The sequence below is a fragment of the Microchirus variegatus genome, assembly GCF_963457635.1.
Source record: "Microchirus variegatus genome assembly, chromosome: 7".
In the NCBI taxonomy this organism is placed as follows: domain Eukaryota; kingdom Metazoa; phylum Chordata; class Actinopteri; order Pleuronectiformes; family Soleidae; genus Microchirus; species Microchirus variegatus.
Window position 1 is genome coordinate 32,581,285 of NC_139808.1, and position 144,179 is coordinate 32,725,463.

The 144,179-nt window shown below is 41.6% G+C and overlaps 1 protein-coding gene across 1 annotated transcript; it reads right to left on the reverse strand.

The window, feature by feature from the left end:
* Positions 1-59,311: 59,311 nt before the first annotated feature.
* On the reverse strand, positions 59,312-121,195 carry LOC310929337 (protein jagged-2-like; the record flags this gene model as incomplete). The annotated part of the gene is made up of 26 exons (XM_083892059.1): positions 59,312-62,882; positions 63,045-63,204; positions 65,455-65,586; positions 66,697-66,966; positions 68,101-68,216; positions 68,345-68,458; positions 69,200-69,285; positions 70,643-70,670; positions 71,586-71,705; positions 71,811-71,924; positions 72,901-73,014; positions 73,787-73,900; positions 74,307-74,474; positions 75,623-75,773; positions 75,868-76,041; positions 76,831-76,877; positions 78,094-78,210; positions 81,384-81,497; positions 81,838-81,951; positions 82,032-82,151; positions 83,654-83,784; positions 95,302-95,362; positions 96,027-96,281; positions 101,981-102,047; positions 120,170-120,502; positions 121,121-121,195. 26 exons carry the CDS (start codon positions 121,193-121,195, stop codon positions 62,329-62,331), a joined length of 3,849 nt encoding a protein of 1,282 aa, XP_083748185.1. The 3' UTR covers positions 59,312-62,328.
* Between the last annotated feature and the right edge of the window lie 22,984 nt (positions 121,196-144,179).

Sequence of the window (144,179 nt, forward strand, 5' to 3'; positions counted from 1 at the left end):
CTCCAGACCACATCAAGAGGGTGAAAAACAACACAAGACAGAGGCCGGAAATCCTGGCGTCACAGACAGGTGCTCGCCTCGCTGTCTCATCCATCACTTTATCTCTTTATCTCTCACTCTCTCTCTCTCCGTGTTTCTCTTTCTCCTCACATCTCTGACCTCAAACTCAACGTAAACACATTAGCGGTCGTGAATAGACGCAGATTCGTGCCATTGTGACGCGATTCGGTAAAATTCACAGCGACGATAACAAAATAATCACAATTCTTTATCTGCATAACTCAGATAAGGTTTATTATCAATAATATCTGGACGTGTTTAGTCTGAATACTGATGGATATGTTTGGATAAATATGTGGATATAAAGCTGTACACGTTTGAGATGTAACAATACAAATATAATCTTATTTCAGATCATACCTGCTTTATTTCTTGGGCTTTTTATTGTGAAAATGAAGGATATTTACGTGTTATAAACAAGAACATGGACTATAAATATGGTCAAATTCTGCTGTAACACAAATAATTTGATTAAGGAAATTTTTTACGGAAACTATTAAGGAACTTTTTGAAAATGTAATATAATATATATATAATTGAGTATATAAATATTTGTTTAAAATCAAATATTGATTTTTTTATCAATATTGTAGAACATTTAATATAGCACACAAATTGTCCGATAGCCCTAATGTGGATAAAACTGTTACTTAGCCCCGCCCACTAACACAGAAGGGCCAATGACAGCAGGTTTCACTGCTGCAACTGAAGGAGTTCTTCTTCTTCTTATTATTATTATTTTACCTCATAGTAAATCGCTTATTTCAAGGTCTGAACAGACCTCAAAACTCATGGATTTCTGCGACCGAATCAGACAAGGTGTACGTTTACATCTGAAAGTGGGAGGGGCTTACGAAAATGATCAGGTGACTTTTTGTCATATTTTTGTTATTATTGCTTTCCATCATATTCCAAAGTTGTAATAATCTATGTAGAAGTATTATTTAGACTCAAATTATGATCTTTTTTCAGTCAAAACAACGCGTAAAGCCACTTTTTCGACGGCCTAGAAGTGCGACAGAGCGTCATAAGTCACGACAGCAGCGTAATCGGACGACGAATCATAAGAAACACACAAAAGCAGCAAGGTTAGTGTTGTTGACGGGCAGGCAGCGGCGTGCAGGACAATGATGGGCTGAGCTCTGACAGTGTTGAGTGTCAACGTTATCTGAGGATGTTTGTGTTTCTCTGTCGACGTCGTTGTCGTGTTTGTCCCAGAGAGGAGAAAAAAAAGGACAAACGCGACCACAAACGCACCGAGTCATGGTTTTAACTGAGATGATATAATCTACTCACAGAAAACTGGGAAAATGTACCACTTTAATACAGCAAATGTGTTTTTCTTCATGTAAAACAGAAGTTTGTCTCTTTCTGCACCAAAGCCCATAGAGAAAACCAGTGATTTTAACATCACAGCACACAGGAGTTCACAGGAGTTGTTGATCCACTGCTGCCTCCATCATTAAGTTCACATGTCTTATTTTGTCAATTCGGCTTTAAAAATCCTTTGTCCAGATTTACTTTAGTGACACAAAGTGACCACACGAGGCAGCAGTAGACCAGCAGCTCCTGTGTCCCTGTGAGATAAAATCACTGGTTTTCTCTATGGGCTTTGGTGTGGGAGAGTTTTCCTATAAAAGAGTAAAAAAATACAGTAGATTCTACATTGTCTGTATTTCAAACATAAACATACATATTTAAGCTTACAATTTTATGTTATTTGAAAGAAATGTACAATTTTTAAAACTTTTTTCTGTTGATTCTATTTTATAGGATCATTTTCAGTATCAATCAGAGCAAACTAGGCCTCAGCTTTGCTTTGACAGCTGTTGATTTATGTCATCGTTTTCATGACGTGAACCTAAAACCAGAGTATAAAGAGTTAATCCTGGGATTAAATACACAGTATTCTGTCTTTAAAGGTGAAGTAAGTAGTTTATAGTGCCATCTAGAGGAGAGGCTGAAATTTACAACAAAGAACTGCTCCTCTGCTCACCCCCTCCCTTCCCTGAGCGCTACGGTGTCCTCAGCAGGTCTAATGTCGTCCTCGACGTCTTTCTCCGTGTCAGCAGATGAGGTTCGTGAGGCGAGGGAGAGGGCGAGCTACCGCGGCCGTAGCAGACGAAGCGGAGAGAGAGGAGGCGGGACTTCCGCTACAAGTAAAGAGACGCTTGTTTTGTTCTCTCGCGTTTGTCCTTACAGGTTCCGGTAGAAACATGGCGTCTCGCTGCTAACAGTGGCTATGCAACCGCGGCCCGCGACCATGTTATTTAACATGACTTTTTGAAACACTATGAAAATGAAACAAAGAATATTATACAGCGACTAGACAATGCAGGAGCACATAATATGTATAAAAAAGTGGATTTTGGGTCATATAAACCCATAAATACTACACATTGTCCCTTTAAATGCACATTCTTCGTACGTCTTTTGTTTTTTAGTCTCGTTTTCCTGCGAAAAGTGAAATAAAATGCGACTTCAAAGTACCCAGAAGTACCTAAACCACACACACGTAAAGACTCTAATTGAATATATTCCTGGCGTTTAAACCTTAAATCCAACTGACATCTGATTCATGAAACTTGAAAACACAAGCAGGAGTCAGAATTCAAATGTTCAAACACACACACACACCAACTGCAGACCTGTCGACTGCCGACCACCAGCAAGCACTCCAGGAGAAAATCAATAACATCTACTGTTTCCACACACACACACACACACACACACACACACACACACAGACCCCCCTCCCTGTGACCAAAGAACAGGTGATCCGCTGCAAATGGGTGCAGTGAGTGAATGAGGAGGGAGAGAGGCAGGTCATTAATCATCACACACACAGACACACACACACACACGGACACACACACACAGACACACACACACACAGACACACACAGAAGCAGAGATCTCCATTTAAGAGCACTTGAAGTGAGCGGCAGCTAAACAAACTCATGTCCTCGGTATCACCTCCTGTTAGAGTGAGGTTCAAAAGAGCTGCACACGCACGCACGCACACACGCACGCACGCACGCACACACACACACACACCTTCAGTCAAAGGTGACAGTGAGTAGGGTGGGGTGGGGGGGCTTTGCGAAAGTCTACAAAAACCATTAAGTCGTGTTTTACCTCACTTTGTCATCACAGCACACAGGAGTTCACAGGAGTTGTTGATCCACTGCTGCCTCCATCACTAACTTACAATGTCTTATTCTGTCAATTCGGCTTTTAAAACCCTTTCCTCAGATTAACCTCAGTGACACAAAGTGACCACACGAGGCAGCAGTAGACCAGCAGCTGCTGTGTCCCTGTGAGCTAAAATCACTGGTTTTCTCCATGGGCTTTGGTGAGTGTTTTACAAATTTGAGTTTTCGACTCATAAACGACAGTAACTATGAGGTCAACGTGGACAGAGGCGTTTACTGTCCGTAACAAATTAGTCAGAGATGTTTAGCAGCCTCTGATCTCCACACTCAGGTTTGTTCTCCTCGTTTCACGCTTCGTAAATCACGTGTGAACAACGAGACGTGAGCTCAGAGGTGAGACTGGCTGTCTGCCACTCGACATCTGGGTCAAAGGTCGGATTCACCTCCTGACCTCTGACCTCTGAGCGAGGACCACACTCACAGCTGCTCAGAGATATTCTGGATTCAGAAATCAATCAAACAATAAATGCTTTGATCAGGCTCTTCACCGCCTTCACCAGCTGGGGGCGCTGCAGCCTTGGTGGAGCTGCAGCAGCCTGGTGGTGATCTGACTTGATCTCTCTAATTACTGTACAACGACACGGGGGCAGATCTGCGTCCAGGCTGGATCTCATAAGTGTAGGCTGCCTAATGTCTGTTTATGTCTGTTCACCCAGGTTGTGATTACCGGTCACAGTGGCGTCACGCCGGTGGGGGGGTGGGCGTGGCCGAACGCGGCGAGCAGGTGCAGACAGAGGGCGGGGCCAAACATCCAAACGTCCAGCTCCGTCAGAGGAGTTAAGCTGTCGATGTCACCGCCACTTTTAGACAATTTGTTTTTGCTGAAGCGACAGAAAGAGCTCAGGCCGAACCATCTCAGGTGTCCTGAAATTGACGGCTGCGGCTTTAAAATCACTGTTTTTTCGGGGCGAGCGCCGGGTCATAACGGGTCATAACGCCAGCCTCATAACTGGGTCACAACGGGTCATAACGCCAGCCTCATAACCGGGTCATAACGGGTCACAACGGGTCCTAACGCCAGCCTCATAACCGGGTCAAAGCGGGTCACAACGGGTCATAACGCCAGCCTCATAACCGGGTCATAACGGGTCACAACGGGTCATAACGCCAGCCTCATAACCGGGTCATAGCGGGTCACAACGGGTCATAACGCCAGCCTCATAACCGGGTCATAACGGGTCACAACGGGTCATAACGCCAGCCTCATAACCCGGTCACAACGGGTCATAACGCCAGCCTCATAACCGGGTCATAGCGGGTCACAACGGGTCATAACGCCAGCCTCATAACCGGGTCATAACGGGTCACAACGGGTCATAACGCCAGCCTCATAACCGGGTCATAGCGGGTCACAACGGGTCATAACGCCAGCCTCATAACCGGGTCATAACGGGTCATAACGGGTCATAACGCCAGCCTCATAAGCGGGTCATAACGGGTCATAACGGGTCACAACGGGTCATAACGCCAGCCTCATAACCGGGTCATAACAGGTCATAACGCCAGCCTCATAACCGGGTCATAACGGGTCATAACGACAGCCTCATAACTGGGTCATAACGGGTCACAACGGGTCATAGCGCCAGCCTCATAACCGGGTCATAACGGGTCATAACGCCAGCCTCGGCTGCGTCTGGCAGCCGTTTGCACAACGTGACGCGTGACACTTCCTCTTATGAAAGTTTGCCAAAATGAAGTAATCCTCTGTTAATTGAGGGTGTTGTTTGCCATGATAACACGAGAGAGTGAACGTCTCATCAAGGCAGGACTCACGGATCAGAAGAGGGTTTGAAAGTCACGAACGAGCAAAGGTCAGCGTCAAACAATCATCTACAGGTCACTGAGTGGACAACAGGAAGTGGATAAATCCAGCGAAAAGGTATCAAAAGGCCATCAACGCCGAAAAAATGAAGTTTTGAAGATTCAAGTCAATATAAGAAAAGGACTGAAGAAGAGACGTGAAGATGTTTTCTTTACTGCCATCACAAGATGGCAAGAACAAGAACAAGAACAAGAAAATGAACAAAAACATGAACAAGAACAAGAAGAACAATATGAACAAGAAGAACAAAAATATGAAGAACAAGAACATGAAGAACATGAACAAGAAGTATAAGAACATGAAGAACAAGTACAAGAAGAAAAACATGAACAAGAACATGAAGAGCAAGACTAAAAGAACATGAAGATGAACAACGATAACATGAAAAACAAGTACAAGAACAAGACAAAAAACAAGAACATGAAGAAAAAGTACAAGAAGAAAAACAAGACGAAGAACATCAAGCAGATGAACAACAAGAACATCAAGAAGATGAACAACAAGAACATCAAGAACATCAAGAACAAGATGAAGAACATGAAGAAGATGAACAAGAAGGACATGAAGAACAAGAAGTACAAGAACACGAAGAACAAGACAAAAAACAAGAAGAACACGAAGAACATGAAGAGAAAGACGAAGAAGAAGAACATGAAGAACAAAAACTATAGAGCAAGCGAAAGACGAAGAACAAGAAAAACTAGGGGAACAACAAGTAGAACATGAAGAAGAAGAAGAAGAATAAAGGTTGCAATTCTTCAATTCTTCACCTGGAACGTCCTGGAAGTTCTAATTCCCTTCAAACACGATGTACAACAAAACAACAACAACAACAACAACAACATTAGAGCTGAGGTTTTATCTGCTGATTGGTGGAGAGTAGGATCTGAAAACTGCCCGAGGACAAGAAGAAGAAGAAGAACCTCCTCTGGAGTCTAAAGCCTGGATTTAGAAAACATCTCAATAACAGCTGATACCTGGAGCCTGGACACGCTTTTATTTCTCTTATTTTTAGAATCCTAAGAGATAATAAATAAAATAAGAAAGTACATGCCTGAGCTCAGCTGGGCCGTAAATTAAGCTCTAAAACCTGGCACTGGATCCAGACGACCTGGGAATCAGGAGCCAGGAACGGCCTGAGAACAGTGCCGTGGTTTGACTCCAGGTGTTTCCACACCGGCCAAACGCTCTAAATCTGCTGAGACATCGGAGTGTTTCTAGTGTTTCCCGCCAAAACACACAAAAGAGACGCTGAGTCAGCTGTTCTGTGTGCGTGTGTGTGTGTGTGTGTGTGTGTGTGTGTGTGTGTGTGGGCCAGTTTATTAATCTGCAGATTACAAATGATGTGTTTTTGTTCCCAGAAACTTGATAAAAGTCACTAAAAGTTTATCGTTTCGTGAGAAATTCACTACGTTACTGACGGAAAATTAATTATGAGGAACCTTCAGATTATTATAATAACATCTGCGGATTTCAAGTAATTTTTGAGGGGATTAACGTGGATAAAAACGCTTGAAACTTGGCATGGCGGTCAGGTCTGGCAAAAATTTGATATTGCCATAGTTCCCGGATACGTGCATTGCTCAGGGGGCTCTTTAGCGCCCCCTAAGGTTAGGCAAAATTGAGTTCCACCGAATTACCAGAAACTTGGCATGAAGATGTTTTAGACCAAGACGAACAAAAAAGTCGATCGTAACTATGGCCTCAACTCGAAAGGAAGTCGGCCATTTTGAATTTGAGAACCAGACTCAAAGATGTTCGGCCATGTGCCAAGACAGGTTGTGGTGAAAGGAATTATTTGTCCTGTAAAGAATCAGCAGTAAAATTATTAAGTACTTTTTAATAGTTTGACAGTGGATTATTATTATAATGACGCATGAGTAAATAAGTGTGTTGTTCATGTTTCCAGGGATCGTTATTCCCCAAATGAATGAGATTTTGATATTAGCTCCGAGTAACGCCTGTCAATCACCAGGGTCTTTGTTGTCGCCTCTGTCGGGGTCAAAGGTCGCGGCTGCTGTCACCGTGACGTACGACTGCAGTTGCTACTTTGAGAGTGAGTGAGGTTCAGTTACAGACACAAAGAGGACGTTTGGGATTCTACTGCCTCTGTCTCTTTCTCTGATTTAAAATCAAAGTGTGTTTGGATTAAACCATCTTGTACTTGGGCAGTGATTTGAAAATGTGCAGATTTTCCGACTAAAATCAATTAAATGTTGTAAAATCAGATCAGAAACACTGGATTACGGTCAGGGTTAGATAGGAAAACATGTTTTCCAGACTTTTACTAAAGATTTACACCGAAAACCAATATGCTGTATCATTTATGTGTCTTGGAAATGTCTGGTTTCGCAAGAAAGTGGAAATAATAGTTTAAATATTATTTTGGACAGATTTGGATCTCATCTTGTTGGTGTAAACAAACGTCCTCACATTCACGTCCCTCTGTAGGTGAAGTGTATGAATATCTGTGAGGAGCTTGATGTTTTTCAGTGTGTATGTTGCTCCAGCTGCTGTAGACTGTAACTGACCCTCGTCACACACACACACACACACACACACACACACACACACACACACACACACACACACACACACACACACACACACACACACACACACACACACACACCCTACTTGACCCCTAACAGTTGCTCACATCACTTGAGTGAAGGCGAGGGCAGAAGACAGACGCTCCTCCATAAACGCTTCATTCTCCGATCTCACTCACATTAGCAAATAAATCCCCCGCGTCTCGACGTCTACGACGCGCAGATGTTTCCCGAGCGTAAGCGTGTTTCAGCGCGGGCGTTTAATCTGTACTCGACACTGAAGTGAAACACCACTGAACTTGGTCGTGATTGGGCTCACGATCAGCAGTGCCGTCTCTAAATACATCAGACTTAAATATGGACATTTTAGACATTTGCTTTGCTAAATGTTGGAGATTAATGCTTCATTTTTACAGGATTTTTAAGTATTTTTTTTACTATAATCTACTAATGATCTAACTAATAATCAGGTTTAGGTTTTACGAAAGCATATTGCGAAAAAAGTGGGGTGCTCAGGATTGCGTTATAACGAGAGACTATCACGTTATTTCGAGAAACTATTACGTTTTAACGAGAAACTATCACGTTATTTCGAGATAAGATGTTTTCTCGTTATAACATCTCATCTCGAAACAACGGGACAGTTTCTCATTATAACGTCAAAACATCTTGAAATCACGTGACCGTTTCTTGTTATAACGAGAAAACATCTTATCTCGAAATGCGTGACAGTTTCTTGTTATAACGAGAAAACTACTTGTCTCGAAATAACGTGACAGTTTCTTGTTATTACGAGAAAACTACTTGTCTCGAAATAACGTGATAGTTTCTTGTTGTAACGTGAAAATATCTTATCAATATACAACGTGACATTAATCTTATCTCGAAATAATGTGACAGTTCCTCGTAAAAACGAGAAAACTTCTCATCTCGAAATAACGTGACAGTTTCTTGTTATAACAAGAAAACTTCTCGTCATAACATGACAGTTTCTTGTTATAACGAGAAAACTTCTCGCCTCGAAAAAACGTGATAGTTTCTCGTTATAACGAGAAAACATCTTATCAATAAACAACTTGACATTAATCTCATCTCGAAATAATGTGACAGTTTCTCGTACAAACACAAAAACATCTTATCTCGAAATAACGTGACAGTTTGTTAGAACAAGAAAACTACTCGTCTAGAAATAACGTGACAGTTTCTTGTTATAACGAGAAAACTACTCGTCTCGAAATACCGTGACAGTTTCTCGTAAAAACGAGAAAACATCTCATCTCGAAATACCGTGACAGTTTCTCGTTATAACGAGAAAACATCTTATCAATAAACAACGTGACATTAATCTTATCTCGAAATACTGTGACAGTCCCTGGTAAAAACGAGAAAATATCTCATCTCGTAATAACGTGACAGTTTCTCGTTATAACGAGAAAACTACTCGTCTCGAAATACCGTGACAGTTTCTCGTAAAAACGAGAAAACATCTCATCTCGAAATAACGTGACAGTTTCTTGTTATAACAAGAAAACTTCTCGTCATAACGTGACAGTTTCTTGTTATAACGAGAAAACTTCTCGCCTCGAAAAAACGTGATAGTTTCTCGTTATAACGAGAAAACATCTTATCAATAAACAACTTGACATTAATCTCATCTCGAAATAATGTGACAGTTTCTCGTACAAACACAAAAACATCTTATCTCGAAATAACGTGACAGTTTGTTAGAACAAGAAAACTACTCGTCTAGAAATAACGTGACAGTTTCTTGTTATAACGAGAAAACTACTCGTCTCGAAATACCGTGACAGTTTCTCGTAAAAACGAGAAAACATCTCATCTCGAAATACCGTGACAGTTTCTCGTTATAACGAGAAAACATCTTATCAATAAACAACGTGACATTAATCTTATCTCGAAATACTGTGACAGTCCCTGGTAAAAACGAGAAAATATCTCATCTCGTAATAACGTGACAGTTTCTCGTTATAACGAGAAAACTAATCGTCTCAAAATAACGTGACAATTTCTCATTATACCATCAAAACATCTCATCTCTAAACAACGTGACAATAAACTTATCTCGAAATAAGACAGTTCCTTGTAAAAACGAGAAAACATCTTATCTCGAAACAACGTGACCGTTTCTCGTTATAACGTAACAGTTTCTCGTTATAACGCGATACAAGTGATTAAACTAATTATACATTTTATAATATTATTGATGCATTTTGAGAAACATCTCTGGGTTTGAAGTTCTACAATCCAAAAATATTTGTATAGAAATCAAATGATATCCTTTCAAATCAGACGGGGGGAAAACCACACAGAAGACTTTACGTTACACATGAGCAGCAATGTTGTGAATTTATGCGCACACACACACACACACACACAGTCAGAGTGTGAAGTTCTGGTTCCTCCTCATCCTTTAAGTGCTTCCTCTATTTTTAGCCTCCTCATTAAACAGGTGCTAATGATTCTTAGCCGTGTAAATGGTCTGATAGGCTAATTATTACAGGAGAAAAAAACATTTTCAACCCACACACACACACAAAGGCCTGAGTGATTAACTGCAGAATTATGAGCTCGAAATACACTGAAGCGCTTGGAAGTTAACTTCACTTTAATTTAGATTTAACTTTGAAATAGTAAGAGTTTCTTCTGTGAAAACATGTTTGAAAATGATGTTTTTGAGTCACATCAGAGACTCCTTTAATTGCAGCCACAGTTACCAGTTGATTTCTTCTCAGAAAGTGAGAAAAAACAATTCGTTTAACTAAACTAGGGGATAAAATATGATAATGCAGCATAAAACACCAATTTATACTTAATTTGTAAACCACTCACTCTCCCACACCAAACCCCATAGAGAAAATCAGTGATTTTAGCTCACAGGGACACAGGAGCTGCTGGTCTACTGCTGCCTCGTGTGGTCACTTTGTGTCACTGCGGTCAATCTGAACAAAGATTTTCAAAAGCCGAATTGACAAAATAAGAAATCTGAACTCAGTGATGGAGGCAGCAGTGGATCAACAACTCCTGTGAACTCCTGTGTGCTGTGATGTTAAAATCACTGGTTTTCTCTATGGACTTTGGTGTGGGAGAGTGACAGTAACACAAATTTGAGTTTCCTGACAGAAATTTGCCGTCTCATGACAAGATAACGTTGTGAATATATGTTTATGATAGTGGACTTAATATGGTGCAGATTTTGAGAGGAAAATCTAGTTATTAATCAACATAATGAGAATAATTGACTGTTTTGCTGGTGTTTCCTGGTGCAGGAAAAAGCTGCTGATACGTGTGTGTGTGTGTGTGTGTGAGTGTGTGTGTGTTTGAGTGACGGCGCTGAGTGCCGAGTGTGGGTGAGCTGTTGACTGGGAGAGGCCGGGATGGGAAGTCTGGGAAAGTCTTAATGACAGACTGGTGGTGAGACGAGACACGGAGCCATAACCATGAATCACCGACTCATTAATGACCAGGTTCCCATGGTCCGGGCGTGTGTTTGATGCTGCTGAAACAAAAACTATCTGGACCAACGCAAGCGTTTATTTACACACACATTAGACAGATTAAGATTAAGAGAGGGGGTGAGGGGGGGGGGGGTGAGGTTAAGAGAGTCACTTAGTTAGTGATAAGAGCAGCAGAGCAACATGAGCGGCAGGTAGAGTGGAGCCGTGATGGAGCTGAGCTAATGACGGAGCAGCTGGCTGCATGGATACAGAGTGAAGGGGCGGGGCCAAAGGTCCTGCTAATGACAGTCTGCAACACTACAGCGGGGGTCACACACACACACACACACACACACACCTGAATACAACAATAATGAGTCACTATCTCACAGGAGTTTCTCACAGGAAAAATTATTATGACAGCAGCAGCCAAAGCTGCGTGAAGTGAAGGATTATGGGAGGTTCTCACTAACTCAATGAATAAACAAACAAACACACGGTTATGAAAAGTGTGTCGTAACGCTGCATCTGTGTGTGTGTGTGTGTGTGGTATAATTCTGGTGTTACAGCGTGGAAAATAACTGTGGCCTGATAACCACAGTGAATGACATCACGGGACGTGTTTTTAGTTCATTAACACGACATCAAAGTCGTGCTAAGACGAAAATAGCGAAGATATAATGGTGCTGAGATTTTAGGGAGGCATTATAGAACACTTACAACAAATTAAACTGTCGCCTTTCTTCGTAAAACAAGGGATTTATTGAATTAAAACTGCACTAGGACACTAACACTTTATAAAATACACGTTAGTTTAAGTCTATGACATGTTAAGAAAATGTTCACGTCTTTATTTCACTGTTAGACAGACTTTACCAACAGGAAACTCAAGTTTATAAACTTAGTGCTCTCCCACACCAAAGTCCATAGAGAAAACCAGTGATTTTAGCTCACAGGGACACAGGAGCTGCTGGTCTACTGCTGCCTCGTGTGGTCACTTTGCGTCACTGCGGTCAATCAGAATGAAGATTTTCCAAAGCCGAATTGACAAAATAAGACACTAGAGGTCAGTGATGGAGGCAGAAGTGGATCAACAACTCCTGTGACCTCCTGTATGCTGTGATGTTAAAATCACTGGTTTTCTCAATGGGGTTTGGTGTGGGAGAGTGAGTGACTTTGGTGTGGGAGAGTGAGTGACTTTGGTGTGGGAAAAGTCTGCGTAACAGTTAAAGATAAACATGTTCTTAAGATGTCGAGGACTTCAACTGACACACACACACACACACACACACACACACACACACACACACACACACACACACACACACACACACACACACACACACACACACACACACACACACACACACACACACACACACACACACACACAGACACACACACACACACACACACAGTGAGTGAGTGCAGTGTCATGGTTACCCACAGATGTCACACTCACCACACTGTGTACAAACACAGTCACCGCCTTTCACAATAAAAGCCGCTGCGCAGACGACACCAAACACACGCCGGGCCGCACCATCTTCGGCCAATTAAAGGGGCCGCTGCGATTAAAGGGGAGGAAGCAAGCGAGCGACATGGTGAGCGAGCCAGTGGGGGCGGGGCTGAGGGCGGGGCCACAGCTGGGCGTGAGCAGGAAGTCCTGACAGGCGTGAGAACAGGAAGATAAAAGGCTGAGGGGGGGGGGGAAGAACATTCTCACGCTTTAGCAACAATGCTAATCATACTGCAGCTAACTGTTAAGTTGAGTGATGGTGATTCACTGTGGTGGGGTTTTATTTTTGTCGTTGTTGGACGGCTTTGTCTAAACCTGTCCCTCTTTAATACTAAACTCTCCCACACCAAAGTCACTCACGCTCCCACACCAAACCCCAGAGAGAAAATCAGCGGTTTTAACATCACAGCACACAGGAGTTCACAGGAGTGGTTGATCCACTGCTGCCTCCATCACTATCTTCAAATGTCTTATTTTATCAATTCGGCTTTTGAAAAACTTCGTTCAGATTGACCTCAGTGACACAAAGTGACCACACGAGGCAGCAGTAGACCAGCAGCTCCTGTGTGGCCATGAGCTAAAATCACTGATTTTCTCTATGGGGTTTGGTGTGGGAGAGTTAACGATTACAAAAACTCTAGTTTCCTGTTGGAAAAGTCTATTTAATGCTGAAATTAAGTGTTTAACATATTCTTAAGATATTGCAGATTGTATTCACAGAGTCTTTAAAATGGACGCCAAAATTAAAAATGGCCGACTTCCTGTTGAGTTGAGGCCAGGGTAACGGTCGACTTTTTTGTTCGTCTTGGTCGGGAAATTCAGCCAAACTCAATTTTGCCTCTGTTTTCACCTCAGGGGGGCGCTACAGACCTGACCTCCATGCAAAGTTTTAAGACTTTTTATGCAAGTTAACCCCCTCAGCGCCATCTTAGCGCCACCTCGACACCTGACGGCGTCTAAGAGGGTGAAGTGGGAGAGAAGTTTCCACCCGCGGTGGCGCTCACGTCACACACTCACACACTGTGTGTGTGTGTGTGTGTGCAGTCGCACAATCAACTGTGAGAGTCCAGACACTTCACACAACGACTACACGCGGCTATTTTCAGCTCAGTGGAAAATGTGTGTGTGTTTACGTGTGTGTGTGTGTGTGTGTATACATATACTGTATGTCTGCAAAAGTGCTAAAGCATGTGTGTGTGTGTGTGCATCAGTAATTGGTGGCCCACCAGCATCAGTATTTGGGCCCGGCAGATGTGTTCAGAGCTTTTATTTTGAAAAAAAAAAAATAAAAAATAAAAATTAGTAGTTAACGAGGCAATAGCGTTTAACGACGCGCAACGAGTTTCCATGACGACTGACGGGAAAAAAAGACGCGCGTGACGTCATGTTTACGTGATTCCCGATTGTTAAAATGAGTCTCTAAAGTAACACTAAACTTTAAAAACACATACGCAGTACACAGGTACGCTAACGTTATTTGTTAGTGCTGCTCTCTTAATAAACAGACCGCTCCAGTTCCACTGTAGGTTAACGCTAACGGAGCTAAATGGTGCTAATGCAGCTAACGGGGATAATTGGTTAACAGTGCCTGGACTCCGGTGTCGCGGCACGTAAACACGACATCATGAGTGTGTTTTTCCGGTCAGTCGTCGTGAAAACGTGTCATGTGTGGTTACCATGGTAACAGTTGCTCGTGTGTGCACCACAGTTTGAGAACCCTGGTTTTAAGCTAGTTTGACGTTTTTTCTCGCCAATAAAACTGAACTTAATCCATTGGCAGATTATTTTTCTTTCATAAAAAAAAAGCAAATTTTTGATTTATTTGTAGTCTGTAGGCTGTTTTTAACACTTCCTTTCAATGTGTCTTTCAAAATAACAGCCCCTGACTCTTTGCCATGACACCTGTAGCAATAATAAAAAATCAAAAAATAGCGTACAGTCATAATTCTTCTTGATTAAAATACATGTTTTTATGTTGTCTTTTCCCAGCTGCTGTAATAAGTGTAATAACAACAGAGGGGGGAAAATGACACCATGTGCTGCTTTGATTTTTGTTTTTCCTCTCAGAAAAATAGTCATTTACTCCTTTAATCGTGCCGTGATTCACCGATGCTTCACTAAAACTTGCGATGCCACCAATTTGTGCTTATTTTCCTGCTACAGACGTGTGTTTCTTCTCCTTTCCCCTCCAGGCACTGGGGATAAAAGAGAAAATGCACTATTTCACAGAAAAACTACCCTTTTTACCCCATAATCAAGTCCAATAACACGGAGCACAGCCACTCTTTTTGACAGTGACGCCACTGATTCGCTGTAGTTTTAAATAACTTTCTTCTCAAATCAATGAAAACTCCAGTGTGGACTTGTTCCTCTGAGTCCATTGTTGAATCTCTGCTGTCAGTTGATAACGCTGCTGCGGCTGAAAACTAATTTATGTCTCCGAACTTTTGTGATTGTGGAGCAAACAAACGCCGAAGGAAAAACCTTTTCAGGAAGGAAGAAAAAGAGGTGAATAACCGCCGTGTGAAGTCAGCCGAGCGAGTGCCGACACGCTCGCTCTAGCATCAAAACCAAGACGACCCCTGACCCCTGCGGCCTCGCAGGCGTGACGACAACAACACGACGACGACAACGCACGGTTGCCATGACGCCGCCGTGACGCCCGAGCGCCGCCTCTACCTGTGTTCGTGTCCCGTTTGAAAAGCTCCAAAACGTGTTAGTCATTAGCCGTCGTTTACCTCAGCGGGCAAACGAGCGTCAAAATGGCTGACGGAAACAAATGCACACGTAAACAAAGCGCTTCCACGTGTGCAAATAAGAGAGCGGGGCTGGACAGAACACAACCGCAGATTAGATTACGCTGCTTCAAGGCTCATGAAGCTCAGCAAAAACTCCACAGAGCCTCGAAAACCAAAAATTCTGCAAAAACTGCTCTTTTTCAGGAGCCAAAGGAATCGGAGGAATCCGCCGCTCTGTGGAGGCGGCAGCTGTCGTCAGCGACGATTCACGGCAAACCATCAAAACCATCAAAGATTTTTTTATCTGCGGTTATAAACTATAAACTGGGCTTCATCCAAACATCTGTCAACGGTGACAATAAACCGCTGAAGAGGCGACGGGCCTTTGTTTTCCTACAGACTCACATTTAACGGCTGCTGATTTGTTCTACAGTCATAAAAGATGAATGAATGTCTAAAAAAACGTGCATAATCTGGCGTTTGTGTACAACTACAGTGTTTTCTTTGTCAAAATAAAACTTTGTTTTTCTTCATTTTTAATTAAACAATATTTTAACATAAGCAGTAACCTAATTTAATTTAAAAGTCAACTTTTTTGGTTAAAAAAACAGATCTGGTGTCAGATTTATGTACCCGTGATGACTTTTCCTGGTTTTTAAAGGCTGTTGCATTGATAATCATCACATTTATTATATATATATATATATATATATATATATACATACATATATATATATATACACACACACACAAGTAAATAAAATACATGAAATTGACAAAATTATACATAAAAACATGACTTAACATCCGTTTAATTTTTACATATATATGTGTGTATATACACTGTAAATAAATTCCCCGTTAATTTACAGTAAAATACTGGCAGCTACAGTTGCCAGCATGTTACTGTTATTCTACAGTGTACCTACCGTAATCTACAACAACAGTATATTACTGTAAAACATATTACGGTAGTGTACTGTAGAGAATATATACTTTACAGTATGATACTGTAATATTTTTTACGGTAATATACTGTTGTTGTAGATTACGGTAGGTACACTGTAGAATAACAGTATCATGCTGGCAACTGTAGCTGCCAGTAGTTTACTGTAAATTAACAGGGAATTTGTTACTGTTATTTTACCGTTCCTACTGTAAACCGTTTATGGAGATTACCATAACCAGTTTATTACTGTAAATGCATGCAAGTACTGTAGAATGGGAATTTTACAGTAACACTGCTATATAGAAATGCCTCAGACAAGAGATGGTCTTACAACATTTGGCATTTATTGAAGCCAATCAAAAAATTTTAGTCACTGAACAATTCCAAGTTAGCATTTTTGTAAAATAAAATAAATAAAAAATAAATAAAAGAATAAAACATTACATACAGTAAAGCCACTGCATCAAAGGACAGAAAATTTGAAATAATAAAATTCTTATAAACTGCATTCTATAAAGAACAATCAATTATGTTAAACAGGATCCCAACAATCTGTATACAACCTGCCTTTCACTTAAGATCATGTGTAATGGAAGAACAAAGTGAATAAAGGCTGTGGAGAAGGAATTTCCCCATTGAGACAACTGGACTAATAGTGAACTGAACAACACATTTGAGTCCAAAATGGTGGACCAACAGACAGAGAGTCATCGCTTTCCCTCAAGCCACATATTCAAAAACTCGTATCTTTACCTCAGACTCATTAAAGGGCAAAAAAAAGAAGAAATCACAAAAGTCACAGCTGAGCGTAAATAATCAACCTGAGGTGTCTGATTTATTTGAAGTCAACAAAACGTAATAAGCTTGAACATAAACATCTGGCTGCTATATTCCTTTATGATATCCTGTGGAGATGTGCTGTGGGCTACATGAAGCCCCACTCAAAGTCAATGAGGTTTTTTATAAGGGTGGCCACATGGGGACTCACAGTTGCTGCCTTCCTCTGGACGAGCTTCCCTGTCTTCTTGGACAACACCTTCCCCTGGCTGGTCTTTGTTCCCCTCTGGGGATTTATACCAATGAAGCGCCTAAAAATGTAATAACAGAGATAGCATACAAGATTAGACAAGACAACTCAACATTACTGAACAGAGTTGGGAAAAGGAGAAACCTATCCAAACAATATCTAAAACTATCAGAGGATTTACCTTTGAACAAACTCTATTGTTCTTGCAGCTTCCTCTTGGTATTCCAAGTTGAAGACGTAGAAGGTAGCAAAAAGCGCAGCAAGTCCTGAGATGAAGCTGATGCTGATGCCTTCACAGATGACATGACTTTCAATGCTGATCATCCAGCGTCCAGATGTGACGTTGTCACCAGAAACTGATGCAGATTACAATTATAGGAGACAATATCAAATGTGGGTATCAGGGAAATTTTGACAGATACCCCCAACCCCCCTTCCCCTCCCCCTCTCTTGCTCTCAAAATGTTAAAATAGAGCCTTGTCCCTGATTTGATACAGAAAATTGCTAATGACCAAACAAGCTAACGCTAGCAGTGATTGCTAACATCAAGCACTAATTTTGACTAAATAAAACGTATATTCAACATAACAGGGTTATGCTGACTCATAGGATTGCATTTACCTTGTTGGTAATCCACAGGAGCAGGATCATGGAGCAGGATGAAGCCAAGCAGGGAGGCAGCAGCTGGTAGAAATGCTCCAACTTGGAGGGAAAATCGTGTTCCGTCGTATCGTATTTTTCTTTCTCCTGTCAAAAGATATACATCTCTCCTATTTTACACCTACTTCTAAATTTCTTTGATTGACTATGTGCTAAGCCAGATGATGGGACCTGATGCAACAGGATTTTGATTGTGACCAGACTAATGCTCAAGTTTGACTTGAGTTGCCTGAAAAAGAGAAAAATATTGTATTATACCGTAAAATTCTACACTTGCCGTTATTTTTTGTACCTCAAACAGTAATTAACCGTATATTTAAAAATAATGTTACACTGCCGTGGTTTGGCTCCAAAAGTATATAAATTTACAGTATTTTACCATATTTAAAAATAACGGTACATTACTGTTAGAATTTGGCTGTATTTTTACGGTAATTATTTACAGTGTACATATATATGCATATATATGCACATATATACTGTACATATATATACATATATACATATTTATGCACATATATACATATTTATGCACATATATACATATGTGCACATATATACACATATATACACATATGCACATATATACATATATATGCACATATACACATATATATGCACATATACACATATATATGCACATTCTACAGTATTTTTATTGTTTTATTGTTTGTTCTTAGGTCTATTAGGTCACAGGTTTGTATGTTTTATTTATCTCTGATGTACAGCGCTTTGTTTCTGTTGTTGTTCTTAAAGTGCTTTATAAATAAAGTTGGATTGTATCTAAAAGACAGTAGAAAACTTACGTTTGTCTCCGATTGTCAGAAAGGTAACAATTTCCTGTGCAAACAGACAATAAAGTATTATCTTATCTCTTCTCTGACCTTGTCACATAAATAAGATCCACTCATTTAAAGCAGAAAATGCCATTATCTACAAAAGCAGAGCATTCATGTCATGATGTTTTTATTATATGTATCTATATTTCTATATGTACACGTAGTTTTACAACATGTTCTGTCAAAGAACCGCGTCGACTCCTATCAATGAACAAAGCGCCTTTTGTGGCGAGCACACTGCGTCGATATCACGTCGACCACAGCCGACGACTGCCAGCGGCGGCCAGGTGTGCGAGGGCGTGAGCGCCTGTTCCTACTGAAACACGTTGTTTGGATTCTTACGTGTCGACTTCTTTGATTCGCGTTGGACAGGTGAGGACAAAGGGAATCGCAGCTGGGAGCAGAAACCTTCGTAACATCTGAAGATCGCCTTAATCGTCTAAATGTTCCGCTGCCGTGTGGTCCACGAGCACTGACAACATAATCTGAGGCAATTAGAGGACTTGACCTTATAATGGATGGATTTACCTGTACATGCTATAGAAGCTAGCGCCGAGATTACCTGTATTTTTAATGCTCACGTGTTGATGTAAGACGGTTGTTTAGACCAGATCGGACATGTCATCTCGCCTTTAGCGATCAGGAAGTTCTGACTAAGCACAAACGTTTATGAAAGTAGCAGCAGATTCAACGTTCTGTTTTAGTTTATTGCTCTTATTGCGGCATCTTGGCGTGTTTCCCCGATATCTGATCATTAGTTTAAAAGACGATAATATCGTCCATCTCTACGCAAAGTAGAAGAAACGTAAAAACCTAGTCGATCAAAGGAACTTCTCTTGGACCGCTTGATTTACCATGTCCATGCTAATTGCTAGTCTCTCGTTAGCTTGTTGCCCAGCTAAGACTCTTTGCTTGAATGCGTATGAAAGATGTGTAATTGATAGAATAAGCGCTGTATGAATGAGTGAATGGCAAATCTGTAGTTTAAATCAGGTTTGAGTGATCAAAGAGCAGAACATTTACCATTTAGAGCTAAAATGGTACAGTCCTACGACCTGAATTGAAGAATTTTGATATTAAAAGTGCTGCAAAAGTGAATTATATGATTGTTCCGACTATAAATACTTAAAATGATCAACAATGTCTTTACATTTCTGACACCGTTCGTATCCTGTCGCACTTCTACTCAAACTCAACGAACACAGCGAGCAGAAAATGAACTAAAGCTGTAAACGATCACAGGCGGGGTTTTCATTTGTTTGTCTCCATGGTAACGCACTCGACCATCGACGGGCACAAGGAAAAGCACGAACATGATATCATACCTGATACAAATGATGTTCTAATGTTCCCCGATCAACATGAGGAACAATAGACCACGAGCTAAACCTGTATTTCACATTAAAGTTGGACTTGTTTTACACAACTTACAAACATTTGTTCTGTGCAATTCATATCAATCTTACTTCAGTTAACACATGCTTTGTTGAAATAAACATGGCCACGTAAGCAGAGCACAGTGCGCGGCTGGATCTCGACAATAGCGAGAACACCTGTTTGGTTCCCGCGGCGTCTGGAGGGTTGTAAGAATTTAATGTTATTTATGTCGCGTACTGTAAATCTGTCACTCGCTGCTTTTAAATCTATTTTTGTTGTGCCACACAGACGGAGGAGGAGGAGGAGGAGGAGGAGGAGGAGGAGGAGGCCCCATGTGTTGCCCGGCGTAATGGACAATAAAGTTGTCAGATTTGCAGAACGGGTGAGTGAACGGCGCGGACAGACGAGACGGGCGATGGATCGGGGGAAATAAAAAAAACGACAACACGTACAAGACATAAAAGCTGTTCCTGAGTTCAGACTAATGTCCGAATAAATGAAGATGTGAAATGAAAGCATGAAAAATTCAACATAGGTACATAATCTGTTATTTACAAGAAAGCTTGTGTGTTGGCTTGTGCGTACATAGAGATTACACGGATTATCCAACACTGTTTTATGCAAGAACAAACATATTTAAATATCAACGTTGCTCCAGATATTCTCCAGAACACCTACTATCAGTAACATGGCCACATTTCCAAATAAAATAAATAATGTTGTGTAAGAACACAACAGGAAAAGTCATTTACATTTTCCCTTTCACCTCAACCGGCCTAGGCAGATGCTGCACAGTTCATGTCTGACAAACGGCTAGAATATTATTGAAACTAATAACTAATAATAATAATAATAATCTTGAGCTAATCAAAGATGCTAACACTGTTTACCACCTCTGTAGCTAAACCACAGACTGCTAATAAGAATGAACGACACTTAGCGACTTCCAGCATAAAAATATCACAGACACAGATGCTGTTGTCGTGCATTAGCATTTGAAGACTGTATAGAGTCTGTGCAATGACTCGATAATACTTTTTCGTGTTAGCTAACGATATCACAAACTTGCGTATCTATGACACCAATAAGTAAATAAACTTTACTTACAGTTATTTTAGTCCCTTTAAATCAAGCTAGCCAACTGTGTAACAAATATTCTCTTCCGATAAAGCAGAAATAAACGGCCAACACAACATGACTCAGCTAAAATGCTGTTGCGCAGCTTTATTTACATTTTTACAGTCTCGTATTGAGAGTATCACATCGCCTCATCTCTACGTGACATGGCCTCTGTTATCATGTTTGACATCGTCTTTAAATGCCAAACAAATCAGAATAATGAGCACTTGAACGTACACCGGGGGGTTTGAGGACTGTTTGACTGACAGCTGTGTCGCCGCGGCAACAGAGGCTGCAGCTGTCATCGTGTCTTCGTCGGGATTACGATGTTTCACCTTACGATTGGCGTCCATAAATACCTGGAGATCCGCGGCGACAGCTTTACGTCGCCTTGTTACCTCGCGGCTTCAAGTCGGCGACTCGCTGTTGCTCAAGAGCACTGCAGCAGAGCGGGGTTAACTCTGCTGTCGCTGCTAACAAAGCTGCCGTCGCTGCTACGCTACGCTACAGTACGTGGGGTCTGCTGGACACGCGGTGGATGTGTGTCACCTCTCAGGAGGGTGATTGTGGGTGAGTCGGGGGTTCGTCGCTGATGTGCTGCTGACAGTGTGTTCAGGACAGAGGCAGCTGGGAATGTGGGAGCTAACGCTAAGGCTAACGATGTGCCTGCGCTGCTGTTAGCTGCCACTTCTGTTTTACCTCCATAAATGTCATTAGATTCATTTAATCTGTGGTTTAAGACATTCACATTTAAGATGACGTTTAGCAATTAAATGCACATACTGAAGCTTTATTTCTACTCATTATTCATAGGTTATATTGACATATTATAGGATAAGAGACATATTTCTTGTCATGATGCTATTTCACGTTAATATTTGATCTATTTGATGTTGTCTTTTGATAGTTTTATACCATATTTATCCAATTATGTGTGTTATTTCTTTACATTTCATCAAGAATGAAATCCCTAGGGATTAATAAAATATATTTTGAAAGTAGTTTACCATACGTATACATATATACAAATATATACTATATCATCACCTTTCTGACCATGTTATTTTGCAAGATAAATATAGAAAATGGACGGAAGAATATAAATCACAAGTTTACCTCAGCACTTTTTCAGACAAATGCAGTGAAAATATAGTTATAAGAGTTATAAATACAGTAGTAGATGCTCTTGGAGAGGATGGGACGCCACCATCAAATTTTAATGGTTTGTTTTCCAGGAAAGTAGTGGCAACATTCACACAACTACGCTTATTTTCCTGGAAATAATCCTTGAATAATCCTTAAAAACATGGGCTGACAAAAACAACTCCCAGATTCTCAGATTTTACGACACTGTAAACAAAGTGTGGAGATCCTAACATCAATCAGCCGCTCACTTTTTACACCAACACCGATTCAGAAAAGATCTGGACGTCTCTCACGATCATTAATCTGGATTACGGAGCATCGCGGCTAATGTTCCCGACAGACACAAGCAGCCATTTTTGTACACGACGAGCACAACACAACAACACACAGGTGAACAAACAGGGATCAAACCACCGTCAGTGCAAAGACGTCTTTTTGTTCCGCTGTAAGCTTCCGTCAAACCAAACCAAACACACTTAATTCACTCAGGAGTTCTTGCTCCCTCATTTATCTTCAATAATGCGTTATTGTGTTTATTTAACTTGGCAGACAAAGAACATGGAAAGAAAAAGCAGATTGTCACTTACAGTAAAGGCCTGTAGGAGACACTGAAGAGGAGACAGATGAGGCTTTATGGCTCCCTGTGGAGATGAAGACCAAAAACAGAAAACCAGGTCCATACAGCGACCAAAAGAAATAAGAATGATAGAGTGCAGCGATAAATAAAACATAGAATATAAGCTACATAAACTATTGAAAAGCTATAAACCAAGTACAATAAACGGTTACTGGAAGTCACACTGCACGAGTAAATAAAAACATAAATAAGTTTTATGACTCAAATGTTGCTCACCAGGCAAAAAGTGTAAATCTCTATGTTCTCTGGTGTCTCCTGGAAAAAACACAATTTCTTTTATTCAAAGGACGTGTGTGAAAAAATATGCTGACGTGTGAATTATTGAAATTGGCCTAAAAATGAAGGACTTGGCAACTAAATACGATTAAGCAATAATAACGATAAAGAGATAAAGAGCAACACAACCACTGTCAATGCTGACTCAGCACAGTCAGCAATCACAATAAACTGAAATAAGTGACTCTGTTAAGTCATGGAGTGGATGTGGAGCAAAAAGTGCGGATGCGGTGTGAACGTTGTGTGGATATAGTGGAGAAATTAGTGTGGATGTAGTGGAGAAGAAAATAGTGTGGATGTGGTGGAGAAAATAGTGTGGATGTGGTGGAGAAGAAAATAGTGTGGATGTGGTGGAGAAGAAAATAGTGTGGATGTAGTGTGAAATGAGTGTGGATGTAGTGGAGAAAATAGTGTGGATTTAGTGGGAAATTAGTGTTGATGTAGTGGGGAAATTAGTGTGGATGTAGTGGGGAAAATAGTGTGGATGTAGTGGAGAAAATGGTGTGGATGTAGTGGGAAAGTAGTGTGGATGTTGTGGGAAAATAGAGTGGACGTGGTGTGAATATAGTGTGGATGTGGAGCAAAAGTAGTTTGGATTTGGTGTGAAATTAGTGTGGATGTAGTGGAGAAAAAAGTGTGGATGTGGAGCTGAAGTAGTGTGGATTTGGTGGGAAATTAGTGTGGATGTAGTGGAGAAAATAGTGTGGATGTGGAGCTGAAGTAGTGTGGATTTGGTGGGAAATTAGTGTGGATGTAGTGTTGATTTATTGGGGAAAATAGTGTGAATGTGGTGTGAAAACAGTGTGAACGTGATGTGGTGTGAAAGAAGTGTGAACAAAGAGGCATTTCCAGATTATTTTGACCTGATTTTGAAGTGATATGAAATGATTGTCGGTCTCATGAAGTTTCAAACTCGTTCAGAAATAAAACAAACGTTACTTCCTGGAAAACCACTTCCTGGAAATCAACACAAGATGAAGATGAAGACATAAAGAAAGAGACAATGTGTTTAACAATAGTTCTTAACCGTAGCTGTTGAGTCCAGAGTTCACCCACGTGTTGACACAGTAAACACAGTCTGATGAGCATTTCCTGCTTCATACGAGTGTCTCCTCCACGTCTCATAAATCTATAAATACCTGCTGAGCGCTCTGAGAGCGACGAGGCCTTCGGACGCGGCGTGCTAGCCCGCGGCGCACGTAGCCCCCGCGAGGGCTTTGTGCCGTGGTCTGTTATCAGCAGGAACCCGGGTCTACATGAGGGAGGAAGTGTTACTGGTTCCCACCATAACTCAGCACAGGCCCTAATCAGAGCCGCGAGGTCTTGATGAATGGATGAATGGAAGGCTACGGCAAACACAGGCGGCCCTTGTCGCGAGCCGTAAACAATGAGTCAGACGGCTGTAATCTGACAATTATAAGCAGCCTTCAAGGACTTCTTTACATATCCAAATGTGGCGCTAACCACACACACACACACACACAAACCCTCCTCCTCCTCCTCTTTTTAGCGCCAGTCATGAGGTTTTGTGAAATGACAGACTCCATGTTCTCACACACACACACAACAGTGTACATCAGTTTACACTGTGTGAGTGTGTGACCTCCACCGGGCAAATGTCAGAATATAGACGCAGACATCGCAGCACTTTTCATAAACGATAACCTCCATTTTCTCACGCTTTCTATGTCTCACACACAGGTTTATACAGCTACTCTTACAAGGACTCTGCATTGACTTCCATTCACTAAATAAAGCCCTAACCGTGACCTTCATCGAACAACAATTCAAATATAAGTCCTAAACATTAAGCAGTTCTTCAGAGATGAGGTTCTGCCTCACTAGGACCAGGTTTTGGACCATAGGACCACAGGTTAGGACCATAACGTAATCCTAAAACCAGGTCTTAACCCCCCCAAAAAGCCCTTTAGAAGTTCTGAAGACCAGAATGTCCTCACTCCCAATGGTTTATACAGTGTTTGTCCTCACAAAGATACACATACAAGAATACACACACGCACAGGTTTGTGCAGCTACTCTTACAAGGACTCTGCATAGACTTAATAAAGCCGTAACCGTGACCTTCATCTCACCACAATTCAAATATTAGTCCTAAAATGTCAACCAGTTCTTCAGAAATGAGGTTCTGCCTCACAAGGACCAGGTTTTGGAATATTGGACCACAGGTTAGGACCATAACCTAACCCTAAAACCAGGTCTTAACACCTCAAAAAGCCCTTTAAAGGTTCTGAGGACCAGAATGTCCTCACTCCCAATGGTTTATACAGTGTTGGTCCTCATAAAAGGCACACATACAAGAATAAACACACAGGTTTGTGCAGCTATTCTTACGAGGACTCTACATCGACTAAATAAAGCCGTAACCGTGACCTTCATCTCACCACAATTCAAATATTAGTCCTAAAACGTCGACCAGTTCTTCAGAAATGAGGTTCTGCCTCACAAGGACCGGGTTTTGGACCATTGGACCACAAGAATACACACACAGGTTTGTGCAGCTTATCTTTCTCACGACTCTGCATTGACTTCCATTCACTAGATAAAGCCATAACCTTGACCTTCATCTCACCACAATTCAAATATTAGTCCTAAAATATCGACCAGTTCTTCTCAAACTAGTCTTTAACAGAACACAGTTCCACCAGAGAAAACGCTCCAGGTGAACTTTGGGTGGTTTGGTTTTCTGGTTTTTCCCTTTGTGCCAAAACAATTCCACCATTTTTTTTCCCCTCTCTTCTTAATCTAAACCTCCCGGGCAACAGCGGCATTTACGCGTTAGCAATTAGGACACACCTGGAATCAGATTATGTAAACAGCCGCCCTTTAAGTGGAGCAGCAATAACGACAGAGCGACTCCGTGCTGTGATTTATGAGTGAAGAGCGAGCCTCGTTCTGACGATCAAAGAAAAACACTTTCACTTTAATCTCAGAATTTAATTAAACCTCACAGTCACAGTTTCAGCCAAATTTGGGGATTTTTTTCAACCACCCTGACAAGTTCATACTGAACTTTAAGCCCGTTTTGTCCAACAATTTAATCATTTCACAACAACGTGGTTACCAGTCGCTCATGTGCCAACAAAATTCATTCTATACAAATTTCTAACAGATTTGAAAGTGAATATTTGGTTAAATTTTTACGATCATTAGTGCGAGGAGCCTATCGTAATCTCTCAGATTATTATTATATCCGTGGCTTTGAGCTCATTTTTGAGGGGGATAACGTCCATAAAAACTTTGCATGGAGGTCAGATCTGGTGAAAATGCGATATTAGGAAACGGAGGAAAAATTTAGTTCCACCGAATTTCACCAAAATTGGTGGGAAGATGTTATAGACCAAGACGGACAAAAAAGTCGACCGTAACCATGGCCTCAACTCAACAGGAAGTCGGCCATTTTGAATTTTGGCAATTTGCACCCTACGTAAATGAGCAAACTTGTCCGAGCGCGTTTGTTGTAAAAACACGTCAAAGGTGAAAAGTTGGCAAAAGGTTGCACAGATTCAAAACGGCACGGCCAAGACAACCCTCTGTGTTTTCTGCTAATTTTGACCAGTCGCCACGAAACAGGAAGTGCCCTATAACTTCGGCATACGTCGAGTTCCACCGAATTTCACGAAACTTGGCGGAAAGGTGTTATAGACCCAGACGGAAAAAAAAGTTGACCGTAACCACGGCCTCAAGTCAACAGGAAGTCAGCCATTTGGAATCTTGGCATCCATTTTGGCCATTTGCACCCTACGTTGGACCCCATCATGCAGTCCTAGTTTTCATTCTTGGTTTTTAATTGGATGTCTTCACCCCATCGAGCATGAACAGGAATATTTTCATAGGAATTTTGGCACAAATTTCCACACACGCACAGATTCAAAGATTAACTCGTTAAAATTTGACATTTAAAATTTCAAGGTATTTGGGTTTTAATTTATTCATCGTGTTCATGACACGCACAGCACATCACACAAGTCTGGACAAACACGGCTGTAAAGTATAATCATTGGAACTGGAAGGTGTAGGCGGTAATTACCGAATGTTCCTCTAATAGTCAAATTCAGATTTAGTTACAGTTATCAGCCGCTTCTAAATTTAAAGATCAAAACACTTATTTTATTTGGCAGAAACTGAAAATAAAAATAATAACACAGTGTAAAATCACCTGTGAGAGTCCACAATGATTTCATCATTCATGTTTATATCAGGAGGAAGCTCAGCTCTACAGAGGCGGCCATTTTGGACCACCATGTTTTTTACGGAGGACCACAATGGACAAAATAATATTTTAATCTCAAATATTTTTATAATTAATTATATATATATATATATATATATGTATATATTTTTTTTTTAAATAAAATAAAACTGACAATGAGTCGACGTCAGTGTCACTTCTGTGAATCTTAACAAGCGTAGGGACGGACGGATAGGTGGATTAGTTGGGTTTAAAACCTCGGTGACAACACTGAGGCGTATCCCAGCATGCACTGGGCAAAGCACGTCGTTAACTATGACTTCAGGTGTAATTTTCTTGTTTGCTAAGGAAACGAGCAGCTCATCATCATCATCATCATCATCGTCGTCTTCGACCGAAACTCAACAACACGAGCCCTAAACGTTATTTACCGTCAGTGACGCTGAATCACTGCTTCAAGAAAATGAGTCCACGGAAAAGTCTACGACATCTAAAGAACACGTTTAGACAGACTTTAACAACAGGAAACTGAAGTTTGTAAACCACTCACTCTCCCACACCAAAGTCCATAGAGAAAATCAGTGATTTTAACGTCACAGCACACTCCATCACTAAGTTCTAATGTCTTATTTTGTCAATTCTGCATTTAAAATCCTCTGTTCAGATTGACCTCAGTGACACAAAGTGACCACACGAGGCAGCAGCGGACCAGCAGCTCCTGTGTGTGGCAGATTGCGATGTTTATAAGCATCAGTTTCCAGTCTTTAAAAGTCTGCCTAACACTGAGATAAAGTGACAAACACATTCTTACGATATCGCAGACTTCAGCAGGTGTAGATTTTATGAGGCCAGCCTTTTGTGAAGTGGTGTCTCGGGGCTTATTGTCTGCCTTTGTACAACTTTTAATCTGTTTATTTTCAGCGTGTACACACAATGTTATCATAAAGAATTTCTCCAGGTCACATTGAGATTAAGATTACACTTGCACACGTACGTGAACACAGGAGCAGGCGGGGCTGAACGTTCAGGATCAAATGGCTCCATCACTGCTCCACACATTTTTGATTCATCCTCAACAATTACAGTATATATAAAACTCACAATGTAAAAGCTAAAATGAAGCAGTTTAAGGAGGAAGGACCAAACCAACAAGATCCTTAATCTGTCGGCCCCTGATTAATCAGAGTGTCGTCACTTAAGAGTCAAGAGCAAGAATCAAAGCCAACAATGTCCAACTGTAGATCACTTAAAAACACTAATTATAGTTCGAAAATCGACATATAATTACAAATTTTACATATCGTTCCGAATTCTCCTTATAGTTCCAAAATCTACTTATGACAAATTCCCTTACAATTCCAAATTCTCCTTACACTTCCAAAAATCTACTTATAATTCCAAAATCTACTTACAATTCCAAATTATACTTACAGTTCCAAAATCTACTTAGAAATCCTAAATCTACTTATAAATCCTGAATCTACTTATATTTCCAAATTCACCTTATAATTTCGAAATCTACATATAATTCCAAAATCTACTTAGATTTCCAAATTCTACTGATAATTCCAAAATTGACTTATAGTTCCAAAATCTACTTATATTTCCGAAATCTACTTATAATTCCAAATTCACATTATAAATCCGAAATCTACATATAATTCCAAAATATACTTATACTTGCAAATTCTTCTTATAATTCCAAATTATACACATCGTTACAAATTCTCCTTAGAATTCCAAAATCTACTTATAATTCCAAAATCTACTTATAATTCTGAATTCTACTTGTAGTTCCAAATTCTGTGTAACAAATATTGTTCTCCCAAAAAGAGGAAATAAACAGCGTAAACATGACTCAGCTAAAATGTTTTTTGCTGAGTCTGTGCTTCATGAAGCATGTGATCTATAGCAGTTTGTTAGGGATTCCCATCCCTAAAAAACAAGAACAGATAAGAACAGAGTCACTCTCTTCATGTGGCTCAGATTTGCTGACTAACTCTCATCGTCGCCGGATTAAAAACCCACAGCGACTCTGAATAAACCGACAGTTTTAACATTTAACACTTCAGCAAAATGATCAGAAAGCGGGAGGTGAAGAAAACCACGGGAAGAGGCCGACACGCTGCTCACTCCTCTGTCTTCACGTCGTCTTTCTGAGCCAAACCAAAGTTAACGACATGTGAGAACAAGCAGCCGAGTCAGGCCTGTGAATCCTGACAGAATCCTGACAGCGTTTCCACCTCTGAACGTCACCACAGACCTTCTTCTTCTTCTTCTTCTTCTTCTTCTTCTTCTGGGAACTCCAGCCTCAATGAGAAGGACACGCAGACAATGGTGGTGCACAGAGTGTGAGCTTTAGCATCTCAGCGTCAACACGTACAGAGATAAACTGCTGCCATTTACTCTCTGATTTACTGTCAGAGTGTAATGACTGAGTTTGCACTCTCAACTCTGTGGTGACTTTATGAAATCTGTGAAGCTAATAAAAGAAACAGGAAGAGGGCGCTGTTTCGTCAGCAAAAAAAAGACTGACCAAAAACTACACGACTAAAAAGTGACATTTTGCAAATGTGGTTGCTTCGTCTGCCTTTTCCTCTACAGAGCTCCCTCTACAGTCTACAGAGTAGATATTTTTACGACCTCTTTATCCTCACGGTTGTAAAAACTCCTCCCCTCTCTCTGGATCACGTGCGTTTATTTTCAGCCGAACTATGAACCATGACGGTCACCAAAAACATTAAACTGGTTTTATTTGTTTAATTTAAGCTCAGTGTTTCACTTTGAATATAAAAAAGTTAATGACCTTTTAGGGAAGGCAAGGCAAGGCAAGTCAAGATAAGGTATGGTAAGGCAAGGTAAGGGAGAGTAAGGCAAGGCAAGATAAGGGAGGGTAAAGTAAGGCAACGTAAGGTAAGGGAGGGTAAGGCAAGGCAAGATAAGGTAAGGGAGGATAATGTAAGGCAAGGGAGGGTAAGGTAAGGTAAGGTAAGGGAGGGTAAGGTAAGGTAAGGTAATGCAAGATATGGTAAGGGAGGATAAGGTAAGGTAAGGGAGGGTAAGGTAAGGCAAGGTAAGGGAGAGTAAGGAAAGGTAAGATAAGGTAAGGGAGGGTAAGGTAAGGGAGGATAAGGCAAGGCAAGATAAGGGAGGGTAAAGTAAGGCAACGTAAGGTAAGGGAGGGTAAGGCAAGGCAAGATAAGGTAAGGGAGGATAATGTAAGGCAAGGGAGGGTAAGGTAAGGTAAAGCAAGGCAAGGTAAGGGAGGGTAAGGTAAGGTAATGCAAGATAAGGTAAGGGAGGATAAGGTAAGGCAAGATAAGGTAAGGGAGGGTAAGGTAAGGCAATGTAAGGGAGATTAAGGCAGGGAAAGGTAAGATAAGGCAAGGGAGGGTAAGGTAAGGGAGGATAAGGTAAGGCAAGGGAGGGTAAGGTAAGGTAAGGCAAGATAAGGCAAGGGAGGATAAGGTAAGGCAAGGCAAGATAAGGTAAGGGAGGGTAAGGTAAGGCAAGGTAAGGGAGAGTAAGGCAAGGAAAGGTAAGATAAGGTAAGGGAGGGTAAGGTAAGGCAAGGTAAGGTAAGGGAGAATAAGGTAAGGCAAGATAAGGGAGGGTAAAGTAAGGCAACGTAACGTAAGGGAGGGTAAGGCAAGGCAAGATAAGGTAAGGGAGGTTAATGTAAGGCAAGGGAGGGTAAGGTAAGGCAAGGTAAGGTAAGGGAGGGGAAGGTAAGGTAAGGTAATGCAAGATAAGGTAAGGGAGGATAAGGTAAGGCAAGGCAAGATAAGGTAAGGGAGGGTAAGGTAAGGCACGGTAAGGGAGAGTAAGGCAAGGAAAGGTAAGATAAGGTTAGGTAAGGGAGGATAAGGCAAGGCAAGATAAGGTAAGGGAGGATAAGGTAAGGCAAGGTAAAGGAGGGTAAGGCAAGAGAGGGTAAGGTTAAGTAAGATAAAGCAAGAGAGGGTAAAGTAAGGTAAGGGATGGTAAGGTAGTGTTGCTTATCTATCGAGCACAGGTGACTACGAAGTATTGCTTCGGGCCCCATAAAGGCTTGGGCCGGCCCTGCATACATACACTACAGTACTTAACACGTATATTTAAAAGTATATAATGTTTTTACAGAGTGTTATTGCTACAAATCATCTGTGTCTGTGCATGAACACAAGCTAACAGCAGGGATTAACGCAGCGCTTTGTTTCCATTGTACCATTGTGTGTTTTGATTTGGGATTACAGGACACATTTGGACATATTTTACATACATCACCTTAAAGAAAAACACGCGTTATTAGGATTTAATTTCCCCGCTCGCGGCAGCTGCGTTTCTATTGACGCTGTGTGGTAGCTGTGTTTGTGATGTTCATGCTGTCACAGGTGAATTAATTCATGTTTTCACTGGGGACCAAATATCGATGTAGCAACAGCAACCAAACAAGAGGAGAGCTGAGTGTGAGGGATTAAAAACAATCCCGTCGTCTTTGTGCAGATTCCAACATAAACTGCACGACCAGCGCGTCTTTTATTTCATCTGGTAACTTTTCACACTCTGACAGCGTCTTGACGTCGCTCCGTCACCTGGAAAGACGGAGAGTTCCAGGCTGAATTACGGGATTATCGTCTATGAACTCTGTGTCAAAGCCAAACAAAAGGTCAGAGTCAGTGAAAGGGAACTGCTCCTTTTTCTTTTCTCCAGAGTCTCCAACAGGAAGTTACCTTGACACAGGGGCGTGTTCGCCAAGACGCTAAGTCGCCCACTCATCTTGCTGAGTCACTCAAACACTATCCACCAACGCCAGCTATGTTTTAAAATAAGTCGTGTAATTCTGTGCCAAAAGCCGCCACGAAAGCGCTGGTGTGCCCGAACAAGCACAGGTAGGCACGGGCGAGGGCGGCGCGGCGTGTTACGGCAGGGAGCCGCGGGTTTAGCCTCGCAGACGGTAACGCTAGGAGGAGGGAGAATAATAATAAAAGCAGGAGAATTAATCACTGGCATGTCTGTCACAGGCGAGTTGTCCGTCGCTTTCATCGAGGATCAGCCGCGGAGAGCAGAAGTGAGGCTAATCGCTAACATTAATGCAGAGAAATCACAACAGTGGGCTGCACGTGCGGCAGCTGTTGACATGCTGTGACTGGCAGGTTTCCAAGCTACTCACGGCTAAACGCGTCGTTTCTTTTGCTTTCTCTGCTCGGCTGTGTTTAGTTTATTTAGCACAAGTCACATGTACCTACAGGTAAAATCCCTCAAACTTAAACATTAAAGTTGAGTTCATCTCCTGCTCAGTGTCAGAGCTCTGTGTTTCCATCTATTAAGATTAATGAAATGTGAATTTAATAGGTAAAGTTGGATTAACAGATTATTCTCATAAAACAGGTAGCAAATGATGCAGCAACAGAGGTTTTACTTCTAAATGCTAACAACTTAGAGCAGTGAACTGCAACAAGGTATACAAGTAGCAGTGGAGGTTTCAGCTAAATGCTAATAGCAATAATTACCATGCAGATAACTTAAACAGATGTAACAGTGGAGGTCTCACTTGACAGGGAGCTAAATGCTTAGCAACAGCTACTTTGCAGCAAAGTAAAAAAAAATGTGTAGCAGTGGAGGTTTCACTTGACAGGGAGCTAAATGCTAATAGCAATAGCTACTTTGCAGCAAAGTAAAATAAAAAATGTGTAGCAGTGGGGGTGTCACTTGACAGGGAGCTAAATGCTAATAGCAACACCTATTTTGCAGCAAACTTTTAAAAAAAAGTGTAACAGGGGATGTTTCACTTGACAGGGAGCTATATGCTAACAGCTAACATCAACGTTGAGGCAAACTAAGAAAAAAGGTGCAGCAGTGGAGGTTTCACTTGACAGGGAGCTAAATGCTATTAGCAACAGCTACTTTGCAGCAAAGTAAAAAAAATGTGTAGCAGTGGAGGTTTCACTTGACAAGGAGCTAAATGCTAATAGCAACAGCTACTTTGCAGCAAACTCAAAATAAAGGGCGTAGCAGTAAATGTTTTAATTGACAGCATAGTAGCTAACAGCGAGAAGCTAACTTCTGTAAGAAATTCGCCTTCTGGATTATTTCTTGTTTATCGAAAATCTGAATGGTGCGAGAAGGAAAAGGGGCGGAGCCATGGAGGCAAGCGATATGATACATAGGATTGACGTACGCACATTACGTAGAATTACTACGACCTGGTACGCAGAGGTCGGTGTCACCACTGCAACCATTTTAGCTCTTTTCATTACAGTAACTCATGGAAACAAACATTACGCGTTTTCTTTGGGAACGTGCCTTAAAAATATAAATAAAATGGATGAAAACGCAGAAATAATTAGCTTTGTTTTGTTTTAATCCACACAAATATTGATATTTTCACATTAGTCACGATTTCTTTCCTCTCACGCATGGATTTCTTGTGTCACGTAACGGTTTACGTTGGATCAAAGTTTTCCTCTTGACTCATTCGTGACTTCTTTGTCTCTTCAGAGACGGACGATTATGTTCGGTCAAAGCCGTTAATTGCCGCCTGGATTATGTTCACATGCAACTTTTGGTTTGGTCAAGGTGGTGCTACAGTAATAATCACGTGGACGGGTTCACGGAACTCGTACGATATATAATATAATATATATAACGTAAAAATCTAGACATAACGGCGGCAATTATTCTTATATTAGTGTTTAAAATCAGGAAAAAGGTTTGTTTTCATTATTTAACCACGACCACGTCTGTAAGCTAAGACTAAACGCCGAAAACAGAAGCAAAACAAGACGACGTTTGATCGTCAAAGTTTTGAAAATACCGTCGAGATTTAGCGATTAAGCTAATTAATGTTTTTCTCACGGAGACGAACAAAAACGCTGTTGTCGGGGATCAGCGATGATGAATCAAACCAACCTGGCTCTGGTTTACTTTGGCACTTCACCAGACTGTGACGCCATCATCATCATCATCATCGACGTGAATCAGAGATTAATTTATAAAAACATACACAGCAGATAATCTGCGAAGACTGAGAGAGTGAGAATTTCTACTCAGAACAGATTAAATCTTTGCTTGATCACAGGATTCGGTGAATTCTTCTCAGCAAACATCAAATGACTGTTATTGGTGTTATTATTATTATCATGCTCCATGTTTGAGACGAGACAGATCGGGGATTAATAGGTTTAGATTAACCGAAACAACTTTAGGAGCTCACTAAACTCCCACAATGACGACGAATGCTGTCATACATATGCCAGGCCTGTAGGTGGCACTGTAACACTGCCACAGAAATGCACCAAACACGGAGACGAGGACGAGGAGCATGCGCGTAAAGGTTGTCGTTAGTGTTGTTAGGGTTGGGGGGTGGAGCTATGAAAGACGCAAGTGTAGAGTATGTTGCGATTTCTTCCCGATTTCTACGAAAAACATTCCGCCGCTCCCAAAACGTCGGGTTCCATGTGGATAAAAATGCGACACAAAACCTTTCCCGATTCTCGGTGTTTGTCGCCAAACTGTCTGTAAAGCTAACACGCAGATGCATCGAAAAAAAGATCTCGTAAAAATAGGAACAAAAAAAAGATCTCGTAAAAACAGAAACAAAAAAAATCTTGTAAAAAAGATCCCGAAAAACAATTGCGGAAAATCAGACATGGGAAAAAAAATGTGTAGAAACACTCCTGGAAATAAATCTCGTAAAAACAGATCCCGAAAAAAAGATCTCGTTAAAACAGACCAAGAAAATATTTTTTCTACGAACAACATTTCGGGGCTTGTCGGTTCCATGTGAATAAAAATGCAACAAATTTGTTCGTTTGTCGTCAAATTGACGGTAAAGCTAAAGTACAGACGCATCGTCAGTAGATATTTAAACGCGTGTAACGTTTTGACGGTTTAATTTTGTCGTCTTCTATTATTACGTGATAATTCTCGACCCGTTTGCGACAAACGAAAAATAAGCAAATACGACAAAAGGCGGTTATGTCGGAAATGTACGTGTACATGCATTTACGCGTTCAGAAAACGCTCTGCGAATGATTGCTCTCCAAATGTTTCTGTACAGGGATTGCAGTAGCCGTTTTAGTTTGTCAAACTTTTGCTGCCCCCAGTGGTCAGCTGGAAAATTACATGATTTTTTTATTTAATTATTTTAAAATTTTGGTTTCCATTATTGTTAGTTTTTTTTTTTTTTTTTTTTTTTAATTCTAATAATTATTTTGGCTGTTTCTCACATCTTTAAAGGTCTTTTTGAGGATTAAGACCTGGTTTTAGGGCGAGGTTTATAACTGTGTTCAGGTTAGGGTCAGAGTAAAGAATTTAGTTAAGATAGTTACGGTTAGGGTAATTAATATCTAGGAGTGTCCTCAGTATGAATGAAGCATAAACCTATGTGTGTCAGTGTGTGTGTGTGTGTGTCAGTTAAACAGACTCCTGTGAGTGGAGGAGTTTTGGCGAGTCGGCAGAATTGCTCCGTTTCCAGGTGACGGATCCAAACAGAACCGGCTAATCCGCTCTCTGGGAAGCGTGAAGTGAGACGGGATTAGAGCGTACGCAGCATCTCGAGCAGCCGTCTTGGTTTACTGTTTGGTGTGCGGCGAAAGGTCGCGACACCACGGCAACAGCTCGGGCTAAAGTATCACTGATTTACAGTCAGTTTCACTTTTCAGGCTTTAATGTGCGTCCAGCGCGATTTAATAAGGTCACGTGACTGCAGCTGTTTGAGGACAAACACGTGCTTTTATTCCTTCCTCATCATACGTGTGTGTGTTTTTCTGTCTGGAACTTTGACTATATTAGGTTGTGTTTGAATGATGTTACACATGAACTTCTTTCATTCATGTAAATGAGTAAAACCTGGCGTGTTAAAGCTCCAGTACATAAGAATTACATTACAGTCTGTGGACAGTCATTTCTGATATAAAACATGTACTTGAGTTTTAGAAGTAAAATGTCCTTCAACTGTAATTAATCTTTAAAGTGCTGACGATCAGGTGAGTCGTGTCTCGTCACTGTGTGTGTGTGTGTGTGTGTGTGTGTGTGTGTGTGTGTGTGTGTGTGTGTGTGTGTGTCAGCTCAGACGTTCTGACACACACACAGACAAAAAGAACAGCTGCTGCAGACCTCCTGTCCAGCCACTGTCTTAACAGCATGAATAATCAGGCATGGTATGTCCCACACACACACACACACACACACACACACAGTGAGACAGCTCCACATGTGAGCGTTCAGCTCAGCTTTGAATTTTTCAAACTCCCTCAGATTCAAACGCCCACCCCCGCCAAAATAAATAAAACAGTTGAAATATATATATATACACACATATATACACACACACACACACAGATATACATGCATATGCATTTTATGCATCTATTATTTCCATGTAGTTTAATTACACTATTTGTATATCCATTTGCCAATTGTTTATTTTGTGATTTTTCCCCCTTATTATGTGTTTAATATTTATTATCATCAATATCAATTATATATATTTCCATTAAATATATGCTCATGAGCTTCTTTTGTTTTTTTTGTATTATTATTATTTTCCCGTTTAATTACAAAAAGTTGAATTACAAAAAATTAATACAGAAAGTATATTATCTGTATGTGTAGGTAGTTAGGTGTGTATATACATATGTACAGTATGTATATGTACACAGCGTTTCTTTGAGCTTTGTGTTATCGTTTATTTTTTTATGATTATTTATCATCATTAAATACAAACATATGCACATTTGTTTACCTATGTTGCCGCGTAAAATAAGTACAAAAAACTAGTTCCAAAAGGTAAACCGTGTTTCTGGTCCATCTGGAGAAAAAGTAGGAGGAGCTTGTTTCTTCCAGACCACGCCCCCAAACTCACCGGGGTCAAAACCTTCCACAGAAAACAGTAAAAAGTGTAAATAACAATGTCAATATTTTGCAGATGATTCTCATGTATTTTTAGGTAGAAATTTGAATGCAGAACTTTTATTTGTAGGTGTTTTTTCGCAGATTTCACGTTTTGCGTAAAACACCTGAATTGTTCGAGTTTGAAGCTAAAATAAGTATTAATACTAATAAAACTAACAGAAACATCTTTAATGTCAGACTGTGAATGTGCCGTCGAGTCTCGCTGCTGTAAAACACGCGGCAGGTCGGATGGTGGATGGTGGGGGGGTTTGGGGAGGATGTAAGCGGAGCTGAAAAATCATCTCTCAGAGCGCAGAGGTCAAAGTTCAACACATTAAATGAGGTGAAAAAGACAAAGACAGATGACGACACTGGACGCTAACGCTGGGCCTCCAGCTGCCTTCAGAGGAGGTATGCAGCCTCACGGCTTGTAATGTTTTCACTCCGCGCCACATGGAGCCGCTGGCTATTTCCTGTCTGACAGGAAGCACACGTGCAACAATAAAAGAGCACGAGTCGGAGACGTCGACGGCAGTCGTCTCGCCTTACAGCAAAATGTCCAAAAACGCCGTTTCAGCGAATGCAAACACTGTTAGAAAACACTCTCAAATAAGACAACGATCGTTCAGATTTCATTTGTTTCCTTAAAGGAAGCAGTGAAACAACAAAACAAGTTAATATTTAAATATTTTTACTACAACGTACAAGAGGTTCTTTTATAAAGTTCTCAAAGACAAAGCCTGACATCCAGTCCAATCCAATCATAATTTGAGTTGATGAAAGTGCTGCACGTCACATAAACACATAAATAAATAAATACATGGAAGGAAATTATAATAATTTACTAGGATTATTTATGTTTGAAACGAGCAAATGTTGACAAAAAATATTACATAAATACAGACGTGTGTCAGTTTTGGGGGTAAAGTTATGGGATGAACGCAATGACGAATTGAAATCATGTAAAAATCCTTTCAAATTGACAGCCTCATTTAATGCTCTACTGCCCCCTTTAGGTTCAAATAAACAAGTTAGCAAGGTTAGCGCTCATTTTCATTGTTCTTTTCTATGCAGATGATACACATTTGTTCACAATCAAAACACTTTCATTCTAGATGCATGAAGTTTTTCAAAATAAAGCTGGTCATCATTTCATTGGTTTGCTGCTGCACAAATATATCATTTGATTTCTGAATTCAGGGTCTATTCTTTAGAATATGAGTCGAAACTGGGTTTATTTAAGCTAGGATTCACGGCTTCAGCTCACCAAAAAGAGTTGAAGAATCTCTCGATTAGACCAAACTGACACAAAAAAACCACATGGTAAAACCATTAGCGTTAATAATAAACATCGCCAAAACAACAAAGACCAGCCTTGATTTCACAGCCAATAAGAGCAGCTGCCTCTTCGTTACGTGGGGCCTAAAGGATTAGCATCCGTACGCCGCGTGATTAACGCCTCTCATTACTCGGCCTAACCTGGTTTCACTCACATTGCAGCATCCAAAGAGAAAAAACCTGTCGAGCTCCATCTGATCCGAGCACATTGTTGAGCCGCGGCTCAGGTTTCTACCTTCCACGTACAGCTGGACACGAGCTGCGTCGTAGATTTACCAAACTAACACACACACACACCTGCTTGTGATTGGCTAACACATGCTGCATCAGTGATGGTCACTGGCAGAGGTCGTTTAGCTCTTCCTTCCACAGCAGAACAAAGTTCTGGATCCACTCAGCAGGAAAAATAAAGGCTTTTGTTTCAAAGGCCGACCTGTTTGCAGGAATTCATCAGTCACCACTTCAAAGATGCAGATGATGGAATGCTCCTGAAATGTGAAGATATTTTTGGCGAACGGCGAAAAAAAAAACCTTGCGATTCTAACGCTTGGACGCCGATGTGATTCGCATGTTCGGGGCAGCAAATGTTTGTGGTTATTTTTAAAGTAAAAAAAGGACTCAGAAGTTGGTACGTTCCAGATGGGATGTGTAGTCCACGGCTGTCACCAGTGGCCAACGCACACAAGCACCCTCTCTATGGCTTTTTATCAATCCCAGTCCATGTGTGGGGAAATGTCCTGGAGTCTGGATTTAACGCTGCGTCTGCTGGGCGACGAATTCAAGCGGTGGATTATTCCACATTTGTGCAGCGGCTCCATGAGCACGGGTCAACTCGGGATCATCTTGTCGTGAGCTGCACGATGATTTCCAGAAAAATGTGTTGAAATCAGTGAGAAAATGTCAGTTTTTGGCCTGCCTCTAGGGGTCGCCACATCGTATGATCCACATATTTGAGATGTTAACGCCGGATGCAACCCTCGTAGTACCTCCCTGCGGCTGGGGTCAACTTAAAGCAGGGATCCCGCACCATGGTTGACCTCAAATTCAAGGACTTTCCAGGACCAATTCCCTCAAATACAAGGACTGAACGTGCCGACACAGCTTAAGATGGGAGGTTAAGTTGTAAGAGCGTCTGGCTCCATGAGCGTTTTATAACCACGGGTCAACTCAGGATCATCTGGTCGTGAGCTGCAAGACGATTTCCAGAAAAATATATTGAAATCAGTGACAAAATGTCTGTTTTTGGCTTTTGGCTTCTCCCCGCCTCTAGGGGTCGCCACATGGTATGATCCACATTTGCGATTTTAGGGTTGTCCTTCCGGATGCAACCCTCCGAGTACCTCCCTGTGGCTAGGGTCCGTTTAAAAGAAGGGATCCTGCACCATGGTTGACCTCAAATTCAAGTACTTTCCAGGACCAATTCCTTCAAATTCAAGGACTGAATGTTCAAGATGGGAGAGTAAATCGTAAGAGTGTCTTCGTCCATGGCGTTCTTGGTCAAAGTCAGTCTTTGTCGTTGGTGAGACAGAGATCTTGAAAATCTCTCAGACTTTGCACAGCTCATGTCCACATGTTACATGACCTCCATGTGTTTTTAACCTCCTACTGCATATTTTGAAGGTGATATTTGCTTTAAAATGCAATATTTTTTTAGGCGAGAGAAAAAAATCCTTCAGTTATGCTGTGTTCCATGTACATTTACTCTGACACAGTGGCATCTACAGTGAAACGTCCACCTCTGGTGGAATCTCACAAGTGTTATCTTCATTTTGATACCAAGATAATCCACATAGAGCTTGTAACTGCAGAGGTTTACTCTATTTAGTTTGGTCAAGGACCAAATGTTCAAGATGGGAGAGTAACTTGTGTGTCTTCGTCCATGGCGTTCTTGGTCAAAGTCAGTGTTTGTCATTGGTGAGACGGAGAGCTTGAAAATCACGTCGTCTCGATTAACTTTACTCGCTCATCGTTCTGCACGGAATCTCACGTCAACAGCAGAGAGCGAGAGACGGCGTCCACAACAACGCTAGCAATTACGACTCCATGTTTTGTCCCGTCCGTAGGCTTCGTCTACGCACATCAAGCAACGCAGGGCGTGAAACAGTAGGTGGCGTCGCAACAAACGAGGGAGACATTTACTTAAATATCAACTTAACTAAACTTTCAAGGTCTTTAAATTTTCTTTTCAAATCCACAAACTTCCAAGGACTTCAAAGACCCGTGGGAACCCCGTTAGAGTGTCCAGTTAACAATGAGCAACAGGGATTGGGTCCGCTTGGTCTTGACCTGATGGGGACCTGAACCAGCAACCCTTCAGTCACAAGACAAGTTCTCTTTCCGCTTTTGTGATTTTCAGCCCAATTTTCAGTGAAAATTTGAGCCGAATTTGCGACAATGCCAAGTGTTGATGCTGTGATTTCTCCGTTTTCACTCGACTGAGAATGCGTCTTTTATCTTTTATCCTGGCTGCACAAACTCATATTTGATTTTTGATTCAACCAATAAATTTGACTTGACAAAGACAAAAAGTGAAACTTAATCCACTTTGGCTCTGGAAAAGGTGATAAAGAATAAAATAGCTCGGGGTTGAGGCCAGATTTCATCACCTGCGTACATTCCTCCACGGTGAGCGTTTCCCCGTCTCGAGTTGCGATCGCAGTACGTGTCGATTCAGGCGTTAAAATAAGAGTTGTGTTTCACCGAGGTGAGAATTGTCCAGCAGAGACGACCGTCCACTCCTGTCCCTGAGTTTCTCTCTCCTTATTCGTTCGTTCTCCATCAGTTTTAAACCAAAGTTCAGGCTTTGAAGTTCAGGGCCTCCAAGTGTGGGAGGGGCTGAGAGGGGAGGGGGCGTGGCTCACACAGGAAGTGGAGAAATATGCTGCGATTTACATTGACTGATGTGAAGTAGTGTTTTCTTCTTCTTTCCACCCCATCATCAAACACACGTTGTACAGGTTTGCCTCGTCAAAGCAGCACAGTCGGATGATTTATGTCACATGGATCCAGTTTTCCACTGTACTTAAAAACGATGCATCTGTAAATTATGTGTGAAAGTGAACGGTGTTGAAAACCAGGTGTTAGGATCGGAATCTGAACGTTTCAGCCGTCAAATGCACAACAAACTCTCTGCTGCGACTTTGTCACGGCAACGGAAAGTGTTTTAGTGAACATTAAAGAAGTTGCTCTTTAACTCTTTCAGTTGATTAAAGAGTAATTATATGCGTCATAAAGCCATATTTGTATACGCAACTAAAAAGTCCTGAACAGAAGACACTATTTTCCTAATACGCTTCACAGGGACTTTAACACTGAGCTTCAGCTCACTTCTTGATTAAGTGACTGATCCTCTCTCTCTACTCAAATAAATATATATATCATATATATATATACATACATATATATGCATATACATACATACATATATACATACGCATATACATACATACATACATATGCATATACATACATATGCATATACATACATACATATGCATATACATACATACATATGCATATACATACATACGCATATACATACATACATACATACATACATATGCATATACATATGCATATACATACACATATGCATAAACATATGCATATACATACATACATATGCATTTACATACACATATGCATATACATACATACACATATGCATATACATATGCATATACATACACATGCATATACATACATACACATGCATATACATACATACACATGCATATACATACATACACATGCATATACATACACACACATATGCATATACATACACACACATATGCATATACATACACATATGCATATACATATGCATACACATATGCATATACATATGCATACACATATGCATATACATATGCATATACATATGCATATACATATGCATATACATACATATGCATATGCATATACATACATATGCATATGCATATACATACATATGCATATGAATATACATACATATGCATATGCATATACATACATATGCATATGCATATACATACATATGCATATACATGCATATGCATATACATGCATACATATATATGCATATACATACATACATATATATGCATATACATACATACATATATATGCATATACATACATACATACATATGCATATACATACATACATACATACATATATATGCATATACATACATACATATACATATGCATATACATACATATACATACGTGTATATACATATATATATACACATACTGTACATACACATACATCTTGTTTTTATATATTTAGATTATACATAAACAATTTAAATTTTTAATGAATAATTTTTATAATTATTATAGAAATCGTGCATATATATGCGAATATCTTAGTAGCAGTACAGTACTGATGTTGAGGCATTTAGTCAATAAATATATTTGTGATATTCATTAAATATCGTTTACATGGAAAAGTCAATTAAATAAGAAAGCTGAAAAGATAAATATTTAATTTCAAGCCGGATTATTTGTGTTACAGCATAGTTTGATCACATTTAGAGACGATTTCATTGATTCTGTAACATTTCGATCATCGATTAATCGTTTTGTGTGTTCTCTCTGATTTTCCAGCTTCTTAAATGTGAATATTTCCTGGTTTCTTTGCTCCACATAATGAGGATAACATTAAAAAATGTTGGTTTACAAGACATTTGAGAAGAACATCATCATTTCCATGTTTGTGAAACATTGATCATTATTCTTCTACTTCTGGACCAAACATTGATTAATCGCGATAACAGATTACAAAAATAACGTTTTGTCAGTTTCTTGTGAAGTAAAGGCTTGTATCTCCAAACATGGTATTATTTATAATATTTAAAAGCCCTAAGTGTCGTCTTGTAGAAGGTTTAACGTCTGTGTTGTTCAGGGTGAAGGCTTCACTGCCTCCCTCCTCTGAGCTGAAGGTGGTCGGTGAGTTGATCCGTGTCACAGAGCCGACGTCTTATCTCCAGATCTGACCTGGAAACTCAGGGGTGAAGTGGCCCATTAACCTCTGTGCAGACATCTGAGGACCTCTTCACAGGAGCCACTTATCCCTCACTGCTGTCGTCTTAGCTGAAGACAAGTCAACCGGCCTTTTTCAACTCAACTCAACCGTCCCAACCTTCTCGTCATCCATCCATCCATCCATCCTGGACCAGAGGTGTTTCAGTTCAAAGGCTTTCTTTTATTTTCTCAGAGTTGAGACATCAGCAGAAAGAAAGAGTCCTCGGCTCCTTTCCCAAAAATCCTCGGAGGTCTTTGGTTTCACGAGCGCGGTGGAAAAAGATCGCAGGTCGGTTCTTGTTGGACATCAAAGCCGAGGCCCAGAGAGCTGAAGATTAATCTGCTGGTCCTGCTCCTCCGTCAGGTTTATACACCTTTTCCCTCCTTTCACAGCTGCTGAGGTCAAAAGGTCAAAGGGACAAAGGGAAATCAGGGACGCCGAGTCGTCCGTGGATTCAACAACAAATATCAGAGAGGTTTCCTCGTCCTGTTGGAAACCAGGGATCCCAGTGAGTCGCGGAGTAAACAACCAGCCCAAGAGTTTGGCAAAGTCCACCTCAGCAGACAACGTTCATGTTGATGTTGTGGACAAGTTCAGAAGAAGAGAAAAACCATCAAATATGATAATAATAAAATTAAATGTGTCTTCAAATGTCCAGGAGGTCCAGGAGTTTTGAATGTTGTGTTTGGGAAGTGAGTTCCAGATGATGGAGACAGCAATAGAGAAGACCACGTCTGCCCCAGGTCAGGTCCAGTACTTGGTCCTTTGTTTTATTGAGAGAAGGTCGGCGTTAAAGCAGCATTTTGACCCTAATTTAACAGCTTCAGAGTCACTGTGATGGTTAAATGTCTTGTTAGGAGGGGACGACATCTTCACTGGCCCCTGAGGTCCATGAGCGGAAACCCAGCCTTGCAGGATGCAAGACTTTTGCTTCCCAGGGTTAACCTTCTGGGAACTTTTGGTTTGTGGGAAGGTTCCCTGAAGGTTTCCCCCGAAGGTTCTCCCCCTAAGGTTCTCCTGTGGTTGATATGGAAAGTTTTCCTAAAGTTCCCCTAACTTTGCACATCTGGTTCCCAGAACTTTACTTAGTGTTACAACCTTCATACAACCTTTAGAGCACGTTTTCTGAAGGCACCCAGAACGATCCCCTTTTCACAACCTTCATACAACATTTAGAGAACGTTTTCCAAAGGTTCCCAGAACGTTCCCCTTACGTTACTTTTTCACAACCTTTAGAGAACGTTCCCTCCTAATGTTACTTTTGTCACAACCTACATACAATCTTTACAGAACCTTCTCATTTGGTTCCCAGAACGTACATTTTTCACAACCTTCATACAACCTTTACAGAACATTATCCATAACATTAACCATAGCTAACCATAGCTGCCGGCAGAGACATGGGGAAATAGTGAATTTGTACATCTTTAAGAACATGTTCACGTCTTTATCTTCACTGTTAGACAGAATTTACCAACAGGAAACTCAAGTTTGTAAACCACTCACTCTCCCACACCAAAGCCCACAGAGAAAATCAGTGATTTTTAGCTCACAGGGACACAGGTCCAGGTCTACTGCTGCCTCGTGTGGTCACTTTGTGTCACTGAGGTGAATCTGAACAGAGGATTTCAAACACACAATGTCACAAAAAAAACATTGTAAGTTAGTGATGGAGGCAGCAGTGGATCAACAACTCCTGTGTGCTGTGATGTTAAAATCACTGGTTTTCTCTATGGGCTTTGGTGTGGGAGAGTGAGCTGCTTACCAACATCAATTTTACACAAGAAAACACTGATTTATCCAAATAAATACATGTCACCTTAAGTCTCTGATGTCCTAAGAACATGTTCACGTCTTTATTTTCACTGTTACAGACTTTTCCTTGTGTAAACTGAAGTTTGTAAACCACTCACTCTCCCACACCAAAGCCCATAGAGAAAACCAGTGATTTTAACATCACAGCACACAGGAGTTCACAGGAGTTGTTGATCCACTGCTGCCTCCATCACTAACTTACAATGTCTGATTTTATCAATTCGGCAATTCTTCATTCAGACTGACCTCAGTGACACAAAGTCACAGTTTTTCTCTATGGGTGTGGTGTGGGAGAGTGAGTGGTCTGTCTAACAGTGAAGATGAAGACGTGAACATGTTCTTAGACTTAAGCCTGAATAGAGGTTATTAACAAAGTCCTTTTATTCAAGGGGACAGAATCTGTTTTTCCTTGCGTCCTCATGTTTTAAGTTCAAGTTTTCAGTGAGACATCAAAGCTGCAACGACCATTTCCTCACTCCCAATACTTCCAGATCCAGTTAAATTAGGTTAAACTTCACTGTTCACAATTTGGAAAATTGTTTTTGGCTGCACATGAAAAGACAACAGGCACATTACAAAAACAAAGGACAGTAAATAAACGTGTCAGACGATTTAACTCACAGTGGGTTCATTTCACCTGAGTCTGTGTTGTTTACGCTGCAGTCACTGCTCTGTTTAACGCTCAGTTCCGTTCTCTAACATGTGTACGAGGTTGTGCGTTGCGTGGCGTGACACAGATGGACAACAGAGGGACACACGGACGGCGTCTCACATGTTCACCGTCACGAAAACTTGTGTTTATCGTGTGTGTGTGTGTGTGTGCGTACGAAAAAGGCTCATCACGCACGAAAATGGATTTCTGGCTTCAAGGTTTGAGGGCAGGGAAATGTAAACAGAAACAAACATGTGCTGGTGATCAGACATGGTGGTGTTGGTGGTGGAGCCTCTGATGTGCACTCCTGCAGAGCGACTTACTGCACAACGAGAGCAACACGCTCCACAGCTGGCGCTGAAGCCAAAATAGACAACTTTTCGTCTTAAACCTGTCATTGTGAATAAAACCCGAGTGCACTGCGTAACTGCAACAGAAAAGAGAGGCCGTCTTTGTTTACAGAGCGCCGGTAGCTGACGTCACAACAGCCAAGGTCACGTTTATACGAGCCAGAAAACGATGACTTCAGCAGCTTTATTCTGAAATACTGCATGATTGTGAACAAATGTGTTTAATCTGCATCGAAAAGAACACAAAAATGAGTGCAAACCCTTATTTATTTGAACCTAAAGGGGGCAGTAGAGCATTAAACTAGGGTAAATGCGATCCAATATCACATTACGTGACGCTCCAATGTCGTGCACGGGTTAAGCTAACCGCTAAGCTAACAGGTGAGTCAACAGAAAACTACTTTTGACAATCAAGTACAGTAAATATCATATACTTTAAGGTTTTACTGAAGAAATATTATTTAAAGTTTAAGTCATTTTCTGGTCCCATACTCTTGAAAGTATTTGAAAGGATTTTTTGTGAAGCACTATTCTTTAAAAAAAACAAAACAATAAAAAACACGTTTTATTGTTGTGCAGCTGGAGCTAACAGCTAAGCTAACAGGTGAGTCGACAGAAAATTACTTTTGACACATATGTACAGTAAATATCATATACTTTAAGGTTTTACGTAACTAATATTATTTAAAAAGTGACTTCACACACTCAAGTATCACTTTTAGGTACACAAACGTGTATCATCTGCATAGAAAATAACAATAAAAACAAGTGTAAAACCTTGTTTGGTTAAACCTAAAGGGGGCAGTAGCGCATTAAACTTGGGTAAACGAGATTACGTGACTCACTATTACTTTATTGTTGTGCTGCTAACAGCAAAGCTAACAGGTGAGTCAACAGAAAATTATTTTTGACACTAAAGTACAATAAATGTCATATACTGTGACTTTGCTAAAGTAATATTATTTTTAAAAAGTGACTCAAGTCATTTTCTGGTCACATACGCAAGTATCACTTTTAGGTACACAAACGTGTATCATCTGCATAGAAAATAACAATAAAACAAGTGTAAAACCTTGTTTAGTTAAACCTAAAGGGGGCAGTAGCTCATTAAACTCAGGTAAATGAGATTCCCCATCACGATACGTGACGCTCGATTCCATTATTGTCGTGCTGCTAACAGCTAAGCTAACAGGTGAGTCAACAGAAAATTACTTTTGACACTAAAGTACAATAAATTTCATATACTTTCAGACTATTATTTTTAAAAAGTGACTCATTTTCTGTTTTCTAGATACACAAAAGCGCATCATCTTCATAGAAAAGAACAATAAACATGAGTGTAAACCCTTGTTTAGTTAAACCTAAATGGGGCAGTAGCACATTAAACTCGGGTAACGGATACGCTAACAGGTGAGTCAACAGAAAATTACTTTTGACACTAAAGTACACTAAATGTAATTTCAGACTATTATTTTAAAAAAGTGACTCAAGTCATTTTCTAGATACACAAAAGTGCATCATCTGCATAGAAAAGAACAGTAAACATGAGCGTAAACCCTTGTTTAATTGAACCTACAGGTGGCAGTAGAGCATTAAACTATGTTAAATATGACGCATTATCACACTAAGACATAAGGATGTCATGTGACGTGCTATTCCCTCAAAGATTACATTAAGTTGTATTATTGTGCTGCTCCAACGCCTCACATGGGTGATAGCTAACAGCTAAGCTAACAGGTGAGTCAGCAGTTTTGTGTCGGACCAGAAAAAAATCCACACGCTGGAATGTCTTTAGTGTCGTGAGGACGTTTTTTTTAACGAGTGTCTTTTCAAAATTGGTGAAAATCCTCTCGTGTCTTTGCAGAAGAAGACTTTTACAGCAGATTAGGAATGACAGCCATAAATCTGCCGATTCTTGCACATGGCATTCAGAGCACATCAGCCCAAGGGTCGTAAAACTTCCTCAACCCAAGGCCCGAGCGATTAATCCTTCAAATCAAGCAGAAACACGCTAAAAATAATCAAAATTGCAGCTATAGTGTTCCACTCTGACAGCAGCTATAAGGTCATTTTTCTCTGCAGCTAAATCTCCTGGTTTCTTTTTCAGAGGCAGATCTCAACACGTTTGATTTCAAATATGCCGATTCACCGCCTCCACAATCCTCAGGGAGCACAAGAGGATTTTAATGACAAGACTGAAGAAGAAGAAGAAGGAAAACTGCTGATCCTTCTCTACCATGATGCCACTGGAATGTAACTAGTACAAAATTCACATAACTGTACTTTGATATTTATATTTCTAGAAACTTTTACTGTTGCTCCACTAATTTGTTTCAAAATAAATGGTGTACTTTTACTACATTTGCAAAATAAATGGTGTAGTTTTACTACACTTGCAAAATAAATGGTGTAGTTTTACTACATTTCCTACGTAAATTGTGTACTTTTACTACATTTCCAAAATAAGTAGTGTACTTTTACTACAATATGTAAATAAATAATACACTTTTACTACATTACCTAAATAAATAGCATATTTCACTACATTTCCTACATAAATTGTTTACTTTTACTCCATTTTTGTAAATAGTGTACTTTTACTACATACATTGTGTACTTTTACTACATTTTGGAAATAAATTGTGTGTTTTCACTACATTTCCTACATAAATTGTGTACTCCATTTTGTAAATAAATTTATTATTTTAGTACATTTTGTAAATAGTGCACTTTTACTACATCATTTGTGTACTTTTACTACATTTTAGAAATACATTGTGTACTTTTACTACATTTTGTAAATAAATTGTGCACTTGTACAACACTTCCTACATAAATTGTGTACTTTTACTACATTTCAAGCATAAATTGTGTACTTTTACTCCATTTTGTAAATAAATGGATTATTTTACTACATTTTGTAAAAAGTGTACTTTTACTAGATAAATTGTGTACTTTTACTACATTTTATAAATCAAGTGTGTACTTTTACTACATTTTGTAAATAAATTGTGTATTTTACTACATTTCATAAATAAATTGTGTATTTTACTACATTTTGGAAATAAATTGTGTATTTTACTACATTTTGGAAATAAATTGTGTACTTTTACTACATTTTGTCAATTAATAGTGTACTTTGACATTTCCAACATAAATTGTGCTCTCTAATAGCTCTGGCTTATCTTGGTCAATTAGGGTGATTGACAGCTTGTTTTAAACGTCTAAACCAGTAGAATCAGACCTCGGTCTCCAAATGCATGTGAATCACTTCATTAGCGAGTCAAAAGGACATAAATGCATATGACACATTTAGGCGGACATTCGCCTCTCTCTAATCAGAACGATCTAATGTTGCTCTGTAATGATTAATGAGACCGGGATTTGTCCCCAAAGCATGCTGGGAAGTGTAGTTCTTCATTAGAAGTGGTTTTGTTCCGGTGGAAATAATTTGTTTTGATAAACAGCAAAGGTAAGACAACATTTCTGGTTGTAGTTCTTGAATGGTACCGCTGGAATCTGTAGTTTCTCCGATGTCCAGCCGACACGTGTTTTTTTTGTTTACATAATCACGCTGGCGCTCCGGTGCCGCTTTTCAATGTGTGCGCTGTGACGTTTTTTTTCCGCTCCTGCTGTTTGAGCAATCGGTGTTTTAACTTTGTTTCGTGAACATAAGAATGATTTATATGAGCTTCTAGCTGAGTTTCTGACCTTTCTGTGGGTATGCAGCATGTCTGGGTTTGTTCAAGTTAGATATGGTTTTATGACGCTTTTGTCGCTGCGTCTGACGCTGCCCCAGATCCCGGGGGCAACCGTGAAGAAGAGGTTAACTTCTACCAAAGTGATTTTCTGGTCACATCCTTGTACTTTTACTGCAGTAAGATACCTTTCAGGTACTTTAAACACAGACAGGTGTGATGGAGTGCTGTGAGTGAAATGTGCCCAGAGAGCTGAGGGCAACAAACTATTCCTCCCTTCACTGATGTGGTTTGAACATTTTTAGCATTAGCGAAGAAGGCAGAGCTGACTGCTGCAGAGCTGACTGCTGCAGACCTGGCACCTTTGATTTTGGACGCTGATGAAAGCAGACGAGAGCGTCAGGACAAAGTGGAGAGAGACAGTTTGGACGCCACGACGGAGACAAAGAGACGAGCATTAGCGACGATTATAAAGTCTTAGTGAAACCGATCTGACAAAATCACCTGGTACACCGTGTTCTCCATGAGATCAGAGCGTGCCGACGATCAAAGATCAGACGTTTTAATTTAATTAGTCTATTTTTTGGAACACTTGTTAGCCAATATTGACTATTAGGGATGAGCTGATGCTGACATAGAGAAAAAGGCGGAGTCACAGCGTGGACAGTCCACAGTTCAGCGAGTCCAAGAGTTGACGCGTTCACACATAATGAGACACGATTATGGGATTTAATCCCGCGTGAAGCCTCATTGTTGTCACGTCCGGGCCAACTGATGACACAGTGGCTCCGTCCGCCTCACTTCCTCAAAACCGAAAAACAAACGCGCCCCGGGGCTCGACGTCAGGTCCAGACCGTACCCACTTCACCACCGCGTGTGTGTGTTGAATGACGACAATGTGACAGATTACAAAATCAGATTGTACCAATAATCTGACGCAATGTTGTGTTTGTTCAAATACACAAATCCTTGTGTTATATTGTCGTCTAAATATCTCTGTAAAGTTATTTCTATTATATAAATGCAAATGTGTGTAGATGTATTTTTAAATAATTTAGCATATTAACAAAAACAAATGCATGTTCTATAGCTTTCTACGTCTATAAAAGATCAGTAGTTGCATGCATTTTTAGTTCATTTCTATCTGTAATGATAATTATTTCTTTGCATGTATATATTTATGCAAATATTCCCATTTTATTCCATGTTAAATTGACCAAAAACAGTTCCAAAAGTTGTTATCTAAACACTACAGGCTGCATACGGTCTTTTCAAAATCACAAAAACATAGATTTTAAATCAAATATGTGAAAAAGGATCCTGCAAATTGCCAATTAAATTAATTGTTTTACAAAAAAGTTGTATATATCCTAAATATAAGCTGTAATTTGTGTGATACGCCTAATATTTTTGCCACTATTTGCATGTTTTATTCATATTTATATCAGAAAAACGTCTCAAATAATGACAGAAATGCATTTATGAAACATTCGAGTACATTTTTGACATTTAACGTTGATATTTTAACGTATATCTGATAAACGGACACAAATAAAGATGTTTATGGAGCTGTGAGCTGTGAAGGTGGATCTTTGTATCGTGCGAGCGTCGAGAGCTTTTCGCTGAAAACTATTTCCTGTTCCGCCCTCGGGGGGAAGATTCTGCTGCAGCTATGAAAACCAACGTCATCGTCCAAACGAACACCCGGGCGTTCAGCAGCAGCAGCAGCATCAACGCACCACAACACGGAAGATAATGTGTCGCACGGTAACACAATGAGTCCTTCCTGTGAGAGCATCTCCTCAGCTTTCACTCATTCACTCACTCATTCACCCTCTGTGTGTGTGTGTGTGTGTGTGCAGCTAACGGACGCTAACATGAAACAGATCCAGTGCGTTTGTTGTGATGAATAAGTGCAGCGCGGCGTTCCTCTCTGAGTCGAGGCTTGTCTATAAAATGCGTAGCCTTGGGTGGTGCACGTATAAGACTAAAGAGCGAGGGCGTGGCCCTTCAGACTCTTCACGCTTTCAAAAAGGCCGATGAAATCCGTCTAATCCAGCGTTTGCCTGACTCAAGGCCACATCGCACAAGGCTTAATTAATCACATTCTTGGACCAAGAGCTCAGGTGATGTTAGCTTCCGTGCCGTCTGCAGGGATGATGGGATGGTGCAGAGGAGGTGAACAGAGGGCGTTTTAAGGTTCTTTAAGGGAGGAATTCTCGTTTTTCTTACCATAAAAACAAGAGCGTAGCTTTGTTCACGAGCATCAAGGTTCACATGTTTAAGGGAAAACTGCTGTTTTAAGTAAAACTCCACGTAACGTAAAACAGTGTAATGAATAGAGTCCAACGGTCGCAGAGGGAGCAGGAGAAAAGTAAGAAGGTGCAGCGCCCCCTATGACCTGGTTCAGAAAAAAACCAATGTGTTCTTGCTGTACAGAGGGTCTAAGGACAGAGGGTTTGAGGACAGAGGATGTCCCTTGCTGGACAGAGAGTCTAAGGACAGAAGATGTCCCTTGGTGGACAGAGGGTCTAAGAACAGAGGCTGTCCCTTGGTGGACAGAGGGTCTAAGGACAGAGGATGTCCCTTGGTGGACAGAGGGTCTAAGGACAGGATGTCGATTGCTGTAGAGAGAGTCCAAGGACAGAGAGTCTAAGGACAGAGGATGTCCCTTGGTGGACAGAGGATGTCCCTTGGTGGACAGAGGGTCTGAGGACAGAGGATGTCCCTTGGTGGACAGAGGGTCTAAGGACAGAGGATGTCCTTTGCTGTACAGAGAATCTAAGGACAGAGGATGTCGATTGCTGTAGAGAGAGTCCAAGGACAGAGAGTCTAAGGACAGAGGATGTCCCTTGCTGTACAGAGAGTCTGAGGACAGTGGATGTCCCTTGCTGGACAGAGGGTCTAAGGACAGAGGATGTCCCTTGCTGTACAAAGAGTCTAAGGACAGTGGATGTCCCTTGCTGTACAAAGAGTCTAAGGACAGTGGATGTCCCTTGCTGGACAGAGGGTCTAAGGACAGAGGATGTCCCTTGCTGGACAGAGTCTAAGGACAGATGATGTCTCTTGTTGGACAGAGTCTAAGGACAGAGGATGTCCCTCGCTGTACAGAGTCTAAGGACAGATGATGTCTCTTGTTGGACAGAGTCTAAGGACAGAGGATGTCTCTCGCTGTACAGGGTCTAAGGACAGAGGATGTCCCTCGCTGTACAGGGTCTAAGGACAGAGGATGTCCCTCGCTGTACAGGGTCTAAGGACAGAGGATGTCCCTTGCTGGACAGAGGGTCTAAGGACACAGGATGTCCCTTGCTGTACAGACTGTAAAGCTGATGTTCTCCATAAATAAAATTGTATTGAAGATTTTAAATCACATTTCAGAGGACGCTGAGCTTCAGTCGTCGTCTCAGATCAAATCACCAGTGACCTGAGACCATAAAAACACACTGTATTGATTAAATTAGCAGCAAATGGTGAAGCAGGTGTGGCCTTAAAGAATGCGTTGGCCTTTTTTCCTCTGCTCTGAATAAAAAAACCCACAGGACACAAGTATTTGTGTCGGGGCCCAACCCTCGCCTGCTCCTCCTAAATCACCCATTCACAGCGTCCACTCACTCGCCCTCTTCTGTGTGAAAGTGCTCATTGTTTTGAGTCGACCTCCTCCACACTGTGATGTGAAGGCTGGAGCGGCGGAGCCTCCTCGTCTCCAGGGAGAGGTGAGGAGCTGCGAGGAGCAGCGAGGAGCAGCGAGGAGCTGTGAACATCTGGGAGTGAAGCAGCGCTCGCTAAAGCAGGGCTCAGTTGGCAGCGACGGCGTCTTCCTACTGGAGGCCTTTCATCTCCGTTTGAACATGTGGACTCGGCCCTAACCCTGGGAGGAGTCGGAGGGCCGGCCGCCAGCAGAGAGGCCGAGGCGTGGTCGCTCCGAGGAGGAATCCGGGCTCTCCTGCTGTCTGTCAGGAGCTCCGCAGAGCATTCCTGCCTCCCTCCTCCTCCCTCCTCCTCCCTCCTCCTGCCTCCTCATCCAGGCACCAGCTTCCCCTCCTCGACTCCTCCCACGCTGCTGTCAGACCACGAACGCATCCTCGCTAACACATCAGCGTTCATCTGATACAGGACTTAAAGACTGATTCTGATCTCAGGTTAATCCCAAACCCTTTAATTCCTGTCGCTCGCAAATCATCTTCAAACTCAAACTCATTCCTGAAAAGATTAAATTCTTGTATCTGCTGCTCGAGGCGGAATGACTCAGCCTCACTTCCTCCTTTCACTTATCATCATCATAATGGTTATTATGGCGTGTAATCTGAGCTTCACGTCAGATATCAGGTGTGCTGCTGATAAATCACCCATCACAATAAACACATTTACCAGAAGCTGCGAATGTGAGATTTTAATTTGTAAACGACTTTAAAAAAACGTTTAAATGATTAACGTTGGCTGCTATTTTGGGTTAAAATAACATTCAAATTAATCTCTGCGCTATAACGAGATTGGACAAGAATTACGATAAGCGTCTTCCTGCGCTTTATTCAAATTCAAGGACTTTCCAGGACCAATTCCCTCAAATTCAAGGACTTGTATGTGCCGACACAGCCTCAGATGAGAGGACAGCTTGTAAGAACTCGTCTTTGTGACAGAGAGACGTTGGAATTTCCATTTCCCAGACGTCACGTCGTCATTTTCTCCCTCTTTGCTCTGACTTTACTCGCTCGTTGTTCTGCACGGAATCTCACGTCAACGTTCGTAGAGAGACAGAAAGATGGTGGACGGTGTCCACAACACCGCGAATAAATATGAGTGCGCGTTTGTCCTGCGTCGGCCTCGTCTATGTACGTCAAGTATTAAACAGCAGGTGGCGCCGTAATATACAACAATTATATACAACAATGCAGCATTTGATAAAAATGTCTTAAAAAGTGTTATGAAAATCTCCAAATTAGAGATTTATTGGTACAAATTGATTCAGGAAATCAGCAGAGATTCACTTTGGATTAATTTCACCAAACTGATCTTTAATTTAAAACACTAAATCAATAAAGAGAGAGTAATTCATGCATTATTTTTGTTCAGTATTTGCAGGGAATATAAGGACACAACCTCAGTCGAGAGAATCGCTTTTAGTCACTTAAATTGACACCAAATCCATAATCTGAATCAGATTGAGATTAAATTTAGTAAAGTGGTAGAGTATCTGATTCTACAAACACGTAGCAAGTTCCGTTAAAATCCAATGAGTTTTTACAAAGATATTATTGGTTTGTTTTATAAGAGATGGGGGATTCTGTGACATCATCAGTGGGCAAATTCTTACCAAAATAAATCAAAAACTGTGGACAGGAAGTTGCTTAGAGAAGGACAAACAAAAGATGGAACCCGAACCTTCATAACGTGATCAAAGGCCCCAAAAAATGACATTTGAGAACCTAAAATAGCAACGAATTACTGTGTTTATAGATATATATACATATATAAATATATTAAACTATAATATGAAGATAAAGACTTTATTTCGTTAACCTTCTGCGGCTACGACGATGAGCTGAGAAATCAATGAGTCGTTTGATTGACAGAAACACGAACATAAAACACTTTTTCATGACGGCAACGACAAGGAATACTTGAAATATGACATACGAAGATTTACAGTTGCATTTAAAACGTGTCACCCCAGAGCATTATGGGTTAATTTACTATCCTGATGTTTTAAAGTGATGGTGGATTAAAACATCTCATGCATTAAAAAGAATTTATGAGGTGTAAAAATGATCATCATGTGAATAAATAACATTTCATGTGATTTACTGCAGTGTTTCCTGTGGTCGCTCACCTGAGGTCACCGAGCGCCTGCTGACGCTGGAATGGCGGCGGTTGCATCTCGTCAGCAGATGATTGGCCACAGCGAGTCGTCGTCGTCATCATCATCGGGTTCGTCTGGACGCAGAAAACACGAGACTTTGAGTTAAACGTCAAGCGAAGCCTTCAGTGCATCACAGCGTCGCCGTGGAGACGACTGAGGCTGTGACTCTGTGCTTTTTAATGATCCGTGAGGACGAACGTGGAGGCAAACGAAGCGTCAAACTTAGCGTTAGCGTCGTCGTCCGTGGACTCATTTCACTTCACCTGGACAGACGCTCACACACTTAATGTTTGTCTCTGTTGCTAAACTACAGATTAAACACCAGATTAACAGTGTTTTTATTCAAATATTTAGTTTTTAACTTCATAGAGGAATCACAAGTAGTTTTATTTTAGTTTATTTACACAAAAGTAGAGAAAACACAGTCACAGTGTCGATATATAATAGAATATAATATAAATCAAGATTATATTATTAAATATTTTTATATTTTATCTTCTAATTTCTAGATTTATAAAATCCCAGAAACATTTATATGAATGTGCTATTCCCTACAATAATTATTTTGGATATAAACAAATGAACATACGTACGTATAAATCCAGGTCACTGCGTTTCAATCAAGTAGAAATTCTGGAAAACCAAAATCTGATCATTTCTTGACCCATAATCTACTTTTACCCTAAAAAATACAAATAAAAATGATCATAATCTGACGCTAACGTTTTGATTGATGCCACTTTACAATCAAAGTGAAGCAGAAAACACAAAATAGCCGACAGCTAATTATCTCTGAGCGTCTTAGAACTAAAGTTGACAAAATAATAAATATATTTCTAACCAGTGAATCAAAGCAGAAGATTAACAGTGTGATTTAATGTGAAACACATCACAGTTAACAACAGTATGAGTAGCAGCTAAGGCAAAGACAACAATGCTAACAGCTACACCACTGTGTGGCTCCATCACTGCATCATTAGTTATTCAGATTAAATAATGATGAAAAATAGTAGAAAAATAGTAGTTTAAGTTGCACATTTTCACTTGTTCTGATGGTTAAAACGTTCTGGATGAAGTTCAGTATTTCACAGAATATTTAAGCTCATTTGGTAACAACAACAAGAAGCTTTCAGCATTGAGCTAGCACACGAGCTAACATGTTGCTCTGGAGTTAGCATCAAACTGGAGCTTTAACTAGTGACAGTTTAGAAGAAAACGTGAGAAAAAGAAGCCGCAGAACTCACCTTCATCATCACAGAGGAGTCGGTGAGTCGTTATTTCACTAAAACACAGAAATATATCGGGTTTAAACTTGACAACTAACAACCAAACAAACATTTCTCAGGCCGGCCGCCATTTTGTTCGAGCTCGCTGCTCATTGGCTGAGCTGACACCATGTGACCAAAGGATGAGGAGTGACAGTTAGACAACCAATGACAGTTAGAATGTTATTTTTGCACTTTAGAAACGTATTATTTATTAAAATTACAACAATAAAAGTTAAACACACCTCGTCATAAATGTAGTAAGTCATCATGAAAGTGTAAGAAGATCAACATTTATGGTGAGTAGAATATTGACGTCAGCTTCTAACTTGGGCTGTCAGCTAGCAGCTAGCAGCTAGCTTTAGCCCATCCCTTCATGTTATTTAGTTCTGAACATTTGTTGATTAAAATATTAGGAAGAATAAGGGGGTTTAATTGACCTGGTTAATAAACCTGTGTTTGTTCTTATACTTCATGTCAAAAAATATATATGTTGTGAATGATTAATATTTATAGATTTGAGCTGACTGTAGCTATAACCTAGTTAGCTGGAAATGCTTATGTTAGCAGCTTAATTTAGAGCTAAAAATTACCTTTAATCTTCAGTTCCTCCATCGTATTTGATTAAAGACTGAATTCATGTAATGACCGACAAAGGTTAAGCTGCTATAAATATTCATTAGTTTATATCCAACCTTTATTTATTTCATCTAATAAAATAGTTTAAAATAAAACTTTAAACATTAAAGATGTTTCTTTGTAAGCACCGTAAATCTATTTAATATTTGATTAATTTATACTCTTTATATGTGTGTATGTATTGTTATGTAATGTAAACTGTTCTTTTTAAAGGTGCTATACAAATAAAGGTATTATTGTTATTATCATGTTTATTATTGTTATTATAAATACAGTTTTTAAAGTAGCCAATCAGTGGCCTCTGTGCCTCCCGCTTCATTTAGCGCCAGAGCAATGAAGTGAGTCGCTCGCGCTGCCGCGTTAATGACACTGTGGGGAATGATTAACGTTAGCATTAGCGTTAGCATCAGCAGCAGCAGCAGCAGCTGTGGTGGACGTCCATAACGCCGTGTGTCCGTGTGGTTCATTAACCCGACAGTTGTTTCGGGGGAAGAATGGAAAACGTGTCTGGAATTTTAGACGGATCGGAGCTCGGGTCACGTATGTGCAGGACACACACACACACACACACTCGCTGACCTACTTGGAGAGAAATAACGGAGGAAGGGTCACCGATGGCTCCAGGGTCAGGCATCCCATAATAATACAGCCTGTAAACGAACACCAGCTTCCTATAGGGACCGGCTTCAGTGAAGGCTACTGGTCCATATTTATACGCTAACCGACGACGGGGTTTCCATGACAATTTTCTCGCAAAATAAAAAAGCGACTTTTTCGCCACTGAAGGGCGATTTGTGTACGAGCCGCGATGCTGGTCCCGCGACATCTCGTTTTTCTCGTAAAATCTCAACCCGTGAGACTTTGAGTAAGATAGCCAAAAGTAATTAGCGTTCTTTTAGAACAGTTTTAAAACAGAACTTTTACGCGATTACCTATTATCTATTGTACGAAATACTTTTAAATTTTGCGATAAACTTAACGATAACGATAACTCATGAGAGTGCAAAAATATTTGAGCAATATTTAAGAGGTTTTGTCGAAATGTAGGTGTTTTTTTAATTAAAAAACGTCACTATGTTGATGCTCGGCAGTGCCCTCTAGAGGAAGTATTGCGTATGTCAGGTAGTGACGAAAATGGAGAATAAATGGACGTTTAGTCACAAACGGAGAACAAAAAAAAGTCCAAACCAAATGAACTTTGGTATAAAATACTTTAATAAATAATAGAATAGAATTGTTCTAAGAACAAAACAAACAAACAAAAAAAATCCACTAACAAACCAAGACTTTTACCAAAGTTTTGTACAAAATAATTACAACGTTCTGCACATTCAGCGCCTCCTGTGGGGACGAACGTGGAAAACTACAATAAAATAAAATCAAAACTGACAGAATATGAACTTTCTGTGATTTGCATCAGAATTTTTGAACAAAAACCAACAAAACTGACGTTTATATTTGACTTTTTAACTTGAGTTTTTCTCTCTTCCTGTGTGAGTTTGTTTAGTGCAGAAACTCTCGACAAACACAAACACTCACTCAACAACAACAACAACAACAAGCATGTTCCCTTCATTAGACCAGAACAGTGACACCAGGAGAAACTGGGCCAAACCAGGTTTTAACTGTAAACCTTTTGTCTGTGAGCAGATTTGATAAAATGCCTCCATGTTCACTCAAAATATCACCACTTTACTGGGTTTGAACAATGGGATTAATAATCTGTAAAAAAATTGTCAGTAAGTACAACCGAAAAAATGTTCGACAAACTGCAGCGTTTTTAGATCCTGTTGTTTTTCTGTGACCAAGTCTATAAAAATATAAAATCTAATAAAGAACTCAGTCTTTTACAGCGGATTTATGTGACAGAGGGAATGTCGAGTGATATTAAACGGTTTGTTACGAGGGTTTGACTGAGTTACTGTTCGAGAAAATGATGAAAACAATATGAAGAAACAAAAAAATGGATCTGGAAACTTAAAAAAAGAAAATATGAGTGATTCTGATTCTCCTCTGCTTTTGTTTCCCGAACTCACTTTTTAAAGACGTAAAACTATTGTGACCCAAATCGCAATAAAAAAATTTCCAAGAAAACTTTATTTTGATGTAATATAATGTTATTTATAACATATTCACGTAAATCTTAACGTAAAGGTTGGGGAAAATTCTGCAAATAACGTTTGTCGCTAACGTTTGTCATTAACGTTTCGTCGCTTACGTTTGTCATTAACGTTTCGTTGCTAACGTTTGTCGTTAACGTTTCGTCCCTAACGTTTGTCATTAACGTTTCGTCGATAACGTTTGTCATTAACGTTTTGTTGCTAACGTTTGTCGTTAACGTTTCGTCTCTAACGTTTGTTATTAACCTTTTGTCGCTAACGTTTGTTGTTAACATTTTGTTGCTAACGTTTGCGTTAACATTTGTTGTTAACGTTTGTCATTAACGTTTGTTATTAACATTTGCGTTAACATTTGTCATTAACGTTTGTCATAACGTTTGTGTTAACATTTGCGTTAACATTTGTCATTAACGTTTGTCTTTAACATTTGTCATTAACGTTTGTCGCTAACGTTTAGGTCAGCATTTGTCGTTAACACTTGTCTTTAACTTTTGTCATTAATGCTTGTTGCTAACATTTGTCGTCATGTTCACGTAAATTTGTTTGTTTGGGGGCCGCAAAAAAATCACCTTGTTGAAATGAACGGCATTTTTGAAATTTTAAAATGTTATATTTTTAGGAATTTTACTGAGTCAAAAGTTTTTGGAGGGAAATTTTTGCACATACACACACAAACACACACACAGACACACAACGACATTTTCCTTTTAAAGACGTTCACACTCGTCGTCCAGCATCTGAAAACACAGACGTTTAAAGACGAAAACCGTCTCCGTTTGATTTTGACGACTCTGGGATCGATTGTTTTCGTCTGGACCGGTTTTCGTAAAAAAAAAACAAAAAGTGTCGTTTTTCAACTTTGTCGTTGGTTAAATAAACAACAACAACATAAACCACACATTTAATTAATCGCGATTGTTAGTCGTACTTTCTGAAACTTACGTTAAAATAAAAACGTAGACGCGTGGGCGTGGCCTGTGTCAACGAACAATCACGACACATGAAGACAGACGTGTTTTTGAGTGCGGACAAACGTCGCCATAAAACCAAAGTCATCGCGTCAACAGACGCTCATTAAATCAACGGAATGACATCATTAAAAATTAGCACAAAACAATGTTTTTTTTTTAGAATAACTATGATACAAACATGACTTTTAACTTAACTAAACTCAAATATACACAGACATTTGTTTATATTTACATTTGTACAAAAAATGCTGCGTTTTTCCCTTTAGATTCACTTTAACGTTCAGGACTGAAGGCACTTTTCTACCCAACAGGAAGCAGTGACAATTATTTTGAAAGGGTCAGGATCTTTAACAGAAAATGGAAAAGATGTATATGGATGTAAACAAACAAACACCTTCCAATGCCTGGGTTCATACAGTGCCAACTTTTAAACCACTTTGATTTGTATATAAAACTTTGTTGTTGTTTTTTTTAAAGTAGTTTTTCTTTGTTTTGAATATAAAAAAAAGAGGATAAGGATATGAAGAGGAAGTAGAAAAAGTCTCGCAGACGGACGACGACGACGACCGGCATCAACATCAACATGAGCCAATGTTGTTCAGGGAAAATATAAACAAAAAAAACGGACCCAAATTAGTCATTTTATGCTCGTTTTTTAAAACAAACAGATAAAATTTGAATAAAAAGTTTGGGAAAATTCGGCAAATTTGTTTGGGGACCGAAAAAAATGATCCTGTGAACCATCTGAGGGTCCCGACCCAGAGTTTGGGAACCACTGGATCACAAAAAAACCAAGGACCGGACAAAAGCAAATTTGTCCCAAATTTTGCGACTAAATATTTGGAAACCGAATCAAAAGTTCCCGATAAACATCTCCTGCGACTCGTGTGAGGGTCCAGAGCCAAAGTTTGGAAACCAGTGGATCAAAAAAAACCAGCGTCAGTCGTGGTGAAGTTCAATAATTAAATCCGTTAGCGTTCCGTATCTTTGTCGTCGTTGTCGTCCGTGCTGCAGACGACGGTTAAATCAGGCGAGAACAAACCAAAAAATAGAAAAATTAAAGCCTCTGTAATCTTCACGTTTGTTGTTTTTAAGAAAGGTCAAAGGTCAAAGGTCAGCGGTCAGCGCCTCACACATAGTGGTCTTTAATGTCATCGCTGAGTTTGGCGGCGTTGAGGTTTTTACACCGGTTGTCTTTGGGACTGTACACTGTCCGGTGCGGCGCCTTCACCGGAGCGCTGCGCGTGGTGCAGACCACGCCTCTCTTTCCCATCATGCCTCTGTCCTGAAACGCCCCCGACACGGAGCACTTCTGGGACGGCGGACACTTCCCGTCCCCGGAGCCCGGCGCCCTCCCCTGGTCGTCGTCGTCGTCCAGCTCCAGCTCCAGCACCAGCTCTAGCTCCGCCTCCTCGTCGTCCTCCTCCTCCTCGCCCTCGGCGCCGTCGCGCGTCCTCTCGGACGAGCTCATCAGCTTCTTGCATTCGTACTGAATGTCTTTGTCCCGGTTGTCCTTGAGGGCGTGGCCACGCGGCGCCTCCAGCTGGTTGTTGACGGTCCTGTCCTGAGCGCGCGACGCCCTCTCACGCTCTTTCTTCCTCTTGCGTGTCCACCAGACGCAGACCACGATGCAGAAGATCCACAGGACGCTGAAGACCACGCACAGGACCGGCACCAGGTAACCTGGAGGAAGGGGGCGGAGTCAGTGACCGTGACACTGCTTAGTACGGCCCAGTGCGTCAAAACTTAGCATCATTTAGCATTAGCTTTCATTTTTGAAGTGTTTATTTGAAATAAATCAAACAGGTTTTCTGCCTCTGAAGTAGATGTAGGGACAGAACTGACCAGTAGGGGGATCTTGGACCACCGTCTCCACTTTGACCTCCACCACCGCCAACATGACCGTGCTGTTGTGGCGTTTGGACAGAGCCGTGACGATGGCGCTGGCGGCGTTGTGGATCTGACCGCGGTCGCCGTCCTTCGACTTCCCGTCCTGCTCGAAGGACTGAGGACAAGGAGACAAGGAGACAAGGAGACAAGGAGACAAGGAGATGAGAGAGGTGTTGAGAAACAACTGCTGCTTTGTAGTTTATGAAATAATTTAAAGTTTTTAAACGCTATTTTTCTTTTCCAAACTGTTACGTAACGTTGATGAAGACACAAACTTTAACGAGGACACAAACATTAACGGCAAAGTTTAACGACAAACTTTAACGGGCAAACTTTAACGACAAATGTTAACGCAAACGTTAGCAACAAACGTTAATGACAAACATTAATGCAAACATTAGCTACAAACGTGACAACAACCGTTAACGACAAATGTTAGCGGCAAATGTTAATGACAAATGTTAACGCAAACGTTAGCGACAAAAGTTAATGACAAACGTTAACGACAAATGTTAATGAAAACGTTAGCGACAAACGTTAACAACAAATGTTAATGAAAACGCTAGCGACAAACGTTATCGGCAAATGTTAATGACAAATGTTAACGCAAATGTTAGCGACAAAAGTTAATGACAAGCGTTGACGACAAATGTTAATGAAAACGCTAGCAACAAATGTTAACGACAAATGCTACGCAAACATTGGCGACAAACTTTAATGACAAACATCATCACAAACGTAACGAAACAGAACTCGGTCACGTTCGTTTGGATATGAGGTCATGACAGGATCGAGTGAAGATGAAGATGAAGATGAAGAGGAGGAAGAGAAGTAAAGCAGACGTTGACATGTGAATAAAGGAGATTTTCACAGTAACATCTGGCAGAAAGTGGAGAGAGAGAACTCTCCCTCCTTCACCTCCACCTCCTCCAGAGACAACAGAAGGTGGAGTTAATGACCTAATAAGGCTCTGAGGAGGAGGCGGAGGAAGAGGAGGAGGAGGATGAGGAGGAGGAAGAGGAGGAGCAGGGATTATCTGTTGGTTCTGTTCAGATCAATTAGAAGAAACAATAGAGAAGAGTCCAGCTGTGCAGTCCTGATCAACACGGGAATAACACTCCTCACAACTCTGACTCCGCCCACCCCCCGGGCACAGGAAACAGTGACGTCACATGGTCTGATCGTCATGACGATCAGAAACATCTGAAACGCTGGTTTATGATTGGTCTGAAAACAACCACTGGACCAGAACCAGAACCTGGACCAGAACCTATAATGACCTTTTCTCTGTTTTCAAACAAGCTCGACACAAACACGTCGTAGAAGAACGTGTCGTTGATCACTTCTGTCGTTGACGATGAACTGACGACTTTCTTGGATCCTAAAGATTTCACTCGGACGTTTCTCTGCAGCGAGAGTCGTCACCAAGTGGGAGTGAAGTGTTTTTTACGATGAAAGGCTTTGTTGTTGTGGGGATTGTGGGACTGTGGGCCGCTCCTCTTCCTGTTTCTGCTGCTCAAAACATCACAGACACCAGAACTAATCCCCTCCATTAACAGCTTAGAAAGCCTGATTCTCCCTGAGTCTGGGTGGCCCAGAGAAGACGGAAGAGATGCTAGGAAAGAGACGCTAGGAAGGGACGTAAGGAAAGAGATGGAAGGAAAAGACGGAAGGAAAAGATGCATGGAACAACGTTAACAACGTGAATGCTAAAAATAAGAGGGCTAACAACACGAATGCTAACAACATGAGCGCTAACATCACAAACGTGAACAACATGAGAGTGAATAACAAGAGCGCTAACAAAATAAACACTAACAACATGAACGCAAACAACATGAGCGCTAACAACATGAGCGCCAACATCACGAACGCTAACAACATGAGCACTAACATCACGAACGCTAACAACATGAGCTCTGACATCACAAACGCTAACAACATGAGCGCCAACATCAAAAACGCTAACAACATGAGTGCAAACAATACTTACACTAACAACACTTATGCTAATATCACAAACGCTGACAACATGAGCGCAAACACTAACAACATGAGCACTAACATCACAAACGCTAACATCACAAATACTAACAACATGAACGTGAACAACACAAACGCCAACAACATGATCCGTTAAAATAAAACTTTGTAGCCTCAGATTGAGACTTTTATATGTGCTTCAGGAAAAAGGGTCTTGCTTTACGGAGGCGGCCATCTTGTGCCGCCATGTTTTTAGAAGAAAACAACATCGTTATTGATCAGTGAAGGCCACCGTAGACAAGTACAATACAGAAGAATAGAGTAGAAGAAGGAAGATGTGAGACGAGATCTTTACAGTGTGTGTGTGTGTGTGTGTAATCACCATGGCGACCTCCACAGCATCACTGTTGGTGTAGGACAGATCACAGAGGATGAGCAGCGCTCGCTCTTCAGCCAGAGTCTGAGTCACAGGGAGAAACCTGAGCTCTGAGCAGATGTTCTCCACCGTGGTGCCCTGAGGAGGACAGACAGTGAGACAGGCAGTGAGACAGGCAGGCAGACAGACAGAGACACACACAGACAGACAGACAGACAGACAGACAGACAGGCAGACAGGCAGACGGAGAGAGAGACAGGTGAGTGAGGATCAGCAGATCAGATCAGATTTCAGAACTTTATTCAGATTATAGAAAGTGCACATATTTGACTCTCGTGTCCACATCTACAGACTCCGCCCCCACATATACAGACTCCGCCCCCTTCCTGAAACAGCCAATAGGAGCAGCCGCACGTACATCTGCTCTTTACCTCTGTTTTTGTTTGTTTTTCTATCGTGAAAAACTGTAAAAGAAAAAAACGACTGAGTCATTAAACGTGTGAAGAAGAAGAGGAGGAGGAGGAGGAGAGGGAGGAAGAGGAGGAGAAGGACAAGAAAGTATGGAAGGAGAAGAAGAAGAAGACAGAGGAGAAGAGGACAAGTATGAGGAGGAGTTAGAGGTGAAGAAGAAGAGGAGGATGAAAAAAGGAGGATGGAAGAAGAAGAAGAGGAGAGTGACTGAAAAGGAAACAATGACTCAGCAAAATGTGACACATCTGCGATCGCTCTGTCTCGACGTAAACGTCCGATAAATCCTGACATTATCAAACGTTTAAAGTGAAAAAACTTTTACGTGTTTTATTTTGACAACGTCTCTCTCTCTCTCTCTCTCTCTCTCTCTCTCGCCTCAAACTAATAATAATCATAAAAAAAGCCTCAAATCTTCATATTTGAACAATTCCCTCATGAAAACATCACATTTAAAGCCACACATCGTTATTTACTGCTGGAGCCACTTTAGCTGTTTTCTCTCCCTCTGTTTAAATTTCCAGATCTTTCTTTTTTCTTTTTATGGCCAGAAAAACAATAAAAAGTGTGAAAAACTGAGCTCTGTGTAAAAACCACAGACCACTTTCATTCATTTATGATTTCGCTGCAAATAAAAGCTCCAGAAATAGAAGAAAAACATGTGTGAGATTAACTTCACTTCACACTGAGACTGTTTTTATCGTAAAAAAAAGACGTAGAACATTTGTTTATGTTTAGAACGTCGAGTTTTTGACAAATACTGTATTTTTGTATTTTTACCTGTGGTACTTTGTCCTTCTTGAAGATGAGGGTGATGCGTGCGCAGCTGTTGTCAAGGTAACCACTGTTGGGCTCGCACTGCGTGTGCAGCGGCGTGGGCGGGTCAGGCGTGGAACACACGCCCCACTGGTGACACGGCGGCGAGAAGCAGGTGAGGAACTGATGCTCCACGCACTCGTGACCGCCGGGACACGGAGGAGGGTTAGCGTCCACGGGAACAGGAAGGGGAGGAGCCTTAGGGAGGAGACATGGCCGACGACCGCACCTCACCTGGAAGTAACACAGATTCAACGTGAGCGTTTTCTGTGTGAGCGTTTTCTCTTTGATTGTGAGCATTTTCTGAGTGTGAGTGTTTTCTGCGTGTGTTTTCTCTCTGTGTGAGCGTTTTCTCTTTGTGTGTGAGCGTTTTCTGTGTGCGAGCGTTTCCTCTCTTTGTGAGCGTTTTCTCTGTGTGAGTGTTTTCTCTGTGTGAGTGTTTTCTCTGTGTGAGCGTTTTCTCTTTGTGTGTGAGCGTTTTCTCTTTGTGTGTGAGTGTTTTCTCTCTTTGTAAGCGTTTTTTCTCTTTATGTATGAGCGTTTTCTGTGTGTGTGAGCGTTTTCTCTGTGTGTGAGCGTTTTCTGTGTGCGAGCGTTTTCTCTGTGTGCGAGCGTTTTCTCTGTGTGAGCGTTTTCTGTGTAGGACCGTTTTCTGTGTGCAAGTGTTTTCTCTCTCTCTGTGTGAGCGTTTTATCTTTGTGTTCGAGCGTTTTCTGCGTGCGAGTGTTTTCTCACTGTGGGAGTGATTTCTGTATGAGCGTTTTCTCTCCGCGTGAGCGTTTTCTCATTATGTGTGAGTGTTTTCCGTGTGAGCATTCACTCTGTGTGAGTGTTTTTTTCTGTGTGAGTGTTTTCTCACTGTGTGAGCGTTTTCTGTGTCAGCGTTTTATCACTGTGTGAGCGTTTTCTCTATATGTATGAACGTTTTCTCTTTATGTGTGAGCGTTTTCTCTGTGAGCGTTTTCTCTTTATGTGTGAGCATATTCTCTGAGCGTTTTCTCACTGTGTGAGCGTTTTCTCTGTGAGCGTTTTCTCACTGTGTGAGCGTTTTCTCTTTATGTGTGAGCATTTTCTCTGAGCGTTTTCTCTTTCTGTGTGAGCGTTTTCTCTTTCTGTGTGAGCGTTTTCTCACTGTGTGAGCGTTTTTTTCTGTGTGAGCGTTTTCTCTATATGTGTGAGCGTTTTCTCACTGTGTGAGCGTTTTTTTCTGTGTGAGCGTTTTCTCTGTGAGCGTTTTTTTCTGTGTGAGCATTTTCTCTGTGAGCATTTTCTGCAAGCGTTTTCTCACTGTGTGAGCGTTTTCTCACTGTGTGTTAGCATTTTCTCACTGTGTGAGCGTTTTCTCTGTGTGTGTGTGTGTTTTCTGACCTTGGAGCAGTGGACGTGTCCGTTAACGCACTGACACGTGTTACATTCCTCCTCCCAACGACTTCCGTGAGGAAACTGCAGTCCAGCGTGACGACATGACTTCCCCAGACCGATGACTAAAGACAACGAGAGAGAGACAAGACCAGATCAAACCAGAGTCTGACCAACAAGTGGAGGCTCGTGGGCCCAAAAAGTGACAATTTCAAAAGTGAATATTTAGACCAAGTGTAAAACTTTAACTTACACTCTTGACAGCGAGCTCCGGCGTGCCCTGGTGGACAAACGCATCGGTAGCCGTTGATTTCATCCTCGCAGGTCGAACCTTCAGCACAAGGAGACGACTGACACTCGTCGATGTCTGAGAGACAAAACACACACACACACACACTCATGAGGGTTGTTTTCAAGGGTGTCTTTTATGTGTATGATGTTTTAAAAACAGATTCAGAGCTTTATCTCAGTGGGAAAATGACGTTTGTAAACTCACTCACTCTCCCACACCAAAGCGAAAATCAGTGATTTTACATCACAGCACACAGCACAGTTGATCCACTGCTGCCTCCATCACTAATTCAGATGTGTTTTATTGCATCTGCAGTGTTTGAAAAACTTAGTTTGGGTTTACTTCAGTGACACAGAGTGACCACACGAGGCAGCAGAGGACCAGCAGCTCCTGTGTCCCTGTGAGTTAAAATCACTGGTTTTCTCTATGGGCTTTGGTGTGGGAGAGTGGTTTACAGACGTCAGTTTTGAGGCGATAAAGTGGTCAAATATTGCAGATTCAGTAGCTGTTTGACGTCATCTCTCTGCAGAGTTTACTGATGGAATTCCTTTAGATTTCTGACTCTATGTCGGTGAAAAGTCTTTTCTGTGCGACGCCGCGGGAGAGCGAACACCGAGCCGTCAGACGAGGCCTCTGCTCTGACCTCGGCTCATCGCAGAGGTCAAAGGTTAAGTCCGGGTTCCTAAAAGGCTTCCTAATCTGTCGCCCACAAACAATCGCCTCACGCCTCCCTCTGCCGCGGCCTTTGACCTCTGACCCCGCCCCCCCCTCTCCGACACAGCTGACCCCCCACCCTGGTTCCCAGGACACACTCACTGATGCGACAGTCCGGTCCGGCGAATCCAGGAGCGCATTCACAACGGAACCAGTTCACGCCGTCAACGCAGACGCCGCCGTTGTAGCTGCGGAGGAAACGGAGAGAGAGAGAAAAGACGTTAATTTACACATTTATATGAATTATTTATTTATTGTTGCTTCATTTTTGTTGAGGAATAAATCTTTTTTGTGAGTTTGCAGGTGTTTTCACTCACATTTAAACACATTTATTTGCCAGATTTGCTCATTTTGACGGATTCAATTATTATTTCCTGTTCAAATTTCAATCCGTTTCTGATTTAGAGTCTTTTATTTTGAAAATAAACAGTCCTCAGTTTCCTTTGATGGAAATCTTTGCTTGATGACATAACAAAAATACACTTTAGTTTGAATTTCTCTGCAAAGAACTTAAAATATATTCATTTAAGTCTTTATTTTGATTTAAATTGTCCTTATTTTGTTTTAATTTAACTTTAAAATAGGTTTTTTTTAACTCTACAGTTACAAATTCTGCTAAATAACTTCATGATTCTCTGATTTATTTGGGGGGGGGGAAACCTCCACAAACATAGAACATGCAACAGGAACCAAAATAATTAACACTAAAGTTTTAATAAATATTTAATAATACAACTTTACGTGTATTTCTAACACAAAAACTATTATATCTTTAAAAATAAATGCTCACTATCTGGATATTACTACAGTATTAGTGTAATATGTCTTTATCAGCACATTTTTGGAAATAAGACAGTTTAAGGCTGCAAATAATTAAGTAATGGATTAATCATTGTTACCGTCCTTTAGTTTAAGTTAAGGTTGAGTTTAATTGCTAATGAAAAAGCTCATTAGTTGCGTCTGCGTCTCCACAGAGAGACACAAACTCTGTGTCCTGTGGAGAGACATCAGCCTGAAGCTGATCCTGGATCAATGTCCACACTTCATATGTAAATCTGCTGCTGACCACATACTGAGCCCCGCCCCCCACCACACACACACACACACACCACTAATCCACCTGTCAGTCATTGTGAGGAGGATGAGGAGGATGAGGAAGGTGGAGGTCTTTGTCCAGATTCTCTTCTCTGATCCACAAAAAACCTCCTCCTTCCTTTCCTACGTTTTCCTCCACATCAACAATCAATAATCAACTATTTTAGGATGAGTTTTGTCATTTTCCAGCTTCTCAAATGTGAATATTTCCTGATTTCTTTGCGTTTCCTAAAAATAACGATCGTGGAGGAGCAAAGAGAGACGGAGGCGGAATTTACGTAACAGTGGAACTCTCTTTTTTAGATTAGAATCATGAGAAAGAAAGTGATTAAAAAGTTTTGTCGACTAAAATATATTTAAAAATAACCATTCCTGCCCGAAGAAAAATGCATTTCTACAAAGTTTGGAGGACAAATACGAAGAGAAGTTTAATCTTAATCTTAATCTTACCAGGGATGTGGATTACAGTCGTCGACATCTGCAAGAGAGAGAGAGAAATTAGATTGATTAGTGACAACAAATCTGATTTATTTACACTGAAACTTCACTTTATTTTAATTCTCACACTGTAAAATATAACACTGACATGATGAGGGTCATCGTTTTGACTCATTCTGAAGTCAACACGACTTATTTAACTCATTTATCCCGGATTTTGACGTTAAATAAATAAAGTTTTGATGAATAATCCACAGATTAACGGAGGGAATTTATCTGGATTTGTAGCTGTTTAAGATGATTCAATGACATTAAGGCAACTAGAATCTGTGTTTAAAAACAGTATTAAATTAGGACATTTAACTAGAAATTGCTCATTTGAGTTTGTAAGGCAGCAGCTGAGCTCTTATTTTGAAATGTAAGCACATTGAAAGCCTGTAAAGAGTGTAAAAATAAACATGTATGACACAATAAAGACACAGGTTCATACTCCCTCCCATCTGAGATACTGAGATATTAACTCTGAATGCTTAGAAATCCTTAATTAGACAAAAGAAAATGGCTTTTTGGAACCAGAATTAGTCTAAAATAAGTAATTTCTGCTCATGAGGTCAAGTGAAAATGTTAGACATCAACTTGATTTCTACTTTAAATACTTGATTTCAACCCAAAACATAGTTGTTTTCTTTAAACAATTACTGGACGACTCGCATATAAATGACAGTGTCATCTGCGAAAGTGCAGACTTCATTCAAACGGACTGTAAAGTTTCCACAGTTTTCTCCAAACATGCTCTGATTTTTTAAAATCTTTTTGAAGTTTTGAGGGTTGGCGACTCTGACAGCAAATGCATGCACGCACAGAGAGCTCTTATTTTGAAATGTAAGCACCTTGAAAGCCTGTTAAGAGTGTAAAAATAAACATGTACGACACAATAATGAGACATGATTCGTACTCTGTGCACAGGTGTTTCCCTCCCATCCGTCTCTGCAGATGCACGTGAAGGCGTCGCCGCCGCCGCCGACGCACGTCCCGCCGTTCTGACACGGACCGGAGTCGCACGAGCTGTTCATGGCTGCGGGAAAACACACACAGCAACAAATATCGCTATTTTTAATCATCCGTTCGGCGACAACATGTCGTAACAGGGCGGTTTTATCTTTATCTTTGTTTTTATTACCCGTGTTGCAGGTGCTGCCCCCCCAGCCCGAGGGGCAGCTGCACAGGAAGGAGTCGCCGTGGTCGTAACACGTGCCGCCGTTGCTGCAGGTGGTGGAGTCGCACTGGCTCTCGCCTGCACCCGCGTGCAGCGAAACGCAAAACAAATATGAAAGAGAGAAAGATTTGATGTTAACAAACGAGAGAGAAAAGACCCGACATGTCGAAGAGAAACCAAGACAAAGAAGCCACTGATGATGATGAAGACATCACAGCATCAGCTGGACGCTAATTTCCTCCTCTGGTGCCAAACTAAACAACACCGTGTTGCGACTCATTTCATTCTCAAAGCCTCTGCTCTCGCCGTCTCTTGTTCGACACAAAATAAAGACACACACACACACACACACACCGCGCTCGTATAAAGACGCCACTGTTCTCGCTACGACGGCGTGAAACGTGGCTCTGAGGAGGAAGAAGAGGCTTCAAACCTGGACGTGTAAAAACCAAAATACCTGGAGAAACTTCACCACTGCGCTGTCATGCATCCAGGGCTTTTAATATGAAAATCCAGAGCAGAAGATCAGACTTTGACAGAACTAATTTTGAGTCAATTAAGTGTGAAATTGTTGATTCTCATCCAAAGAAATTAAGAGATTAAGTCAGAGGCCGATGTTTCTACACGTTTTCATGATGAATAAAAGTGAACGAACAAAAGCCGACGGCTGTACGTTTAATTGTCTCAGACCTGGTTCTAACACCTGGTTCTAACACCTGGTTCTAACACCTGCCCTCAGTAATCCCATCATACGAGGACAGCTTGAAGCACCTGCCATTAAAATGATTACACCTGGCTCTGGATTCACTCGCTTGTTTAAAAAAACTTAAAAAAAACAATCTTGCTTGACAGAATAGAACAAATCTGACTGTACAGATGTGTCTAAGTTCAAACTCTACTCACGCTGCCGTGACATGAACACATAAGTGTTAGCTGCAAATACAGTAGCGTAAAATCGCTAATTTGGACACGAGGACGCATTCAGGACACATTCAGGACACGTCAGGACGTCCACATAATACAGACATGTGTTCACAGTCTTTTAAAAACCTACGTGAGTTGCAGGTCTTTCCTTTCCAGTTGTCCACGCAGTTGCAGTAGAAGTCGTTGAGCAGGTCGACGCAGCGGCCGCCGTTCTGACACGGATTCCTGTTGCACTCGTTCACATCTGTGAAGTCAGAACTGAGTCAGTTTACTGAGATATTAACTCTTGCATAAAAATACATCTTTGAATGCTTAGAAATCCTAAATTAGACAAATTCTGGGTCGAAAATACCATGTTTTTTTGTCTGAAAAAGTCATTTCTGCTCATGAGGTCAAGTGAAAATGTTAAACATTAACTTGAGTTCAACTTTAAATACTTGATTTCAACCTTTTTTTTTATCTTTAAACAATTATTGGACAACTCGCATATAAATAACAGTGTCATCTGCAAAAGTGCACACTTCATTCACACGGGCTGTAAAATGTCCACAGTTTTCTCCAAACATGCTCTGATTTTTTGAAATCTTTTTGAAGTTTTGAGTGTTGGTGACTCTTACACAGCAAATACATACATACATACAGATGAGAGGCTCCTCCCACCCCCAAAAAATACATCTTTGAATGCTTAGAAAGCCTAAATTAGGCAAAAATTACAGTATTTTGGACCGAGATTTTGTCTAAAAAAGTCATCTCTGCTCATGAGTTCACTGACAGCAACTTTAAATACTTGATTTCAACCCAAAACATATACTTTTTATCTTTAAACAAGTATTGGACGACTCACATATAAACGACAGTGTCATCTGCAAAAGTGCACACATTCACACAGGCTGTAAAATGTGATTTTTCAAAATGTTTTTGAGGTTTTGAGGGTTGTTGACTCTTACGCAGCAAATACAGACATACATAGAGACGTGAGGCTCCTCCCCCTCCCCAAAAGAACGTGGAACACTCACCGACGTCGCACAGTCCGCCCTCCCAGCCGTCCGGACAGAAACACTGGAAGGTGTTGATCCCGTCGATGCAGGTTCCTCCGTTCTTACACGGGGACGACGTGCAGTCATTGATGTCTGCGGAAACACATCAGGACGGATATTTACACACATTTATTTTGACTTTTTAACGTAGAGAATCAACAGAAAGCGATAATTAAGCTAACATGTAGCTCAGTTTTGTAGAATCTTGACATTTAAGACAGAGTAAGTTAAGTTAATAATCTGATGTGAACATTTCAGGGTTGTTTTTTTTTTTATCCTCCAATTACTGTGGTCGTGCTCGTGTCCTCGTCTTTGTGTTTGTTCTCACTTCACTGTAAACTAAATTAAGACAGGAATGACTCGTGAGTCTGTATTACCGTAAGAACCATGTGGTTCCCAGGGTTGGTAACTGATGATAAATATAGTCTCTGTGTGTGTGTGTGTGTGTGTGTGTGTGTGTGTGTGTGTGTGTGTGTGTGAGAAGCTAATAATGACTCACTCTCGTGGCAGTAGGTGCCAGTGAATCCAGGCTCACAGGAGCAGCTGAAGTTGCCCGCGGGCAAACTGATGCAGCGACCGTGGGGACCGCACACGTTGGACGAGATGTGCCGCACCCGCGGTTGTTGGGTGTCGTTGGTTGCCACGGCCACCGTGCAACTGTCAATCACTTTTTTACAGGTCCATTTTTAGAAAGAACGAGGAGGAGGAAAAAAGATCATTAGCAGAAGCTTCCAAATGAGTAATTCAAACAAGTTTCTTCCAACGCAAGCTAAATGACCACAAAAGGTGCGAGTTAAGCAAAGTTAAGTTGGAACTTCCGCAATCAATAACATTTAAACAAAATATTGTTTAAAAACATGCAAAACAGATTTTTAATCTTAGCAACGTAGACAACAAGCTACAGCCAGAGTTCAGGCACCGTTTACCAGTTAGCTCCGTTAGCTGCATTAGCTCCGTTAGCAGGTTAGGGTTAGCGCCGCCTACAGTGGAACTGGAGCAGTCGGTTTACTGACGGAAAAGAGCAGCGCTAACAAATAACCAGCGTACCTGTGTACTGCGTATGTGCAGAAAGAAACGTGACGATGTACAGAAGGTTAGATCACTGACGGCAACTTTAAATACTTGATTTCAACCCAAAACATATAATTTTTTTTTATCTTTAATCAATTATTGGACGACTCGCATATAAATGACAGTGTCATCTGCAAAAGTGAACACTTCATTCACACGGGCTGTAAAATGTCCACAGTTTTCTGCAAACATGCTGTGATTTTTCTAAATCTTTTTGAAGTTTTAAGCGTTGGTGACTCTTACGCAGCAAATACAGACGTACACAGAGATGAGAGGCTCCTCCCACCTCCCACAAACGTGGGTACACCCAAAAATACATCTTTGAATACTTAGAAAGCCTAAATTAGACAAAAATACAGTTAGGTCCATAAGCTCCATTAGCTGCGTTAGCGGGTTAGGGTTAGTGGAACTGAAGCGATCGGTTTACTAAAGGAAAAGAGCAGCGCTAACAAATAACTAGCATACCTGTGTACTGCGCATGTGTCTGTTTTTAAAGTTTAGCGTAACTTTAGAGACTCATTTTAACAACCGGGAGTCACGTAAACATGACGTCACGCGCGTCTTTTTCCAGTGAGTTGTCATGCGTTAATGTGCGCTAACGCTGACGCCGCTAACTACTACTTTCTACCTTTACTAAACTCGTAAATTACGGGTCATGTAACCTTGCGTTAGATGGAAAAATCTGAACTGGACGAAGGTGAAAAATGCTCACGGATGAAGACAGAATTGTTTCTAAATGTTCACCTTCACACTGATTGGTCTTGCAGTGATCTTTGAGCTCTGAGCAGGTTTTGCCCTCGTAGTCGTCCGTGCAGCCGCAGTAGAAGTCGCCCGTCAGGCCGTGGCACTGAGCCTTGTTGTGACACGGGTTAGGGCTGCACGGGTCGTTCTGCACCTTCACCACAAAGACAGACGAATACAGTTTTAACACAAACACAAACACACACAGTCGACGATCGATGACCTCTCTGGCTGGATCTCATCCTCACCTCACAGGTGGCGCCGGTGAAGCCCTGAGGACATTCGCACATAAAGGCGTCCAGCAGGACGTGGCAGCGGCCGCCGTTCCGACACGGGCTGCTGGAGCAGCGGTTCCTCTGGAGCTCGCAGTGTCGGCCCACGAAACCCGGCTGGCAAACGCACTGGTAACCTCTGGGCACGTCCTGACAGGAAGTCAGCCAAACGTCAAGAGTCAGAGCCTCTTAAATATCAATATCTATATCTTTTTAAATGAGTAATAACAGAGATTTGGTAATCTAGTAATGTCTTTACTAGCTTTACTAAATTAGCTAGGGCTAATTTCCTGTCCAATTACGATACTGATCTACCAATATCGGTCCAATACTGCCGTTGTCTGGTCACGAGTTCCTTGTTATGATAGTCATTGTCTTTGACTATTGTAGAGGTTCATACTCACTCTTAACAACATCTCACTTTTGAGTTTATGGATCGTACAAAATTGTATTTTTGCTATTTTCCCCGATATCTAATCCAGTCAAATTCACCAGAATCTGATCAATATATCAATATCCACTAAGTCGGACGTCAGCGAAATGTCAGCACCTCTTAAATATCAATATCTATATCCTCTTAAATGAGTAATAACAGAGTTTTGGTAATCTAGTAATCTCTTTACGAGCTAGGGCTCAATTTCCTGTCCAATTACGATACCGATCTACCGATATCGGTCCAATACTGCCGCTATCCGGTCACAAGTTCCTTGTTATGATAGTCGTTGTCTTTGTCTATTGTAGAGGTTCATCCCCACTCTTAACAACACCTCACTTTTGATTCATTTAACCATTTTTTCTAGTTCCTATTAGTATTTTTGCTTTTTTCCCAATATCCAACCCAGTAAAATTCACCAGAATCAGATCAATACATCGATATCCACGCGTCATCCTATATATAATATTAATATTCAAACCCATAAAGACCTCTGTGACTCTCACCTTGCAGGTTCCTCCGTTCTGACACTGTCCGTGGCAGCTGTTCACGTCTGATGAGAAAGAATCAATCACACAGATTAAATCACAGTCCGGGGGCAAAGTGGACCACGTTAGCGGTTAGAGGTTAGCTGCGGACCATGCGTCAAAGCCAGCGTTCATGCCGAGAACAAGGAAAACAGGAGGAGATTCAGAGCCGAGAGAACGACGTGCGACCAAAACTAAGACAGAAGAAAGAACTACATCGACAGCAAAGAGACGTTTTAATCCTGGAGATTTGAAGAGTTAGAGAAGGTTTGGCAGCTTCAGCGAGTCATCGAAGAAGTCTGAGAGGAGAGGGAAGAGATGTGAAGCCTCCTGGAGAAGCTTTTCGTCCACTAACAGCAGCTCAACTCAAAAGGTTAAAGGTTGCAGCGCTTTTCCACGACACAGTTCCAGCACGGATCGACTCGACTCAGTATTTGTTGCTTTTCCATCAGTGATAGAACCTGGTATCTGTGGGTTTTTCTGTTTAGTTCCTGCTCTGACGAGGTTCAAAATGAGCTGAGCTGATACTAAAATGTGACGGCCACTGATTGGTCAGAGAGTGAGCGCGACGTCAGACACAAGAATCAAACTGAACAACGGCGTAAAAAGACATTAACGATTACATTAACAAACATTAACGTTAATGTCCAAGATTTAGCAAAGAAAACGTCTAAAATGCTAATATTTAACAGAAGACTGAGAGAGTCTTTAGAGACAGAACTGCTGAAAGCCGACGATCAATCCTGATCACGATAACGTTCAGTGGTGTTTCAGTCTGTGATTGGACGATGGTCGTTCCCTGAAGTCCTGAGGTTCTACCGTAATGACCAACACTGTCTAAGGAGGTGCAATTAAAGTGCTCTACTGCTGTATCCTCCACATTTTCTAGATATCACTCGATATAACGGTCTAGGAGTTACGATAATGAGAAGAACGGTCACAGAAGAGTTGATGAACTGATTCTAATGATTCAGTTAGATCCAAATCAAGCTACGAACTCATGGACAACGACGCGACTGATCCCAAACTGAGTCGAAGTGCTTGAACTGTACGATGGAAAAGCGTAGTCGTTCTTTTTTGTGAAGCGAGAACCTTCTTGTGGAACTCCTTCAAACCTTCAAACGACGGAAACCTTTGTGTTCAAAGAGACTGAGCTGCAGCAGTGAGTGGACAGAAGCTCTGGCTCGAGGAAAGAAGAGGCTGAGAAGAAGTCGAACATAGATTAGCCGGACTGATACTAACTGATGTCACAGTTCTTGCCCACCCATCCACGAAAGCAGGCACAGTGATATCCACCAATCAAGTTTTTGCAAGAGTAAGCATTGAGGCAAGGCTTGATCCCCGAGCACTCAGACACGTCTGCAAAAGTCAAGAGAGAGGACGAGTGAGCGCTCAGGAGAACCTTCACCAAACCAAAGATCCTGCAGCTCTTCATCCACCTGCTGCACTAAGAGCTAAAACCGCCCAATCACCATCAACCACTGATTTAGTCACAAATCTAAATCTTTGCATCATCATCAATATGATAACATTATAGAAATAAAAGTACTAAGTAGAAACATATATGGTTCTTCATAGGAGAACCCTTTTTGGCACCACCTGGAACCCTTCTGGAGGGTTCCACCAGGAACCCCTTTTAAAAGCCTTTATTTTTTTAGTTTTAGAGGGTTCTCTGGATCAAAATGGTTCTTACTGGAACCATTAGTGTTACCAAGAACCCTTGAAAAAACCCTTTCTTTGGGGAAAGGGTTTTTCAGAAGCAAATGGTTCCAGGTAGAACCTCAGCCCTTGCAGAAGAACCCTTATTTCTAAGAGTGTATATCAGTGTCCTTTATACTGCACTCTTTGAAATAAGGGTTCCAAAAGGGTTCTTCTACAAGGGCTGAGGTTCTACCTATCTGAAAAACCCTTTTCCCAAAGAAAGGCTTTTTTTTCAAGGGTTCTTGGTAACACTAATGGTTCCAGTAAGAACCATTTTGATCCAGAGAACCCTTTAAAATCACTTCCCAGAAGCAAATGGTTTCAGGTAGAACCTCAGCCCTTGTAGAAGAACCCTTTTGGAACCCTTATTTCTTTTAACACTTTTATTCTGAAATTACGTGAAATAGTAAATTTCTAATAAATTTTCTCCAAAAGTTGGACTTTTTTTGACTTGACTGGACACTCAGTGAGTCTGAGAACCCTGATCTACACAGTTTAACATTTACAGGTTTGTTATTATCATTTAGGAGTCCAAAATAAAACATCTTAATGCTGTAATGTTAGTCAATTATCTCAGAAAGTTGTATCTCTTGATTCTCGTCCACGTCATTTTTCCTGGACCTTCTACATCAACGTTTCCCCAACTTTCTACATTCAAGGAACCCAATATTTGTAAAAACCCAATAATAAACACAAAAAATTGCAGATTTGTTTGGGGACCCCGAAAATAAATCTTCAGTGAACCATGTGTGGGTCCCCGACCCAGAGCTTTGGGAAGTGTTATTTGCTGCGTTATATTTAAAACAATGATGGAACATGAAAAACGTGAATTTCTCTATGTTCTACTGCAAACACGAGAGCTTAAATTAAAGTATTTTAATGTCATTTAATTTAAGGATTTTTCAACTAAATTAAAGGACAAACGCTGGTTTAGACGTCCTGTGTTTCCCAGATGTTCTTCACGGAGACACTGTTTAATTTAAAGATGTTAAATTAGTGACTGGTTTACAGCCACATCTGTAACACCTAATATAATCAATGAATTACAACTTTATTTGATCGTTAACATAAACACAAACACATAACTCTTAACTTAAAGAGAAATATTTGACCAAAACAAAGCGTTTTGACAGAAAATGAACTGTAATTCCTTCTCTTTGCCTCATTTGTACAAATTAAAACGTCGTCTTTGGTGATATTTGGTCTTAATGTGGAGCAGATCTTTATTCCCCAGCGTCTCTGACGCTCAGATCTACAGTAACGTCTGTGAATGCGATCGGATTCAGTTTCGCGAGCAGTTTTCCGTGGCGTCGGCGACTCTGATGACTCTAACGGCTCTTTTTCAAACGCGGACAATTGCCAGAACATTTGCAGGTCGGAGTTCACGTTTGAGAGGGTTTGATTTCCTCCATCGCCGCGCTGCTCTGCTCTATCCTCCCCCCCTCTTTACCCCCGCGTACCCCCCCCGCCCCCCTCCCCTGGGGGGGTTAACGTCTCTCGATTGCATTCCCCAAAGGCCAAACCTGCGGCATTCCAAGTGGTCAGTTTCAGAGGCAGCGCTGGCCACGCCCTCCTCACTATAAACCCACACAGTGCATTAATACGACTCCCAGGAGGTGAGCGGCACCTGTTGGCCTGATGAAATTAAACACCCCCCCCCCCCAAAAAAAAAAAACCTTTCCCAAAAACCCCGCCCTCCTCATCATCTCACTCCCTCAGGTATTCATCCACTCAATCTGTAACTGCACACATGTTTACAGCTTATAAAATGTTTCCTGGCTAACTCCGCGCTGCTACTGTAGCGTGCAAACACACCCCCACCCCCCCACTCTGTCAGTCACGCCCCAGTCTGGAGCCGAACATAAACCCCACCCCCCCCAAACGCCCTCCGCCCGCCGCCCCCCCAGGCCGAGTAAATGTGGTCCCAAGGCCGGCAGCAGTTGCCGAGCGGGAAGTTATTTTTAGTCTTTACTCAAATCACCTGGATCGAGTTGCAGATGAAACCGGCGGCGAATATTAACGTTGTGCATGCGTACACACACACACACACACACACACACACACACACACACATTTGGAATTAGTGAAACCACCTGCAGGAGAGCGGCGGGTTAAACACGGTAAACAAACCAGCGTACGTAACTCTGCGGTGAGTTTGAAAAAGAGGCTGCAAAAACTGCCACCGCTACACCAAAACATGCAACCATATTTAAGAAATGGCCAGTGAGGCTTCCGTAGCACACACGCAACCACCGCTAACACATGCTAACACGTGTTTTTCAGGCAAGAACATCAACACACAGTGGTTTTCATAAGTCCAAACTGGACGTCCACCACTTAGTTGTGACTTTTTCCCCTCAAAAGTTCTTAAGATCGATTGGGAGAACCCTTTCTAAATAAAATGAACAAGGTAATTTCTCAATATTTGATAAAAACGCAGTGGGATTTATCCAAAATAACATAAATTCATGCTAATAAGAGACCTCATTCAATGCTAACTGGTTAATTTCTTTTTGTTTGCATATAAAACTCGTCCAAAAACGGTCAAAACAAGAGATTTACTGATAATTTGGGAACACATTTTCCTCTATATCTTTGAAACACTTATAGTAGCACAAGTAGCATTGCATTTCGAGCTTGAAGAAGGTCTCAAATTTGATTTGCAGAACCCTTCCAGTACTAAATAAACAAAGTATTCCAAATATTTGATGAAAAATTCACTGAAAATTATCCAAAATACCAGCAAAGATTTTCGATTTTAGACGAACATACACTCACAACGTTATTATTCAGTTAATTTTGTTAGCGATGGATTAGCATTACAGACGTACCGATCTGGCAGGTCTTCCCCGTCCACGTCGGAGGACAGAGACACTTGAATTCGTTCTCCATGTCGATGCAGGTCCCGCCCTGAGCACACGGACCGGAGGCGCATTCGTCCGTGTCTGAAACACAAAACACAAACGATGTTAAAAAAAAAAAACACGACAGACGATTGAAAGTGTTAGCTAAAATACATCAATACAGATTTTGTTAAGTCTGGAAATCATCCATCGATAAAACACAACCAGACAGCGATGCTGTACTTATAATTATGACCTTTTTGAATCTTGCACCTGCCAAATACACTCGGCTAAGCTAGAGCTAGCTTGTTAACACGCTAACTCCAGTAGAAGCAAAATAAACGTTGCTTTACGTCACATTTGATGTTGAATTCTGTTAAACTAACCCCAAAAAACTAATTAAAAAGCTAATGCTAGCTGTTTATCGTTAGCAACGACAGACCTTTAGCACACGTGGGTCCAGACCAGCCGGCGGGACAGTGACACTCAAAGCCTGACGGGACTTCGTGACACGTCCCTCCGTTAGCACACGGGTTAGAGACGCAGGCATGTTCAGCTGCAGACGGGAAACAAGGAGACAAACGTTAGCTTAGCTCACGCGTCGGCACATTTTAACCCTTTCGTCCACAGACTCACCGATCTCACAGTTCTTGCCCGAGTATCCGTCAGGACACGCACAGTTGTACTCGTCCGGCTCCGTGTTCATGCAGGTGCCTCCGTTCTTACATGGACGGTTTGTGCCACAATAGTTCAGATCTACAACAACACACACACACACACACACACAAACAAACATACACTGTCATTTAAAGCTGCTGTAGGTAGGTATTAAGTAGTAGCTAAGTAGATAGGTAGTATGTACTAGATAAGTCGGCAGGTAGCTAGCTAGCTAGGTAGGTAGTAAGTAGTAAATAAGTTGGCAGGTAGATAGCTAGGTAGATAGGTTTTAAGTAGTAGATAAGTAGTTAGGTAGTAGTTTAGTCGGCAGGTAGCTGTAGCTAGCTAGGTAGGTAGGTATTAAGTAGAAGATAAGTAGGTAGGTAGTAGTTAAGTCGGCAGGTAGCTAGCTAGGTAGGTAGGTTTTAAGTAGTAGATAAGTAGTTAGGTAGTAGTTAAGTCGGCAGGTAGCTGTAGCTAGCTAAGTAAATAGGTAGTATGTACTAAATAATTCGGCAGGTAGCTAGCTAGGTAGGTAGATTTTAAGTAGTAGATAAGTAGTTAGGTAGTAGTTAAGTCGGCAGGTAGCTGTAGCTAGCTAGGTAGGTAGGTATTAAGTAGTAGATAAGTAGGTAGGTAGTAGTTAAGTCGGCAGGTAGCTGTAGCTAGCTAGATAGGTAGGTATTAAGTAGAAGATAAGTAGGCATGTAGCTAGCTAGGTAGGGAGGTATTAAGTAGTAGATAAGTAGGCAGGTAGCTGTAGCTAGCTAGGTAGGTAGGTATTAAGTAGTAGATAAGTAGGTAGGTAGTAGTTAAGTCGGCAGGTAGCTGTAGCTAGCTAGATAGGTAGGTATTAAGTAGAAGATAAGTAGGCAGGTAGCTAGCTAGGTCGGGAGGTATTAAGTAGTAGATAAGTAGGCAGGTAGCTAGCTAGCTAACTAGGTAGGTAGTAAGTACTAGGTAAGATATGTAGATGAGAAGGCAGGCAGGTAGAATACAAACTACAGTATATAAAGAAATGACAACTATATAAAAACATGATACAAACAATTCAACTAATATAAAAAAAGCCTTTTCCTGCTCATGATTGCACAGTTTTAACAACAACAGTCTACTATGACTTGTTGTCACAGGCTAAAAAAAACGTCTGCCTGTGGTCGACATGGAACACAATGAGAAAATATATTTACGGCAAACAGTAATTCCTACGTTTCCCAACATGTTGACCAATCACATTGTCCTCCTGAGACGTGGACCACACTGGGCCAGTGACTCTCCATGTGTTGGTGGCTGACTTTTATTTTGAAGATTCTATTAAAAAATGTGCTTTATTTTGAGACCCAAAGTGGTTCCAGATCATCTCCACACTGAAGCAAAATCATGTTTCCATCTCCGTCCCCTGATTTTTAATGTTTTAATGTTATAATAATATTTGTTTCCTGTTATATGAAGAACTAAATCATCATAAAAACTGGGAAAAACCACATTCAGGAAGTGTAAACTAAAAATAAAAAGCCAGAGAGAATCTGGAATGTCATGCCTCCATCATGAGGTTTATAATCTAATCCCATTGTAATAATGTGATGGTGATGTTGTCAGACCTTTGTCACAGAGCAGGCCTCCCCAGTTCTTCTCACAGGAACACTGCCACGGCTCAGAGCAGGTGCCGTGAACACAGCCTGGATAAGGAAGACACTCGTCACAGAACGCTCCCTGCCAGCCGTAGTTACACCTGCAACACACACACACACACAGTGGGTTAGGTTTTATAGTCTAACAGGGACATTTACTGTTCACCAGGGAGGAATAAAAGTGGTGGATTTCTTTCATTATCCCTGGTTTACGTCTCTGCTCCGCCCCGTTTCCTGTCTTTCTTATTGCTTTTACCTCAAGGGATTTTATATAGGATTGTTTTTTGAATTGTGAGTGTATGATGTTGTGACACATTATTATTTTATATACAGGTAACTGAGTTGTAAGATCGACATTTTGGCTACAAAACCTGTTTTTTTTGCACCAAACTCCATTGAAAAAATCACATATTTAAGCTCACAGGGACACAGGAGCCGCCTGTCCACTGCTGCCTCGTGTGGTCACTTTGTGTCACTGAATTAAATCTGAACAAAGGATTTCAAAAGCCGAATTGACAAAATAAGACATTTGGACTCAGTGATGGAGGCAGCAGTGGATCAACAACTCCTGTGAACTCCTGTGTGCTGTGCTGTTAAAATCACTGATTTTCTCTATGGGCTTTGGTGTGGGAGAGTGAGCTGCTAACCAACATCAATTTTACACAAGAAAACACAGATTTATCCAAATAAATACACGTCTCTGATGTCCTAAGAACATCTTTATCTTCACTGTTACACAGACTTTTCCAACAGGAAACTAAAGTTTGTAAACCACTCACTCTCCCACACCAAAGCCAATAGAGAAAATCAGTGATTTTTTTTCAGCCGAAGAGACGACAATAACACATTCTAACTTAGCGGTGAAGCAGCAGTGGATCAACAACTCCTGTGTGCTGTGGCGTTTATGTGATTTTAAAATCGATGATTTTCTCAATGGGGTTTGGTGTGAGGAAAGTGAGTGGTTTAGTAACTCTTAAAAACCTCAGTTTAACAGTGAAATTAAGTTCTTGTGATGTAATAGACTTGAGCAGGAGTATTTTCTTAAGTGACAAACCTGATTCAATTTCTATTTTTTCACTCTTAGTTCCCTCTTTTACCCTCCTATACTTCCTTCCTTGCCTCTGCCCCCCGTTTCCATTTCCTTCCTTTGTTCCTTTTTTAGTTCCCCGGCGTGTTGTATTTCGGGATGCTCGTGCCACCTCTGACGCTCAAAAACACACAGATCGGGGGTTCAGCGGGTGCAACAGAAGCCGCGCGTGGATTTGTCGGTAAAACAAATGCCTCGTATTTCACAGACTCCCTGACAGTCGTGCTGCAGAGCTGCAGAGCTGCAGCCTGAGGCAGCGTCAGAGCAGCAGAGAGGGAACCATAAAAACCCTGTGATAGCGAAGGACGCCGATGACAAACATCATCTAATACTTTCACACAGGAGCGCTTCATGTCAGGTTCAATGTCCTCCCGCGTCACAGGGGGCGCCGCAGGTGGCAGAAAAAAAACATCACCACAAACGGAGGAAACGTTTAATAACAAACTCGGGGATAAAAGAAGGAAAAGAGTCGAGACGACACATGAGCAGGAAGCGTCAGAGCTGCAGATACTGTGTCACAACACTAACGTCTTCAGACGCATGAATGATGGCTTCACTGCAGCTGCCAGAGGACATTCCTGAGTGTGTGTGTGTGTGTGTGTGTGTGTGTGTGTGTGTGTGTGTTCTATTACTGTACGTTGCTCCGAGCTCCAAGTTTATCGTGTTTTGTTCTATATTTTCCGAGCCGTTGCCGTGACTCGTCCTGCAAACAACCGTTGCCGTGTTTCCCTGTTTGAGTCCCTTGTTTTCAATAAAGTTTTTTTTTCTTTCTCTTAAGCATGAACTAAAAGTTAAGTCTACAATATATTAGAATGTTCCAGTCTTTATCTTCACTGTTAAGACACACTTTTCAACAGGAAACTGAAGTTTGTAAACCACTCACTCTCCCACACCAAACCCCATAGAGAAAATCATCAATTTTACCATCACATGAACGCCACAGTTCACAGGAGTTGTTGATCCACTGCTGCCTCCATCACTAACTTCAAATGTCTTATTTTGTCAATTCGGCTTTTAAAATTCCTCGTTCAGATTAACATCAGTGACACAAAGTGACCACACGAGGCAGCAGTAGACCAGCAGCTCCTGTGTCCCTGTGAGCTAAAATCACTGATTTTCTCTATGGAGTTTGGTGTGAGGAGAAGATAACTTCACTTTCCTGTTGCTAACAGCAACATAAAGACGTGAACACGTTCTCGAGACATCGCAGACTAGAAAAATGTTTCAGATTATAGATTTAGCAGAAATTATGTGATTTAAAAAACCTGAATGTGAAGGAAAAACGGCAGGAAACGGCTTTAGAGACGATAAAAATGAAAGAGAAAATGGTCAAATTAGAGTAAAAACAACATGAATGTGTGACATTAGGGTCGTAAGTGATGATTTTGTTTTGGATTATTGATTCATCTCATGTCAAACCATCACATTTGAGATTTAAGACAAAACCTTGTTGTATTTTTGCAGCTGAGTTTCTTCTCGTGTCGTGTGTGTGCGTGTGTGTGCGTGTGTGTGTGTGTGCCCTCTTCCTGTGTCGTGCGCTCGCTCGAGGTCAGACTTGGAATGACTAACGGTGTAGTTTGTGGAGCGAGGCTGCGTGGTCTCAGAGGGGGAGGAGGCCAGCGCAGGGTTAGCTAATCTGTTGGTTTATGGCAGCACTCTGTTATTCCAAGGCCAGCGCTAACCTTGCTCCACCTGTCCTGTCATTTCTCTGTCGGGGGGCTATTTTAGGGTGCAGCACCCCCACCCTCCCTGCCTGCCTCCCTGCCCCCCTGCCCCCCCACCGCGCCTCACAAACACTTCAAAATGGACGCCGACCAAACAGCGGTGCCCTCAGCAGTGATATAGTGGCGTGTGGTGCAGTGACTGTGGCGTGTCACAGACCGTCGAGGCTCGACCTCAGACTGTTTTTGGATCCAAACAACAAAATGTGTCTGAGGCTCAGCGTCGGCCGACTGTCAAACACCGACAGCTGCTGCCGCTCAGCGATCACACGAGCGACGGCGGCGGCGGCTAACGCTCTCATCACTGCTGGATTTATCAAGACTTTGAAAGAAAAAACACACTTTAGTCACTGTTAAAATTTTAATAAATCTAACTGTGACTTCATCTCATTGTTAAACAACGTTTTCCAACAGGAAACTCAAGTTTGTAAACCACTCACTCTCCCACACCAAACACCATAGAGAAAAACAGTGATTTTAGCTCACAGGGACACAGGAGCTGCTGCTCTACTGCTGCCTCGTGTGGTCACATTGTGTCACTGATTTTAATCAGAATTAAGGCTTTAAAAAGCCGAATTGACAAAATCAGTCATTGTAAGTTAGTGATGGAGGCAGCAGTGGATCAACAACTCCTGTGAACTCCTGTGTGCTGTGATGTTAAAATCACTGGTTTTCTCTATGGGCTTTGGTGTGGGAGAGTGAGTGGTTTATAAACTTCAGTTTTACACAAAAAAACACTGATTTATCCAAATAAATACATGTCAACTTAAGTCTCTGATGTCCTAAGAACATGTTCATGTCTTTATCTTCACTGTTACACAGACTTTTCCTTGTGTAAACTGAAGTTTGTAAACCACTCACTCTCCCACACCAAAGTCCATAGAGTAAACCAGTGATTCTAACATCACAGCACACAGGAGTTCACAGGAGTTGTTGATCCACTGCTGCCTCCATCAATGAGATCTAATGTCTTATTTTTATAATTCTGCTTTTAAAAACCTTCATTCAGATTAACCTCAGTGACACAAAGGGACCACACGAGGCAGCAGTAGACCAGCAGCTCCTGTGTCCCTGTGGAGCTGATTTTCTCTCTGGGCTTTGGTGCAGAAACGTAAAAGCTTGCGTCACTGAGGTTTACTCGGAACAAACGATGACGACAACAAAGTCGTAATGTGACGCAATTTAAAAACCAGTAAATAACAGTTTTATTTGCACAGATAGTTTTGGTTTCATCACTCGAGTGGAGCAGAGTGGAATGTGCTTAAAGGCGTCTGAATTATTCACAGAACAGACGACCCACTGTTCACAAAGGTCTAATTCTTCAAGACTTATTCGTCATGAAAGAAAAGAAAAAGTTTGTAAACCACTCACTCTCCCACACCAAAGCCCACAGAGAAAATCAGTGCTTTTAGCTCACAGGGACACAGGAGCTGCTGGTCTACTGCTGCCTCGTGTGGTCACTTTGTGTCACTGAGGTGAATCTGAATGAAGATTTTCAGAAGCCGAATCGACAAAATCAGTCATTGTAAGTTAGTGATGGAGGCAGCAGTGGATCAACAACTCCTGTGAACTCATGTGTGCTGTGATGTTAAAATCACTGGTTTACTCTATGGACTTTGGTGCAGGGAGAGTGAGAAAGTGCAGGGTTAAGGCACCAGTTCCTCTGACTGTGTGTGTGTTTGTTTACTACTTGAGTGTGTGACTGTGGTGTTGTCCGGCGCTGTGGTCAGCGGCGCTGCCCTGCACACTGTCAGCCCTGCAGGGGCAGCGGCGGGCGGGCGGCCGCCGCGGTGGCGATGGCGGCAGCGTGGACAGTCTGTCTGGCTGCAGAGTGGGAGAGCGAGGGAAATGGTTTTCAGGGTGGGGGGGGGGGAGCCACAGGCCAAGGGTGGCATTACCCACAAACCCTGTCACCGGTGCTACTGCTGTTCTGTCAATGGATGGGGGGGGGAGTGTGTGTGTGGGGGGGGGAGTGGACTGGACCACGGGGGCTGACAGGAGCTGAAAATATCCCAGAGTGCCCACAAACCCCCCCTCCCCGCCTCAGACAAAACCACACCCAGAACCAGAGCAGAGGACGGGGCTGTGTGTGTGTGTGTGTGTGAGCTGAATTATTTACAGTCCAGATCCAGAGGACAAACAAACAAACAAACAAACAAACAAACAGACAGATCCCCTCTGTTGCTTAGCTACACGTGCAGTGTGTGTACGAGTGTATGAGCGTAGGTAGTGACTGCTGTGTGAGTAAGAAACAAGACACCAAACACACACACTTTACTTTTCCCTCTGCCACACTTTCTACATCTCTGTTTTTGTTTTAACTCTTCACTTTCTTCACTTTCATCACTTTCATCACTTTCATCACTTCACTTTCACTCTGACAATGTTGAAAAATATGAAACATGTCAGAAAAATATTGAAAAATTATGAAAAATGTGAGAAAAATGTTGAAAAAATTTGAAAAATTAAGAAAAATGTGAGAGAAATTAAGATAAATGTGAGAAAAAATGTAAAAATGTGAGACAAATTATGAAAAATTAGAGAAAATTGTTGAAAGATTTTGAAAAATGAGAGAAAATTGTTGAAAAATGAAGAAAAATGATTAAAAATGTGAGAAAAATGAAGAAAAATGTGTGAGAAATGAAGATAAATGTGAGAAAAATGTTGATAAATGTGAATCAAATAATGAAAAATGAGAGAAAATTGTTGAAAAACTGAAAATTGTGAGAAAATTGTTGAAAAATGTTGAAATTTGAGAAACATTTTGAAAAATGTGAGAAAAAAGTTTAAAAAAAATTAAAAAAATGTCAAAATCTGGTTTTATTACTTACAAAAACACAAACTTTGATATAATTTGGCAAAAAATAAAAGAGAAATCTTGATTTAAATGTTGTTAAATGACAATATCAGTGCGAACTATGTGAACTATAACACTTTATTTTGCTTTTATTTTGCACGGTCATGAGTCTTAGCTGAAGTTTCACTTTCAGTGTGAGTTTGGAAAAATAAAACAAACTTTAAAGACGATAAAACGACGACGCCTTCAGGGGAAAAACATCAGACGATGAAAACTCAGTGACAAATAATCAATTAGCTTTTGATTTGATAATCACTTAATCAGATTAAGGTTTTTTTTCCCGTTTTAAATGTTTAAACTCTTGTTCTTTTTTGTTATTTTTATGAGGATTCTCTTTCTGTTTTGTTTGTTTTTTTATCTCGTGATTTTTTATTGCGTCAAATGTTATGATGTGACCACAGAAACTGTGTGTGTGTGTGTGTCAGAATCACATGTCCAGACACATTCCAGGGTGTTCCTCTCTCTCTTTAATCCTGAGGCCTTTTCCATTTGAACAGTGTCTTATAAATAAAGTCTGATCTGAACTCAATCAAAGCCCCTCCTCACACTCTAAGCCCCTCCCCCAGCTCACTCTAAGCCCCTCCTCCTCTGGTCTTTTTACAACAAATCTGTATGTTGAGACAACATGCTGCTTACGTCGGCAGCAACGACATTCGGCTTCGCCAGTCGGAGGTCACTAAAATTAATGTGGAGTCGGTGTGTACATATGCCAAGACGATGTCGGACACCGTATGTTTCTCTGGACCTCTGCCAAATAGAACGAGTGATGACATGTATAGTCGCATGCTATCATTCAACAGCTGGCTGTCAAGGTGGTGCCCTAACAATAACGTGGGCTTCACACAGAACTGGCAAAGTTTTTGGGGAAAACCTGGTCTTATTAGACGGGATGGTGTTCATCCCACTCTGGATGGAGCTTCCCTCCTTTCCAGAAATATGACAACGTTTATTAGAACCAAAACGTGACAACAAGCAGTCGGGACCAGGAAACAGAGTTGCAGTTTAACACGCTTCTCTGTGCTCCCACTCGTTCAGTCGCCCCCTATAGATAATGACTATGCTATATATAAAGATAAAGCTATATATGAACATAGATTTAGGATTAACACAGTGTCTGCCTCTAGGGCTCCATACATTAGACAGTCACGGAGAAACAGGAGAGGAGTCATTCATAGTAACCTTGTTAGAATAAACACAAGGACATTCTCCGAGCCGAGAACGAACAGTTTTAAGTGTGGTTTGTTAAATATTCGTTCTCTCCGCTCAAAAGCGTTGCTTGTGAATGAACTGATACACGAACAGGATTTTGACTTGCTCTGCTTAACAGAAACATGGCTTCAAGTGAATGATTATGTATCTATAAACGAAGCAACGCCTCCTTCCCACACCAATGTTCATACCCCTAGAGGAAATGGCAGAGGTGGAGGGGTCGCAGCTATATCTGACTGTATACTTTCGCTCACCTCTCGACCCACGTGTACTTATGAATCATTTGAGCACCTTACTCTAAGTCTGTTAGACTCAAGTATTAAACAGAATAACAGACTCCAGCTTATCGTTGTATACCGACCACCGAACTCCTACTCCGACTTTTTAAGTGATTTTGCAGATTTTTTATCTGATTTAGTTCTCTGTTCAGATAAAATCATCATAGTAGGTGATTTTAATATTCATGTGGACGTAGCCAATAATAGTCTTGGCTCGTCTTTTAAAGCTTTGCTTGAATCAATTGGCTTCAAGCAGCAGGTTAACAAACCAACACATCGTTATGGACACACACTTGACCTTATCTTGACGTATGGTATTGACATACGTAACTTGGTAGTATTTGATGAGAATCCTTTGATATCGGACCATTGTCTGATCTCATTCGAGGTTGTACTTACTAATGTTACTGATCCTAAACAGCAGCATTATTACAGTCGCTGTTTATCCGACAGTTCAGTTGAAAAATTCACTGAACAGCTCTCGTCTGCCCTCCAGCCATGTTTTATCACAGAGGATGACTATAGAAACATCTCTCCCACGGAACTTAATGGAATAGTGGATAACACAAATTTAACCTTGCAAACAGTTCTAAACACTGTTGCTCCTCTTAAGAGAAAGGTTATCACCCGGGACAAGTCTGCCCCATGGTACACAGCCCAAACTCGAGCGTTAAAGCTCAGTACACGGAAGTTAGAAAGAACGTGGCGTTCCACACATAATGACAGTCACTATGTCTTGTGGAAGAACAGTTTTGATATATATAAAAAAGCTCTTAGACATGCAAGAACTTCTTATTACTCAGAGTTAATAGAGAAAAATAAGAGCAACCCCAGGTTCCTTTTCAGCACTGTAGCCAGGCTGACAGAGAGCCATGATACAACCAATCCATCGATCCCTCGATCGCTGAGTAGTAATGACTTTATAACATTTTTTAACGATAAGATAGAAACGATCAGAGATAGAATTACCAACCAGTTTAGTACAGCGAGCCTAGACTTAACTGCGGCTCCAGCTTTACATGTATTGAATCATTTTATTCCTATAAGCCTCCGGGAGCTGACCTCACTGGTCTCCTCCTCTAAACTAACTACATGTCAGTTGGACCCTATACCAGCTAGACTCCTTAGAGAGGCTCTACCACAAGTTGGAAATATTTTACTAGATCAAATAAATATGTCTTTACTGAGCGGCTGTGTCCCAAAGGCCTTTAAGATGGCAGTAATTAAGCCATTACTTAAAAAGCCTTCTCTCGACAGTAGCATTCTGAGTAACTATAGACCGATCTCAAACCTTCCTTTTATTTCAAAGATTTTAGAAAAAGCTGCAGCCACACAGTTGTGTAATCACCTGTGTAGCAATAATGTATTTGAAAAGTTCCAGTCTGGGTTTAGAACCCACCACAGTACAGAGACTGCACTACTTAGAGTAAAAGATGATATTCTTATGGCCTCTGAAAAAGGACTGGCTTCTATACTGGTTCTGTTGGATCTCAGTGCAGCATTTGATACTATAGATCATGAGATCCTGTTACATAGACTAGAACAAGACGTTGGGATTAGAGGATCGGCACTTGTCTGGTTCAAGTCCTATTTATCGGACAGATTTCAGTTTGTTAGTGTAAACGAGGAATCCTCCATACTCACTAAGGTTAACTACGGAGTTCCTCAGGGTTCTGTGCTTGGACCTATTCTTTTTACCCTGTACATGCTGCCATTAGGCAACATTATCAGGAAACACAACATAGATTTTCATTGTTATGCAGATGACACTCAGCTATATGTATCTGCACGACCGGACGACCCAAACCCATCTATTAAACTCCAGGATTGTCTCATAGACATACAGACGTGGATGACTCGTAATTTTCTGATGCTTAACACAGAAAAAACTGAGGTCATGGTCCTTGGGCCAAAAGATATAAGAGCAGCACTTGGAGCTCTAAACCTAGGCAGTAACACTCCAGTCCCTTGCACTACAGTAAGGAACCTAGGAGTCCTGTTTGACCAGGATTTATCGCTGGATGAACATATTAAGCATATATGTAGAACAGCCTTCTTCCACCTTCGCAACATCAAGACAATTAGAAATATTATATCAAGACAAGACTCTGAGAAACTTATCCACGCCTTTATAACCTCTAGGCTGGATTACTGTAACTCCTTACTGTCTGGATGTCCTAGTAAGTCCCTGAGAAGCCTTCAACTGGTCCAGAACGCAGCAGCACGGATACTGACTCGAACCAGACGACGTGACCATATAACTCCTGTCCTGGCTTCTCTTCACTGGCTCCCAGTGAAAAGTAGAATCGATTTTAAAATACTTTTACTTACATACAAGGCCCTGAACAATCAGGCACCTTCTTACATTTGTGACTTAATCACTTTATATCAGCCGAATAGACCGCTGCGCTCCTTGAACTCAGGTCTACTGGTTATTCCTAAAATAACTAGAAGTAGAATCGGTGGTAGAACATTTAGCTACCAGGCTCCTCTCCTGTGGAACCAACTTCCGCTTTCAGTCAGACAGTCTGACTCGGTCTCTGCCTTTAAGGTGAGACTGAAAACCTACCTTTTTAACATAGCCTATAGTCGAAGCTAGATCAGGTAGTCCTGATTAGAATAGTCTATCTTATGCTGCCATAGGCTTAGACTGCTGGGGGAATTTCCCATCATGCACTTAGAATGAGCACACAGACTTTGCACGAGCCGCACTTTCTCTACCCCGTCCTTGATTTTTCATCCCTCACCACTTACCTGATGTACCCCCATGAGATGTAGCACATCAATCTACATATAGCACATCTCTAACTGATTTTAATCTCTTACAGTTCTGCTGACACCAGTGAACGACATGAGGTCAGGACAGGAAAGAAGACTCCGTCATCCTCAAGTCTCTGATCACAACAGTCTTCACTACAGGCTGTGATAAACCCAGTGATCCAGATGATCCTGGCATTTAAAGACTTTTTTCTTTTTTTTTTCACTTTTTATTCTTGTCATTGTGTATTGTATGTTTTGGGTAACATCTACTGCACGTCTGTCCGTCCAGGGAGTGGATCCCTCACCTGTGGTTCTCCCTAAGGTTTCTACCCTTTTTCCCTTTTACAAGGGTTTTTTTTTTTTTTTTTTTTTTTTTTTTTTTCCCTGGTAGTTTTTCCTTACCCTGGTCGAAGGTCTAAGGACAGAGGATGTTACCAACCCTGTGAAGTCCCGTGAGACAAACTATGTTTTGTAAACTGTGGGCTATATAAATAAAGATTGATTGATTGATTGAATAAAATGGTGATTTGTGAAGCTAGCTTGGATTAGAATTAATCCTCAGTGCTCAAAATTGGGAGAATCTGAAAATCTTATTTTTTTTCAAATCAGCTTTTTAATCCACATGGATTATACCAAGGAGTTTGTTCGGGGCAAAAACGATGATGTCATATTGGCCCAACCCTCTAATCCAGAGGTGTCAAACTTGTGGCCCCGCCCACTTAATATCAATACGTTTTAGGTTATTTGTTGTTGTTTTACAGATTCATTTTGCAACACAAACACATTAAATATACTTTTTGTTGTTAACAAAAAACTTTTTTTCCCCCCCCACTTAACCCCCTCGATGCTAGCTCGAAACTCCGCCTCTAACCCTTTAGCGATATAATCGTGCGGCGACGTCTCGCCCAGAAAATGTCGAACGACATCCCAGAAATCTCAGTTGGTGACGTAAGCGCTAACTTATTTTTTTTAGACCGACTGAAACGTAGCCTTTATGCACATCACGTCACAGCGCCACACGCAGGCCTGGCATACACACTGCAGCGCTCCAGTATGAAGACGACTTTTTAACATAAAAGTAAATGATGTGGAAAAGTTGTGTTTTTTTGCAAATATGAGGCCTGAGTGACACAATATTGTGTATATTTGATTGATATAGTGTATAAAAATCTCGTTTTTATGTATTTTACTGTATAATTCTGATGAAAGCAGCCTGAGTCGAGTTGAATATAAAGTCACAGTGAGTGGTTTCAGAGGCGAGAAAAGAATCCACTTAACAATGAAGTCATAACAAGAGCCAGGATAGGAAGAGGTGATGTGGGCTGCAGACATGAGAGGGTGAGGGTGAGGGGGGAGGGTGAGGGAGGTATAGAAAGCCTTAAAAACAAGCCTCTCTCTCTCTGTGTGTGTGTGTGTGTGTGTGTGTGTGTGTGTGTGTGTGTGTGTGTGTGTGTGTGTGTGTGTGTGTGTGTGTGTGTGTGTGTGCAGGCGGCTTTAGAACAGGAAGCAGAAAACAATGGCTGTGGGATCAGAGTGGAGCTGAGGGATGGAGCTGGGTGAGGGGGTGAGAGCTGCTTGGTGTGTTATCAACACCCTTCACCCTCTCATCATCACTGTGTTGTGTCAGTGTTTTCCTCATTAAGGCTTCAGACCAAACACAATCACACTTTGCAGCAGCCACAGTGAAACAGATAAACCAGACTTACTTGCATTCTCCCGGTGAGCTGCACGTGCCGTGTTGGACGCTGCATCCCTGCTTACAGATGGCTGTCGGGACGGAGAGTCACACATTAGTGTTTGAACGCATTAAAACTCATTAAAAGTTACGGCGGTTAACGCTGCTAACGTATGTTAGTGCACGTTAGCGCATGACGCGTTTCCATGACGACTGAATGGAAGAAGACTCCCGTGACGTCATGTTTAAAAAAATAGAATAGAAGTAAATGTATAAGTGAATTACTATGTTCACACTTCTCCTGTAACTGGCTAGCTAAGCAGTGAATGAAGCTAAAGTTAGATTGCAATTGTCTTATCCGTTTAGCAGCTGTAACTAGTTAGCTAAGCGGCTGATTAAGCTAATGTTAGCTCTGTGACTTGATGTTAAGGTCATGTTTACGTGCTGCGGCACCGAAGTCCAGGCACCGTTTAACAGTTAGCTCCTTTAGCGCCGTTAGCGCGCCTACAGTGGAACTGGAGTGGTCTGTTTATTAAACGAAAAGAGCCGTGCTAACAAATATCCAGCGTGTACTGCATATGGGGATATGTAAACATGGCGGTGCACGCCGTCAACACCGCTAACCGCCGTTAACGTGCACAGCACTAGTTTGTTTTGACATGATATAATGATAGAAATGTATCTTTAACTGCCAAAAAAACTGACAGAAACAAAACAAAAATCCAATGTTAATAAGAGGTAAACAGCGGTCATCACCTGTTTTGCAGTCCGGTCCGGTCCATCCTTCCATGCAGCCTCGGTTTCCTAACTGATCGCACACATAGTGGCCAAAGTAGTCGTCGCGCGGACGACAGACTTTGTTGCACTTGCTGCCATAATAGTGTTCGTCGCAGCGAACGCGGATGGTGTACTCCAGACTGGCCACCAGGCTTTTATACTCCACCGTCTGCTTCTCCTCTCCAGGGTTGAGCATCCCTTTGTGGATGCTACGCTCGATTAGCAGCTCATCATCTGGACCAAGAAGATCACAGAAGAAAAGATAATTAACGGGCAGGAAGAAGCTCAAGTTTTAATAATCAATGACTTCTTTCCTTCTTTGATTTCATCGTCTTAAATGTTCGGGTTTCTTTGCTCGTTACCAACTAGATCAATAAATCCAAAATAAAAAGACCAGTCAACTCTTTAACTTCGCTCCACTGTGACAGAAACACTGACAAACCAATTTAACATGGTTTTAAGTAGCTAAAAAAAAAGCTAATGAGCTGTAACTGGTTAGCTAAGTGGCCGATTAAGCTAATGCTAGCATTGGCTGAAGTTTCTCTAGGTTTACAGCTGATTTAATAATACAAATAGAATAGAAGTAAATGTATGAGTGAATTACTATGTCTACACTTCTCCTGTAACTGGCTAGCTAAACAGCAAATCAAGCTAACGTTAGATTACAACTGTATAGTCCATTAGCAGCTGAAACTAGTTAGCTATGTGGCAGATTAAGCTAATGTTAGCTCTGTGACTTAATGTTTAGTTTTTCAGCTGATTTAAAAATAAAAAAAAGATGAATAACCATCAGTTCTTTTGACATTAAAACTGTCTCGTCATCTTAGCTAGTTAGCTGAGTGGCTGATTAAGCTAACATCAGATTTGTGACTTGGTTAAAAAAAAGCTTGGCTGATGTTTTTCAGTGAAATAAACATTTTAAAAGGAAATGATAAATGTCTTAAAGTCATCTTAAAATGTTAAATTGTCTAGTCAGCTTTTCAGCTGCAGCTAGTTAGCCAAGTAGGTGACTAAGCTAACTTAAGCTTTGAGAATTGGTTTAGAAATGTCTGACTACTTGGAAAAAAGTAAAATGATTATGATGTGTAAACTATGAGTTGCTACTGCCAAAGCAAATATATTTATAGCCAGTTACTCTAAATTAATTGTTAAAAAACAATGTTTTCCCAACGATCCAAAAACATAACACATTACTGATGAGGTGAAGAATTCGGGTCAGTCAGATAGGAATGTCCTGAATGACATTCCTGGGAAACGAGGCTGATTCCGGTTGTAGGATTTGACCTCACAACACGCAGCAGAATCTGCGAGGCTTCGAGGAACGTCGTCTGTTGTTAGCACAGATCAGAAAGAAGCCACAACCTCTGACCTCTGGGCCAAAACATCGCTGCGTTTCCACCGAGAATCAGCAAGAAGAAAAGAAATGAAGGAAGTAGAAACAAGAGAGGGAGCAGGAGCGAGGTCTGCGAGGGCTTGATAACCAGCGAGGGGTTGTTCTGGGCCCACTCAGGATATCCAGCCTCCACTTCATCGGAGCCAGGACGGAAATAATAAGAGACGGGGAACAGACGAGGAAGGGCGACATCGGAAAGACCCTTTAGCTTGTTCTCGACAAACAGGAGCACGGACTTCACCGCTGCTGCCAGATCTGACAACGACCTGGATGAGACGAAGCTGGAGCCATCGGCTAAGCTAATGGGGTAAGCTTAATGTCGTCACAGACCGGTGCACAAAAACACCTTCTCAACCAATTAAGACGTGATTCACACCGTTTGCTGAACAGCGCCGACTGTGGCTAACGGCTGCAATTACAGGATAATGGGTGATGCTAGCATGTAGCCCAGGGGTCACTGAGCGTACGAGTGGAACGACGTATAGTTGACAATAAAAATGCAAAAACAACCTTACAAACAGATATAACCGTGATATCATGTTTTATTTTGCTAATAAGGCTAACTGAATTACGTTCATCGTCCACGTTTTTTAGGTTTCTTTACTGGAATAGCGCCCTCTGTCTCTGAGCTGCTCTGTGATTGGTCAAAATCGATAAAAATCTAAATATTTAGCTACCACAGAATGTAAAAATGTAGATTTTATTGGATTATCTTTTAAAAACACGTCTAACTTCCCAGTACGTGTGAGATTAAAGTGTCAAACTTGTTCACTGTCGTGTCATTTTTCGACGTAGAAGTAAATGTATGAGTGGATTACTGTGTTTACACTTCTCCTGTGACTGGCTAGCTAAGCAGCAAATCAAGCTCACGCTAGATTGCAACTGTCTAAGCTAAGTGGCTGATTAAGCTAATGTTAGCTTTGTGACTTGGCTGACGTTTCTTAAGGTTTCGGGCTGATTTAAAAATAAAAAAAGGTCTCGTCATTTTAGCTAGTTAGCTGAGCTAACATCAGATTTGTGACGTGGTTGAAAAAAGCTTGGCTGATGCTTTTTTTAAGGCTTTCAGCTAAATTAAACATTGTATAAGGAAATTATAAATGTCTTTAAGTTATCTTAAAACGTAAAGCTTTTCAGCTGCAGTTAGTTAGCTAAGTAGGTGATTAAGCTAACGATAAAAACCTTAATATTTAGCTACCACAGCTATAAGAATGTAGATTTTATTGGATTATCTTTTAAAAACACGTCTAACTTTCCAGCATGTGTGAGATTCAAGTGTCAAACTTGTTCACTGTCGTGTCGTTTCTCGACGTCTTCAGCGCACTAGCCGTGAAACCCGATCCACATTCCTTTGTGGACGATAAAAAAAAGCCGCCGCTGAAGTTCGACACTGAGGAAACAATGAAAATAAAACCACACAGCGATCCGTTTTCATGCCGCCCTGATTTATGGAGTCTCACAGCAGAGTTTTAACACAGTCCCACACCCACCACCACCTGAAACACTCACTCACTCACTGCTGCTCATCTACAGCAATTAGATATAAAAATATAGACCAATCATCTGCTGGAGGAGACGCGCTAAGAGAAGCCTCTGTTACCAGGGAGAGCAGCAGGCAGAGGGAGGAAGAACAGCTCGGATTCATGATAAGGATTTTCAGATTTCAAATTAAAAATCCAACACTGAGCAGTTTGTTTTTAAGCTGCAGCAAACCGGACTTTAACCTTTGACCTCTTCACAGCGTGTCACTTAAAAGTTAAAGTGTGGGGTTGTTAAGTTAAGTTCAAAAAGTCGTTTTTAAACCCTCTGACTCCCTGCACCAAACCCCACAGAGAAAATCAGTGATTTTACCTCACAGCACACACAGCCGTGAACTCCCCGCTGCCTCCAACACTGACTTCAAATGTGTTAAATGTGCTATTTTGTGATTTTGTGTTATTGAAATCCCTCATTTTTGGGTTTATCCAAGCGTCACAAAGTGAGCAAACAATCCAGCTGCTGACCTGCGGTGCCTGCGACCGCACAGGCGAAAAAACGCTGATTTTCTCTATGGAATTTGGTGCAAACAAAAACAAAACAAGAGATTTACAGAATTCCTTCCTAATAAGGGAAAAATATCAGGGACGTGACACACATCAGTGGAGCTGTGTCACAGAGGAATAGCAGATATATATATAACTGGTAAATTTAGTGTGAATTCTCCACGTTGTTATTGTCGCTGCGTCTCTGGAGTCAACAACAGTTGTGTTTAGTTTAGAGAGCGAGAGAGAGACGGGAGCTCGTCGAGGTATAAACAGCCACAAAGATCTGATCTGCTGGCAGGAAACACCTCATGTGACCGACTGTCTGGGATTATTATAGCCTGACTCCGTGTGTGTGTGTGTGTGTGTGTGTGTGTGTACACACTCGCTTTATTGGGAATGTCCACGCGAGAGAGTGGATAACATGGAAGAGCAAAACCTTTCACTTCTCCACTCACACCAAACCCCAGAGAGAAAATCAACGATTTTAGCATCACATCAGAGGACACGTTGCTCCACTTCCGCCTCCATCACTGAGTTCAAATGTCTCATTTTGCGACTTTGGTGTTTGGAATTACTGCGTTTCACATTCACCAAAGTGACTCACTCTTACCACACGAGGCAGCAGTCGACCAGCAGCTCCTGTGTCCGCATGAGCTAAAAAACACTGGTTTTCTCTATGGGGTTTGGTGCAGGAGAGAAGTGTGGCTTACAAACGTTTAACAGCGAAACAAAGCTGCAAACGGACTTTTTAAGATAGCGTCGGGGTCGGATTTCATAAGGTCAGTCTTTTGTGCTCGGCAGCCTCGATTTCACTGAAACTGTGCCCGTCTGACGCAGAGTGTCGTAGAGGTACAACTTTACAAAGTCATTTCACCACCAGGACCGTGAATTGGAAACTGCTGCAACACTTTGTGGGAACTCAAATATAAAATATCAAAAGGGAAACATTGAAAGAATGTGTGAAAACAGCAGCTCTTTTTCATAATAACCAGCTGTCTCACTCTGACTGTACTAATTGACCCCGGATTAAATGAAATGTGCACTGAGCAGGTTTGTGTTCAGCAGAGAAAACACCGAGCGGTGTAATCAGGGTTTGTGTTGGCAGACTATCACAGGCCTCGGATCAGGATCAGATGGGACAAGCATGGATTCTTTTCCCTGTCAAAACCTGGTCCAACACATTTCAAAAGTCTCAGCAGCAGCAGCAGCAGCAGCAGCAGCAGCAGCAGCAGCATTAATGCTTGCTTCACCTGCACATTACGCCCACAGCTGGATAACAACAGGTCGCTGCCTGCTCTCTGACGTGAGGCTAAAGTCATTCCTGAATATGCAGCAAAGACGAAAGGAAAAGCAGAAGAAAAGTTGGAAGAACCTGGTTCTTTTTCTATAAAACATCCAGTTCAATATTCAGCGAAGGAACGAGCCAATCAAATCACGTTTAAGGCATTCGAGCTCAAACAGTACGACAACAGCAGTCACTTTAGCAGCAAAGCCTCTTTCGCCATCAACGTCATTAGCATGCGTTAGCAGCTGTCTATTTATACAAAAGAAACGCATATTTGATATTTTCAGTCAGTTAAAAACACAAAAAATATGTCATGTCATACTTTTTTCAACCGACGCACAGAGCTAGCGTTAGTTTAACTAGCTAATTAGCGAACCAACGACAGGTGATAAGTTCATTATTAGAGTTTTTAAAGGAATTGATTGAAACTGTTTTGAGGCTAATTGGAGATGCTACTACAGCTAGCTGTGTTAATGCAGCATAAACCATATAATTAGCTAACGTTCTCTGAAAATAGCTAGCTGCTGTACTTTAAACATTAACACGTGCTTTTTTAAATCAGCTGAAACCATAAAAAATACGTCAGTCATACTTCTGTCAACCAGCTAACAGAGCTGCCTACAGTATTGTAGCCTGACTATTTAGTAGATGTTTATATGCTAGCAGCTTATATGCTTGCTAATTAACTCATATTTATTTAGTTTGGTTTCAACCAACACAAAGCTAATTAGCTCAACTAGCAAGCCAACGACAGGTGATAAGTTCATTATTAGAGTTTTTAAAAGAATTGATGCTTGTTCATTAGAAATGTGAAGTTGTTTTTAGCTAATTAGGGATGCTACTATAGCCTCGAGCCCTACTATTTAGTAGATGTTTATATGCTAGCAGCTGTGCAGTTTACACACATCGTGCTTGTTTATTAACTCATAATTATTTAATTAGGTCAAATGAAACTCTTTACACCAACTCAGCTAATTAGCTCAACTAGCTAGCCAGCGACAGGTGAAAAGCTAATCAGACGACTCAAATCGAACAATGTCAAAGTGTAAATCAGTTAAAAAGATTGAGTAGGAGGGGGAGGAGCTATAGTCATGGAAAACGAGGCGACTGAGGCGTTAAATTCCCTCAGAGAGTTTCAGTGAGGACACATGAGGACACGTTGTGTGATGTGGAGCAGAGAGGAGGAGGACAGGGTTCAAATCCCTTCATTTTTACACACATCACACTCACTCACCACTGCTGCTGCTGATGTGTGTGCCGTTGTCTCTGTCCCACGCCTCCACGATCACAGTGAACGCTCGCTGAAAACACAGAGAGGTCAGAGGTCAGAGGTCAGGGGTTATCACAGAGCACGCTAATACACAAACACTCAGCTGAAACTCAGATATGACCACTTTACTTTAAGACGTGAACATGATGTGGAGTTTACACAGAAACTCAGATATGAGTCACCTTCACTCACACACACACACACACACACACACACACACACACACACACACACACACACATACACACACTCACACACAGTTGGCATGAGTAACGGTGGGAAAGTTAGCGGCGTTCCCACACTGCTGTCACTTATTAGCTTCCATCCACCTGAGGCGAGTTAATAGATGCAGCCACTGTTTTTCTGTCAAACGAGCAAAACATTCACCTGGATACAAAACACACACACACACACACATACACACACACAGATAATCTGAGATTATACAGAGACAGAAATTACCCCGAGACCTCCTCAAAAACCTCAATTGACGAGGACGAAAGCTCCGCCCACTCGCTCGCTCGCGTCTCCTAAGGGAAAGTCGGCGAATTTGTCAGTTTGCTCAAGGGCAATTTTTCTTTTTGTGGATATAGATTTTAAAACTCGACACAGGGAAGTCATTAAGACTCATGATTAGTTTCTTCTTCAGGCTGTCTTTTGTCAAGAAAGGACAAAAGGAGAAGAAGAAGTAGACAGAAATGTCACATTATTATCGCTAGGCACCGCCGCTCACGGCGGTTAACGTCATGTTTACGTGACTCCCGATTGTTAAAATGAGACTTTAAAAATGGACGCACACATACACAGTACACAGGTACGCTGGTTATTTGTAGCGCTGCCATTTTTTTTATCATAAACAGACCGCTCCAGTTCCACTGTAGGCATGCTAACGGCGCTAAAGGAGCTAACACAGCTTATGGAGCTAACTGGTAAACAGCGCCTTATGCGTTAATGTCCGTTAGCGTTAGCGTGCCCAGCGCTAAACATTATTGATTGTAAAAACAACATGACGAGAGTGAAAACTCACTTTTAGAACACTTCTAGTTCTAGAAATAAATAAGTAAATAAAAAAATATATACATTTAAAGCCTGAAACCAGCAGGATAAGCTTATATCTAGCTAACCAAAGACAGGTGATAGATTTATCACATGTTTACATCAATGTTGTGCAGTTTATGTTAGCATAATTAGCTAACCAATGATGGGTAATGGGCTAAACTATTTACAGTTATGATTCAAAAGCATCGACGGTGATTCATTCATTCATAGCTAATTGTGAATGCTTCTGTATTGCAGCCTGACTATTTAGTAGATGTTTATATAATAGTAGCTTATATGCTTGCTAACTAACTCATATTTATTTAGTTTGGACAAATTAAGCTCTTTCAACCAACTCAAAGCTAATTAGCCCAACTAGCTAGCCAACGACAGGTGATAAGTTCATTATTAGAGCTTTTAAAAGAATTGATGCTCGTTCATTAGAAATGTGAAGTTGTTTTTAGCCAATTATGGATGCTACTGTACTATAGCCTGGCTATTTAGTAGATGTTTATATGCTAGCAGCTATGCTTGCTAATTAAGGTGATAAGTTAATTATTAGAGTCTTTAAAAGAATTGATGCTCGTTCATTAGAAATGTGAAGTTAGCTAATTGTGGCTACTACTATAGCCTGTAGCCTGACTATTTAGTAGATGTTTATGCTATCAGACATCAGAGATGATGCAACGACACCATGACTGTGTGAAGTCACACAATTTACGATACGTGATACATGGTCTACGATACCGATAACGTCACGATACAACGATTCTGAAGAGTGAAGTGAAGAAAACCAAATCAAAACACAGAGAACAAAGGTCAAAGGTCATAAAGTCTATAAAGTATTGAGCGTGGACGTAGCATCGACGATTCACCGTCTGAACTCTTTGTCCTACTTTGACGACTCCGTCGTTTCCCACAAGAACAAAGTCAAAGTCTTCATTATTTCAGGTGCAGGCCTGTTTTCTTTTTTGTCAGCAAACAAACCAGGACGTCGCTGGCTGAGGCCGGAGAAGCAGCTGTGAGTTCCCATGACCTGGGTCTGACTCAGAGAGGCTGATGGCTGCAGGGAAGATTACAAAGCTGCTGCTGCTGCTGCTGCAGCCAGAGATTAGAGACACAGACACCACAGACGCAGACATGAAACCAGCAGAAGAAGACTCTGCTAAGTGCTTTACGGTTCTTTAAAAAGCTAATTTTACGGCGCTGTAACGTCTAAGAGGAGGAGGAGGAGGTCAGCGGTCAGTGGGAGAGTTCTCAGAGTGTAAAGACAGTGGAGTTTAGCTGCAGGTGATGTTCATGACCTGCAGGTCTGGAGACGTCTGTTAAAGAAGCAGCAGTTTATGTCTGAGTCACTGAAGCTATGCTCTATTTAAGATTCATGATTTAGAATCTGAGTTTTAATACAGTCAGTAAAAATGAACAATAACACATATTCATCGTCTAAATCAACGTCATAGAGAGAATAGAATCAAACATGACTTTTCCCGGTCTGTTTTGCTCCCTCATCACGATTTTTACGCCTTTAAATTTATTTCAGTTGATTTTCAGATGCATTTTACTGCAAATTTGACAGTTTTGTCTCATGTAAAAGCTGTAAAAGTGCAGATAAATCAACTGATAATACGCTGATATTGACTTCAAATATCAGAGTTAAAACACCCAGTTTCTGATTTTATTTGTTGTATATATGTATTTTTTAAGTGTAGTTTCAGTTGAATACTGAATGTGATAGAAGTATTTATGTGGTGCAGAGTTTGTACATAAGTAGTGGAGCCGGGACTCGAACCAACAACCTTCCAGTTCCAGTTGAAACAGCACAACTATCTTTTCCAACGTGTACAACAAGTTCAAATTAATTTTGTCTTCTGAACTTGGATCAGAGTGAGACTCTGTCCTAACAACACCTATCTTTGACCCATAATCATTTAAAAACAACATCATCATCATCAATCTTTCTCTTTCTAGTCAACTTTTAAATGTCACAAACATCAGGGGGCGCCGGTGAGCAGTGTGTGTCCTTGAAAGTGTCACGTCCCTGTGAGTGTGTGTTGGAGACACTCGACACCTCCAACCAATTTACAGGAGGCTTTTCAAAGGGATTCATTAGAGTTTTTCATTAGACGTCTGCTCGTCGCTGCCTCCACCTGTTCAATGAATAAATTACAGGACCTGTGCGAGTTCAGTCCTTCATACATGATCATCAGATTTAATCTGTGCTGATGCTGCTGTTGCTATAACAGACGATCATCTCAAGACCTTCAGGTTTTCATCTCGTCTATATCAATATTGTGAATAAAGAGTCACGTGATCAGAAATACTGCTCTGTTATTGGTCAGATAATGATGTTCATCGGTCCTGAAGAACCAGGAGAAGAACCAGGAGAAGAACCAGAAGAACCAGGAGAACCAGGAAAACCAGGAGAAGAACCAGGGGAAGAACCAGGGGAAGAACCATGAGAAGAACCATGAGAAGAACCAGGAGAAGAACCAGGAGAAGAACCAGGAGAAGAACCATGAGAAGAACCAGGAGAAGAACCAGGAGAAGAACCAGGAGAAGAACCAGGTGCACCAGGAGAAGAACCAGGAGAAGAACCATGAGAATAACCAGGTGCACCATGAGAAGAACCATGAGAAGCACCAGGAGAAGAACCAGGAGAAGAACCAGGTGCACCAGGAGAAGAACCAGGAGAATAACCAGGAGAATAACCAGGAGAATAACCAGGAGAATAACCAGGAGAATAACCAGGTGCACCAGGAGAAAAACCATGAGAAGAACCAAGAGAATCAGGAGAAGAACCAGGAGAACCAGGAGGACACAGACAAAGACACAGATCCTCTGTACACTGATGTTCTCTGGTTCTGGTCCAGGTTCAAGTCCAACGTTCAGCAACTAAATAAATCTCCAAACTGGCGTCTTTTTACAGGAACGAGGGAAAGGTGAACATTAACTTCGTAAAAATGTATCTTTTATCGCAGAATCGTTATATTAGCGTTAGCATGGATCAGTTATCGTGAATCTTAGAAAAGTATTTATCCTTTTCTTCTTTGTTTCATTCAGACGAAAATTCCGTTTTAATGATTACGGTATTCTGATTGGCTAGCTACGCTACGCTACGCTTCCTGTTACACCGCCACCTACAGGTTTGGCATGGTCAAGACGGCGCTCCGTGGCGTATTTATGAGAGTTTTTGTGTTTGAAAACGATCTTGTGTGTACGATGTTAATATCCTTCAAATATTTAGCAACATAATTTCCTGCCAGTTTGACTCAACAACATCACTTCTTCACGACTCCTCCAGGTGGCGTCGTTTTACAGGAACGGGAGTAACGTGAACAGAAGTTCGTAAAATCCTGCACTTGAATGACATTTATCGCAGAATCATGATATTATCGTTAACATTTGTTCGCTTTTATTGATTTCAGGATGCCGATTGGCTAGCATGGCTCTACACATCCCGTTACACTGCCACCTACAGGTTTGGCATGGTTATGATGGTGCTCCACGGGAGAGTAATACAAGTTTTTGAAAACGATCTTGTGTGTACGATGTTATTATCATTCAAATATTTAGCACTTTGAACATAATTTCCTGCCAGTTTGACTCAACATCACTTCTTCACGACTCCTCCAGGTGGCGTCGTTTTACAGGAACGAGAATAACGTGAACAGAAGTTCGTAAAATCTTGCACTTGAATGACATTTATCGCAGAATCATGATATTATCGTTAACGTTTGTTCGGTTTTTATTGATTTCCGGATTCTGATTGGCTAGCATGGCTCTACTCTTCCTGTTACACCGCCACCTACAGGTTTGGCATGGCCACGATGGCTCTCGGTGACGTATTTATGCAACTTTGTGCTGAAACGGTGAACTATCTTTGGTTCTAACCACACGGGAGACATAAAAAACAAGAGGAATGTTCCTTTAATTGAAGATTCACACCAGTAAGGAGTTGTTAACGTTAAAAAAGAAAGAAAAAGAGCCAATTAACGCGTTTTTCTGGAGCCGCGACGAAGAGCAGAGGCAACACCTGTCACGTCGTCACACCTGTTATTGACATGAATAAAACATGTTGCCCCCGGCGACGGCGGCTGGGACGGTTAATTTAGCACGTTATTAACGGAACACACACACACACACACACACACACACACACCTCGTGTCTCTAAGGAGGCTGGCTGGGTTCAGACTGCAAATCTAATCAAAGTGAATCTAATCAGGTCTTTAAACGGTGAAATGACCCAGTTCACTTTTCCCACACTGAACAACGTCCACGTCTATTTCTGCTCCACGCTTTTACAAATCTGTGAGATAAAAATCTGTGGTGTGAACAAACGTTCAGGGGGAAACGAGCCGAGGGTGAAAAATCCACTTTAAATCCAGACTGTGACACTTTCAGGTCCATAAATAACATTTATCTGCTGTTCTTCCTCTAAATGAATGATCTAAAACCACTTTAACAGGGAAGTAAAACACAACGGCTTCATTTTCTTCATTCAGCGAGTTCTTGTTTGTCAGAAAACGAGGATGATTTTTGTCCACAAACCAAAATAATTCAGTTTAATGTTGTTAAGAAACCGGAAAATATTCACATTTAAGAAGCTGGGTAATCTTGAAGGCAAAAATCACCCAAATAATCAAATTAATACCATGATTTTTCTATTTCTGATCTGTTTTTCTAAATATATGAAAACATTTAGCCTGATTTAAAACACAACAGCTTTAATCTGCAGATTATTTTGTCAGAAAATGATTAAACCTGGAAACGATGATTATTTTTGTCCACAAACCAAAATAATTCAGTTTAATGTTGTTGTTTTTTTGGGTTTTATGGAGCAAAGATACTGGAAATATTCACATTTTAGAAGCTGGGTAATCTAAATAGTTCATTTAATAATCAATGAATTGAGTAATTGTTGCAGCCCTAGTTTCCATCAAACAGTAAAACAGAGCAGTCTGAAGGCAAAAACCATCCAAATCATCAAATCAATGCGATGATTTTTCTATTTCTGCTCTGTTTTACTAAATAAATGAAAACATTCAGCCTGAATTAAAACACAACGGCTTTAATCTGCAGATTATTTTGTCCTCGTTTGTCAGAAAATGTCGATCAAACCTCGAAACAATGATTATTTTTGTCCACAAACCAAAATAATTCAGTTTAATGCTGTTTTATTTGGGTTTTATGGAGCAAAGATACTGGAAAACATTCACATTTTAGAAGCAGTTTGAAGGCAAAAATCATCCAAATCATCAAATTAATACGATATTTCAGCTCTGTTTTACCATGTTTTCCCCGTGAGAAAAAAACATGACGTAACTAATGAGAATGTGGACAGTCTGACGGGATGTGTGTGTGTGTGTGTGTGTGTGTGTGTGTGTGTGTGTGTGTGTGTGTGTGTGTGTGTGTGTGTGTGTGTGTGTGTGTGTGTGTGTGTGTGTGCGTGTGTGTGTGAATGCCTTGGCAGAGGCGACTGATTCGATAAGAGGCTGTAAACAGTGTGAAGAGGAGCGCGAGCCAAATCCAGAGCAGCCATGACCGTAAAAGTCCAACGTGAGCGAGACTGAGGGGAAATCACTGGCTTTTCAACAACACTGATGAGATAACGCACACACACACACACACACACACACACACACACACACACACACACACACACACACACACACTGAGTGCTGAAGAGTGAAACACAAGTCCAGTTAGAGCTTAAGATTTAAAACCATAGTTCAGATGTGATTATCACTGAGAATATAATAAGAAAGAAAGAAGACAAGGAAGTGGAATAGAAAGAAAGAAAAAGTAAAGTGTGTAAAACCACTCACTCTCCCACACCAAACACCATACAGAAAATCACTGATTTTAGCTCACGGGGGACACAGGAGCTGCTGGTCCTCTGCTGCCTCGTGTGGTCACTAAAGTACATTTTAATGAAGTCTTTCAAAAGCCGGATTTACAAAATGACATATTTGAATTTACTAATGGAGGCAAAAGTGGGAAAAAACACTCCTGTGAGCTGTGGTGTTAAATCAGTGATTCTCTCTATGGGCTTTGGTGCAGGAGAGTGAGTGTGGTTTACAAAGAGCTGCCAAACATCACAGACATGAGCAGCTGTGGATTTTATTAGATTGACATTTTATAAAGTGGCTTAAATCTGTTAGCGAGACACAGAGAGAGAGACTTTCTTCTTCTTCTGTTTTTAGCAGCAGTCGTTAGCTGCAGCTATAAATCCACCTGAAACAGCCTTGAAAACTAAATCCAGAATGTATCACTCAGAGAGCAGCACAAGTGCAGCCTTATGTAAACGCTGTGAAATTCTCTGCTGACACGGTGCCCACAGAGGCCCCTCCCTCCCCCCCCCGTCTCAGCCTCTGCTTCCATCTCACTCCTCTGCACTCATCTGATAAACTCAAATATCTGAGCACAAAAGCTCAAGCAGCAGGTTTTTGTTCCTTTGAGAGACCGACGTGACAAAGAGGTTCACCTGAGAAACTGATATTCACACACATCACTGAACCACCTGAGACCTGAACCACCTGAGACCTGAAGCACCTGAGACCTCCTGCACCAACCTGAGACCTTCAACAACCTCAGACCTCCACAAACCTGAGACCTCCTACACCAACCTGAGACCAACATGAGACCTCCACAAACCTGAGACCTGCACCAACCTGAGACCTCCACCAACCTCAGACCTCCTGCACCAACCTGAGACCTTCACCAACCTGAGACCTGCAGCATCATGAGACCTGCACCGACGTCACTGTCCTACCAGAGACTCCATGAACCTCAGGATCGTCCTGTGAGAACAGATCCAGCTCAACAACCCAGAAACTTTCTTCTACTGGTTCATTTTGAGACGCTGTGGACTCACAGTGTGTCACAGTCACAGTGTTTCAGGCTCTGTTGGGAAAGTGAAGTCTCACAAACACAGATCCAGGTCACAGATGTGTGAGGAAACGCTGGTGAACCTTCACCCTCATTCCTCTGCAGAGGACGGTCACGTCAGGTCACACTTCTTCAATCAGAGTGGACTTCTTTAGCAAACGCGTGTCAGTGTGTTTTAAAACACTTCTTAGAACTCAGAATAGTTTGTATATTAAAGGTAACAACAGTCGTGTCAGGACAGCTTCTAATCCCAGAGACGACTTCATTATCTCATCACTGGGATGAACAACAGAGAGAAAAAGGTATTAGCAGGAATTCTGGGGTGTTTATCTGAAAGAACAATATAATAAAAACATCTGAACACATACAGATACATCTGGATCTAGCAGGAAAACTGAAGTTTGTAAACCACTCACTCTCCCACACCAAACCCCATAGAGAAAATCACTGATTTTAGCTCACAGTGACACAGCAGCTGCTGGTCTACTGCTGCCTCGTGTGGTCACTCTGTGTCACTAATTTAAGTCTAAATGAAATATTTTAAATGCCGAATTAAGGAAAATAAGACATGTGAACTAAGTGAAGGAGGCAACAGTGGATCAGTGTCTTTGTTTTTCATTGTTTTGCTGTGAGCTAAAAACGGTGATTTTCTCAATGTGATTTGGTGCAGGAGAACGATGGGTTTATACAAGAGTCATAAACTTCAGTTTCCTGTCAAGAAGAGTGTTGAACAATGAAAATAAAGGAGTGAATTATATTCTTAAGATATTGCAGACTTAAGCTGGTGTGTATTTCTTCTGTTAAGTGTTTTTTCCTCTTCACAAAGTGAAGGAATCCTCACATTTTAAGCCTAAAAACAGACAAAGAAAGACTCCGTGTTCTGCACATTTAGAGCCAAACAGAGAAACAACAACACCACAGTGATCTTTTCACACTTTAGTTCAGACCAAAGACAGAAAACTGGAGGTGTGATCACGCCCTCGGAGCTAACACAACAAGCTAACTGCTCGCTAGCTGGTAACAGACTCTGATAAAAACATGAGGAACAATGAAGGGTTTGGTCGTCTACAACCTTTTTATTCTCCGTGTGTTCACTTCTTCTCCTCTTTCACACTGTGAAATACTTTATTGATAATATTACTTCAGTATAAAAAGTCATTCTGTGGTGTTTCAGCGGTCGGGCGAGTTAAACGTGTACATGTCGTCACCTGAAAACAACAAACTGATTGATATATTTAGAATTTTGTTGCATTTGAATGCATTTCTCTGCGTTTTATTAACGATTTAAAGTGATTCGACGCAGCAGCAGCAGCAGATAATCACACATTTATAAGAACTGTGACCAGGACACAGGTCAGCTGACAGCAGTGTGGGAAACTAAACTGACCTAAAACAACTAGTTAACGACTAAACCTTAACCTTAACCTTAATTAAGCACAATTCACTTGAATCCTTCTGTTGTCTAGAAAATTAAAAAACGATGGAGTGGTGAGCGTTAGGGATGTGAATCTTTGGGAGGCTAACGATTCGATTAGCTAACGATTCGATCCAAAATCAATTCTCGATTCAAAAATCAATACAATGCATAGTGTGTTAAGGCAAATTACGGCATCCAAACAATAGAGTTTGTATAAGATAATGTGATAATATGATCACACAAAGGCAAACTTAAAGGCGCCATATGTAAGAATGTGGCCAAAAACGGTTACTACACTCAAATAATTCAAAATACCAAGGTCTTTTATGTTTCGTTTTCTGACGTAACTGGCAACCCGTGGTTGCTCAGCAGCTGAGACTCTACTGACTGCAATGATTGGTAGACGGCGGTAGGTGGCGCCACATGACGCCAAAACATGATTTCAAAACATAAACATGATTTGCAGTCTGCAAAATAAGTTTTTTAACGCAAATATTTTGTCTGTACTGTTGTTGTTGGTGAGTTCAGTTTGTTATATGAACATTATTCCTGAGTCTCTGTGACATGCACCTAATAAATAAATATAATAATATAATAAATAAAATAAAATAAAAGCTTAGGGTAAAGCTGCCTTTTTCTCCCAGAAGTTACAAAAATAAACTGAACACAAATAACACAAACTGGCGCTTTTTTCAAAATAGAAACTTTAAAAACTTATGATTTTTTTCCCCACCCCCAGTGAACGACACGTGGAGGATAAAGTGTTAGAAGACTGACGCACGGATACTGGAGAGCAGATAAATAAGAGGTTTGAGCAGTCAAAGGTTGATTAACTGGCAGATTATGGACAGGGAAAGTCATCATTTGAGCCTTTTTATGACAATTCCACAGCCGTAAAATCAAAATAAATCCAGGATTATCACGACGAGGTCAGTGTTTATGACAGAAAACCTGAAGAGGAAACAAACAAACACACAGAGCGCTGTGGTCATGCTGAGAGCTCTTCAGCTTATTAAAGACACACTGATCTGAGAGCAGATCTGCATGTTCTCCATCCACTCTCTCCTCCAGAAGAACAACATGTTTCCCATTATCACAACATCTGCTCGTCAGACGTTCGTTTGATGTTTTTTTACAGAAAAGGTTTTTGAAAGAAACGTTTGGGACGAGCGAGTCTGCAGGACATGGAGAGAACGCCACGCAACGGCCGTAAATAAGTCCTCACAGCCACATGAGTGACACTCTGCAGCCACAGGAGTGACACTCTGCAGCCACAGGAGTGACACTCTGCGGCCTCAGGAGTGACACTCTGCGGCCTCAGGAGTGACACTCTGCAGCCTCAGGAGTGACACACTCTGCAGCCTCAGGAGTGACACACTCTGCAGCCACAGGAGTGACACACTCTGCAGCCTCAGGAGTGACACAGGAGTGACACTCTGCAGCCACAGGAGTGACACTCTGCAGCCACAGGAGTGACACTCTGCGGCCTCAGGAGTGACACTCTGCAGCCTCAGGAGTGACACACTCTGCAGCCTCAGGAGTGACACACTCTGCAGCCACAGGAGTGACACACTCTGCAGCCTCAGGAGTGACACAGGAGTGACACTCTGCAGCCACAGGAGTGACACTCTGCAGCCACAGGAGTGACACTCTGCGGCCTCAGGAGTGACACTCTGCAGCCTCAGGAGTGACACTCTGCGGCCTCAGGAGTGACACTCTGCAGCCACAGGAGTGACACACTCTGCAGCCTCAGGAGTGACACACTCTGCAGCCACAGGAGTGACACTCTGCAGCCACAGGAGTGACACTCTGCAGCCACAGGAGTGACACTCTGCGGCCTCAGGAGTGACACTCTGCGGCCTCAGGAGTGACACTCTGCAGCCTCAGGAGTGACACACTCTGCAGCCTCAGGAGTGACACACTCTGCAGCCACAGGAGTGACACACTCTGCAGCCTCAGGAGTGACACAGGAGTGACACTCTGCAGCCACAGGAGTGACACTCTGCAGCCACAGGAGTGACACTCTGCGGCCTCAGGAGTGACACTCTGCAGCCTCAGGAGTGACACTCTGCGGCCTCAGGAGTGACACTCTGCAGCCACAGGAGTGACACACTCTGCAGCCTCAGGAGTGACACACTCTGCAGCCACAGGAGTGACACACTCTGCAGCCTCAGGAGTGACACACTCTGCAGCCACAGGAGTGACACACTCTGCAGCCTCAGGAGTGACACAGGAGTGACACTCTGCAGCCACAGGAGTGACACTCTGCAGCCACCGGAGTGACACTCTGCAGCCACCGGAGTGACACTCTGCGGCCTCAGGAGTGACACTCTGCAGCCTCAGGAGTGACACTCTGCAGCCTCAGGAGTGACACTCTGCAGCCTCAGGAGTGACACTCTGCAGCCACAGGAGTGACACACTCTGCAGCCTCAGGAGTGACACACTCTGCAGCCACAGGAGTGACACACTCTGCAGCCTCAGGAGTGACACACTCTGCAGCCTCAGGAGTGACACACTCTGCAGCCTCAGGAGTGACACAGGAGTGACACTCTGCAGCCACAGGAGTGACACTCTGCAGCCACAGGAGTGACACACTGCGGCCTCAGGAGTGACACTCTGCAGCCTCAGGAGTGATACACTCTGCACCCACAGGAGTGACACACTGCAGCCTCAGGAGTGACACAGGAGTGACACACTGCAGCCTCAGGAGTGATACACTCTGCAGCCACAGGAGTGACACACTGCAGCCTCAGGAGTGATACACTCTGCAGCCACAGGAGTGACACTCTGCAGCCACAGGAGTGACACTCTGCAGCCTCAGGAGTGACACACTGCAGCCTCAGGAGTGATACACTCTGCACCCACAGGAGTGACACACTGCAGCCTCAGGAGTGACACAGGAGTGACACTCTGCAGCCTCAGGAGTGACACAGGAGTGACACACTGCAGCCTCAGGAGTGATACACTCTGCAGCCACAGGAGTGACACACTGCAGCCTCAGGAGTGACACACTCTGCAGCCACAGGAGTGACACACTCTGCAGCCTCAGGAGTGACACAGGAGTGACACTCTGCAGCCACAGGAGTGACACTCTGCAGCCACCGGAGTGACACTCTGCGGCCTCAGGAGTGACACTCTGCAGCCTCAGGAGTGACACTCTGCAGCCTCAGGAGTGACACTCTGCAGCCTCAGGAGTGACACTCTGCAGCCACAGGAGTGACACACTCTGCAGCCTCAGGAGTGACACACTCTGCAGCCACAGGAGTGACACACTCTGCAGCCTCAGGAGTGACACACTCTGCAGCCTCAGGAGTGACACACTCTGCAGCCTCAGGAGTGACACAGGAGTGACACTCTGCAGCCACAGGAGTGACACTCTGCAGCCACAGGAGTGACACACTGCGGCCTCAGGAGTGACACTCTGCAGCCTCAGGAGTGATACACTCTGCACCCACAGGAGTGACACACTGCAGCCTCAGGAGTGACACAGGAGTGACACACTGCAGCCTCAGGAGTGATACACTCTGCAGCCACAGGAGTGACACACTGCAGCCTCAGGAGTGATACACTCTGCAGCCACAGGAGTGACACTCTGCAGCCACAGGAGTGACACTCTGCAGCCTCAGGAGTGACACACTGCAGCCTCAGGAGTGATACACTCTGCACCCACAGGAGTGACACACTGCAGCCTCAGGAGTGACACAGGAGTGACACTCTGCAGCCTCAGGAGTGACACAGGAGTGACACACTGCAGCCTCAGGAGTGATACACTCTGCAGCCACAGGAGTGACACACTGCAGCCTCAGGAGTGATACACTCTGCAGCCACAGGAGTGACACACTGCAGCCTCAGGAGTGATACACTCTGCAGCCACAGGAGTGACACACTGCAGCCTCAGGAGAGATACACTCTGCAGCCACAGGAGTGACACACTGCAGCCTCAGGAGTGATACACTCTGCAGCCACAGGAGTGACACACTGCAGCCACAGGAGTGACACTCTGCAGCCACATGAAGACCAGTCATCTGTTACTCTCAAACAGGGCTTTTAATAAAAACTCTTTTAATCTTCACCAGAGCTCCTTAAACATTCAGAGACCGGCGTCTCCAAACAGAGACGAGCATTTCTCAAATTCTTGCACCAATTACTGACTTTTGCACTGAAGAAAATGCAATAAAAACTGTGGGAAAGTGTGAAAATCCTCCTGATGTGCTTTGCTCAAACACCTGATGTGAAACATTGTGAAATGCAGCGTCGTCTCTGGGCAAACTCGTCCAAACAAACACAAAAACAACCGATTTAAATATACTCATTAAATATAATTTACTCCAGATTAAGTCTACCACGCTCTAGAAATGTGTTTGCAGCTAAATCTTCACCAGGACATGAGTTTCTCACAGGAAACTGAAGTTTGTAAACCACTCACTCTCCCACACCAAACCCCATAGAGAAAATCACTGATTTTAGCTCACGGGGACACAGGAGCTGCTGGTCTACTGCTGCCTCGTGTGGTCACTTTGTGTCACTGAGGTAAATGTGAAGGAAGATTTTCAAAAGCCGAATTGACAAAATAAGACATTTGAAGTTAGTGATGGAGGCAGCAGTGGATCAACAACTCCTGTGTGCTGTGGCGTTCATGTGATGTTAAAATCGATGATTTTCTCTATGGGGTTTGGTGTGGGAGAGTGAGTGGTTAAAAATCTTCAGTTTTCAGCCTCTTAACAGAAAGATATAAAAAGAAATCTACGTCACTTTAAGTCTATAATATCTTAAGAGCACATTTAAGTCTTTATCTCACTGTTAGACAGACTTTAACAACAGGAAACTGAAGTTTGTAAACCACTCACTCTCCCACACCAAAGCCCGTAGAGAAAATCAGTGATTTTAACATCACAGCACACAGGAGTTCACAGGAGTTGTTGATCCACTGCTGCCTCCATCACTAACTTACAATGTCTTATTTTGTATTATTCGGCTGTAAAAATCCTGCGCTCAGACTTATTTCAGTGACACAAAGTGACCACACGAGGCAGCAGTAGACCAGCAGCTCCTGTGTCCCTGTGGTGTTAAAATCAGTGTTTTTCTCTATGGGCTTTGGTGCAGGGAGAGTGAGTGAGTCTTTAGTTGAGAGCAGATGTGCTGCTGATGTCTTGCTCGTGTTCTGAATCAGCAGCAGCAGGAAGTCCTTCAGAGACATTTAATAAAGTTAATCTCCTTGTTTTACTTTTCCTGGACATCTGGTTGTGACAGTTCGTCCATAACAATGACAAACGTCCATGTTGTTGCTTATTATGGACTCTTTTTTTGTTCCTTCTCTTTAGTTCTAGTTTTGTTGCACAAGTGTTTTACAGATGTGGACACAAAACAACTCTTATTATGAAGCAGACACAGTTTGTCACATGACTGAAGATTAACCACAACAAGAAATATGAACTATTTACAACAATCTATGGTTCTGTGATGGTGAATCTTCTCATGTGGACGTCACATCTTCATCTTCTCTACTCTGTCTCTAAAGGTCAACTGTGAGAACTTCAGAGAAGGAGGAGAAGGAGGAGGAGAAGAAGAAGAAGGAGAAGACAAAGGAGAAGGAGGAGGAGGAGATGAAGAAGGAGGATAGGAAAATGACGACAAGAAGGAGATGAAGAAGGAGAAGGAGGAGATGATGAAGAAGAAGGAGGAGATGATGAAGGAGAAGGAGAAGACAATGAAGGAGAAGGAGATGCTGAAGAAGAAGGAGGAGAAGATGAAGGAGAAGACAAAGAAGGAGAAGGAGATGAGGAAGAAGGAGGAGGAGATGATGAAGAAGAAGGAGGAGATGATGAAGAAGGAGGAGATGATGAAGGAGAAGGAGGAGATGATGAAGGAGAAGACAATGAAGGACAAGGAGATGCTGAAGAAGAAGGAGGAGAAGATGAAGGAGAAGACAAAGAAGGAGAAGGAGATGATGAAGAAGGAGGAGGAGAAGGAGATGATGAAGAAGGAGGAGGAGATGATGAAGAAGAAGGAGGAGATGATGAAGAAGGAGGAGATGATGAAGGAGAAGGAGGAGATGATGAAGAAGACAATGAAGGACAAGGAGATGCTGAAGAAGAAGGAGGAGAAGATGAAGGAGAAGACAAAGAAGGAGAAGGAGATGATGAAGAAGGAGGAGGAGATGATGAAGAAGAAGGAGGAGATGATGAAGAAGGAGGAGATGATGAAGGAGAAGGAGGAGATGATGAAGGAGAAGACAATGAAGGACAAGGAGATGCTGAAGAAGAAGGAGGAGAAGATGAAGGAGAAGACAAAGAAGGAGAAGGAGATGATGAAGAAGGAGGAGGAGAAGGAGATGATGAAGAAGGAGGAGGAGATGATGAAGAAGAAGGAGGAGATGATGAAGAAGGAGGAGATGATGAAGGAGAAGGAGGAGATGATGAAGGAGAAGACAATGAAGGACAAGGAGATGCTGAAGAAGAAGGAGGAGAAGATGAAGGAGAAGACAAAGAAGGAGAAGGAGATGATGAAGAAGGAGGAGGAGAAGGAGATGATGAAGAAGGAGGAGGAGATGATGAAGAAGAAGGAGGAGATGATGAAGAAGGAGGAGATGATGAAGGAGAAGGAGGAGATGATGAAGGAGAAGACAATGAAGGACAACGAGATGCTGAAGAAGAAGGAGGAGAAGATGAAGGAGAAGACAAAGAAGGAGAAGGAGATGATGAAGAAGGAGGAGGAGAAGGAGATGATGAAGAAGGAGGAGGAGATGATGAAGAAGAAGGAGGAGATGATGAAGAAGGAGGAGATGATGAAGGAGAAGGAGGAGATGATGAAGGAGAAGACAAAGAAGGAGAAGGAGATGATGAAGAAGAAGGAGATGATGGAGAAGGAGGAGAAGATGATTAAGAACAGTAGAACAAGGCGGAGGTGAAGGAGGAAATAAATAGAAGGAGCAGGAGTAGTAAAAGGAGAATGGGAAAGAGAAGGAGCAGGAAAAGCAGAGGATTGAGAAGGAGGAGAAGACAACGTAGGATTGGTAGAAGGAGGAGAAGAAGGAAGTAAAGGAGGAAAAGAGAAAGAAAGAGGTGGAGAAGAAATAGAAGAAGGCGGAGCAGGAGTAGCAGAAGGAGAAAGAGAAGAAGACTGTGACCATATTCACTTTTACTAAAAAGATTTACTGCAGGAGGAGGAGAAGAACAAGGAGGTGAAAGAGTAGGAGTAGAAGAAGTAGAGGATAGAGAAGGAGAAAGTAGGAATAATAGAACGAGAAGAAGCAGGAGGTGCAGGAAGTGAAGGAGGAAAAAGGAGGAGGAAGAGAAGAAGAAATAGCAGATGATGGAGCAGAAGTAAAAGAAGAAGGAGGAAGAGAAAACGTAGAAGGAGGAGGAGGAGTAGAAGGAGTAGATCTGCTCCTCCTCTGCCTTGATCCTTGATTTACTCCCAGAGGATGAGAGCAAGACAGACTCTAAGAATACTCCACAGGAGACGAGGAGAGACAGCAGGAGCAGAGGAGGAGAAACTGGAAGAGGACGAGAAGTAAACTCTTGTTTTTGTGAGAGAAAGAAAGAAAAGAAAAGTGTCTCCATCCTAAAAATACACTTTTCCTCGTGACAGAAAACTCAGAGAAGATGAGTTTCCTGTCGCCTCCTTCACTCCGACCTCTCTCCTCTCTTCTCCTCCCTCCTCCTCTCTTTCCTCCTCCTCCTCTTTCTCCCTTTCATGAAAAAGATGTCAGACCCAAACAGCCGGAGGCAGAAAAAGACAGAACAATGATCTTCTTTTTTAAATGGTCTGTCTCTCTCTTGATGACGTGAACCAGTGGACCACAGTCTGTCTGTGGACCAGGACAGACGGACGATAAAAGTCATCGATGATAACGTGGAACAATGTCCACACACACACACACACACACACACACACACACACACACACACACACACACACACACACACACACACACAGGGGAAACAGGCTCCGCCCCCTGGGCCTGTGCTGACAGCAGTCGACCATAAGCAGTGATGAATGAACGTCTGAGAGAGAGCAGCTGATGTGTGTTCTGACATGAGCACACACACACACACACACACACACACACACACACACACACACACACACACACACACACACACACACACACACACACACACACAGTCAGATGTTGTGGAATCAGGAAAAACTCTAAATGAGTTGAATTCAATTAGAAAAACCTCACAGGATCAGAGTCATTGATGACGTCAGCTCTGACTCAGCTGATGCGTGGGAATCAAACCTGTGACCTCTCCTCCGCAGGACGTCACTTTAGCCCGTTAAACCTCCCTGATACACAACAACAACAACAACAACAACAACAACAGCAGCACTATGACATCTCTGTTTCCCACGCTGCCTCCACAACAGGAGTCTGTGATTGGCTGAATCTGCTGTGTGTGCATGAGCTAATGAGTGACACACACACGAACACACACCGGACACACACGCGCACGCGCGCGCACGTACACACACACACACACACACTGCAAACAGCTGCTTATTTAGTAACTCATCAAACGGCACCTTTGCGCACGAGCCGTGCGTCACGCGCGCTCGGAGCCACCGCTTCACCACCAGGTGTTCTTCACATGGCGCGTGATCACAGCGGCAAATCAACGAGAGCGAGTGCGTGAATGTGCGCGTGCTCTGCACCACCACAGCACCATGAATCCATCAACAAACAAAAGTGAATCCTCGAGTGCGCTCGTGAATCCAGGTGAACGTTTTACGCTCTTTTTACGCCAAATTCTGCGTAATAACCCAAACTCCACGCTAAAGCGCGTGCACACAGTCATCCACTTACCGGCCACGCGAACTGGAACGGGATGAGGATCTTTCCTCCCGCGCCGCCGCCGTCGCTGCTGCGGCTCAGTCCGCTCTTCTGGCTCCTGAAGTTAAAAGTATTCCCACCGAGAACTTTGGTCGTTTCCGAGCCGTACGTGCACGTGCCCTTGGTCGTCACCTCGCTCTGGTATTCCTTTAAACACACGCGCACGTACGTGTCGCACTCGTCCGCGCCGCAGCTCCCCTCCGCCGCGCTGCGCTCCGCGTCACAGCAGTCGCCGTTCAGCAGCTGCGCGCGCGGGTTCTCCACGGACACCAGCTGCAGCTCGAAGTAACCGGTGGACAGGGACACCTGAGGAGGACAGACAGGAGGACATAATGAGGAGGACAGACAGGAGGACATGTCGACACAGACACGACAGAAACACGTCCTCGCGCACTGCTGTGGAACATTTTGGCACAAACTCTGACCTGAGATCAAACTGCAGCACAAATGTGATTTAAATGATAAAAAAAATAGATTATATATATAAATACTTGTATAAATGTGTGTGTGTTTCCCTTGTGCTGCAGGTGAAGCTGCTGCGAGATTGTTTCACGGTGATTCTGCGTAACGGAGGCTGCGCGTAAAAGCAGCTTTTACGCACGGAGCTTTGGATCATTCACGGCTGAGAGGAGAGAACTTTTACCATGAAATGACTTGAGTTTTACGCAGTGAATGAACTCATTAACACACACACACGCAAACACGCACGCACGCACACACACAACGAACTCATGACGCAGAAGAACTCTTTTTTTTCTTCATAATTTCGCTCGTGTTTGATCTCTAGAGCTCACGCGAACGAGCAGACGATTCAATTAAGGCTGGAATTTCAAACCCGCTCCAAAAAAGCAGTCAGTCAGTGAATGAATGAATGGATGAATAATGGATAGTTCCCAGTGAGCGCGTGAGTGTTTCCCTCCTCACCTGAACTCGCAGCAGCAGCGCGAGCAGAAAACACGTCAGTGACAAACGCGGCACTTTCCACACGATATTCCACATGACTGCGGCCGCGCGGTGTTGGTGACCATGAGGGAAAAAACACTGGGAAAGAAGAAGAAGAAGAAGAATCCTGCTCCTCTTGCTCCTCCTGCTGCTCCCGGTGTGTCCGGGGCATGCACGGCGCGCTTTGGCACGGCTCGGCTCGGCTGCTCCTCTCTTTGCTCCGCGGACGCACAGACGAGGACAGACGCGCAGGCTCCGCTTCTCTCCGCCGCTCGACGCACTGAAACGGCGCAGGAGCGGAGCAGCGGCGCGTCTCTGCTGCGCGGAGCCGCACAGAGGAGCGTCAGCGGTGACTGACGGCTGCGAGGGCCAATCACAGGCCGGCGGGGGCGGGGCCTTCGACGGGAGGGAGCCACGCCAGTGAGAAAGAGGGCGGAGATGATTAAATATTGAGTTTGTTCTCGTTATTTGTTTCACAGACGCGTTTAAAACGTTTCTCCTTCAAAATAAAGCGTCACTCAGAACTCTATTTTTTAAAAACAATAAAATTAAAAGTTGAGTGTGAATGTGAGTGAAAAGTTAAATCGGAAAAAAGCTTCGAGTTAAAAAGAAGTGAAGGATTTTCAGCAGGAAACGTGGCTGTGAGCGCCCTCTACTGACACCTCACTGCATCACGGAGTGGACACACACACACGTTAGTCAGAAAAATATGAGACATAATCAGGATTAAAATATAATAAAAACGCATCAGAAGAGAGCGGATTAAAAATAAAAATCTGATTTCATTTTTGTTGACATTTCAAAATTAAAGTCTAACACAGTCAACAACTATGGATTTTAATTATAAAGAAGCTTTAAAGATAAATCATCTACAAACACAAATGTATCATAAACCTTCAATTAATTATTTCTTGTTTTAGGTGGAAAAAAATGTTATGTCGAGTAAAATTAGACTGTAATTAGACGCTCTATGTGAATTATTATTATAGCACTTGTGAGACTAAGGATTGAGGATTTTTCTTTTCCTTGCTTTGCCTAAAAAATATATTGAATTTTAAAGTAAATATCACCTTTAAAAATATGCAGTAGGCACCGTTTTGGCACAGTTTGGCACCGTCCGTGCCATTTGTGATTTCTTCGGTACCAAATGATTCAAAGGGAAAGTGAAATTATTGACCGATCACCTTATCTCAAATTACAATAAATAGAAAATTATAAACAAAGGGAATAAATAAAAGCTCTGAAACTAAAGCAGTGGTTCTCAATCACTAGGGCGGGGGCCACAGACGGGTCACGGGATTTTTACTCGTCCAAAAACTGTCAAAATAAAGTTAAAGTGTAATAAAGTCAGCAGGGTTCGTCCTCTGGGTTGTCTAAATGATTGTCTCTGTCACTGTTGTGCTTTGAGCTGGACGGTGGACGGTGGACAGTGTGATGAGACAGCTGCTGCGTCAGTGTCTGCAGGACAGACAGCGACAGGTGGACGGACGTATGACAGCGAGCAGCAGATGTTTGGACGGCTGAGGCGTCTTCACACAGACACACAAACTCTGCTCGTCTCTTTATGACGGCGATAAGGAGACAAGTGAGAGATAAACACCACGAGGTCAATGATCTGCACAGAAGTTACTGCAGCAACAGATCATCAACGATCAAAGTCATATTTTAATGTTTAATCAAAGCTGAGCTCAAAAAGCTTTTTGCTCCATTTTTTTGTTTTCCTTAATGTCTTGAGTAAACTCAAATGTGACTTTAATTTGGAGAGAAACGTTGTAGACAACATAAATCGGTCTGCTTTAAATCTCACTGAACTACAATCTTTACATGGGTAAAAACACAACTCAATAAAAACGACCAAGTGAGTGAGTGACTGACCGACCAACAACCTGACAAGCAAACCACCTGACCAACCAACCAATCAACCAACAACCTTACTAACCAACCAACCAACCAACGACCTTACTAACCAACTAACCAAAGACCTGACCAACCAACCAACCAACGACCTTATTAACCAACTGTCCAAAGACCTGACCAATCAACCAAGGACCTTACTAACCAACTAACTAACCAACCAACCAACCAACCAACCAACGACCTTTCTAACCAACTGTCCAAAGACCTGACCTATCAACCAACCAATCAACCAACGACTTTACTAACCAACCAACCAACGACCTTACTAACCAACTAACCAACAACCTTACTAACCAACTAAACAACCAACCAACGGCCTTACTAACCAACTAACCAACCAACCAACCAACCACCTCACTAACCAACTGTCCAAAGACCTGACCAACTAACCAACCAACGACCTTACTAACCAACTGTCCAAAGACCTGACCAACCAACCAACCAAAGACCTGACCAACGAGTGAACAACTCACCTGACCAACCAACCAACCAACAACCTTACTAACCAACCAACCAAAGACCCGACCAACGAGTGAACAACTCACCTGACCAACCAACCAATCAAAGACTTGACCAACCACTGAACAAACCACCTGACCAACCAATCAAATACCTGACCAAATAACCAACCAATGACCTGCACAATCAACTTACAACCTGACCAACCAGCCAACAATCTGACCCACCCATCCAACCGAGTAACCAACCAACTAACCAACCACCTGACTAACCAACCAACAAATTACTTGACAAACTGACCAACAAACAACCTACGCAACCAACCATTAAATGACCTGACTAACCAACCAACAAACTACTTAACCAACCAACAATGTGACCAAATCACCAACCAATTATCTGATTAGCGAACAACAACGAACAACCTGACCAACTTATCAACCAACTTGCAACCATATCACGCAGCCAACAATCCAACCAATAACCTGACCAAATAACCAACGACCTGCACAACAACCAACCAATACAACTAACTAACCAACTGACTGACTGACCAGCCATAGAACCAACCGCCCGAGTAACTGTAACTGTCATCGACCAAGCAACGGTTTGGTTTTCTGAGAAGTTACGAGTTTATCTGACGTTGGTTGACATTTAGTGAAGAACTGACGTTGACTGTAAAATAACAACAGATCAGAAGGACAGGTAACAACCACTGACACCAAATATTACTTCAGACGATGATTCTGTCGTAGAGAAACTCTATCTGCTCTGTCGTCTGTGTGTCGAGTCTTAAATGAAGATTACAACGCAAACACGTTCAGGACACGAATGTTTGAAGGATGAAGAAATTCAGCGGGAGATAAAACACGACTGGGGCCTTTAATGCACAACAAAGACTAAACAACATCTCACTGATCTGATCATAAAGCTGCTGTTTACGAGCGTCCAGCAGATTTCACTCTGAGGAAATCAACGTCTTTTCTTCATCATCCAGAAAACTGATCTCTGGTCTGTCCTCTGTGCACAGTTTAAATGTAGTTTACGAGCAGAGCTGTGGTTTAGATTCCTGTGCGTTAATCACACCTGGTGATTAAAGTCATTTGGGATTTTTTTATGATGTGAAGACGTGAAAATATTCAGACTTTCTTTTCTCTGCCTCCTCCGTCACGACTGGAAGTCCTGAGTCAGCGCTGCAGGCGAGTGAAAGCCGAGCGTGCGGCGACCTGCGAGCATGGAATCACCGTCTTCTGGATTTGATTTTATTGCTCCCTCCTCTTTTGTTCGCCTAATTTGGACTTAATTTGGAAAATTAAATGAAATTGTACATCTGTACCACTGATCTGTGATGGCTCACGGGGGCGAGGACCTCCTCAAACAGAAGTCCAGAGCTCGTTCTTTGTCATTTCCTTTACCCACGCTTATTTGCAGAGGTTTGCTGTCTGAGCAACATTCCAAACATGTGAACTCTCTCCCTCTCACATTCCATCACAGCAGCGTCACTTTCTCATTTGAATGTTCTTGAATGTTCTTCAACGATGGTGCTGAACCATCCTCACCTCAGGCACGTTTCCATGGTTACAGGCATGGTTACCCTCACTCTCCTTCTTCTGATCAAGTGTCGTAGGTAAAAGTCTACCAGGTCACACAAGGTGGAGCAGGAGGAGAATTCAAGAGAATTAAAAAACTATGGACTGGTGACCAAGCCTTTTGGACTGAGGTTGAGGACCGAGGTTGAGAACTGAGGCCGAGGACTGAGCTTGCGGACCAAGGTTGAGGACTGAGGATTGAGGGCTGAGGTTGAGGACCAAGGTTGAGGACTGAGGTTGAGGACTGAGGCCGAGGACCGAGGACCGAGGCTGAGGACCAAGGTTGAGGACTGAGGCTGAGGACTGAGGCCGAGGACTGAGCTTGCGGACCAAGGTTGAGGACCGAGGCCGAGGATTGAGGCTGAAGACCAAGGTTGAGGACTGAGGCCGAGGACCAAGGTTGAGGACTGAGGATTGAGGCTGAGGTTGAGGACTGAGGCCGAGGATTGAGGGTGAGGACCAAGGTTGAGGACTGAGGATTGAGGCTGAGGTTGAGGACAGAGGCCGAGGACCAAGGTTGAGGACTGAGGCCGAGGACCAAGGTTGAGGACTGAGGACCATGGTTGAGGCTGAGGTTAAGATTGAGGTTGAGGATTGAGGTCAAGGACCAAGGTTGAGGACTGAGGCCGAGGTTGAGGAATGAAGACCATGGTTGAGGCTGAGGTTAAGATTGAGGTTGAGGACTGAGGCTGAGAACCAAGGTTGAGGACGAGGTTGAGGACTGTGGACTGAGGCTGAAGGAGCTGCCATAGAAACGTTTATAAGTCCCATCCTAAGGAATGCAAACACAAGCGAGTCGAGCTCTTATCGGACAAAAGAGTAAACTTTAGACAGTCCTGTCGCGGCTTGCCTCTGTGTGTGTGTGTGTGTGTGTGTGTGTGTGTGTGTGTGTGTGTGTGTGTGTGTGTCCTCAGCGACAACAACAACACAGCGCTGCAGGATCACTTTCTCAGAGTGAACGATTGTCTGAGTCCTTTTCAATCCTCTGTTTGACCAGCAACTCACGCTCATGTTTACACCAGGAGCTCAGGCAGCTTCTGGGAAATCACACCCTCACACACTCACACACACACACACACAGTCACTGCCTTGCTCAGGGGCATGCTGTAAAATTGATGATGCACTTTTTTTTAAGGAGTGGAGAACAAATTGCTCACTCCTCAACCTCAACTTCCCGACAGTTGTCATGTTTCCCAGAAGACGAGGAGGAGGAGGTGGGACTCGTCAGACACAGACACTGTTGATAATCACAGGCTGCAATGAAGGACGTGAAGGTTCAGACCACAGACAGTCAGACAGACAGACAGACAGATACAGACAGACAGACAGACAGACAGGTGAGCACAGATCAGTATCAGACAGAGACGACAGAGCTCGTCACGCTCAGATCTTCATCAGCGTCTTCGCTGCAAAGCTCCAGTAAACCTGAATGTTGTCAAAGTCGCGGGGAAAAAAAACAGAGCTCTGTTTTGTCGTGTGATTTAACTCTATTATTATTATTATTATTATTTTACTGTTATGTAAAAGAAGAGTCTTCAAGTCTTTAGAAATGGAACCTCCATCGCTCTCCATGATAAGATCATTCTCGCTGTGCTCGGTTTAATTTGCTCTGACGAGCATAAAATGTTCCCTCCACGCTCTCCTTGTTGATGTAGGGTTAACACTTTGGTAACTTCCACAACATTTCCAAGAACATTTCCACAACAGTATGGCTCAGTCGTCTCCTGCATCTATGGTTAGATCTCAGAAACATCTAAAACATCCAGGACAGGACCAGGATTCGGAAACACTGTTCTAAATTAATGTTCCTGTCACTTTATTTGTGTTTTTCTTATGTATTCTAATATATAATCTTCTCAGATTTGGTTTTCTTTCACCACAGAGGAGTGATGAACCGTACATGGTGCCTTCATGGACCTCCAATAATCCGACATCCTCCAAAAATCCAATCCAATCACCAGATGGACTCTTTTTAGTACGAAATTGAACCACAGCAACAAAGACATGACCAGCAAATCTCTACGAGCTAATGAGAGAATTATCTTCTACGACATGAAGTATGTGTCAACGCACATCAACCACACACACACTCATGTTTATGCATCCTTAACCTTCCAGCTGAGAGACATCTCGCCCGACCACTGAGCCACCATGTCTCAATCCTCACTTTTGATACTTAAGTACAGTAAATATCTTATGAAAATGACACCTATTTACAATATTTTACAATATTATTGTAAAAAAGGTGTCATTTCCTGGTCACATACTTGTACTTTTACTCTAAAAGTATCACCTTTAAGGTACTTTATACACAGAATGCTAACAGCAGTCGCAGCGGCAGCAGGTGCAGCAGGTGTAGACGTGCTAATCCCAGGGTGCTCAGATGTCCTGGCTCAGAACTTCTTCGACACTTGTTTCCACACTTTTCTAACGTCAGACAATCATTTCTGTGACCTTCTCAAATGAGAACTGATGCCATGACGTGACCAGGGAACCAAACAGCACATCATACAGACGTGATCTTCACCATGGCACCTCCTTGTCTCCTCAGACTGAGAGGAACATCTCAGGAATTCCCAGGACGTGGTTGTTTTTTTCGGAATACCTTTCCAGGTCCATACCTCCAGCGCCACCATTGCCCTCATGCAGATAAACCACGCAGAGATGAACGCATGACTGCACTCACTGCCAGACACTTACAGTGTGTGCGCACACGATAACACTTCATACCAAAGACAACAAAAGGAACAAAGACATCTTCAGATCATCCTGATATCAACAACAAAAAAACACAACTCATGCAAGGATTCAGGTTAAAGTCGTTGAGATTGTGTGGTTTGTAAAATGATTTTTAGTCTCGATAAATGGTGTTTTTAGGAAGGGGGAAAAAACCTGGACTAATAAGAGCGTCTTTGTCCAGGGCGTCCACGTTTATTGACCATCTGCATCTGGACAAGTGCTTGTCCTTGGGATCTCGGTCAAAGTCATTCGTCTTTGGCGAGACGGAGATCTTTGGAATTTTCATTTTCCAGGCATCACAGAGTCGTTTTCTCGCTCTTGTTTTAACTTTACTCGCTCATTGTTCTGCAGGGAATCTCACGTCAACACCGTAGGCCTCGTCTACTTACATCGAACAAGCAATGCAGGGCGTGAAACAGTAGGTGGCATCGTCATTTACTTAAATATCAACTTCTTTCTTGCACAAAAGTCAAGCACTTTCAATGACCCATGTCTATTTTGAGCGATCTTTTAAGGGAATTAAAGTTGTTGTTTTTTCAAATTCACAATCTTTTCAGGGCCCGTGGGAACCCTGAAAATATACTGTATCACATTTCATTAAAATGCAAACACAAGAAAAAGGCGGAGAGGCAAGTGTCACAACAGAGGAAACCTCCTGGGCTTCGTCCGTGTGACGAAAATAGGTTTTAACTGGATGTTCACGGACAGATCTTTTGTGTGTTTTTTTTGGCGTTTGAAGACTTTGACTGATGGCAGACCTGCTGCACACAGTCTCCCACCTTACTGCAGGTCTGTGTGGGCTCTGATTTCAACACTAAAACCTCTTAACAAGGCCAGAAACACACACAAAGCAGGTCCCTGTCATCTAACACGGCAGCATATGGGCCCCGGTTCCCACACCCAGCTCCATGTAAACATCTTATTAAGCTGTGCAGGGCGGGGGAGCCCTCGGCCATAAAAGGAAGGAACAAAACACAGCAGAACCCCCCCCACACACACACATTCACACACACACTCACACAGACAGTGTCATTAGGCCTGTGTCTGAGACTGTCGACTGCCTGGCTGGAGGTGCTGCAGGTCCTGTGAAGCTACAGGTAATCACTGCAAATGAATACCTGCACAAGCTCAGGGGCCTTTTCTGTGAAGTCTGAAGGAAAGAAGAAGAAGCAGAAGAAGAAGAAGGAGGAGGAGGAGGATGAGGAGGCTCCAGTCTGTTTCCTGTTTACCTGAGGAGTCATGGATTTGGTTTGTGAAAACGTTGGAGCTAGCGGTGGAAGAGATTGTCCATTTTCCCTGACGCATTTTCGTGATTTTCTCTTAAACGGTGAACAAACATGCGTACGTTGAAAGATTTTACTGAAGACAGCTCAGATACGAGAAGAACTGAGTCCTGGGATAGTCTTGTATCAGGTCCAGATGCTTGGCGCCTTGGTATCTCGAGAAAGAACCTTGAAAGGTCCCTCGTTTGTCTCTTAAGCCCCTGGTACGTCGCATATCGCGGACCCCGGTATATTCGTGCGTTAGGGTCTTGTAGTACCCCACTTCACCATCGGGTGGCGTACAAGTCTGGATGCAAGGTATAGGACGCATTCCTACCAAAGAAAAAAAGACACGTCGGAGAGGTCCGTCGGCCGGATCGAGGCTTGGATGACGATCCTTGGCGGCAACTTCTGTTGTCGGAATGTTATTTTCTGCTTGGTGAGCGGGGCTTTTACGCCACCTACTGGTGAGGTGGAAATTCAGTCCGCACATGGGCGGTCCACGGACACCAAACACGTTCTTTGTGCATGGTTCCAACGTCTGTGTGGAAGGATACCAGGGCCTTTTTCACCTGAAACCAATAAACTGGTTAAACTGCGTCACCTCGTCACTAAAAGTGTTCATTCTGAGCAGCATAATCTGGATTAAAAGATGACGTGTGGGAAAATCCTCGGCTTCTACGAAGTGAGAGGAAGAAAACGAAGCTGGACTAAAGTTTTCAAAGCAGGTATGGGTGTCAGGACGGGGTGAAAAGGTCAGTGAGACGTGAGGACAGATCAGGACCTGTTGTGTCGGGATCTCAGTGGAAACACTGAACACAGAAGGTGTGGAGGGTCAAGAGTGTGGACTTTGAAGGTGTCAAACCTTCACCTTTTAGCGCCTGAACAACACGCGACCCCTCCCACCAAATCACGTTCAAAGGAAAACGTCTCCTGTAATCGTCTTCTACAGTATTTTCCCCCAGAATAGTTGAGAAGATTTAAGGCAAACAAGACATCCATCTACTCTGACGTCACGCTAAAAGACTCCTGAGGAAAACTTCCTTTCTGCAGCAACCACTCAGCGAGTCAAGAGTCAAGAAAATCCCTAACTGGCCGTGAAACATCTTTCATCGGTCGCTCTAAACCCTGAGGATCTCGTCTTTCCTTCTGTTTCTGCTTGAACGAACCCAAACTATTCCCTCGACAGCACAGAGAAGAGTCGTCGTTTGCCTCCGTTGACCGACTCTGCTTCAGTTGACTCTTGTTGAGGGACTTTAAATTGTCAAGAGGCCAAAAACCCAGGTCACCACAACCTTTGAACACCCAAATCTTCTCAGGTGATCCACGGGCTTTAGAGACACCGTGGTCACAAGGGCAGACAACGACCTCAGGGAAGCTCGACCACTGAAGTTCCTTCAAGGCGTTCTTGAGACGTCACGTTCACAAGAATGCGTAGAATTCGTCTCTTTGCTTTGTGTTGCCGGACAAAGGTCTTCTTGGTATGGAGTTCTTCTCAGGTTAATTAGAGACTCTTCTTAGGTCTGTGATTGGCTGAAGACTTGTCCGTGGTGATAGATATGTCCTCAGAAGGCTGGAACTCAAGGAGGTGAAGACAATAAGACCATGTGGGTGCGTGGAAAGGTTCTCACACCAAAGCTTCACCACGTCACTGATGATGATGGAGTGAATTTATCAAATCTGAAAGACACTCGGATCAGAATCCACTTTATTGGCCAAGTATGCGACGAGAAATTTTACTTTGTTCTAGAGCTGAAACGATTAATCGATGAAGCGATTATGAAGCGATTACTAAATTAATCACCAACTATTTTGATAATCGATAATCGGTTTGAAGCTTTTTTTCATGATTAAAACAAGATTTCTGATTGTTTTAGCTTCTTAAAAGTGAATATTTTGGATATCTTGGTTTCTTTGCTCCACACAAACAAAGAAATGAACTAAAAGTGAATCATTTTTGGTTTGTGAACAAAACAAGACATTCGAGAACATTGTCATTTCCACCTTTGACATTTTATGACCAAACGATTCATCGATTAATCAAGAAAATAATTGACAGATTAATCGATTACGAAAATAATCGTTAGTTGCAGCTCTACTATGTTCGTACGAAAGTTTGAGTATACGAAATAAGATTACATTTACAGATGTTATCCATTACCTATGGCTTAAACCAGTCATTACTGGGTCTTGTAGGAAATATTTTTAGGGTTTCTCTGCCTTTTACTTACACTTTGTTTATATATTCCATATAACTTCCACTAAATGTAAGTTGGGATTGACGTATGAAACATTTATCGTGGAAATGTCTAATTTACTTATTCAAAGTAATGTTGTTAACATAGACAGATAGTTTTGCTTGGTTTCTTGATAATTCATAGTGTTTCTCCGTATAGAAGGTTTGAGTATCAGTGGAGAGAGAGGAGGAGGAGGAGGAGGAGGAGGAGGAGGAGGAGGAGGAGGACGGGTGATGGAGAGCAGTAGAAAACATCACGTATGATTTTCCGTATCTTCCTCACATCACTTTCTCTTTGTGTGCTTTGATCTGATGAACGTCTGCAGAACAAACCACCGCTTTCTCCTGGTTTATCCGCTCACTGCCACGCAGTGTTGAGTCTGAATGAAAAAGTGAAATTCTTTGATGCAGAGATGACGACGTCGCGAGCGAGCGAGCGACTCCGCAGACGAGTTAGCAAAGACTTTTGAAGAAGATCGGACCGAAGCTGCAAAACAGAGTTAACTTTGAGCTGATTTTGTATTTTCTTTCCATTCTTTTGATTCATACATTGTTGTTTTTACGTATAAACTCACTTCTATATATTTAAATAGTGACATTTTTACTCTTAATGTCATTTATTATCACAGTGAACACAGTGTTTTTTTTAACCGCCGGTTTTCATAACCGCTATCTTGCAATCTAGCTAGCTCCTGGTTTTGAGTCAGACTACAGTTTAGACAAGTTTAAGGCTGTTTCTCAATAACCAAATATGTTCTGCATATACGATTAAGTTCTTGGGAAGAACAACACTAGCACACACGCATAAGTTCCAATACCATGGAAAGCAACGTCGCTGCCAAGCGATAAATTAGTCATATCTTAGTTATTTAAAATTCCAAATAACTATATAAAAAATATATTCATTGTGGGATACATGTCTTTTCCCGAGTAGGCACAAGTCACCATCCGATGCATACTTGGTAACTTCCAGGTATGAAAACATGAAGAACTGGGAAACTGAACTAAATATTACAGCTAACTTTAAGCTTTAATTACAGTTAGGTGAGTTTGTCCACTATGGTCTACTGTACATACAAACACGGTGGTCTATCTGTGTAGAGAGGACCCAGCTCAGGAACTTGAGATGCACCAAACACACTTTCGGACAGTCGTGGTGAAAGTTTACGTCTTAACGTGGAAAGGGCGTGGAAAATTGGAAATGGGAGGAGCTAGGACCCAAAGATTAAGAGCCCAAACACTTCTATTAGGTCAGAACGAAAACTCTTGATTACTTCCTGTAAATTTTACACATTGGACATTTAAGGCACATTAGCTCGTTTTAAGAATTCTTGCCAACTTCAAAATTCAATTTCAGAATATTTAGCTAATTTCTAAAAGGTCCGCGATATCAACAACGTCACGATACAACGAATCTGTCACAATCGATATATTGCGAGACAATCATACTGCGATATCTGTCGAACTGAATAAAACAAAACTTCAGAATTACTAAAATTAGACTTTTACTCGTGACTCGTAAGACATGAATCAATGCAGCCATGAAATCAATGTTTCCGGAGTGAATAAAGTCAAATAAAACAGCAGAAACTAATGATATTCTTGACTTTGTGTTTGTGTGAACATGTCAGTGCTGAATAAAACCAGACTTCCTGAGCTGAAGAATGTCATTCAGTCCAAACACGCCAGGTTTTTCTTCTTGTTTTCTCCCTCGCTTCCATTTGTCTTTATTTCTGCTTTGATTTCTCTTAACAAACACCAGCGTGGCCTCAGTGGGAGGTGAAGACGCTGGGATGCGGGAGAAGCTTCACTCTCACCACCACCATCATCATCATCATCATCATCACCAACCACCAGCTCCACAGCAACAAGTGTGTGCTTGACTGCATATTTGTGGAGGTGGGCATGTTTGCGTTGGCTCACACACGTGAAGTGAAGTACAGTAACACAACAGACGCTGACGATCAGACACCAAACAGGAGCAGCTTTAGTCAAACATGAAAACTATTAAAACGCTTTCATATACATGTGTTAGACGCTTATCCATCTGTGGAATGTTAAAGAACATAAAGAAATATCACTGATGGTTTCACAACGACATGGAAAATTACCACAAAATTTGAGATTTGTTTTAAATAAAACAAAACAAAAAATCAAAATATGACTCAGGTCACCCAAAAAATCTTGTGAAATGTTAGAATGTGACCAATTTTTTTTTTTTTTTTTTTTTTAGAAAACTTTGTACTACTAATTACTATAAAAAAAAAGTCAAAGTGTATCAGGGCAAATGGATAATTTCCTGATAATCAAAAATTCATTAAAAAATATTCTAATATCGTTACTCTGATCTCAATGTTTTCCTTTTACTGTCTTTTATCAGCAGAAGTGGGAGGGGCTTCGAGACTTGGCGCCATTTTGCTATGGCTGCACGTTATAGTGGACGGTAAGAATCAGGGTGCGTTGACTTGTGCGTTTATGATTCATGACGTGGTTGAAGCGACAAACGCATGATTGTGTGAGCATTTACAGCTCGTGATTGAAGAGTCTTTTCAAAGCCAAACACAACCATTGTTTCCACAACAATCCGCAATCTAACACAGGAAGTGACACACAGGACACAAACACAATGAGCAACAGAGCGCCGGCTCCACGCAGCACTGGGAAAATGTGAGTGTGTAACGGTGAGTAAATGCAAGAACTACACAGTGTAGATGTAGAAAAGACTCACAAGTGACAACACGGACACACAAACTGTTCACAAAAACAATTAAATGACAGTTAAATCAAAGTAAAATGTCAGCTTTGTTGTTTTCATGCAAAAATGATCATGAATAAATATTAATAAATATTAACAAACTGAGGCCGACTTCAGTCTGCTGCAAACACTTGACCTCAGTCTGACCTTAGACCTGAACCTGAACCTCATACACTTTTCCTGCCTGTTTTTTAACATTTTTAAATTATTGCGATAAAGTTAGATAATTATTGCGATAAATGTCATAATTATTGCGATAAATGTCATAAAACGAATGCTATAAATGTCAGATAATTACTGCAATAAATGTCATAATTACTGCGATAAATATCAGAATTAATGCGATAAATGTCATAAAACGAATGCTATAAATGTCAGATAATTACTGCAATAAATGTCAGAATTAATGCGATAAATGTCAGACAATTATTGTGATAAATATCAGACAATTATTGCGATAAATGTCAGATAATTCATGTGATAAATGTCGTAATTATTGCGATAAAGGTCGGACAATTATTGCGATAAATACCATAATTAATGCGATAAATGTCAGTGATTCATGCAATAAATGTCATAATTATTGAAATAAATATCAGACAATTATTGCGATAAATGTCAGACAATTATTGCGAAAAATGTCATTATTTTTGTGATAAATGTCAGACAATTGCAAAAAATGTCATAAAACTAATGCTATAAATGTCAGATAATTACTGCGATAAATGTCATAATTAATGCGATAAATGTCAGAATTAATGCGATAAATGTCAGACAATTATTGCGATAAATGTCATAATTACTGCGATAAATGTCAGAATTAATGCGATAAATATCAGACAATTATTGCGATAAATGTCATAATTATTGCGATAAATGTGGGATAATTATTGCGATAAATATCATAATTATATCGTTAAATGTCAGAATTATTGCAATAATGAAATATAAATATATGCATATAAAATGCACTTGTTTTCGCATTAAAAAAATCTATCCATATAAATTGTGTCTAACTTTGGACGTTTAATCTACCGCCGCATTGACGTAAATCACAAAATTCAAGCAAAATATCAAGGGCGGATTTTCAAAAACCTTAATGGATCTTAAATTTTTTTGTTTTCAAATTGAAAAACTTTCAAGGATTGCGTGGACCAGTTTGAACCCGTGGACCTTCGGTCACAGAAAGACGATGAGTGAATCAGACGTCAGACTCACGACCTTCACACTCATTATTCTGAGAGAAGAAAGAAAGAAAAGAGCGAGGAAGGCGATCTGATCGGAATGTCACTGGAATTCCCCGGAATCTCCGACTCACGATCCATAAGGAGTTCTTAAACATGCGGCACAATGGACGAGCAGAGCCGAGCTATTCTGCGACTATAATGCAAGGAAACGTTAGCCGAGGCTGCAGAGGCCCTCACTCTTTCCTCACTCTTTCCTCACTCTTTCCTCACTCTTTCCTCGCTCCTGTAAACAATCAGGGAGGAAGCGCAGGCAGGTGCCACTTCCTGTGCAAATGTCCCACTGTGAGCACTGTGGACGGGGAGGGGGCGGAGCTTGTCCGTGTCCACGGTGACACTGACGACAGGAGGAGGCGGAGCAACGGAAACCATAAAATCCTAAGTGTACAAACTCTCACGTGGACAAACAAGGACACGTTTTCTACAGAAAAACAGCAGATTATTTAGCTTCCACTCGACGGATTCAGCTCTCGATCGTAGGCTTTCAGCAGCCGTTCACTGTCCTGGAAGTCGCTAAATGACGTCATCTCGACATATTAGTATATATAATATAGTATTGCGATAAACGTCGGAATTATTGCGATCAATGTCCTAATTATTACAATGACACGAGTGTTGGCATTGACCTAAATATCAACTCACTTCTTTCTCGCACAAAATTCAAGCACTTTAAATAACCCAGGACGAGCAAGGGCAGATTCTCAAAAATCTTCAAGGGTCTTGAAATCCTTGAAAGTTTGTGAGTTTGGAAAAAATTTACTATAAGTAGATTTTGGAATTATAAGTAGAATTTGAACTAAGTTGATTTTGGAAATTTAAGTATATTTTGTAACTATAAGTATATTCTGTAATTTTCTGTAGATTTTGGAATTTTCAGTACGTTTTGAAATTATAAATAGATTTTGGAAGAATAAGTAGATTTTGGAATTATAAGTAGATTTTGGAAATGTAAGTAGATTTTGAAACTAAGTAGATTTTGGAATTATAAGTAGATTTTGAAACTTTAAGTAGATTCTTGAACTATAAGTAGATTTTGGAACTACTAGTAAATTTTGGAATTTTAAGTAGATTTTGGAATTATAAGTAAATTTTGCAATTTTAAGTAGATTTTGAAACTAAGTAGATTTTGGAATTATAGGAAGATTTTGGAATTTTAAGTAGATTTTGGAGCTATAAGTAGATTTTGGAATTAATTAGATTTTGGAATTATAAGTAGATTCTGGAACTATAAGCAGAATTTGAAACTTAGGAGATTTTGGAACTTTAAGTAGATTTTCGAACGAAAGTAGTATTGTTATGTCTTTAATTTATTCTACAGTTGGACGTTGTTGTCTTTGACGTCGTGTTCATGACTCTTCAGTGACGACACACACTGACCAATCAGAGGTCGTCAGTCTGATGACGTCACATTTTAACATCATAGAAGAAGAAAACAAAGCCTCGTTGGTGCAGGTAGAGAAATGAAGAACAAACATTGTTCACAGTCATTCAAACATTAAAGGTTTCTGTGTGAACTAATCGTGGATGTTGTTGTTGTGACTGCAGAGAAACAACCGTCTCAACACGGCTCCGTCTTGTTCTTTACCTAAATCTGTGTTTGCTTTGAGGAACGACGATAATCTGCAGAGACCACACATCAAACCCACTTCCTGTCTGAGACGGTGATACCTGACGACCATGTGGTCTGTGTGAGCTTTGATAAATTACAGGGACATTTAGACGCAGCAGATACTCCGTTTTCTTTCTTTTCTTTTTCTTTTTTTATCCGACATAATGAACAGTTTGGCGTCGCCGTGAGAAACGACGGGGGATGAAAACGCCGCTGCCTCCCTGAGGACTTCCTTTAATGTCTTTGTGTGCACGTGGACTTGATACCCTCCCCTCCTTTAAATTAGATCCCACGACATCCATTAGCCACAGAAGCCGGTTAATATGTCTCTTCAGAGGGAGGAGACCCCCACACACACACACACACATAAAGGTCTTTACCGGCCTATTGTGACTGTGACTGGTCATTATGTGATGGTACAGACAGCAGACAAACTCCCACCCTCATCCTTTCACACACTTATATCACCATTTATACTGGGTTTAGACATAAAAACGTGATATTTTTAGGTTTATTTATAGTCAGGGCTGAGCATAAGACAAACAAATGACTCATGTGCTAAAATATAAGCCTACGTTTGACATTTGTAATCCACTCACTCTCCCACACCAAAGCCCATAGAGAAAATCAGCGAGTTAAGCTCACGGTGGACACAGGAGCTGCTGGTCTACTGCTGCCTCGTGTGGTCACTTTCATTGTAAGTTAGTGATGGAGGCAGCAGTGGATCAACAACTCCTGTGAACTCCTGTGTGCTGTGATGTTAAAATCACTGGTTTACTCTATTGACTTTGTTGCAGGGACAGAATGACACAAACTTCAGTTTCCAGACAGAAAATGGTAGAAAGGAGATAAAGTGGTTCGAGATAAACGCTATTCGTTTCACTGTTTTGGACAGAAAATAAAGCACCTACTTTGAATAGTAGTAGAAAACTGATTATTTAAAGTGCAAAACGCACCATTTTGGTGGTAAATAAAGGGCAGTGAAAGAAATGGAGGATAAATATACATGTTTTTTTGTCATCATTATATTATACTGTCAAACCGGTTTTAACATTAAAAAAAAGCCTTTTTAACTTAAATTTAGCACTAAATCCACATTCACCTGCTAATTTTAGCTGCAGAAATGTAATCCACAATGTTGAGACACCAAAGAGCGAGTTTACAGAGCATCATATACTTCAGTTTCTTATCAGAAAATCGTACAAAGGAGATGATAAAGATAAACATGTTTTTTTGTTTGTTTGATTACGCGAAAATACTGGAAAAATGTGCATCTGGACGTGTGCGAGCGTCAATAACGGCGTCCTAAATAGTAGTAAATAGATAATTTTAGTGCATAAATCACAGCGTTGGTGGTCAAGAGAGAAGCAGTGAAAGCATAATACACTATTGCAGCCACTATTAACATCACAATGAGTGGTTTTTGGACAGAAAATGTCACTAAATCCACACGAGTTTGCTCATTTTACGTGAACAAATCCAGTAAACAGAGTATACATTGTGTCCATATGTGTCGTCCACACAGACGAACACGTATAAAAACCAGTATCATTTACAGTGAACCTCGTTTCTGTTTCTTTGCTCCACTTCCTGTGCTTCACAGCAGGAAAAACCTCAGAAAAACCTCAACAATCTGCTCTTAAAGACACATTTACAGGAGCTGCAGGTCAAGAAGGTTCACGTGTTTATCAGCGGTCAGGATCTGACACACGGTCGTGAGTGACGGACGGGCGGGAAACCGACGCCGCGGCGTTCCCCGGGAACTTTTTAAAGGAAATTAAACGTTCTCCTCCCGCGAGATTTCAATCTTACAACAATGAGCGTGTTGAACACTGGGAGTGGACCGCGTTGTTCCGAGCTGCTTCACCGCGATAAGCCGCTAATGTGTGATGTCACCGAGTGAGTGAGCGAGTGAGGAGGAGAATGTGGAGGAGTTTGAGGGAGCGCTCAGTCACTCTGTTCTGGACATTTACGATATCTTAAGAACATGTTCACGTCTTTATCTCAATGTTAGACGGACTTTTACAACAGGAAACTGAAGTTTGCAAACCACTCACTCTCCCACACCAAAGTCCATAGAGAAAATCAGTGATTTTAGCTCACAGGGACACAGGAGCTGCTGGTCTACTGCTGCCTCGTGTGGTCACTTTGTGCCACTGACTTTAATGCAAATGAGGGATTGCAAAAGCCGAAGTGACGTTGATGATGGAGGCAGCAGATTTTGGAATTTTCATTAGATTTTGCAATTATAAATAGATTTTGGAAGAATAAGTAGATTTCAGAACTATAAGAAGATTTTGAAAATTTAAGTCAATTTTGAAACTAAGTAGATTTTGGAAATATAAGTACATTTTGGAATTTTAAGTAAATTTTGGGTGAGGGTTAGGGTTAGTTTTAAGTAAATTTTGCAATTTTAAGTAGATTTTGGAAATATAAGTAAATTTTGGAATTTTAAGTAAATTTTGGAATTTTAAGTAAATTTTAAAATTTTAAGTAGATTTTGGAACTTTAAGTAGATTTGGAAACTAAGTAGATTTTGGAAATAGAAGTAAATTTTGGAATTTTAAGTAAATTTTGGAATTTTAAGTAAATTTTGGAATTTTAAGTAAATTTTAAAATTTTAAGTAGATTTTGGAACTTTAAGTAGATTTGGAAACTAAGTAGATTTTGGCAGCAGTGGATCAACAACTCCTGTGAACTCCTGTGAGCTGTGATGTTAAAATCACTGATTTTCTCTATGGAATTTGGTGCAGGAGAGTGAGTGGTTTACGCTCCTGGCTCTGCTCGTCTACATGTGTCCTTGAGCACTGAGTGAATGGGTGAAAACTGCAGTGTAAAGCGGTTTAGGTAAGAAGAGGTGAGTCAGTGAAGGTGTGGTGAGCGTGGGTTAATCATCATAATCCCCGACACAAGAAGACTCTTCTAACTCTTCATCCTCAGGATTAGCACAGACAACAGGGAGGAAACCAGGGAGATGAAGTCGATCAAAAAAGAAGCATATTTTTAAAACAGAGGAGTGAGTAAGAACGATCAGAGAGCAACGCCTCGTCATACTCCAGAGGAGAAGGTGTGAATCCTTCACAATCTCATGCTGGGATTCTTCCCACTGTCCAAACGCATGTGGGGGATTAGGTAATCTGGACACTCATGAGTGTGTCAGCTCATGTCAGGTGGTGGATAAAGAGACAGAAGATGAATGGATGAATGAAAGGGTCACCAATGAATTTAAAAAATAAAATCAGTACATAAAGCTGCTAATTTGATGTCTCATCGTTTGTCTAATCTGTGAGATTAAGTTGTTTTTAACCCTTAAACAGAGCATTTAGGATGATTTTTCTATCTAGTCTATAAGAGTGTGCACTATAGTGTGTGTATACGTATAGATATATACATGTATATTCGTGGATATATATATACACACACATATATATATATATACACATAAACGGATGTATATACACATATATATGTATATATATACATATATACCAAAATATACACATATATACGTATACACACATACATACCTACATATATATATACACACATATACGTACATGAATACACACGCACATACGTACATATATACACACAAACGCACATACGTACATATATACACACACACGCACATATATACACACGCACATATACGTACATATATACATATACATATATATATATACACACACATATACGTACATATATACACACCCACATATACGTACATATATACACACACAAGTACATATACACACACATATATACATATATACACACATACGTACATACACATATATACATATATACACACATACGTATATATGTACATACACGTATATATATACACATATACATACACACATACATGTATATATATACACATACATACACACACATACATGTATATATATACACATACACATATATACACATACATATGTGTATATACACATACATATGTGTATATACACATATGTGTATATACGTACACATACACACATACATACATACATATATGTGTGTATGTATACGTATATACACATGTGTATATACACACACACATGTGTATATACACATGTGTATGTGTATATACACATACACACATATATACATACATACATACATATACACACACATATTTTATTAAATGATTTCAAAGAATCTAAGAAAACATTAACATTAAGAAGCTAAAACAATCAGAAATCTGGTTTAAATCATTAAAAAAAGCTTCAAACCGATTAATCTATTATCAAAATAGTTGAAGATTAATTAAATAATGGTTAATTGTTTCAGCTCGAGTTAATTCACAGACTTTCATTGATGTCAAAGACCCGTGAGAACCCTGTCAATCAATCACCGTCCTTAAATAGGAGAGTTTTCTGTGGTTTTCACACATAAGAGTCTCCACAGACGTGATGTTCTCAGCATCAACATCTGGAGGTAAGTTCCCCCTGAGTGTTGCACGGCCGTTAACCCTCTCACGTCCTAATTACAGAGGCCGACTGTGGGACACAGAGAGACGGAGACATGTGTGGACATGTGGAGCCAGTCCAACGCTGCCCGTCACTCACTTTGAGTGTTTAACAACCATTTATATTCCAGTCTTTTCAGTCACGTGGGCGTGGCTTAAAAAGCACACGAGAGAAAACAATGTGTTCAATGGCAGGAAAATGCACTTTCAGGTCCGCTCGCCTTTTGCCTTCCTGTGAGTGACAGCTCGCCCTCGGTCTCAGTCCAGCTCCCACACAACATCTGGTCCTGGACCAGGTCCAGACTGACGGACTGAGAATTACCTGCAGCTGAACCCACAGTCGGGTCAGTGGAGGAAAAATCTCCTTTAAAACATTTAACTGTCAAAGTGTGAGGTGTCAGGATTTACAGGACGCACAGACTCTGAAATATCATCACAGTGTCAGAGGAGGAGGGTTTAGGGGTCAGTTAATCACTCTGTTCTGGACCTTTATGAAGTCTACGACATCTTAAGAACACGTTCACGTCTTTATCTCACTGTTAGAAGGACTTTTCCAACGGGAAACGCAAGTTTGTAAAGTGCTTTCTGTCCCACACCAAAGTCTATAGAGAGAATCAGTGATTTTAGCTCACAGGGAGCAACAGGAGCTGCTGGTCCACTGCTGCCTCGTGTGGTCACTTTGTGTAACTGACGTTAACCTAAATGAAGGGTTTCGAAAGCCGAATTGACAAAATAAGACATTGTAAGTTAGTGATGGAGGCAGCAGTGGATCAACAACTCCTGTGAACTCCTGTGTGCTGTGATGTTAAAATCACTGGTTTTCTCTATGGGCTTTGGTGTGGGAGAGTGAGTGGTTTACACTTCTGTCTCTGCTCGCCTATATATTCATATATACATGTATATATATATATATTCATATACATCCATATATATATACATATACAAATGCGTATATATATTCATATACATACATATATATACATATATACGTATATACGTGTATATACATATATACACGTATATACATACATATATATACATATACACGTATATACATATATACACGTATATACACATATACACGTATATACATACATATATATACATATACACGTATATACATATACACGTATATACATATATACACGTATATACATATATACACGTATATACATATATACACGTATATACATATATACACATATATACATATATACAAGTATATACAAATATACATACACATATATATACACATGTATATATAAATACACGTATATACATATATATACACACATGTATACACACATATATATACACACATATATATACACACACATATATACATATACACATATATACACATGCATATATACACATACACATATATACACATGCATATATACACATATATACGCAAACATACATATATATATATATACACACACACACAAATATAATACAAAAATACAGCCCATAGTACCATCTCAGAGTACAGTCAGAGAGGCCGGACACAGACGAGCGGCTTCTGACAGGCGTCTCAAACAAACCCCTCCTAACCTCTTCTCCACCGTGTGGCCTCGACCATAATGGGAACCTGATCGTGGGCAGCGGGTGGTGTGTGTGTGTGTGTGTGTGTGTGTGTGTGTGTGGGGGGGGGGGCAGCAGCAGCAGCAGCGTGGTCCGTCTTTTGTGAGAAACTCTTCAAAGCGTTCTCCCTCCTCTTTGTAATGGAATCCTCCACTGTCATTTTGCCTCTTTTATTTTTAGGCAGGGCTATTATTGCTGCCATAGCCCTCACATACCCTTAGGCTTTGTGTTCAGGGGCAGGGTCAGGTTTTAACTTCTTCCTTTTTTTCTTTCCCCCTCCCTCTCCTCCTCCACGTGTGTGTGTGTGTGTGAAAAGAGGAACGAACCATTTCAGGTTTCAGCGGGAATCGGCGGGTCAATGAGCTGGTTTTCTTCAAAGAGTTGTCTTTTCATTTTAAAACGATTCACATCAAAATACAAAAGTATAACGTGAGTGACAGTGACCTGACCCCTGACCCCAAGATTTTTGTCCTGTATTTTCTGACCTGTTTTATGTATTTAATATTTAAAATATTTTATTTATACATGTATTTAGACTTCCTCAGTGATTGGTTACTGAGTTTTTTGTATTATTTGTTCTCATTAAACTGTTAAAAACAACATTTATGAGCCAAAATATATGGGACAAAACCAGTGCTGTCAAACGTTAACGCGTCAATGGCGTTTAACGGCGTCAATGTTAGCTTACAACGTGTTTCCATGACGACTGACCGGAAAAAAAATGCGTGTGACGTCATGTTTACGAGACTCCGGATTGTCAAAATGAGTCCGTAAAGGAACGCTAACCTTTAAAAACAGATACGCAGTACACAGGTACGCTAACGTTATTTGCTAGCGCTGCTCTTTTCCTTTAATAAACAGACCGCTCTAGTTCCACTGTAGGCGCGCTAACGGTGCTAAAAGGAGCTAATGCAGCTAACGGAGCTAACTGGTGAACGGTGCCTGGACTCCAGTCATGGAAACGTGTCAAACGCGTTAGCCTTTTGCACAGCACTCGACAAAACAATTTAGCATCAATGATCGGCCCTGATTTGTACAAATTAGCATTGATTACAGAATAAAACCCGATATAAAACAGTTATTTCATATCATTCTGCAGCTGGTTTTCTGTTTATGAGTAGGATTAAGAAGCTAAATTTGTTTTTTTATTAGACCTTCGATCTATTTATCTGT